We start from the raw sequence: 123,469 nt of genomic DNA on the forward strand, positions 1-123,469 counted from the left end.
TTAAAACATGGAGAAAAAAGGAGTCAATAGTACTTTTAGTCCATCAGGAGCAATGTTTACTCCAGTTACAAATGACCTTGTATTTTTTGAGTGGGAAAGTAAAACAGTCGAGAGTGGATTACTTAAAGCCATTCTAATCTGGAAATGTTTCTAGTTGTATATTTCATGCATCTTTATGTGGAAGTCATATAGAGGAATGAAGAAGAAATTCAAAGCTGATTCAGAGTATTAGTTTTGACTGTAACCTAAAGCTCTGAGTAGAAACAAGATTTCCTGAACAAAAATTAGCTTCCTAAATGATATGAAGAACATATTTTAAAAGCGTGTCTGGGGCTCCGCTTTTGAAAGGGGGTGATGCTATATTAATCTTACAAATAATAATTGACTCAATAAATATATTGAAAGTAAGTACATATGAATGAAATTTTCTTGACATCATTTAAAAATAATTAAGGGAAGTAAATACTTGGGGCAGAAAGCATTTGAGATTTTACTGAACACAAGCCTTTTGTAAAATAATTGGAGATGTTTAATTAGATTAAAATGTGGGTGTGGTGGCACATCTCCCTTTTAGATTGATAAACTTTTTATTACTAGATCCCGATGGGTATGCATTCCTCATATCTAGTATCAGCATTACCCACCTTCAAGAAAGATCACTGGAGCCAGCCATGGACCACTATCCATAGGAACTACAGGAAATCCTGAGAATACAAAAGGTAGCAGAAGAAAGATCATGGCAAGAACATCATAATGATACAATTTTTCTCATGAGTTGACTTCCTCTTAGATACAGTATGAGAGAAAAGTCTTGAACTTTGAATTTATAATCAAAGTAAAATTTTTTCTCTAATAATCCTACTGATTTTCAATGCATGTATTCTACTAGGATACCCTATAATCATTAGGAAATAGTTTTAAAATATTTTAAATAGTGATATAAAAAGGCCATGAACTCTTGTCTTTTTCTGTGTCACTTATATTCTACAAAATGCTAGTTACTATAGTCATTTTTTTTCTGAAGTGTAAGGTTCAAGTTTACCAAATTAAAACTGATTTAAAAAATAACCAAAAAATATATAATAGCTTACCATTACCAATGACTGAAAATATAATCCATTGTTCAGAATACACTTGGATGTCAAATATCCCATTCTCCAGAATGAACGATTTTGAATTATTAGGGTACAAGTACAAGTATGTACAATGGATTGAAGAGACACTTAAAGAAGGAAAATGAACTAGAATGTTATTGATGAATTACAAACATAAGGTGTTTAGGAACTAGGATGGTGTGCTGACAGTCACCAAAGCCAAAGGAGCAAGAAACACCATCAGCATCAAAGCCAACATAGTCAACTAATAGAGATCCCCACATGGTAAACGGAAAAAGCACGAACTATGGACTGAGTTTGAATCTTCATTATTTATTAACACTGTGACTATATTCAAGTCACATAATCCCTTCAAAATCTTCATTTCTTCATCTGTAAATAGCCATAAAAATACTTGCCATGCAGAGTTGTAAGAAATAAATGAGAGAATGCACACAAAACATCTGGCATGACATAAACAGCAGTTGTTATTAAGAAACCATAGAATAAGAAAATGTAGAATATTTGTACTTTCCAGTCATGACTAGAAATGTCTTTAATGATCCTCTTGTTGACCTAACAGATATACTCCAGTGGAAAGAACTGAATCATGGGGTCCCATTTGATGAATACTTTTAATCATCACTTACAAAAATATCCATTATTTCCTGCCACTACTCTTTTTCAAATTAATGGCTGCAAAGCAAGTGAGAACTTGGCAGGATGAACCAAACAGTTGAAATTTCAGGGACATCTGGACACTGACAAATGAAGAAAACCAAATTTCTAATATTGATCAATTTTACTTCAAGAATTCCAGGTATTTTTACTGAGTGTTTTTATGAATTTTTTAAAGATAAAGATAGATGCTGCTGCATTTTTGCTGTAGCTGATTCTTTATTTTTGTGTAAGTAGGTCCTAGACTGTTATAAAAATACTAAAAACTACTAGAAAAGCCAAGTTCAAGCTCATTTTTGCAGTTGGAGAGTCCTCATCTCCCATTTTGTGGATGGAACAATCCTTTGACAGCTTAGAGTATAGATGTTTACTTCTACCCAAAATGCATATAGCTACACCTCTATGTATCTTAGTGTTCCAAAACCCAATGCCATTGCCCTTCAAAAATTTAAATAGTCCCTATGTGCTAAAAGTCTCAGGCCTGGATTTTAGAATTATAAAATAGTTCATTTGTTATTTTTCTTCATCCACCCTTACCAAACACAAGTAAATTTCTCATATTAGTTTGAAGGCTACATACCAGTTTCAAATATCATTCTTCTAGAGAGTATTTTGACTATGCTTTATTCAACTACTCTATCACCAAAAAAAAGATATTAAAATTGTCTATTTTAAAACTGGCAATTCATTTCCAACTGGATTTCAAGGAATAAAGAAAACAGAAGAGATGATATTATATAGAACAATGCATCAAATTGTTGATTAGTTTCATGTAGTTTTTAACAATTTGTTGTATTTTTTAACATCAATTTTCAGGTGTATACTCTTATGAGTCACAGTTTTATGACCATCAACAGAATAAAAATACAGATTGTTTTCTTCATTCTATAAATTCCCTGCACCCCCTACATAATCTATCTCTTCACCTATTACTAACCCTAGGTAGACATCTACTGCACTATCTGTTCCAGAAGACTGAATATCATGTAAATGGAATAATACAGTATGTTTGTTTTTCTACATGACTTTTTTTGCTTGACATAATGCTTTTGAGATTCGTTCATGCTGTTGTATGAGTCAGTAATTTGTTACCTTTTTTTGCTGTGTAATATTTCACGGTATGGATATATCAGTTCTTTAGTAGTTCATGGACATTCAGGTTATTTACAGTTTTGGAGAATATAAATAAAGTTACTGTAAATATTCATGTAAAGCTTGGTGTAGACGTGTTTTTATTTCTCTGAGGTAAATTCCTTGAGTGGGATTTCTAAATCAAATAACGAGCATATTTTATAAGAAAATGAAAAACTGTTTTCCAAAGTAGCTGTGTCATTTTGCATTCCCACCAGTAATATATGAAGGTTACAGTTACTCTACCTCCTTGTCAGCACTTGGTATTATCTCCTTTTTTGTTTGTTTTTAACTTTGGTACTTTATTATAGTTTTATTTTTATTTCCCTATTGACTAACAATGTTGAATGTTTATTCATCTCTTTATTTGCCATCTGTATCTCTTCTTTGGTGAACTGTTCAAATAATCTACCTTTTCCTTTTTATTTGGTTGTTTTCTTATTATTGAGCTGTGACAGTTCTTTATACAATAGTTCTGAGTACAAGTCCATTACCAAACATGTGTTTGTACATATCTTTTGCTCAGTTGGTAGCTTATCTTCTCATTTTCTGAACATCATTTTTTTGAACGGAAGATTTTTTCTGATGAAATCTAAAATATTAATTTTTTTCTTTTATGGTTTCTGCTTTTTGTGTATTATCTGAGAAGTATTTGTTTCATCCATGATCACAAAGATAGTTTTCCTATGTTTTCTTTTAGAAATTTTGTAGTTTTAGGTTGTGCTTTTAGGTCTAAGATATATTTCTACTTAATTTTTATAAATGGGATGAGGAATAGGTTGACATTAATTTCTAGCATTTTATGGGGTGTTCCAATACCACACAGTAATCCCACTTTATCTAGGGGAAATACGATCCAAGACCCCCAATAGATGCTGAAACCCAGATAGTACTAAATCCTATATATACAATGTTTTTTCCTACACATGCATACTTATGATAAAGCTTAATTTATAAATTGGGCACAGTAAGTGATTAACGGCAATAACTAATAATAAAATAGAACAATCACAATGATACACTTAATAAAAATTATGTGACTGTAGGATCTCTCTTTCTCAAAATATCTTATTCTACTGCACTCAGCCTTCTTTGGGTGATGATGTGACATGGTAAATTGCCTTATATAGAAATCAAGAACTTTCTCCTTTTTACATAAAGGAAGCACTTCCAGCTTTAGCATATCAAAATTGCTAGCATCACTAACCTGGTCATTTGGGTCCATTGTTAAGTAAAATAAGGGTTTCTTGAACACACACATTGCTATATCATGATAGTGGATCTAACAACCAAGACAACTAGTAAATGACTAAAAGGCAAGTAGCATATATAGCATGGATTCACTCAATAAAGATGATTCAAGGCCTGGGCAAGACAGAAAAGAATAAGGTTTCATCATGATACTCAGAATGACATATAATTTAAAACATGAATTGTTTATTTCTGGAATTTTCCATTTAATATTTTTGGACCACAGTTAAATGCAGGCAACTGAACTCACTGAAAGTGAAACTGCAGGTAAGCGGGAATTACTGTATGTTGAAAAGACTAACCTTCCTGCATTAAATTATCTTGGCATGTATATCTATAAACAATTATTTATTGATAAATGTATAGGTCTGTTTCTGGAGTTTTTATCCTGTTCCAGTGATCTATTTATCTGATCTTTCATCAAAATCATACTTGTTAATTTCTGTAGAATTATAATTAGATCTTATATCATAAAATGTAAGCTATCTACTTTGTCTTACTCAAAACGTTTTTACTATTCTAGGTTCTTTGGTTCTTCAAATACATTTTAAGATCAACCTATTAATCTCCACACAAATTCCTGCTAGGGTTTTTGTTAGGATTGCCTTGAGTTACTAGATCAAGTTGAGAATTGAGATCTTAATAGTATTGCAATATTAAGTCTTCCATCTATGAACATAGTTGAGATCCCCATTTATTCCAGTCTTCTATGATTTTTCTCAACTGTCTCGTAATTTTCAGTGTGCAAATAATACAAAAAGTCTTTCTAGTTTTATCCATAAACGTTTCATGTTTATCAATATTATTGTAAATAGTACTACTTTTTAAAATTTTTTTTCGATTTCCAACTTTTCCTTCCTATTATATAGAAATGCAACAGGTTTTATATTCTGAGACATTGCTAAACACAGATATTAGGTCTCGTAGTTTTTTTGTAGATTATTTGGGGCTTTCAGTGTGGATAATGTATCTTCAAAATAAAAGTTTATTTATTTTTGTTTAAGCTATATGCGTTTTATTTCTTTTTGTCTTATTGCACTGGCTAGGAATTTCAGTATCATTTGTTCTCATTTTCTTTATTTTTATTATAAGGATTTAAAACATTAAAGACAATTTTAAAAAGTAAAACCTCATAATCTGATCAGGATAATGCCATTATAATTTTTATAGTATCATTTTTAATAAGAGTGATGAACATGGGTATACTTAATTTGTCCCAGAATTTTGGGTTAAAGAATTCTGTCTTTCACAATAAAATGTTATATTAACTGCAATTTTTTATAGATATCCTTTAAAAGATGGACGTTTTCTTCTATTTCTAATTTTCTGAGAGCTTCTGAGAGTTTTCCTAAATGAATGTTAAACTTAGATAAATACATTTCCTGTATCTATTGAGATGATCATAAAGTTTCTCTTTTCAGTTTTTGATATGGTAAACTACATTGATTGATTGTCAGATGTTGAAATAGATTTTCCAATGGGTCACAATCTGTTACTTTTTTATATGTGGATAGATTTATCTTTCAAGTTCTGTGCCTATGTCCATAAAGGATATACTCCGTAGTTTTTTCTTATTATGCCTTTTTCAATTATTAGTATCAGACTAATGCTGGCCTCATAAACTGAGCTGGGAAATTTTTCCACTCCTATTTTCCAGAAAAATTGGGGTAAAATTACTATTATTTCTTCCTAAAATATTTACTAGACTTTACCAGTGAAATCATTAGGAATTGATTTTTTTGTTTGTTTTTAGATGGTTTCTAACAATAAATTTAATTTCTTTTATAGGTACAGACATATCAGGGTTATTTATTTCTTCATGAGTAGATTTTTTGACAGTTTACGTTTTTGAGGGAATTTGTCCATTTCACTTAAGTTATCAAATTTATTGCATAAAGTTTTTCATAATATTCCTTTTCTAGCTTCCTAAAGTCTAAACTTTTTGTTAGCGATGTCCTTTCATTCTTAATATTGGTAATCTGTGTATTTTCTTTTTGTTTCTTGATCAGTTTGTCTCGAAGGTTATAACAGTTTTTGACTTTTTTAGAAAACCAGCTTTTGGGTTTATTGGCTTTCTATATTGCTTTTCTGTTATCTTATTTATTTTCATTCTTCTCCTTAAGTTGGTTTAATTTGCTCTTTTTTTACTACTTCCTTCAGAGATGCTTACATTATTGTTTTGAAATTGTTCTTGGTTTCTAATGCAAGCATATAGTGCTATAAATTTCCCTCTAATCTCTACTTTGGATCTGTCCCATAAATCTTGATATGTTCTGGTTTTGTTTTTATTCAATTCAAATATTTTCTAATTTCCTTTGTGACTTTCTCTGACACCTGAGTTATTCAGAAGAGTGTTGTTTAATTTCCAAGTATTGGGGGATTTTTCTATGCATCATTCTCACTGATTTATAGTTTATTTAGTTCCACTGTGGTCTGAGAGTCTTCTTTGTGTAATCTCAATTTTTTTAAATCATTAAGCCTTATTCTTTTGTCCAGAGTGTGGTCTATACAAGCAGTTGTAAAAACTACATATTCTGCAGTTGTTGGGTAGAGTGTTCAAAAAATGACTACTAGGTCAAGTTGGTTGATAGTGTTGTTCTATCTCCTTACTGATTTTCTATTTGCTTTTTCTATAATTACTGAGGGGAGAGTGTTGACATCTTTAAATGAATTTGGTATTGGTCTATTTCTCCTTTTTAGACTATTGATTTTTGCTTCATATATTTGGAAGCTCTATTATTAGGTGAATATATATTCAGAATTGTGATGTCTTTTTGATAAATTGAACCTTTTATCACTATGTAATGTCTATTTTTATCCTTGATATTATTCTGTGCTTTGAAATTTATTTTTTCTGATATTAATATAGCTACTGTAGCTTTCATTTGATTAGAATTCACATGGTATATTTTTTTCATCCCTTTAACTTTAAAACTGTTTGTGTCTATATATTTAAATTGGGTTTCTTATAAATAGACTAAATCGGGCCTTGCTATTTAATCAATCTGTCTTTTAAATGTAGGGTTTAGATAACTTGCTTTTTTAATGTAATTTTTTTCAACTACAGTTGTACACTATTATATTAGTTTCAGGTGTACTACATAGTGATTAGACATTTATATAACCTATGAAGAGATCACCCTGATAAATCTAGTACTCATGGGACATCATACATAGTTATTACAACATTAAAACTTATACTATACTTTACACCTCCATTTTGTAACTATACTTTACAACCCCATTTTGTAACTACCAATATATACCTCTTAATCCCTTCACCATTTCCACCCAACCACCAACTCCTCTCCCATCTGGCAACCATCAAAATGTTCTTTGTATCTATGAGTTTGCTTGTGTTTTGTTTGTTTATTTTGTTCTTTGGCACTTGTCCTCCTTCTAATCGACTCTATCTAGCACAGTCCCCTCCAAGTCCATTCATGTTGTCTCAGGTGGCAAGAATTTATTTTCCTTTTATGTCTGACTAATATTCCAATCTGAATTGTTGATAGATATATAGTTATTGCCATTTTATTATTCATATTTTTGATATTTTTTCTTTTTTCTTCTCAAAAAAATGTCTAACATTTCTTATAATACTGGTTTTGTAGTGATGAACTCCTTTAGCTTTTTCCTATTTGGGAAGCTCTTTACCTGCCCTTAGATTCTAAATGATAGCTTTGCTAAATAGAGGAATTTTGGTTGTAGGTCCTTGATTTTCATCACTTTTTATATTTCATGCCAATCCCTTCTGGCCTGCAAAGCTTCTGCTGAGAAATCAGCTAGAATTCTTATGGGATATCCCTTGTAGGTAACTGCTTTACTCTTGCTGCTTTTAAGATTCCCTTTTTGTCTTTAACCTTTGGCATTTTAATTATGATGTGCCTTGGTGTGGATCTTTTCGGGTTCATCTTGTTTGAGACTCTGTGCACTTCCTGGGCTTATATGCCTATTTCCTTTGCCAGGTTAGGGAAATTTTCCATCTTTATTTCTTCAGCTAAGTTTTCAATTCCTTGCTCCCTCCCTTCTCCTTCTGGTACCCTTATGATGTGAATGTTGGTACACATTATGTTGTCCCAGAGGCCCCTTAAACTATCTTCACTGTTTTAGATTCTTACTACTTGTTGCTGTTCTGATTGGGTGTTTTCTGCTACTTTATCTCTAAATCTTCAATTCGGGCCTCTGGTTCATCTAATCTGCTCTTGGCCTTCATTTTAATTATTGTATTTTTCATTTCTGACTGGTTCTTTTTTTATGTTTTCTATCTCTCTGTTAAAGTTCATTTATTCTTCCTCTAATTTCATTGAGCATCCTTATAATCTGTGGTTTGGACTCTACATCTGGTAGATTACTCGTCTCCATTTTGTTTAGTTTTTTTTGTTGTTGTTTTTTTTTTAGCTTTGTTTTGTTCTTTATTAGGGACATGTTTGTTTGTCTCCCTTTTTTGGCTACCTCCCTATGTCTGTTTCTGTGTATTAGGTAGGGCTGCTATGTCTCCCAGTCTTAGAAAAGTTGCTTTATGTAGTAGGTGTTCTGTGGGGCCCAGTCAGTAGTGTAGACTCCCTGGTCACTGGAGCTGGGCGCTCTGGGTGAGTCCCTTGTAATGGATTGTGTGCGCCTTCCTATTGTATTTGAGCCTTGGTTGCTGTTTGTATGTCAATGGGAGGGATTAACCCTCAGGAGGATTGGTTGTGAAGACTGGCCATGACTACAGTGGAGGAGCTGTTGTGCAGTGGCTGACCCTATGAAGCAGGATTTACTTTAGCAGGGCTCTGGTTTCTTCCCAGTCTGTACTTTGGGTGTGTCATCCTCAGATATGGTCCTAGGAAGTGCTCTCACTTGATCAGAAGTCAGTCACTGGGTGTACTGGCCCTGGGGCTTCCTGGGAGGGGCCCCACCACAGGCTAAATTTAGCTGCAGATAGTGCCCTACCCAGTGCCACCTGGTATGAGCCACCAAGCAATCCACAAATGGGTTTCGTGAACCTTTAAGAGATTTTAGGAAAGTCTGTAGCATGACTCAAAACAGGCCATCTGTATGGAAAAGCCACTGGAAGTGGCTTGGGTGGGCCTGCAAGATGGGTGGGGCAGCGTCTCAGGGAATCACAAGGGTAGGAGGACCAGTGCTAGGTTGATGGAGACTCAGACATGGCAGCCTCCGCATCTGCATTCTGTGGAAGGGAGAGCTCAGTAGAGAAACAATGGCTTCCACCAGCACTTCTGTCTGGGAGAAAGCTGTCCCTCCAACCTTCACCCTGAAGTCAGACAATTCAGTTCCTCCCCATATGTCCCTGCACCTTAGGAACTGCTGCCTCAGTACTGGAGCTCAGAGCAAGTGTGTTCATTAGCGAGAATGTACATGCCCGGGCCCGTTAAGAGGAATGCTTGGGACTTCAACTGCCCTCCGTCTCACTCAGCCATAATCTCTGCTCGTTTTCACAATCGGTAGTCATGGGAACTTCTCTTACTGGCACTGGAACCCTGGGCTAGGGAGCTGAGACCCTTTGCCCCTCCCAGAGGGCTTCTGAAGTCAAGATATCTTTCCCACTTTTAAACTACCACATGTGGGTGTTGGACCATCCAGCTTCATGTCTCTACTCCTCTTATCAGTCTCAGACAGCTTCTTCCGTACGTCCTTAGTTGTAGGGCTTCTGTTCATTTAGACTTCAGATGATTCTCAGTGATGGCTGTTCTGTAGTTTAGTTGCAGTTTTGATGTAGTACTGAGAGGAGACAAGCACAGCGTTTACATACTCTGCCATCTTGACCAGAAATCCAGATAATTAGCTTTTAATATAATTATTGGTCTAGGGATTTTTAAATCTATGATCTTATTAGATGTATTCAATTTGTCCAAACTGTTTTTCATTTTTATCTCTATCCCTCTTTTCTTTAGATTAGCCAATTATTTTTGTTATAATTTTATTTTCTCTCCATTACTGAATTCTTAATTATACCTCTTTTTTCAGGGATGGTCATAGGATTTACAATATACATTTTTAACTTATCACAATACATATTAATGTTATATGATTTCACAGTTAGTGTAATATCTCATAGCAACATACTTCCAATTCTTTTATCTCAGCCTTTGTTACTTTTGTCAAATATCTATTTTTATATATTTTATACATCCTACAATATGTTTTTATTATTTTTGCTTTAGGCAGTCTATTATCTTCTAAAATAATTAAATATTTTTAAATCTTTTAAATTTAATTTAGTGTTTATTACTACTTCTGCTCTTTGTTTTTGTGTGTATATACAAGTTTCTATTGGGTATTATAATCTTAGAGAACTTCTTTACTTCTTATAGTGTATGATGACAGTAAATATTCTGAGCTTTATCTTAGCTGAAAATATTTTTATTTCATTTTCATTTCTGAAATATATCTTCTCTGGGTATAGAACACTGCCTTGAAAGTGTTTGTTTTCTTTAAATAGATATTAATTCATTAGCTTTTGGCTTGCATCATTTCTGACAAATATTCTGGTATAATCCTTACCTTTTTTTTCCTCTATATGTGATATTTTTTTCTCTAGTGTCTTTAAAGATTTTCTCTTTGTCTTTAGTTTTTAGTACTTTCACTATGACATGTCTAGGTGTGATTTAGTGTTGTTGTATTTTGGTATTTATTTTTCTTGTCATTCTTTGCTCTTCTTGATTTGTAGATTGATCTCTAACTTCTTTGGGGGCGGGAAGAAGAATTCTCAGCAATTACCTCTCCAAATATATCTTCGGCTCCATTCTCTGTCCTCTCTCTCTGGAATTATAATTACAGACACATTAAGCTATTTGATATTGTTGTGCAGACTTTGGATGCTCAGTTATGTTTATTATTCTTTTTGTTTACTTTTTCTTTCACTTTGGATAATTTATGTTGTAGTATCTTCAACTTCAGTGTGTATTTCCCTCAGCTGTGCCCGGTCTGATGATAAGTTTGTCAAATTAACTCTTCTTCTCTAATATGTTGTTCCTTTAGTATTCACATTTCACCTATTTTTATACTTTCCATATATTGCTAAATTCCTCCAGCTATTTATGCATATTGTTCAGATTTTCTCCCAGTTTTCCAACAATTGATTATTCTTATTTTAAAATCCCTTTCTGAAAGTTTGAACAACTCTGTCATATCTCATTCTGATTCTGTTGATTTATCCTTTGACAATAGGATAAATCTTGCTAACTTTGTGTGTTTCCTTTATATTTTTTAATTGAATGTCAGACATTATTTAAAAGAATACTAGAAGCTGGAGTAAATAAGATTTATGCCTGGAAATGGACGTCCATCTTCGGATATAAAATGATTAGAATGGGGTTTTGAATAACCCTAGTCTAGAATTGAGGTGAGTTTGGGTTTTGTTGTTGCTAATTAACCTTAAATTCAGTACACCTCATTTTTCACATTCTTCTAGCAATAGGCTGATATCATGTTGGATTCAGAATAAAGGCCAGACTGCTTAATGGTTCTTCTCAGTGTTCCTATTCTCCCATCATCTTTTAGCAATCACAAAGCCCTGCATCACGCCAGGGTCTCCTCCCATGACCTGCCTTTCCTCTAGTAATAGATTTCTGTTTGCTTGTTATTCAGTGTCAGGCTCTTGGAGAAGTCAGGGAAGTTCTCTTTTATCCTGATCCAGCCTCAGTTTGATACAGGCTCCCTATACATGGGTCTTCTCAGCATTCCTGCTCTTCCCACCCATGTCAGCAAAACTCTGCCTCGTATCTGCAGTTGTGCTTGCATGGGAATTTTCCCCCTCCCCCAGAAAGAGCAGATCTCTACTTATTATAAATATGTGATTCTGGGCCCAAGATGGAGTCCTGCTGCTCCCCTAGCAATAGTTTATTTTTTTTCTTCTATCTTATCTCCAAAAGCAGTGGATTTTTGCTTGACTCTTAAGAGATTGTTTCTTATCCCTTCTCCAGAAATGAACAAGCTTTGCTTCTATTTCTCTCCCAGAAGCAATACTTGTACCTGGAAGAGAGAATTTGCTGCCCCTTCCTGGCCAGTATTTTCCTCCATAGGAGAGAAGGGTACAGAAAAACAGATTTGTACTTGTCCCCACTCAACAGCCAATTACCCCCTGCACACCTAACCAAACCATTGAGGGGAATGGTCTTCAGTCTTCTTTTCTTTTCCAATTTGTCTCATGAAAACCCAACAGAGGTTCATGCAAAAATGCTTTTGAGTGAGTATAAACTCTCTGGGGTCCCATTTATTCCCAGATGAGATCTTTCCAATGTGACGATTTTTCTGGTGTGTCGTTTTGGCCAGGATGCAGTCCTCAGTCATTGAGCCACATACTAATTTAGCTGTTGATGTAAAGGAGGGCTGAAAATATAGGTAAAATTCATAATCAGATAACATAAGGGAAAGTATGCTGCATAATCTGGATGGGCTGATTCAATCCATTAAAAAAGGGTCTTAAAAACAAAGCAGAGGTTTCCCTGAAAAAGGAGAAATTCTATTGTCACCAGTGGCAGAATTTCCTTTTTCTAAAATGGAATAACATTCTATTGTATATTTATACATCTTCTTTATCCATTTATCCATCAATAGATACTTAAGTTGTTTCTATATTTTGGCTATTATGAATAATGCAGCAATAAACATGGGAGTGCAGATATCTCTTTGAGATAGTAATTTTATTTCATTGGGATATATACCCAGAAGTGGGATTGCTGGATCACATGCTAGTTCTATTTTAAATTTTTTGAGGAATTTCTATACTGTTTTCCATAATGGTTACATCAAATTACATTCCCACAAAGAGTGTGCAAGGGTTCCATTTCCTCTACATCTCACAACATTATCTCTTGTCTACTTGATAATAGACATTTTTTTAGAGGTGAGGTGATAGCTCAGTGTGGTTTTCATTAGCATTTCCCTGATGACTAATGATGTCAAGCACCTTTACATATACCTGTTGACCATTTGTATTTTCTTTGGAAAAATGTCTATTCAGGTTGTTTGTCCTGCCATCTGTGACAACAGGGATGAACCTGGAGGACATTATGCTAAGTTAAATAAGACAACGCACAAAGACAAACACTGTGTAATCTCACTTATATGTGAAATCTAAAAAAATAAAACTCATAGAAGCAGAGAGTAGAATTGTTTTGCCAGGGGTTGAGGGTAGGAGAAATTAAAAGATGTTGGTCAGAAGGTATTGATTTTTAGTATAAAATGATCTAATGTACAGAGTGGTCACTATAGTTAATAATAATACATCATACACTTTAAATTTGCTAAGAGAGTAAATCTTAAGTATTCTTACCGTGAACACACACACACACACACACAGTAACCATGTGAAGTGATGAATGTATAATTAGCTTGATTGTGGTCACTTCACAATGTATAGATATATTACATCATCATGCTGTACACCTTAGATACATATAATTTTTATTTGTCAATTATATTTCCATAAAGCTGGGGGAGGAAAGGAAGAAGAAAATCTGTCGATGGACTGCAGCTTAGATCTGTGCCTGTGAGTTTCATGCCGACCATGATCTTCCCTTTTTAAAGGCCTGCATTATGTATTTCAAACTTTCTTAGCCAGCTACCACAATTACCTGGCTCAATTCCTTATGATAGATAGATGACAGATAGATAGATGATAGATAGATAGATAAATAATAGGTAGGTAGATAGATAGATAGATGATAGATAGATAGATAGATAGATAGATAGATAGATAGATGATAGATAGATAAGAAAGAGTAAGAGTGAGAGCAAGAGCGAGTGAGAGAGAAAATCTCCTACTTGTTCTGCTTCTTTGGTTGAGCCTTGACTGATATAATCCCTGACTTCAATAACCTTACATTTTAGTGGAAAGAGGCAGATAATGAACAAGTAAATATATCAATAGGTAATAAATCATATGAAGAAAAGTTAAGTAAGGTAAGGGTATAGATGAGACAGAAACTACCAACTTAAACAGTGTGTTAGGAAAGAAATTTGATGATATGACCTTCGGGCAGAAACCTGAATGAAGTGAGGAAGCAATGCCCTATATATATTTGAGAGAAAAGCATTTCCAGTCTAGAGGATAAGAAGTGCAAAGCTCATGAGATGATAGAACACATAGTGTTTGTGGGGAAGAGAAGAAGGGTGACAGAGCTAAAGTTCAGGTAATAAGGGGGGAAATAGAGGGACAAAGTTCAGACAGGTTCCTGGGGCAGATCATGCAGTGCTGAAATGTCATAGAAGGTGTTGGGTCTTATTCTGAATGAGAAGTGAAATTCTGCAGGATTGTGAGTTAGAAATACCTGGTTGCCATGTAGAAAACAAAACATAACAATAGAAGACTGGAAGCTGAGAGCAGTTGGGAAGCTATTACGATATTCCAGGAAAAAGTGATGGTAAGATGTGTAATAGAAATCAAGAGGGCAAGAAGTTCAGATTCTCAGCATATTCTGAAGGTAGCAATGAGAGGTTTGTTGAGGGATTTGGATGAGGGTTGTGAGGAAAAGCAAAAAGAAAGGAATAACACTAAATGTTTGGGCCCAAGCCTTACTCCTTTGAGATTTCTCTAACTCCTCAAGCCTGGATTAGGTGAACCCCACAGCCCTGCTCTTAAGAGAGTAAAGCGATTGCCACACCACCTTGTTTTTGCCTTTTAACTTTCTGCAATCCACTTGAGACTGCAAGCCTCGCCAGGCTAGGGACTGTTTACATATTCTTCATAACCATATCCCTAGAACCGGCTACAGTGCCCTGCAGACATTCAAAACCACATATTGAATGAATAAATATTTTTTAATATTTGCAGTTTTATATATAATTATATAATTTGAAAATATATTTTATATTAATTTCATCCTATTTATTATATTTGATAAAATATTAAATATACTCTATTTTCTTAAAATTTTTTTCATCAATTTGTTAATTATTCATAATTTATTTTTACTATCCATTTTTAATCCTTTCCTCTATATCCACTGAGGCTTTAATGTTTTTAGCATAAATTTGGATAAAATGATTTTTATATTACAAATATAACATCCATGGTATCTATAAAATTATTCTTTATTTTTTGTTTATATTTCAGTTTTGATATTTTTGATATACAGAAGTGTTTTTTTTAATTTTCGTTTTTATTTCAAATTTACTAATTGTTTCTCTTAGACTTTCTTTAAAAGTCCCATGACATCTACAAAACAAATATATATAATTTAGACTATTCTTCAAGTTTTTATGGTTCAACTTTTTTAATTATCCCTTTTTCCTCCTGCGATTTATTTTGTATGTGATGAAAAAGTATTTGCTAAACTGATCTTTCTCTAAAAGGATTGTGAGTTTTTTAACCTGAGAAAACTCCTTACTATTCTCTCGATGTGGAGAGCTATTAATTGTGTTATTTTTTGAATGGTAACTATTGTCCTCATTGTTTTTGAAACAATACTAACTGTTCCTGTAGGCAATATTAAAGTATGGGATAATAATACTCATTATTTTAAGAGCTGTATTAATACATATAAGATATTTATTTGAATTGGTTTACTGGGTTAACACTACTGAAAGATATAGAATTTGACCACAAACAGTACTTTAGTTTTTCAAAATAAGCTTTCCAGTTCCCAAAGACTCCCAAACTGATGTAGTTAAAAGTAAGAACTTTATTTTGGTATAACCATGCTTTGGAACTAAGCAATTTCTAGGCATTCTTATGTGTTCTACAAAAGCTATTTTGATATTGTGCTCATTCTACCTGTGATCTAAATAAGGCTTAATTCAATTCTTTAATAGCATAACTCTACTTCACTGACACTTTCTGAATTTAGCAGTCACAAATAATTGAACAAACTTTCTTATTTTTTTTTCTGCCTATCAAAATTAAGAACAAAAGAGCAATGTAATAGTAAGGACTAAAAATATATATCAAAACAAGAAAATTTTTCAAACTTTAAAAACTAATAATAAATTTGAGGGCAAAGTTGACTACCATAACAAATGCAGGACTGTACACAGCTCAAAGCCCTAAATCCCTAGGGTTACAGAAATCCCAAATACAACATATTTTCTACTATTAGAATTTTCTATTTCTAAACAGGTTAAATATATGCTATAATAAAAATATTGAGATTCACAAAGCTAGCTTATAAGATCAGATAGTTTTCCTGTGCCAGAATATTTCAAACTTTAACTCCAGGTTTTGGTTTAAAAAAAAAATCAAATCCATAATTAACTTATCATAATTTTTATCAAAATGAAAACATTTACTGAGGAAGGGAAGTGGCTGAGAAATATGCTGGAATTTCACCTCTGTCACTCTCATTTAAATCAAGTAAAAAGAACATCCATGTGCCTTTCAAAGGTACGAATAAAACATGTAAAGAATTTAGCTGACTTCTTAATGACTGAATTTCTTCTTATATATTATTAACTTTTGAGCCATAAATCTACCTTTCATCTTAATCTTGGCATCAGAAAAAAGTTTAAATGTTCCCGCTTAAAGAATATCCTGTGTTAAAAGATCTGAGGAATGTTTAATGACCATCAAGTGACCAAGTAAATCATGAGAGGATTCCATCTTAAACATTTCATAATTATGTACCTTTGCATTTGGTTCAATGTCCAAATATCCAAAGCAAACAAAAGGCTTAGAAACAAATGCATACGTTTCATCTCAAAGATAATATAAATATTTACATTAAGTGATTTTAGTAAAAGCATTATATTTGAAATATTTAAATAAAGAATTAACAATGTAAAATGTTATTTTGTAAAAATACTTTATTTGAAATGTGTAAATAATAAAATTTTATCATGTAATAGAAGTAATAATTTATGCAACAGTTCAAAAAGTCCCCGTTGTTTAAAGCAAAACCAATATAATTTATAAGGACAAACTACAGACTCTACTTGTTGCCAAGGTGCATCAGGTGTTTTTACTGAATACATTTCTTTTTCATGCCTGTGCTAGAAAAGTGCACTTCTCCTCCTTGCCAAATCTGAGCATTTGGCTTTACAATCATGATTATGTTCAGGTCATCAATGGGGACTATGGCAATGAAAGTAAAATTGTCCTATGGTACATTTTAAGTGGTTTATTTAAATGCTTTTCCTGGTGGGTTAATTAATAATATCCTTTACATCTAAAAAAATGAGTCATTTTAATAACGAGTTATAAAAAGTATACAAGTGTCTAGAATTCTGATCACCTAACATTTGAGTCCAATGGTTATTTTAAATCACTTTTAATTGCCGAAGTCCAGGTTCCCCTTCCACTCTCAAGCTGAAACATGATAAATTTGAGGGACTCTAATAATTTTAAATTCTTGTGCACTGCACATGCTCAGAACCCATCACTTCCAAATTTGGAGGCATATAAAAATTTGAAGAGTTTCAGTTATTTTAAATCACCATGTGCAGCATAGAGAGAGATTTGAAATTGTTGTAGTGCCTCACATTTTTTTTAAGCACTTGGAGAGCTTGGAAGGGAGTCAAGCGGCATTCTAACATTGAGGACAAGACATGCTGTCCTAGTTTGACATCATAACACTTGTCACAACTGGAAATGTACACCTAAAAGTCAAGAAACTACTTGTTTTCAATGACACATTTTAAAAGGTGGGGATCTTTTAAAACCCAAGCAAATAATTTCTTGTGATCAGGAAATAGTAAAGTAAGAAATATGGTGATTATCAGGCCAGGGGAGAAAGAGTCCAAATTGTATTTATGAAGAACGGTTTTCTTTAAACTTGGGGCATCATGACGGATAAAAGAGACGCAAAGCTAAAGAAATGCAAAAAGTTTCTGAAAGCACAGCAGGCGAATTCATGTCCTCCTACAGCTGAATTTTAATCACAGTGGCATTTCCCTCACTATGGTTTTCCTTGCCTCAATTTGCCCAGCAAAGCTAACTTTCTGGTTCTCTCTTGGATGAATGATTGTATGGCATTATGTTTTACCAACACTCGAGTCACTTTCTCTATATTCTCTTTGTTTGATCGTGGGAGAGGGTGAGCACTTTGACATTTTAGACACTAGCTCAGAGTTCACTTTCGACATCCACATCCTTAAAGAACCCAAAAATCATATCAGCACAATCAGGCTATTTAAAGATGGCCTTTCTTCAGCATTTTCTATCTTTTCATCTCAGTGAAAAGTTATTATCGCCTTTGTTGCCTTTGGTTTTTCACGTATTTTTGGCCTGGCACTGCCCAGAGAGCAGGATACTCTTCATAATTCTGCGTCAGTGAAAACATAATGTCCTATGGTTAGTAGGGGGAGAAAAGGGTAGAGAAAAAAAATGAAAGAAAAAGAGCCTGAAGGCACTGGAATAATTAAGCAAATGCAGTGACAGCTGTGGCAGGTCCTGGGCAGAACTGGCTCCACTGAGCTGAATTAATGACATCAACAGCCCAGTATCTCCATTAACATTTGATCATTAATTATTACCCTCTGACAGTAAGAGCCTAAACCTTCCCAGGAGTAGCCTGTTATTAATCTACCTTACCTGCCCTGAGTACCGGCTGTTTGCCCACCTCAGTGCTGTTGGTGGGCTGGTTTTCTCTTGTTTTTTTTTTTAAACTTCAACTATCGCTTCATTGACTTGGGTAAACAGTGATGACCATCAAATTATGAAGGCTGCTTTGGATTGCTGAGTTACATTTTGTTCTCCTATCACAGAGAGGGAACCTACCTGGACCTGTTACACTGATTTTCTTTGTCAAGTTTACAAGGGTCAAGGGACACAGTCTACCTGAAGAAGTACACAGGCAGCAACAAGTAAATCATTTACCACTGTCCTCTTTACCTAACCCTGTGGGACAAGAATTCCTCAGATTTCCTCAAAATCCCACTCTTGGGACCATAATCATTAGGCATGACTGTTTTTTCGGTTCTAAAATTCTTCACCTAAAATGCTAACCAAAACATAGAGAAATTTAATTTTATGTATATATCATCAAATAATTATCAAATTCTGGTAGTCCTTCAGGCAAGTCACATTCCTTCTTTTCCAATGAAAATTACTTGCATTTTATCTTTTAAAAATTAAAGATTCATCTTATATCTACATCTAAATGTTTCTGGTGAAGCTCTAAAACATGTCAAAGCCTTAGCAATTTACCATGTCTATGCACACAGACACACAAGCAAACAGACATGCTATAGTTAATCTAGAAATTTGCAAAAGAATTAGAAAGCGTCCCCCCCTTAAAAAATATCTAATGGCCTATTAATGTTTTACTATGCCTCAATTTCTCTCTAACAAAGATGTGTCCATACCATGTGACAGTGTGCCTGTCACTGGTGAGGGGGAAAATAAAATGGGAAATATAGAAAGAAGCTCATGAGTTAAGTACTCTCCTCAAGGCAGCAGACTTTATAGTATTAGAGTGATAATTAACCTTTACCAAAGAAGACTTTATAGACGTCCAATACACTAATTTGCTGATTGTTCTTTTCCTGCTAGAGACATAATATAGAGTTCACTTCCTAGTCATAAACATAGATACAATATAACTTAATAGAGTGCTTGCTCCAGCTAATGGTCCTGAGTGAACTAAAAAAATCCTAGCACTTTTAGGACTGCGTAGTATATTCCCTGCATACAGAAGGAATCTCTTCAGCAACAAACAATGGTAGAATCAGGCCTGACCAAAAGTTTGTCAGCTTTGTTTTTTTCTAGATCACTGATATTGGCTCCCATGTGGTGGGCAGTTTTAAGTTTTTTCTAAAATGATTCTGAGAAATAAATAATTCCCATACTCACCATTCTAACCGTCAAAAGAACCATCCTCTCACTTAGGGATAGACTTCTGTTCTGCTGTTGACAATAGCTCATAGATTAGTCCTCCTTGACGATTCTCCTGGGTCTTTGGCAAACTCATACAATCCATCGGGCCTCTTTCTTGGAAACCGTTACTCAGAAATCACCTTAAATACAGAGCATGTTAAATGAAAGCTTTGATTAATACAAGTTCTTGGTCATCCAGTACAACAAAAATAATGAAATGAAAGGAAAACGTAATTTAAACTTAATAGATTTAGTTCTCTCATCTGTAAAAGTACCAGGAAAAAAAAAAAAGATGTGTTTCCTTTTAAGTCTAAAGTTGACATTTTTGTTGAGATATTTGTTTGCATAGCTAAAGACAGAATGATGAAGGAAGAACATAGAACGGACAAAGAAAAAAAAAGCATCTAGGAAGGAAAGAAAAAGTAACCAGGACTAAATGACAAAATCAAAGTATGTATTTTTAACATACAAAGTAATTTGTGATGGGGGGGGAGGGGAATCAATGTTTTCTATCCATGTACCATTTTCTATTAACCTCAAGGGAATTATCATATGTCATCAGTGCTTCCCACAAATTGACCAGGCAGCTCTATTCCCTAAGACTTTCTCTCATTCTACATGTTTTAGTAATTTCTAGAACTTACCTCAATTTCACTTTAACTAATATGCTGACCGTTCGTACAGCCACCTCGATCAGTTGCCCAAACATGCCCACCATAGATTTTTCTGGTCTCTAAGGTTCAGATATGCTTGACTTTTTTACAACTTCCTTATAACTTCACTCAAGTTTTCTCTTTGAATATCACCCTAAATAGATTCAAACCAAGATAACATATATACATTTTTTTCCAAATCTCGTTCATCTCTAGCATTCTTCCATCAATATCATTGCTAGCTTAGATTCTTAAAAACTTCAATCAAGTTTCCTCTCACTGCTTATAAACATTACCTGTTTCCACTGCATACAATTTTCTCTACCTGATATTATTTGTTTTAGTTTTTCCACAGTTTTCCTGACTTGTAAGTCACATTGAGTCACCCAAATTCCCTTCAGGATTTCTAACTATATATAAATACTAGCTTCCAACAACTCTCCCACCATATATAATTAATCCATATTTTTTTAAAAAAATCACTTAGTAACAAGGAAATGAATGAACACAAAGGATTAACATATCACCTTCATAGAACTTACAGCAAAAGGAGTCACATTATTCTTTTTAAAGAAGTCACAATGTTAAATATTCTTCTGCTATGGTTTCTTATTAAATATTTTCCTGAATTTTCTTCATCATATACCATATTCACAATGATTCTTTAAAGAATTAAAATTTTACATTTCTATTACATCTTTTCTACATTTAGCAAAAGGTTACAGAGCAGATATTGTTTGACATTGAATTTCTGTTAACATGTCCTCCACTGGAGCATAGTTGTACACATTGTTTCAGTGCTAACATAATGGGGAATATTTTCAAAGAGGGCTGTGTTTCAAGCCAGATGGTTTATCTGCCGAAACAATTCTCCCAGTAGAAAAATCGTGGCTGCACAGTTGCAGTAGTGTTCATAAGCCTAGTGCAGTAGATTCATTTGGCACCCACATTTTGGAGTCAAACAAAAGTGTGGTTTGTGCGAATCTCAGACTAAGACGTTCATAAGTGAAAAGGAGCTTTTTGCAATTGCACATTGTGCTTTACTGTAAAGGCAGCAGTGTGTTTATATCAGAAACACAATATGCATATATGGTATGATTTTTAAATATATGTAAATAGTTTCAACCATATGATGCAAGGGACAATAATAGAATAATTGCTTCAAGGATTATCACAGTCTGGTTCAAAAAGAGCCGTACTTGTGTTGAAAGCAAATGTATTACCAAAACTCAGGTCTACTATATCTATTACAATTTGAAAAGAAAAGACTAGACATGTATCATATCTTGGGATTTTGGCAAAGATCAACCGTTACCTGATAACATTCAAGAGTTACACACAGTGTTTCTATCGATACTGCAATGCATGACTCTTCCCACCTTCTACTAAATAAAGACCTTGATTTAAAATCTCGTGATTTTCAAGGGCCCCATAAAAAAGGGCCTTAGTGGCTTATGGTCCTACCCAAAAATGATCGTCAGAGGTATTACTATGCAAGCTGGAAATCTCACTCTCCTTTGTCATAGGAACAGTCACTTCCTGTATACTAGTACTACCCACATTTTAAAAATAAAACAGAAGAGTTAGAGGATTCCAAGGGGGAGTTACCATGCTCTGAAACGTCTCAAGCATGTAGAGGGATGGGAAAATCCCTGAGATTCCAGAGATTAAAAAAAAAATTGCACATGGGAGGTTCTAAATAAAGAAATCCTAGGGTATGTTGGGGAAGTTGGCACAAGCCTTGTAGCTCTTTCCCTCAGAGACTATTTTTGCTTGAGTTTGCTAGTGAGTGAGTTTGAGAATGCATGTGTATGCGTGTGCCCTTTTATGTTTAAAGAACTTAACATTAATGACATTTTATTTTCATGTAGAGTCAGATATCTTTAAAAATACATTATTTTCCCTCAAATTATTTTTATCCTTAATATGCATCACGTCTTAATAATTTTACTTAGATAGATTATATTATAAACTTCAAAACTTCAGGATGAAAAAAGAAAGGGATTAAAAAGAAAAAACAATGAAAATAAGATTGGAATTTAATCGCCACAAAGTGAGTTAACATTTTTTTCACACGGAAAAAGTACACACGTGCGCACACACGCACACAATTTATGTGCCATAATAACTCTCAAACAGGATGAGAAAAAAATAAATGTCAATACTAGAAGCCTTACTGCCCTGAAATTAACAGGTTAGCTGGAAAACCCTTTAGGACCCTCAAGTATGATCATCCAGATCAGAAAATTCTACTCCAAATTAATGTGTATATTAAATCCAAACAAATGTTAGAGACACATGCCAAGATGAAAATCTTTACATGACTGTCTCTAAAACATACTGTTAAATGAATACCTGTGGGCAAATCCAAATGAAAAATATAAACATTTGTTAATTACCTGCATCATTTTGGAGGCTGCCCAAGGAATGTTAACACATTATTTCTTCCTTAGTCTTGTATATTCTGTATCTTGATCTTTTTGAGTGAAGATTTGCTGGCATGACATTTAATGCAGGCATTGAATACTGGAAGAATTGTGTGATTTGTTAAATAAGTGACTGCTTTGGGGAATTTTTCATTTCATTTCCTTTCTTTTCCTATTTTGTTTTATGAATGTCATCCTTTATTAGCAGGCAGATTGTAGGACACTGTGGTCTGAGTTATACAGACTCTATTGTGTTTATAACAGGAATTTTGTAAATATTTGGTAAATGATCTAATATACATTAAAACAAAGAAAAGTCCTATCAGGTCAGATATTTGATGCTTCACCTGTTTAGGAATAATTAATGCCACATATTATTAAATACTATCATCTCTCAGATACCAGGAAAACACGTGATTGTTGCAGCATATCATTGGCTTTGTTTCCTTGTATATTTTTGACATTTTATATCACTGACAAACTTTAAGCAAAAGTACGTATTTTTCTTACTTTTTGTTACATAGTGTCATCAAAATTACATACATTAAATCTAGGAGGTGGGGGGGGGGAAGTGTCTGATGGACAAGTCAAATCCAATTCAGATATTTGTAGCATCAACAGCAACTGAGTATTTCCAGAAAGCGAACAAAATGAATTTTTCATGAGGCCATATTTAAGTCACTACATCTCTATCTTAACCAGATTCTTTTTAATACCTTTCATTGTACGAAGTGTGCAGGAAAATTAAGATTTATAAATATTATATGAAAACAGAGGAGAAATAATGGTAATTTGGTAAATATTGTATTTGTAATATAATTGTCCCGACATAGTTTTACATTTTCAAAATTGATATACTTAAATCAAAAAATTTTGTGCAGGGATTTTGTGAAGTTTTGAAGAATATTCAGGGAATCAGGACACAGATGAAAGGAAGGGAATTTATCTCAACTATTTCTTTTGGAGTAGCTATAAGAGCCCAATGCAATCATTTCTCCTCTCCATTTTATCAACTTTTAATTACACTAATTTTCAAAGAAATAATATCTATCATTATTCACATGAAGAGAGTAGTTATATAATCTCTTCACTGTATTTTATTCTCTTGAAACCATTACTCAATTTATCACAAATTTAAAAAGTAAATTTCCAAGCAAAATAAAGCAGAAAAAATAAGAGAGCTAGCCAATTCTTCAGTATTGAAGTGTTTTTGAATACACTGGTGCGTGCTCTGCATGGGCTTTGTGGGTCCCCTACATTACCACCACCAATAAAAGGGGAAAAAGCACCAAATTTTATCTCTTACCTCAAATCTATGATGTCCTTCCTACATCATAATTCTAGAACCAACTCAGTTTCCAAAAGCCACGTCTCCAAGCTGTGTCATTCTGTCAGGATCTTTCTGGTCAGGATCCTGAGACTCTGATATAATCCTGCACTCTCCGACATGCAAAAACACAGCCACAGAGACCTGAGCCATGCTTCTCCATGTGAGCTGAAGTTTCCAGGTGGCCTGTATGTGTTATGACTGTGCTTGGCCTCAAAATAAAAGCAAATTGACAATCCCTTACCTCCCCCAAGCCAGTGCCAATTTTTAAATAAAATGTCTAGTGGTGATTTATTGCCATTGCAAACTGCCAGACTGGCAGCCCCATTTACCTACTAAGCAGACAAATTGGTAAAAGCTATGTCAACCTTGCCCAGTTTCCCCAAGTATGTCATAGAAGGCATTCCAAATCTCATGTTTATTCTGTTACCAGATTTCTTATTTCTGTGCATTAGAAAACAAAATATCTAGTTGATCTTGATGACATTAGAAAGTGGTCAGTCATTCTTGTCTTGAGGACTTCCCACGATCATACAAGCTCATTTTTCATAGATCACACACTCTTGTATTCAGATAAGAATTGTTGACCATTAGTCACCTGGCTTGAGTATCACACAGGGCTGCAGAACTGAAAGAATTTTTTTCCTGCATCTAATATCATCTCAGAGGCATGTTTCCTACCACTTCCCCAGGGACCAAACACCTGCCTTGACAATCTCAAGAGACTTCTCTCCCTTATTCCTCTCCAGCTTATAAATAACAGCACCTGTTGGCTAATGTCTACTTTTTTAAAATGTTGATTAGATCTTTTGGACTTTATCAATCCCTTTTATCCCCTATCAAACTGATCTATTCTTACCTGAATAAATTGCATGAGAATTTTGCATTGGTCTGGTCAAAAGTACCTCTTCCTATTCAGGAGTATCAGTTCAAAGACTACAACATGCAATGTATTTAAAAAGAAAAGGGAAAAAATTCCAGAGCCATCAATTCCTATTTCTTTAAGATTGCAGACAGCCTACCCTAATGAATGAAACCTCCAGTCTTACTTAAGCTGCCCAGAGTGACTAGTTATCAAGTCAATGAGAAAAAATCTTATATGCTTCATCTTGATGCCTCTGTGTCATTGTACACAAAATGCAGAGCCGTCTATATTTCATCAACCATTTTCTTCATGTATTATTTAATAAACTGTTTAGAGCATGCCTAATTACAAACATTTATTATAGAAATCAACCCTAGAAATGTGTGAGAATATGCTAAATTGTTTCCTACCTAAAGTTTTAATGAGAGTATAATACCTCCGGCCCATATGCTTCAAGAACGTTATCCTTAATTATGTAACATGGGTATTTTACTGATATCTGTTAACTGCTCGAGCAGCTGTGGTTTTCTGCTTTTTTGCACAGCTCGGGAGGAGCAGTGAGTTCAGTTTCCCCTTTTTGGGGGGTTGCAAAATCCATACCCCAAACAGGTGTGTGCAATCACGAACCGCAGTGATGAACCCAAACTGCTGCCTTTCTAAAAATTCCACCAGCCGGTGACACACGCTGGTCAAGGTTGCACAACCTTGTTTTCCACCGGTTATTTTGATGATTCATTCCCCCATGGGGAGGTGAATTTCAACCATTGTTACTTTGCTCCTGTTTCTGATAACTAGAGGAATCACTTCCTCATTTTGATGATTTCTCTCTCTCCCTCTCTTGCTCATTCTCGCTGCCTCCTTATTTCTTTTTTTTTTTTTTAATTGAATTCTGATCCTTTGGAAGGTACTGTCTAAAATGGTTGCTCTCTTCTTTACAGACAAGGACTAGCAGGGTTGAAGCTAAAGGAAACCCACTCATTAAGCAGAAATTATCAAGTCCTTACTTCATTGCTGTGAATCTACCTGAATGATACGTAACTATAAAGTTATCACTATGAATATATGGGCTCGAAGCAATAAGTATTGTCCACTTTCAAGTAGTGATCTTGGAAAACTGTACATTGATTCTTTTGATTGCTTAAGATATGCTTGTGGAATCACCAAGAAAACCCCCACACTGTTTTGAATATCAAATATGGCAAATTGCCTTCTTTAAGGTGAGTTTGATTTTTGCAAACATTCAAAGTTTATGCAGAGCCAAGTCTGCTGATAAATTGATCAAGTCTTTTTTTTTTAAATAAAAATAATTTTGATTGTTGAATAATAAAATGACCTCTTCATGAGGAATAAAAAAATGAATCTAAGGAAATTTGCAAAAAAAGAAAAGATGGTGCAAAACATTTTTGGATAGTGGCGAATACCAGTGGATTAAATGTAGTCTATCCAACATAACTTCCTTAGAAAAGACAACATTCCTTTGTAAATTTTATATGCTTACTAAAATTATTTTATCCTTACATATTGGTTTTTTTAGAAAATGAACGATTCAAATTTATTTTTCCCCTATTAAACCACCACCACAACAACAAAAATATAGTAAGGATACTCTATAGAAATTGTCTTCCTAATTAATAACATATCAACATAGACACAAGAGCATGTCAACCCATTTCACATTGCTGTAAAGGTGTAGATTTTCTTGTACTAGAAAGCAGTGTGTCATAATGGTAAGAGCATGTCATGAAACGTGATAACCCAAATATTAAACCTTAACTTTCTGTCATCTTATATAGGTATCTCGGCCTCACTAAATTTGAATTTTCTGTTAAATGTGGAAAATATGTGTATGCCTTGCACAAGTCTTATAAGAATTAAATGTATGAAAAATCTCAAGTAGAGTGCCTGGCACATAATAGATACCCCAAACATGGTGACTTTTGTGATATTTATTATTACACATCAAGGTTCTCCACTGGAACACGAGCTCCTAGAGAGCAAGTATCATGTCTCAATCATGTTCATTACCTAGCATCCAGCACAGTGTCTGACACGTAATAGGGCTTAAATAATTTGAAGCAGGCTGAAAACGTCCTTCTGAATACACTTAAAATTTTAAAAACTGGAAATAAAAAAATAGAAGATTTTAAATCAAGTTAATTGTAAAAATAGTTCAGGGATGACATGATCTGGTTTAATTCATAATATAACTAAGGTGCATTGGTAATCAGAAAAAATATATATATTATTACATATTTTAAAATTTTTTATTTCTTGATCTGGTTTTTTCCTGCCCTATCCAGTGTTTAAAGAAGCTTATTTGTTATCAGTGCAAAATTATTTCATTAGAAGTAATGAACTTTAAAACTTTAAAAGGTGACTCTAGCCAAGGAAGGTAGATTTAGTGTAAGTATAGCAGAAGTCAGAGATTAGATGCCAGATGGGAGAAGGGAAGGAGAACTTTAGATAGGAAGAACATTATACCACTGCTTTTTAAATTCTTGGTAGCTGCAGGGGTGTGGGCTCCATAGGGTGGCGGAACACTGAACAAAGTCACACTTCCCTAAACATGAACACAGTGGGGTGAGATCTCCTCTTAACCTGCCTCAGGCACAAACGTAATGGTTGACCATCACATTTCAACGATGCAATATGACTACCATATGTACTAGAAACCTAGAAAGCAATTGTTCTTCAGATAAATGAACAAATACCACTTAATCATTGTTTTATTTTTTCCTTTTTTTAAAAAAAATTTTCTCCTTTAAGAAATAAAAAGACTGAAAAGAGGATAATTGTAAGAGGAGACCATCTTAGGCTCAGTAGACAATTGCACAAGCTGTCCTTTGTGAATTTAAAGCAATTTCTATACCTGCATAAACTTAAAGGTAGAAAGTTAGATTGTCTCTTTCAAGTATTATCTTGCTACAGAAGCCGAAAGAGTTGCGACCACCTGACAGCAACCAACAGTCAAGTCTACTGAATATCATTGTATCATTTTGTTCCTATACCAGGGGGGGAAAAAACAGAAATTTCTATGGGAAACAAGTACATGCTTCATAGAATGAATAATGGGGCTCATAGAGCCCTTTCAAAAGGCTGAACAATAAAAGCACAACTCCCTGTCGCCAATAAAAATTCTCCTTGAACTCTTTACTCCTGAATTTTACTAATCTTTCTTCTTCTCAAGCACTTGGTTTTGAAGGCCATGAACAACACACTCAATTTGCACATAGGTACCCCTATTGAAAAAACTTTGCTTTGTCACGGCTCTTGGAGAAGAAGTTAAATTATCATGTTTAGGAGAATTACAAACAAGGAACAGAAACTTTGGACTTTTTTTTTGAATCTTAGGTTGGAATCTCATGACCCAAGATTTTGCAAGTCCTGAAGGAAATTCAGCTAAGGCAATGAAGAGTCTTATGATCCATTACCCTGCAATCTCTTAGTCGTTAAAGGAAAGAAAAATTCATAAAAGAAAATAAGAATACTAACAAAACAGAATCACAGAATTAAGTAGCAAAGGAGAACTACACAACTGATCATTCATTATCCCCTACTCTCTAATCTTATAACTTGGGATCATTCTTCTGTGATAATACTTCTCATTGTTTATTTAAGTATATTTGCCATCCAGCTGCTTTGGAGCAAGAACCAAATTTAATATTTCCCTGTAGCTTTAATTCCTGGCACAGAAACTGGCACAGATGAGATGCTTGGTAAGTATTTGCTAAATAAATAAAATCATAGATTAATCATGTTCTTTATAAAGGGTATTTCTATGAATAATAACACATTCTGTAATCCAATAACAAACACTACATGGTAAGCAAATATAGTTAAATCTCTTATCATAGGAGCAGGTAGCCAGGTTCTCTTTTCTTTCTTTTGCCCATTTTGAGATTGGCCTCATTTTTTCTTTTTTCTCCTCACTTTTCTTCAGTCTGATATTACCTAAATGCCACCCATTCATCAGTAGATTATCATTGTTGGATGCTTAAGAGTCAGAACTGTGGAAGAAATTGAATGGCAAACCGCTGTAAGACTCCTCTGCCCATCTTTAAAATTCTACTGTTCAAATAGTACTACAGAGCTTTTAGTAACCAACCGCCCACTGTCTACCCATCTTAGTTAAAGGCAATTCCATCCTTAGTTATTCAAACCAAAACCTTGGTGCATTATTAACTTCTCTCTGTTCTTCATACCTCATATATAATCAATTAGGAAATCCTGTTGCTTTCACCTTCAGAATATATCCATAACCCAACCACTTCTCATCATCTCCACTGCTACTATACTACCTTAACCCAAGCCATTATTATCTCTTGGGAATTGCTGAAATAAGTCTTTTTTTTTTTTTTTTTTTTAAAGCAAGGCAAGCCTTGGTCAATCTCACAGATTGCAATGACCTTGTCAATTTACAATCCCTTATTTTTTATTTTTTTATTTTTTATGCCTACAGCACCTGGTCTTCCTAGGTGGTCTCCCATCCAAGTACTAACCAGGCCCGACTCTGCTTAGCTTCTGAGATCAGACAGGATTGGGCTGAAAGAAGTCTTAACAGGTCTCCTTGCCTACCTACATTCCAGTCTTAACAAGGCACGTAGAGTGACCCTCTTCAGTCATAAGTCACATCCTGTTATTCCTTCAATCTGAGCCCATCTACATCTTTTGACATTACTCAGAAGAAAAGCCAAAGTCCTTATTATGACCTACAAAGTCCTATATTATCTGTCTACTAACCACACTGATTGTCTCTCTGAACTTTCTGAAAACTCTGCCATCTCCCTGCTCCAGACACTGTCCTGCCATTGCACTAAATGTGCCCATTTGCCCAGAACTACCTCCTAAGTGGCCAAATGATGCACCTCTCATTTTCCTCTTGCTTAGACTGGATCTTTTCAGTGAGGCCTTCCCTAGATATCTGATTTTAAATTTCATCCCTCTGACACCTTATAGTTCCCTTCTGTACTATATTTTTATCCTTAGCACGTTTTACTACCTAATAAACCATAGATTTTCTTTATTTTTCCTGATCATTATCTATTATCCCTGCTAGAATATTAATTCCATCATAGTAGAGAGTTTTACTTTTTTTTTTTTTTTAACTATTACATCCCTGGAGCATAGAATTGTTTTTGGTATGTACTAGGATGGAAAAAGATATTTCATGAAAAGGGAAACAAACAAAAAAATCTGGAAGAGCAATACTTATACCAGATAAAATAAACTTTAAAACAAAGACAAGAACAAGAGACAAAAAATGACCCCATTATCCCACTTCTGGGTTATTTATCTGAAGACACTCAAAACATTACTTCAAAGGGACATGTGAATCCATATTTTAATTGTAGCATTATTTATAACAGCTAAGATATAGAGGCAACCTGGGTGTCAATCAATAGGTAAATGGATAAAGAGGAGATGGTACACATATACAATGGAATATTACTCAGCCATAAATAAATGAAATGTTGCCATCTGCAACAACATGGATGAACCAAGAGGGTATTGTCCTGAGTGGAGTAAGTTAGACAGAGAAAGACAAATGCCATATGATTTCACTTACATGTGGAATCTAAAGAACAAAACAAAGAAACAAAACAGAAACTCATAGACACAAAGAACATTTAATGATTGCCAGATGGGAGGGAGATGGGTGGGGTAAAAATGGTGAAGGTATTAAGAAGTACAAATTGGTAGCTACAAAACAGTCATGGGGATATAAAGTATAGCATAAGGCATACAGTCAAAAATATTTTGTACATACAAGGTAGAATGGTGTCTGATGGGTACTAGATTTATTAAGGTAATCACTTCATAAGTTTTATAAATGTCTAATTACTATGTTGTATATCCAAAACTTATATAATATCATATGCCAATTCTAATTGAAAAAAAATTTTAAGTAAATAACGTTCCTTTATAATAAATATAATCCATTAGAGAATACCATTGAGTAGTGGGGGAGGGGAATCCAGTTAACTATAGCAACAGAACAGATGAAACATGGACAAAAGAACCATTAAGAATTGTATAAAGTCTACATGAATAAAATGTTAAAATGCTATTAAGAAAGGTAAGGTAACTTAAATAATCAAAAAGACATTTCTTTATGAAATAACTCCAAAAAAATATATTTATCTAGTGCCTATCAAAATACAGGACACCACTCTAAGCATTAGGGATACAACTGTGAATAAGAAAGATAATATTCCTGTCCTCATGCTATCTCAAAGGCACCAAGAGTTTCAATCTGTCTAAAACCAAACTCAGCCCTATCCCATTAACTTTCAAAGCTAAAAATGACATCAATAAGTAGGCAAACCAGGAACCTGGCATCATCTTTGACACTACTTTTTCCCTTACTATTCAAATCAAAGCAATCAATAGTCCTATTAACTTTCTTTACTAAACATAACTTGAATGTGTCTCCTCTTCATCTTCACCACCAAAACCTGAGCCTCAACCATCACTGTCTGTTTCTGGACAATGACAATAAGGCTCCCAGTACCATTTGACCTGTATTCAATTAGATCACCTAAGGGCACTAGTGTGATTTTTTGTGAAAGAAAATCTTTTAATGTCCCATTATCATTGAGTTTTGAACTCAAGTATCAATTCCTCTGGGAAGATAGTCACGACTATTCATATGTTCTTATAGCATCACATTCTACTCTAGTCCCTTGGCTCAGCTAATATTTGGTTATAAAATTTAATCATTTTTCACCTTTCCTGCAAATGATATATTCTATGAAGACATAAACAATACTTCTGGTTCTCACTGTGTTTCTAGTGCTCAGCATAGGATCTGGCACATAGTAGGCACTCAATAAATAAATTTTGTATACAGCACTGTCCTTAAAACTGCCTAAGATGACTTTTCTATGATCCTATTCTCTAGAGCCTCCATCCATAACACACACACACACACACACGCACGCATGTACGCACACACACACATCACATCACAAAGGGAACTAAAAAACATGTGGACATCTCTGTCATCTGACTTTGAGCACACAGCCATAGCACAGTGTAACCCATAACCTTGAAGATCCACTCCCATAATTAACACCCTTTAGAAATCAAGGAAATTCTTATTTTCATTTCTTGTCCTAAAACCTCCAAACAAAATTGTAACTGTGGATGATTGAGGACTGGGTTGATGCTGACATTGAAAAGGAACCCTGCTTCAAATGAGCAGCAAATGTACAGTTGGTAAGAGAAATGACAAATTAATCATGTCAAATCCTTCCTCTCCAATGGTATGAATGCAAGAGATTCTTGCAAAACAACTGTCTTTTCCAAGAGTGTTTAGCATCTTTTTAAATTCATTTCATGTTCCAATTCATAGTTCAGGAGGTTCCCATAAACCAACAGAGTATTTAACATGAGAATTTTCACATGTCAAGATGGAAAAGTTTGAACCAGCTCAAGGCTGGTGAAGGTGTGGGGAAACAGGCACTCTTTAATGTTGCTGGAACTTTAATATGATATTAAAAATTCAGAAAAAAAAATTTTTTTTGGAAATATACATCAAAATTTAAGGTCGCATAACCTAGAGAGGCAATATATCCTAGTGGTTATCTGCATGAGCTCTGGATCCAGAAAGAAGGAATCACACTGTAGTTCTGTCACTTCCTTGCTATGTGATTTTGGGTAAGTTTCTAAACCTCACTATGCCTCAGTTTCCTTCTCTGTGAGAGAGTGATAACAGTAGTACCTAATTGATACTTCTTAACCTTTTGAAGATTAAAAGTGATTTTGCCTGTAAAATGCTTAACCCAAAGCCTGACCCATAGTAATAAGACTTGACTAATATCAAATATTACCATCTTCCTTCTTCTCTTCCTCTAATTTCTCATCACCATGATTATCACCACTAACCATACACTCTCTACCTACAATTTTAGATTTACAGGGAAAACCTTGAAGTTAGAATTAATAAAAATAATGAAAGGTCCATATAAGCTCATAGGGAAAGATGTTCATAATAGAGTATTTGAATAAACAATATTCCATTAAAAATATCTGTGATCTATGGTTTAATCCTATTTTACTATCACCTATAGTATGATATATGTACATATATATAGTATCTGTGTATGTATAAATGAAATAGAAAATTTGAAAAATGATAGACAAAAACTATTACAACTGGCTATATTTGGGATATCTGGATTAGGGGAAAAATTTGTTAATCACTGTATTCTTTTATACTGTTGGAATTTTTTACTTATTGTACATTTCTCACTTTTATAATTTTTTTTTAATTTTTGCAGTATTAGTCTTTGAAATTATTAATGTTCACAAATTTCAGGGTATGTTCCTATTTGGCACAAGGAAAGACTTCCCATTCCCCCTTGCAGTTGGTTAAAGCCATGTGAACACTTCTGGCCAATCAGCTGTGAGTGACTGTGACAAGTATCACTTCTAGAACAAGGTAGTTAGGAGTTTAGCATCCTCAGGCTCTAACTTTTTGTGCTCTGGCAACTCTAGTAGACAGGATGGTACTGTTGTAACTATCAGATAAAATGACACAGTCCTTTAATATGAATTGAGAAATGTTTATTTTTTTTTCTTTTAGAGCCTCCATTCTTTAAGGGCAGTCCTCTTACTTTCTGTGTCTTAAGGGTCTAGTATACTGTAACATGGAAAGGTTCTAATAAGTATTTATTAATGGTACTATTCATTATTTCCCTCCCTCATTCCCAGTCATGGACATGTAAATTGTAGTACAAATTATTGAAATTTGAAAAGTATTGTACCTGCCATCTTTGAAAGTAGATAAAAAATGAAAGGAAAATAACTAACCACAGAACATTTTAAAAATTCAGTTGCATTTAGATTGTAGCTTACTAAATTGCCAAACTCTATCTATAGCATGCATTCAATAAGCACGTTTCAAATATCTATTTGTACCAGGAACTTGGAAAATGGCAATAACTAAAAGTCAGAACCAGATCTCGCTAAGTCCATAGCTTAATTGGAAAGAAACACCTGGAAACAAGTAACCAGAAGATGAACACTGACAGCGCCATGAATAGGGCACTGTGGCTAAATGGAGAAGTGGGTGGCTATTTATTCCTGGTGATCCAGACGCCTTCAAAAGGAGATGCTGTTTGAATAGAATTTGGGTAGATTAGGCTATAAAATTAGTTTTGAAGTTTAAACATGTCCTAAGTAACGGTGGTTAAAATAAAATCATGGAAACTTTTTCCCTTTACTTATTGAATAAAATAGAGTGAACATTTTTGAGCCATGTTTGCACGTGTTTCATCATAAAGACGAACTTCTGTTTAATTTGGCTCTACCTATAGTTAAAAAATAAGTATTTACATTGCTGTTTGAATTATTTGATGACTTCTCATTAGGAGTTGGTAAACAGTGGTTTAGCAATTTAAATTCATGAAATTCCATGCAAAATCAGATTTATGGCAGCCTAGTAATTTAATTGTAAGCCCTGGCTACAGCTCACAAAGCCAGAGGTGTGCTCAGATTACATAGTGAGCAGTGGATGGTAAAGTGATGCTTACTCAGAAGATTACACTCTAACCATGTTTCGCCAGTGAAAGTGTAGATAGAATAACTGTAGGTTAAAATCACACAACAAAAAAAGATCGAAGTTACATGAAACCTGATATTTGACATGTATCTTATCTCTAGTTACCTCTTAAATAAAGCCTTCTTCATCAGCTGAACTCAGAGTTAACAACTACCCCCAACCAAGACTGCAAATTTGCAGTTTATATTTTGTGTGACACACAAAAACTCAGTGGGTAGAAAGCGAAATTTCTTAAGTATATATAAGTTCTTAAGTATATATTAATTAATTAAACAACCCATAACTAACTAATCTTGCATCTACTTCATTGGACTATTTACTCTGGGGTAGTTCTTAATCCTGTAAATACAGATATTACCACCAACTGTGATCATCTATTTCGACATTTTCCAACCTCAGTGCAAGGACTAGCAAGTGAATATTTTTCCATGCTCCACATTTCTATCTGGTCACACTGATGTCAAAGCTCAGTTCTTTATTCTTTCCCTACCTTATCCCTTTCTTATACTCCTAGGATCTCCAGTAGAAAACATTGTTTTCTAGCCAAGATTTTAATGTAGATTGTGATTTATATGTCTCAAAAATAGTACATGACTTTTACTATCCTCTCTCAGAAAATATTCAAATATTTCTTCAGATCTTGAAAATATTTATATTCTTTAATCTACTAATTCTACTTCTTAGAAGCCATTGTAAAAAATTAAATTAAATTAAATTAAATTAAAATGGATACAGAATGCTCATCAAAGAAACAAACTAAACATCTAACGAGATAGGATTATAAAATAGAATATCATGCAGCCATTAAAAATCATGTAGCTGAAGATTATAAAATGATAAAGGAAATAGTCATTGTATATTATAAAATAGCAAAACAATAGATAAGATTACAAAATGTTACATACAATATGATCCCACATTTATAAATATATGCACAAAGAAGAACAAAGGGGGTGTCTAAAAAAATGTTAACAGTTGTCATTTCCAGAGAAGAAGAATTTAATGCTTTTCATTTTCTTATTTACTTGTTTCTAAGTTTCCTAAAATTTTCTCAGTAGACTCATGATTTAAAATATAACATGTATATTTATAATATGTATAATAAATATATAAAAAATATAATGTATACTTATAATATGTAATAAAATACTACATATTTATAGTATATTATATATATACACACATACATGAATTTTTATATTTTTCCTCAGTTTTAGTAAGTCTAAGAACTAAACGTAATTATTTCTTAAGTAGAATGAAACAACACCTATTAACACTCAGTTATTACTTAATACAGAAAGAAAAATTATCTTGAAAAACTCAAGAATTCATTCAGGTCAGTAAATAAGAATTACTCAAAATCCTGACACTAACACTAAAATATGTCTATCCCACAAGGCAATGAAATGCTGACACTTCAACTGCAAAGGCCATGTCAGTTCCTGTTGGTTCAGATCCTCTTTGGGCTTGCTGTTCTAGTCATATTTGACTTGGTTTTTAAAAATAAACTGAACGGCTCAATTATCATAGCATATACATAAAGAGAATACGAACTAATTGGTCGCTTTTGTTTCCAAATCATTATGTAATAGATTAAAGTCAATGAAAGTTTTAACAAGAACCAAGGAGAGGTAAAAAAGGTAAAGTAAAAGGAGATTCACTGCAGAGGGTTGGTTTCAGTAATAAGCTTTAGACAAAAATCCATGTTTATATCCATGTTTTCTTCATAGTTTCTTAATCCAAACTCAAAGGTAGTGGTTTCTTTTATGAATATTTTATCGGATGAGAATAAATGCAACATTGTATTTGGATTACACCACTCAGAGAAAGGGGAAAATAGAGAAAGGCCAATAAATCTTAAAGAGTTAATTATTTATACAGAGAAAATTTACTTTATACGTTGTGACTTGTTTTATTGGTATACTGCAGTTCAATTTAGATTAAGAAGCAGAAAGATTATTGTTTCCCAACAGAGAAGTATCATAAATAAATATAGCAGAGAATTTTTTTTGTATTTGTGCCAAACCATCTACAAATATTTAGAATAAAAGGAAAAATATGTTCCTAAAATTCCTCAAGTTTAAACTCTCAAAATGGCATTTAGCTACACTTAGCACCCAAAATTTTGTGGTAGGGCTAATCAGGTTCAGCTCTTTTTCAAGAAGTGATGCCAACTAAAGGGTTGATATCATAATCACCCCCATCTTTGCTATAATGTTTGCTGACTCTCTGGTTCACCTCAGTTTACCTACAAAACTTGTTCAAAATACATCATCGTTCTGTGGACAAGATTGTGTTATCATATAATATGGCATGCTGGTTACTGGAAGAGTCCTGTTATAATCCAAACTGTAGATCTCTAATTATCATTACTTGCAATACTGAAGTTACAATCTCTGCTAACCTATCAGAAAATAAAATAATAATAAGAGAAAACTTTAGAAAAAAGTTTTATTTTCTGGTACAAACTAGCTATGCAATAAATGTTTATTGAATTGGATGGATGGATGAATGATTGTAGGAAAAATTATATATTCAGACACTACAGATATCAACCCCACAGCCCTTCAAGAAGTCCAAACAGATACAACAGTTTGTCTTGACCCCAAGAAAAGTTACAAAATTATGCAAGATAGTTATAAAACAATGCCAATTATAAGAGTGTTCCATATTTTGGATGTTTCCTAGGATGAAAGTGAATTTCTTTAGTTTAAAATCAAATTGGACCTCCCAACCCACTACAGAGTTGATGCTATCCTTGGGTCTTCCCTGAAGTACATTCTGCTATGAACAGACCTGTGAAAGAGTTCCCCCATTATTTGCAAACTTCAACTTATTTCCTAATTTCTTTCCAGAATTGTAAAAATAATAGTTACCACTTATTGATCCCTAAATACTAGCCACTGTGCAACGGACTTCAGATATGTGGTCTCATTTGATGCTAATAAAATCTTATACATGCATTTATTTATTCAACATTGATTTATTATGTACCTTCTATGCATCAGGCATTGTTCTTAGAGCTTAGAAATTATTTAGTGACAAAACAGACAAAAATCTCTACACTCATAGAGCTTACATTTTAGTCAGGTGGGTAGGGAGGTAAACAATAAACCCATTTATTATTATTATAATCATTTTTACTTTGAAGATGAAATATCTAATATTCAGAGAATTAAATAATTCTCCATAAAAGACATTGACAGTAAATGACAGATTGAGGATTCAAATCCAGAACTCTAGCCCCAAAGCTTGTATTTATCATCATTAGGTCATACTGCCTCTACTCTTGGAATTAAGCTAGAAAAGCACCAAATACTTGGAGTCCAAAGTTAATTACTTAAGGAATGGTGTGACTTAACTGACTACATGGTAGACATTGTCAAATGCCAGTCATCTCACAATTGCTCAATAAAGTCAAACCTCTCTGTCCTTTCATGTGTGATCCATAACCTTCAACTAAGATTAAAGGCAACCTGGTGAGCTTCCTGCTGAAGTACTTAATGCAGTTTCAGGCCAACATCTTCCAGGCAAAAGATAGGATTACACTTTTTCTTCCCTTTTGGTTATACAGAAACATGTGATGAGCTCTCTTCAGGGCATTATGAATATAAGCGAATTTTCACTTACAGAATGGAATACTTAATTTCTAATTCACTGCCTTTCAAAATTTCCTCTTTCTTCTTATGTTAAGCCTAGAACTGTTCAAGATGGCTCCTTTGCGGATCTGTGATGGACAACAAGTATGAGAATGAAACTTTATTATTTAAGTAACTAGAACTTTGAAGATTTTTGTTACATAGCACAATCTAGCTGATCCTTTAAAAAAATGGACACGGGCAATTCCTATATCCTCTTCTCTTAATTATGATGTGCCTGTAAAGGCAAATTGAATAAAAGTGAGCAGCACATAGTCTAGGAAGTAATCATATATTATCTGGCAGAGAAGGTACTAGAAAGTGAAGAGAAAATATATACAAAGAATTTTGAAGAAAAAAAAAACATAAGAAAAACATATCTTAAAAAACACCAATAAACAAGGAAAATGTATGGGATCAAAAAAATTAAGAGATCCTCTCTGCTTAAGCCAAGGAGTTATCACTACTCACAATCTCAACATTGAAAGAAAAAAATAATAAAGTTGAATATTTAATCCATTAATGAATTTGTTTTTTTATATTTTTATGATCAGTTGAGCCCTTCCTCAATTAAAAAATAAACTCTAGGACAACAAGATTTAAGTGTCTGCCATGTACCTGAATGTCAAAATCTTTTAATAAAATTGAAAATTTGACACTTAAATCTGATATGACTTTTTCAACATACAGAGAGAAAAGCCTTCAAGAACCAAATTACCACCTGCAGTAACATTTTCCAAATGAAAAGTGAAAAAGGAACAAATGTGGTCTCATTACTTTCCATCGAGGGCATGATTCTTACCACAACGATGTCTATTGCACCAGATTATCAAACATAGAATCATATCGTAACTTTTGGAAAACATAAACTATATACATAAAACAGAGCCAAAAGACCTCCACACAGGTATGTCTCACCTTGATTCAGATGTTACCAAAAAATTCCTTCACCAAAATAATGGGAATTGAATAATAAAGTCAGAGGAAACACGTCCTATTAGGGTTTACTAAACTGAAATTATTCTTATAATTCATTTTCATTTACCTTTCTTACAATTCTTAATTCTTATATTTTTTTAAAGTAAGTTGCATTTACACCTTTATTAAATTTCAACCCTTTGATATGAAAAGTAAGTTTCTTCAGGATTGCATTAATACTTATTTCATATTGGGTTCGAACATTTTTATTACTCTAAATAGAAAAGAGGAAGATTATATAATGAGCCCTGATTTATAAAAACATGGATCCACAGTCATAGATGTGAATAACTGTAAGTGCCTAGAAGGATGTATTTCCAAATTCACAGGAAAAGTGTCCCATGTATATCAACAAATTGCAAGTGTCATCCAAATCTTTAAACTGTCCAATTATGATGTAGCCAACGTATGCTCACGCTGACTGTCCCATAGAATGGGCAGCATCGACAATTAAATACAGATTGATATTAATTGGCCTTAAGGAGAGCGACTGGGCTAATTTGTGGAATTATAGAAACCTTAAATTCAATCAAATTTGTTTCCATTACCACAATCCATTTGAATTGATGTTTTTCTGTCCAAGTTCCTTAGAAAAAAGTTCCAAAGTAGATAGGACCCTTCACACAAGTCATAACTCCTTACATACACTTTTCCAATTAGTAAGAACAAGACAGTGGAATTTTATCAATCAAATAATACTTAAAGATACACCTCGTAGACTGTAAGTGCCCATAAGCAGACTATTCTACAAAAGTTAACTATGTATTTACAATTGTTAAATATCACATTCTGGATGCAAAATATCGTACTTATGCTCTGCAGATAGTTCTTGGCTAAGTACTTGTGCCATATTCTATAGGTAATTACAGGCTAAAATAAAAGATAAATCAAATATTTATTCTTACAAAATAATATCAACACTTAGTTTAGCTCACATGGACAGAATATTAATCTGATGAAGGCTGTATATTCTCTAGCTATATGGCCTGGTTATAGTCACTCATTATGGTGCTACCACAGAACATAGTCCTGATCTTGGACAGTTCTCTGCGTTACTTCTATAATACTCCCAGTATCAATGTCATGACTCATTATGTATAATTAATATATATTTATTAAATGAATGACTCAGTTTTCTTAGAATTGTATGTCGTTTATTATAGAGGAACCAACAAAAGAGGATAATGGGACATGTTTACTACACAGTTATTATATGAGAGGCTCTTTGAATATATGTTATATCACTTGACACAACCCTGGGAAAATTAAGCACATTTTACAAACAAGGAAACCAAGACTCAGAGAGTTTAATAACTTGTGCAGAGTTGCCAAGTTATTAAATGATGGATGCTACTTCAAACTCAGATCTTTCTGGCTCATAAGTCTATGTACGCTCTTCCCAATATATGACATACTTTATTCTCACCTGTCACTACACATTAAAACCTTTTCCCTTTTTCAAACTCTTGGCTACTATCTACCAGCATAGGATCTCATTTCAACAGACCCATTACACTGTACATACACACTTTCACATCAGGTTTTTTTTCTCCCTAATTGGATATCCTCCTTCCTCCCTAACATTGCAAACATTACTCTCCCCTTAAAAGTAATTTTCTACATGAAGTCTCACTTCCCCACCAGCCTATTCCTCTCTCAATATGAATTGCATAATGCAGCTTCTGTGAGCATGTTAGTTTGGGGTATGTTCTTTCTTGAACTGTTTTCAAAGTAGACTATTATTTCAATCATAGTCACCTCATAAATGCTTTTATTTTAATTTTCCTTGAATTTCCAGTTCTTTTCCTCAGTGTTAATATGTCAAAAGTACAGTACAAATGCTTTAGAGCTATTGAAAATGCTAAGTCTTTGCCATGCTAATTATGTCTCCATCTTCATGTATTGTATCATTTGACCCTTCTATAATAAATTAAGAGATAATATTATGTACAAAAATTGCACTGAACTGAGAATCAAGAGACCTCAGTTTACATTGTAGGCAATAATCTAGTTGTGTAATTTGGAGCAAGTAATATAACTTTAGTACATCTCAGTTTTAAATTGTGCTTCTAAAAAAAACTTACAACAGTACCTATGTGTTTTTCCAACCAAGTTTATCCAAGTTTTTTTCCACCTGGAGACAATACTCCAGTGTCTTCTTCTTCATTGATAAAGTCCATCATATGCAATATAGAAAATATTGACATTACCAGAAGCTCTTTTTAAATTATAGCCAGTTTCCCAAATTAAATCCCCAAACCCATTCATATATATTTAACACATTTGTTTCAGCAAATCTGATTTGTTAGCAAAAAACACAGTGTTCCTATTCTAAAACTCAAACTTTTACCTATGTATAATGCTCTATGAATTAAATAATATGCTTATATGTAAGACTTGAGTCAAAGTCAGTTCCATCTCACCAACCATCCTATCATTCCTTATACTGTAGCTTTTACTTAAGTCATTCATATGTAGCAGAGGAAGAGATGGATTCAAATTTTTTAAATGGATATTTCATCAAGTTTACTATTAATATAGGATATACCTATATTTAATATAAGCTTATGTGTCATAGGTGAGCCTTTAAATTAAAGCAGCGCAAACAGTAACTATGAGAGGTATTATAATAATTGCAATGGCATACAACATTTATTACAAACCATTTTTTTCCTTTTTATTTGCTTTCTTTATTTGTTTCATTTCCCCTTTCATTCATCTATCCAGTATAAATTACTGAGCATCTACTATGGATCAGCAATTGATCTAGCTGCTTGGTTTCAATTTTGTGATATTAGATGAAATGCAAGAAATTATTTTATTTCTAGAACATGCTGTATAAATGTAAAAACTAAGCAGCTTAAAAGAGTTTAACTACAGAGAGACAGCAGAAAACCCTTGTATTTAACTTAAAGAAAAAAGTCCCCTCCCCTCAAGTTGTAAGAAAAGAAGGAAACTACTAATAATAGGAAAGATGTTAACTTAATCTGCACGGGAAGAGAAAACAACTGAAAAACATCTCACCTTTACTTGTATATTCTATTTTAAAGAAATAACCATAGTTGTTAAGTTAGTTATATCTTATTCTTTTATGGGTAAAACATAAATTGGCCAATATAATAGAGCCATTTCCCATTCAATATTTACTTCATGTCAATTAGCAACCAAATCTAACCCACTAGATTTATGTTTTTGCTGTATTATCTCCAATAGTCTATTCGATGTGGACATATCTTGGTGCAAATGCACTTTACAACTAATAAATTATTCAATCATTAATAGAATCTACTTTCTACTGAGAAATCATTACCTTTTTTGATAGGCTCAACTAACCTGATATTTTGTTTTCAGCAGTTAGTGTTGGCGATCTTGATAACATTAGTTAAAAATGTATATATTACCTTGTGAAAATTAATGTCTTAGGTAAGCAAAGGTTTTATTTCTTGCCTTTGCTATGGCATTTAGTCTTCTGATCTTTCATATTTTCAAATACTTTAGATAAGCAGTATTCTTAATTAAAGGAAAAAGGAAGCAAGAACTCTAAAGCTCATAACAAGATGTCTCAGAAAATTTGTGCCCGGATGAATTTATTTGCATGATACATCAGTGTCCCAAACATTTCTAGAAAAAAAAGAAGCAAAGGGGAGCTTTGAGTATCTTGTAAATGTGTTGATTTACTGTACTCAGTTTACTTGTGGGCAGTTGTTGGTTTTATCTTTCTCTAATTGAACTTAACAAAGCTAATGGAAGTTCATTTTCATTGAATGCCTCCTAGATATCAAGGCTTTTACAGGGCACTTCACATAGCTAATTTCCTCTCTGAAAGCTTTCTACAGTATACATAATATTATCATCTCATTTTATAGAAGAGGGAAAGGCTCAGAGAGGTTAAGTGACTAGCAATGGATCACCCAGCTAGGATGTGCTAGAAGTAGGTCTGGTTCCTAGACCTGCATTCTGAGGATCTGTTTTCTGACCTGTACACCTGGCTAATTGCCTCACTTGATTAAAGCACAATGCTAGAGAAACCTAAAGTATATGTTAGATCCCCATTTGGTCCGTTTACTTAATAACAAAGGAGAATTCTGCTCCAGATATACTACCAGTGTGTTCTATTGGTCATTCGGAGAACCAAGTAACAATGTCTGAATGGCCCAATCTAAAATTTTATCACCGATGGTGAAACACTTCATGTTGAATTCAGGACCAGTGGGGCTCATTGTTCTCACAGAGGATGAATGAATGTGTTGGTCAAAATAGTGTGCATTTCTTATGAGGGCTGTTTGCTGGGATATAGTAATTTTCATGTGAGCTTTTTTTTAAGTTTGGTTTGATGAGAAATATCAGTATTAACTTGCTGCAATCCAAGAAGCAGCAAGCTAATAATCATATGAATAGGTCCCCTCTCTAGGACTCTGATTATGTGAAGTAAATAAATTTGTGACTTCCACCAAGTAGATTTTTAAAAAGAAGCAGCGTCTTATCAAATTATGTAAATAATTCAAAACTTCTTCTCATGTGTCCCTCCCTGCTCTTTGTAAGTCACCCAACGATTTGCAAAAATAACCAAGGGAAATGTTTTGGGTGGGCTTTTGAAGATATTTTTAGCTAAAGTGGTAGAGGTTTAAAATACAAGCATGGGAGTGTCTGCCATTTAGAGAAATCACCTGCTCACACAGTTCCATGGAGAAGTGGAATGTTTTAATGTGTGTCATTCAGTACAACATGTGGACTGCATTAAGTCAGGTTATAGCCGGTCATGCCACGTGACACGACTGAGCCACATATAATCTCATACAATACCACTTGCTCAATGCAACATAAATTTAAACAGGAGTAGGCTTTTTCTCCTCAAAAAGAGTCAACAGCTGCTGTAGATAACAAAATGCCCACACTACCCCACACTGGGAGGGGTTTGTGCTTTGACATGATGTGAATTATATGTAGGTAGTTCAGTACATCTATATTTAGGGGTACTCTAAATATGAACAATGGGTATTTGGGTTCATATAATACATTCTCTAAGTGGCAAAAACCTCGTTTTTTAATAGCCCAATTTGTAATTTAATAACTGGTGAATAAGAAGGATTTTAAAATACAGCCTTAAAAATTAGACAGTAGAGACAATTTTTGGCTTAGACAAGCTGGCTTCTGAGCCAGTAGGCCAAATATTTAGTATTCTTATTTAGACTAAAGATAAAATACTCTGCAAGTACAGACATTAAGAAGGCTCAGGGGGAAAAAGCAGCATTGAATTATGATAAAACAAGTAGTGGGAGAAAGTGAAGAGATGCATTGCTAAATATCACAACAGTTAATTTCCAAGAAAAATCGGGACATATGGTATCACTGGCAAGCATTATAGTCCTGAGAACATTAAGAGGTTTGTTGAGATTTCTCCTTGGAATTGGGTGTAACATTATAATCTGAATTACCCTGACTTTGGATACCACTTTTGAAATTAGATTTAGATTCTCACTTAAGTCTTCTAAAAACCCTGTGAGTAAAAAGAGAACAAATCTCTTCCAGTAAGCCCACCCAGTGCTGGTCATTCCCACCATGACAGCACACTCCTGCCCAGGCAACACTTCCACGTGTCTCTGTACAGCTATAATTAACCATGTATTATCTTCTAAATTTATTCAAAGCACAAAAGTCTTAAGAACATGAAAATATTTTTACAATGTCTTTTCTCTATTTATTGATAAATATAAATCAGTTTCATTAAACCTATCTTTGAATAGTATAAAAATGGGCTAAGTATCTTCTTAAAGAAATGAAATGAAAGCTTTAGAAACAATTTTGGGACTAGAACAAGTATAATATAGCTCTATTCTGTAAAGCACAGTCCATGAGTATATTTTAGAAATAACTGACATTTGTTAACTGTTTAGTATGTGCTGAGCACATTACCTTACCAAAGTAATTTAATCCACGTAAGAAAATTAGAATAACAATAAGAAAAACATATATAGGTTAAGAAATTCGCCAAAATTCATATAGCTGGGATGTGGCAGAACAAGAGTTCAAACCCAGATCCTCCTGGTAACAGAGCCATATCTCCCAACAAAACTGCCAGCTTTTCAATGCCTTCTCTTAACCTCACCTGCAATGAAAATTTTCTGTCCATGTTCAGGCTAAATATGTCTTCCTTTGAACTCATATTTAATCATCAAGTTCTTTAAAGTGAGCATATCATATTTCAACAAATAAACTGAAAACTTCATATGGCCAAGGACTTTATAAATTTTTTTTTTATCCTTCACATGCCTACCTGTATATCTGGCACAAAATAGGCATATAATGTTTGCTACATTTAACGTGTCCTCATCCATGTCTACTTAACTGTTAGTCCTCTCTTCCCCACTCAGCTCTGATAATATCAAAGAGGCAGTTGAGGTTCTGGAAATAGAACTAGACTTACAAAAGACCTAAGTTTCAGATCCAGCTTTGCCTCACGTTGGTTGTGTGACAACTGAGAAATTCATTATTTCATTCCTCTGAACTTTGTTTTTCTCATCTGTAAAACTGGGATATATAAAATCTATTAGACAAAGATAAACTATTGTTACATTTTCTTCTACATTTTTATTGTGCTCTACACGAAGGCAGAAAGATTTAACTTACAAACTTCTAAGTATGTTATAGATATTAACAAAATTTTCTGGATTCAGGCACCATTCATTCATGAATTCATAAGGTACCTCTTTACATAGTCACTTTTCTGGAGGATAGTTATATAATGGTGAGCAAAAATACTCAGTCTCTTTTCTTATGGTATTCATGATCTACTGGAAAGCCAGATGTTATACATATAAAATATCTGAATATCATTTTACTTTAACACTTTCATTATTAAAATATATTTATAATTTCAATTTTTCATTAAGAGAACTTTCCAGAGTCAATTTAAAATCCATCAGATCTTTGATCCTAATAATTGAAATTTCATATAAAGTATCAAGAGCAAAAATTATACTTGACACCAGAAGTATAGTCGTCCACATGTTTCTTAAACATTACTAGTCATGAGTAGAGCATTTGGAAATTCCAGGAACTATCATAAAATCACAGAAAATTTCTCAATGTGAAAGTGTTGTGCTCAAAGTATCTCCAGTATAGGTACACTATTGCAACTCAGGTCTTATTTTTCCAAGCTGAACAATTAGACTAAATGTAGACAACATGGCTTTGGTCATCACCAATGCATTGTTTGAGATAATGTAAAAATAAAGAGAAATATCCCAAAACTTACATGATGATATTTCATATTAGATATTCTAGAGGATTGATTTCTCAGTAGAAAAAAAAAATCTGCATGATTATTTGTAGAATTCATCTTAGGAAATAATGACATTTATACCAATACATTTCTTAAACCTGGCACTATCTTTAAAATGTGCTCATGTTAAAATATGTCTTTGTTCTGTAGGTTTACACTTCAATTTACTTTTATTTGTCATGAAAAGATGTGATGTGTTTAATATTAATAATTTCATAAGAACCAGTCAAAACAAATGTAAAGAATGAAATTTTTATAAGAAAAAAAAGAGTTATTGGCAATGAATTTCAACAAATTCCCCAGCTGACTTAAGATACAACATGCTGGGCAATAGAGTAGGTAAACCTTCCATGGCAATCTTTCAAGGATCCGTCATTTATGGCCCTGCTCCCCGTCCTCTCTTGTCTTCTTTTAAAATGCCAGTCATGTGTAGATGAGGCACATGTTTCTCCTGCCAGTGCCTGCTCAAGCAGACAGTTTACTAATTTGTAGCTTGGTAAACCTTTCACTGCTCTGAGCACCTTGAGGTTAGCACATCTCTAATCATTATTTGATAACAGAAATCTGCAAGCATCACATCCCTAGTAACAAGAACATTGTATCTTAGCAACCAGCCTTGATATTCAAACAATTTCATTAAAGCGTAGCACCTCTTAGCAGGTGGGTGAGTGCGGGTGTTGATAAACATTTATAACATGATCAGCTATTGTGTTTGCCAACACTATAATCAGCCTGACAAATTTATGAATTTGTTTACAAGCTCCTAGATAGCCAATCTAAGTAGGTAAACTACATTTCAGACTGGATAGGTGATCTAAACATCAGATTCATTTTTTAAATGGAGAGTTTCTTTAGAAACCTATCAATTAAAGAGATTTCCAAGCTGTTTTTAGGACAGAGACAGCATTAATCTTTCCATTGTGGTTAAATCTTTAATAGTAACATTGAATTTAAATACTTCAGGAGCAAAATCTAAGTGGGAACTTCAGCTACACTGAAATTAATAAGGATCACGTTAGGAAGGAAGTGCCAAAGGAAATTTTTCTTTTCCAGATGGGCAGAGCTAGCTGATACACCTTTTGTGCCCAATGATCTATTTCATGAATGGAAAAAGAAAAATGTGGTGATACCCCCTTTATAAAAAGAAGGAAATTTTTCAGTAAATAATTTATGACAAAATTTAAAATGTATTATAAATATATTTATGTAGATGTTCATTAAGGAATTACTGATATCACCATCATAAATTGGTCCAAACATGAACAGCTTTTTCTCATCTGTTTACTCCAACCTAATACTTATCTAAAATATCTGGATTGCATAAAATTTAATATTCCATTTTAGAGAGATTTTGAGTCTTTTTCCTAGTGAATGATCAGAAAATGATATGCATATATTTTTAAATCTCCTCTAAACCCATGCTCTTCAGCATTGAAAAGTCTTCTAATCTAGAAAAAACCAGAGTTCATATCTTTCTTAAATATAGACTACACCTCCTAATATTACTATAAGTTCTCAAACCTGTGATTGTTCAAGTGTTACCAAGTATAAAAGTTCACTAAGGCATGCACTGGCAAACAGGTAGAAGAAAAACAAGGACTTTTATACTTTCTGAAGTTTGAACCTTGAACGTACAGCACACAGTTACAACAGGGCCCCTAGACTCCTCATCCCTGAACAAGCTATTAATCTACCTGAAATAGGTGAAATTCAGTGAAGCATTATCAAATAGGTAACAAGCTCCCTTTCAAATTAAAACCAGCCATGATGAAAAACAAGTTTATTGACCTAGCTTGTTCACCATGAACCATGACATGGTAGTTAATAACTACCACCTGGATAATTCCAAGCTTCAACAACTAGCATCACAATGTTCAAACGATTCAGAGACAAAAATATAGTGTACAGCCTGAAAGACCAGCAGCTACATGTTCAAATATTTTTGGTAAAAAATTCTTCAGAAAGTAAGAAAAAATGAAAAATGTTATATGCTGTAGTCAGAAAGGATCATGATCTAAGGATTGCTCTAAAGTGAAGATAATAAAAGATCTGAATTTGTGTGTATGATACCAGGTAGGGTGGAGGACAGTGTGAGGAAGATAGGAAGCAGAGAATGGGGCATGAGGCACCATTTGTGAATATATATATATATATATAAAAAATTAGTTGTCATAATTACTAATCTAACAATTATTCCTCCTAATTTCCTGATGCTTTCTAATTTTTTTTCTTATATTTTGACCATGTTTACAGAAACTATTTTAGTCTGAGTGAAGAAAATAATTCAGCTTCTGAGGTGGGATAGGGAAAAGGTAATGTGACTAGAACAAAGATACAGTAGGAATCTTGGACTTACATTAGTCTAGTCTTTAAAGCTTTTCATTTATCCAAGCACTTTTAACCTGCCAATTATTTAGCAGCTCCTCATATTCCTAATCTAACTTTTCCTAAAAATTAATAATTTCTCATGAGAATTTTAATCTTTCAGTTTTCTTTGTGAAGTTTGGGGCAAGAATCAGTGCATTCATGATTGTGTATGCATGCGTGTGTGTGAGTGTGTGAGTGAGAGTATGTTATTTGTTTATTCTGCTTACTAAAGTCATCAGATAATTCTACATCTTATCTTTATGAGAGTGCTATCAAAATTCATTGAGTCAGTGTTTGACATACTTTCTACATGTGGATTTGTGATCATTAAAATGTTAGATTTCTAAAAATATATAATAGAACATAACTAATACAACTGCTCCAGAAGTAAGAAAGATTTTCTGTGTAGTATTTTGCCTTCAAATGTTGTACATTATGGATTATCTTCAAGTGTTGTACATTATGGATTATGTTCTCATTAAACAAATAATACAGATAAGTCAATACCTCAGTCCCAATGACACCAGCCAGTAAAGACCCTTTTGAGCTTCCTTTCTTTGGCTTTGCTTGACAGTTAAAGAAAGTTATGTTGCACACCTTAGAGATCTGCCTCCAAGAGGTCACTACCTAGAGTTGGACACCAATGTCAAGGCAAAACCTCCAGTTTTATGTAACCAACAAAGGATTGTATATGCTCTGGATATAGAATTCATTTGATATGATTTCAAATATATTTTTAACTCTAGCTATTTAGACATAAAGTTTCTACCAAAATATTTTAAGGTAAAAAAACCTATGTCATTGGTCATATTGAAATTCAGAATCAGTCTGAGAAAGAAAACAGGAAAGAACTGTGATTTTACTAATAAATTCGGACACCAGTCCTGCAAAAGGAACACCTTCCATAATAAGCCACTGAGTAGCTTGCTGTTAGCAAATTGTAAGGATTGAAAATTCCAGAGTTCACAGTGCCTGATATTTGTGCAGTACTTTTCATGTGAAGGTATCAAGGTGCAGGATAAATATTAACTCACAGATTCTGTAGTTTGTAAACTCAGACTTGCAGTCAGAATTACTTCCTTAATTCCATTTTATTTCATTTCCTAGGACAAGAATAAGTTTTAATTTTCCACACAAAGTTTGAATATAAATAAAAAGCTAAAACACCCATAAAACTTAGACTTCTAACCTTTTCTTTCTCACTCAAAATGCATTCTTTTTTAGATCAAAAAATTCAAATTAGAATCAAATTAATGCTTAAATTATAAGATATAATCAAGGAAACTGTATATTCCTTTAAAAAATAAAATTTCATTATCAAATTTTAAAAATAGTGTTCAGTGAAGTCTTTTTAAATTGTTCTGTTTTTTTTAAGACAGAGTAAACCAAAGACAAGTCTAACCTTTCTTGATTTCTCTAGGCTACTGTTATGGCCATATATGATTGAACTGTGTTGTAATACAGCTCTGACATGTAAAGGGCTGTTTGCCTTAAGAACAAATAGTTCAGATTACAATTTATTTTTCATCTTTTGTATCTGATTTTTTGGACTTTTAAAAAATTTCTCTCTTGAGTTCTGGTCAAGATGATAGAATAAGTAAACACTATTTGTCTCCTCTCATGACAATATGAAAATTACAACTAAACTATAGGACAGCCATCACTGAAAATCACCTAAAGTCTAGCTGAACAGAAGTTTATAACTAAGGAGCCACGCAGAGACTGGTAAGAGGGACTGAGTCCAAAAACGGGCTGGTTTAACCTGCAGTGGTTAAAAACAAGGAGGGATATCTTATCTGTGGAGATTTCCCCTGAGGAGTAAAGGGTCTCAGTCCCATACCAGGCTCCTAAACCCAGGATTCCGGTGCCTGGGAGAGAAGTCCCCAAAACTTCTGGCTGTGAAAACCAGCAGAGATCATAAGTGAGAGACACGGAAGATATCTAGAGTCCCAGGAAATCATTGTAAAGGGCCCAAGCATGAATTTACTCACTGGAGCAACAGCTCAAAAGATGTCAGGGACAGAAACCGAATGGTCAGGCTTCGTGCAAGGGCTGGAGGGGCAGCTCTCTCCCACACAGATGTATTGGTGGAAGCCATTGTTGCTTTGTTTAGGTCTCTCCCAAACCAGCTTGTATATGCAGGCAAGTGCCATATCTCCATCACTCTGGCTGACACTGGTCACCCCACCCCATGAAACTATGGAACCACTCAAGCCACTTCCAGTGGTTTTTCCATACAAACTACCTGTCTTGGCTCATGATGCAGACTTTCCTAAAATCTCTCAAAGGTTCACAAACCCCAGACAAGCAGCATCTGTCCTCAGAGTGCCCTGTACCTCTTGTTGAATAGCACCAAACATGGCACTAGCAGCAGCCAGCCCCGGTTCACAGCTTAGCATCTCCCAAGCACCTCCAAGCCCAGCACAAGTAACAACTATCTACAGATCACTTCATAGCTCAAAACAAGTGGCCCCAGGCAGGGCACAGGCAGCAGCTGATCTTGAGCCCCTACCAAGAAACCCCACAACCCCCCCCCAAGAAGCCCCAGAACCAACATACCCAGCAGCCAGCTTCAGACCACACCAGAGAGCACCATCCAACCATCTCCACAAACAGTACACTCAAAGAGCAGACTGGGCTAAACAAAACATATTCCATAGAGTCGGCCCCTGCACAATAGCTTCTTTACTATAGTCATTGCCAGTTCTTACCCAATCAGACTGAGGGGGTCAATCCTTCCCACTGACATGCAAAAGCAACCAAGGCTCAGTTACAACAGGAGGGCATGCAACACCCATACAACGGACACACCTGAAATATTCAGCTCAGGTGACCGGGGAGACTGCACTACTGGGCTCCACAGGACACCTACTACGTAATGGAACTTCACTAAGACCAGGAAACTTAGCATCTCTACCTAATACACAGAAACAAACATAGAGAGGCAGAAAAAATGGGGAGACAAAGAAACATGTACCAAATGAAAGAACAGAACAAAGCTCCAGAAAAAGAACTAAACAAAATGGAGACAAGGCATCTATCAGACACAGAGTTCAAAACACTAGTTATAAGGATGCTCAATGAACTTAGCGGAAGGGTAAATGAACTTAGTTAGAACTTTCACAAAAAGATAGAAAACATAAAAACAAATATTAAAAAAAGAAAAAAAGAAAAAACTAGTCAGAAATGAATACAATAACTGAAATGAAAAATACATTAGAGGAAGTCAACAGTAGATTAGGTGAAGAAAAGGATGGAATCAGCGATTTGGAATATAAGGTAGCAGAAAACACTCAATCAAAACAGTAACAAGGAAAAAGAATCCAAAATAGTTTAAAGCGATTCTGGGACAACATCAAGTGTATCACATTCACAACATAGTGGTACCAGAAAGAGAAGAGAGAGAGCAAGTAATTGAAAATCTATTTCATAAAACAATAACAGAAAACTTTCCTAACCTGATGAAGGAAATAGACATATAAGCCCAGGTAACATAGAGCGTCCCAAACAAGATGAACCCAAAGGGGTTCACAGCAAGGTATATTATAATTAAAATGCCAAAGGTTAAAGACAAGGAGAATATTATAAAAGCAGCAAGAGAAAAGAAGTTAGTTACCAACAAGGGAGCTCCATAAGACTGTCAGCTTACTTCTCAATAGAAACTTTGCACAACACAGAAGATTGACATGAAATATTCAAAGTGATAAAAAGCAAGGACATACAACCAAGATGACTATATCCAGCAAAGCTGTCATCTAGAATCCAAGAACAGATAATGAGGTTTCCAGACAAGAAAAACCCGATGGAGTTTATCACCACCAAAGCAGATTACAGGAAATGTTGGAAGAACGAAGAAGAATGAAGAAGAGGAGGAGGAGGAGGAGGAGGAGGAGGAGGAGGAGGAGGAGGAGGAGGAGGAGGAGGAGGAGAAGAAGAAGAAGAAGAAGAAGAAGAAGAAGAAGAAGAAGAAGAAGAAGAAGAAGAATGAGGAGGAGGAGGAGGAAGAGGAAGAGAAGAAAAGAAAAGAAAGAAAAAATATTTTTAAAAATATGAATAATAAAATGGCAATAACTACATATCCATCAACAATTACTTTAAATGTAAATAGATTAGATTAAATACTCCAATCAAAAGAAAGGTGGCTAAATGGACAAGAAAACAGTACCTTTACATAGGCTTCCTAACAAAGATTCACTTCATAGTAACACACATAAACTGAAAATAAAGGGATGGAAAAGATATTTCATTAAAATGAAAACAAACAAAAAAGCCAGGGAAACAATACTTATACCAAACAAAATAGTCTTTAAAACAAAGGCTAAAACAAGAGACAATGAAGAAATTAGTAATTCCACTTCTGGGTTTTTATCGGAAGATATTACTTCAAAGGGACTTATGAATCCATACGTTCATTGCAGCATTATTTACCACAGCCAAGATATGGAGGTAACCTGGGTGTCTATCAATGGATAAATGGATAAAGAAGAGGTGGTACATATATATACAATAGAACATTACTCAGCTATAATAAAAGAGTGAAATCTTGCCATCTGCAACAGCATGGACAGACCGAGAGAGTATTGGACAGACTGAGTAGAATATGTCAGACAGAGAAAGATGAATGGCATATGATTTCACTTATATGTGGAATCTAAAGAACAAAACAAACAAACAAAGCAGAAACACTCATAGATACAGAGAACATTTTGATGGTTGCCAGATTGGGAGAGGGAGTCTTGGGAGGAGTAGTAGCTAAAAAAGCAGAAGGGATTAAGAAATACAGATTTGTAGTTATAAAATAGTTATGGGTATGTAAAGTACAGCATAAAAAATGTAGTCAATAATATTGTAATAACTATGTATGGTGTCCTAGATTTATCAGGTGATCACTTTGTAAGTACTATAAACTTCAAATCATTATGTTGTACACCTGTGATTACTATATTGTTGTATGCCAACTATAATTAAAAACTAAATTGTTAAAATAAATAAATAAAGAGAAAGGAGAAAGGAAGGATGGAAGGGAGTAAGAGAGAGAGGGAGGGAAGGAGGAAGGAAGGAAGGAAGGAAGGAAGGAAGGAAGGAAGGAAGGAAGGAAGGAAGGAAGAGAAAAGAAAAGAAAAGAAAGAAAAGAAAAGAAAAGAGAAAAGAAAAAGAAAAGAAAAAAATGAAAAGAAAAGAAAAAAGAAAAAGAAAAATCTCTATTTCTACCATAGTAATTTGAACTAGTTAACTGGTAGGAAAGATTACTCATTTAATATACATTTATAGTAAATTTAATACTACTTAAGAAATAAGGTAGTGGAGCTGCTAGGTATTTTTTTCTTTTCTGTTTTTGTAATACTAGTTTCTCTTTTCAGAAAGTGATCAATCCAAAATCTTTATTTGCAACTTGATTTTATTTATATTCATTGATCACTGGAAACTCAGGATCAGACCACTAAATATTGTTTCACAAATTTTCTTTGGTTTGCATTTCCAGATTAGGTTACCCCTATGTTAGCAACCAGTACAATCAGGCTGGGGCTGAAAAGAATCAAGAGTAAAGACAGTACCAGAAAAGATACTTAATCAGAAAGATAAAGTCCTGCTGGTGTCTAGGGATGTGTATAACGCAGCAAGAAAAATGGACGAAAATCCTGAAGACAGAGAAAAAGCCCACACATAATTTACAATCACATACCGGAAATAACGTCACAGTTAACTTTGGTCTGTAGGTTAAACCTCATAACAGGATGAATAAGAGCACAGCAGAAGTTCTTGCAGTAACCTGTTGCTGATCATGGCGAGCACCTGGATCTCACTAAGTACCTTCCCTGAAATGAAATTCTTAAGCAGTTTCCCACAGATATACCACCTAGGCTTCATTATGAAAATTTTTTTTAGTCTAAACTAGAAATATTTTTTAATTTACTAAACAAGCTTTCACTCCCCCAGATCATCCATTCCTCCCAAATGCCTTAATCATTTCCAAAGTGTAAATGGGCATCACCTGGAGGATTGTTGTGATTATTGATTAGACTTTAGATTCTGGATTACACATTACAGTTATTCCTATGATGTATCATATAATCCTTCAGATTTCAAGAGAGTTCATGGGCAAAAAAGTACATATAAAATAATACTGTGCAACTCCTCTCTCATAGGCTTCTAGAGCATCAGTAAAAGATAACTGTGGCCAGTCAGGACTAAGACCTCACAGACTACCATCACAGTTGTAATTAAACAACTAGATAAATCTCTGCCTAAATCTTTGCCACTCAGAGTGTGATCTGTGGATCAGCAGCACTGGGTTCTTATTCTAGAAATGCAGAATCTCGGGTTTCATCCCAGACCTACTGAATTAGTATCTGCACTTTAACAAGATCCTCATATTATTCTTATGAACATTAGAATTTGAGAAGTACCGAGCTAACAAATAAATGAATATAGAATGCCTTTCTATCTTCCATGCACTGTTCTAGGAGCCTATATACATTTACTCAATTAACCAATAAAATAGATGCATAAAGTATGTGTAAAGATCACAGTTTTATAGATACAGGCAAAAACATAGTTTCACTATTATAGATGTTTAAAATGGTATTTGAGTGGAAATTGGTTTCCTTTCTCAGATTCCACTAATGGGTACACATGATTCTTTAGTATATGTCTATGGACAGCCAGTGATCTTGGTCTATGACATTCCTCTCTTTATGACCTACCATTCTTAGCAAAAGAACCAGGCTGATACTCATTCCAGAATTGCAGAGTGGGACAATTCCATGAAGATCTCAAGCTCCATAAAGGGCAGATGAATTTTCTATCTCATTTTTTCTTTCCTGTCAAGACATGTGGCTTACTTTAAAATTTAGGACCACCGAAGTTATTTTTTCTAATTTTCAATTACATTGGACATTCTTTTTTAAAAAAATTATTTGCATTACTAAGCATATCGAGTAAGTAGAGGTGGTATTTCTTGTCTTTTATTCCTGGTAATGGTACAAGATTAAAATAATGCCAGGAATAAAATCAAAACAAACCTTTTGAGTCCAGCATAAGGAAGGAAAGGAAGGAAGGAAGGAAGGAAGGAAGGAAGGAAGGAAGGAAGGAAGGAAGGGAGGGAGGGAGGGAGGGAGGGAGGGAGGGAGGGAGGGAGGAGAAAAAGGATTACTCCAAATTAGATTGGCTTTTAGGTCCTACTTTAAAAAAATTTTGTTTTAAAGTCATCACTTTTAGTAATGAATGAATAAAAGAAGAAATATGTTTTATTGGTTATTATTCTTATGTTCATCTTAAGCACAGAATCTCGCATGTCCTGTGATAAGAAAGAATTTTAATGAAATTACAATGTTTAGTTCTTTGGACACAGACCTACCTCATAGTCTTTTTGTTTGTTTGTTTTCTTTGACATAAGCCATATGCTATGGAATTTTATTCAGTTAAAATAACAACCAAAAATTGTTCTTTGAGAATTTGAACTTTCTTTTATCCTACTCCATAGTAATCACTAATAGAAAATATATTTTATTTCCTAGAATATAAACACCAGAAGTCTCTCTCCATTATTAGAACTAGCACTACAGATATAATGAGTTCTGATTTTTTTTTTTTTTACCATTTACTTCTATAACATTGGAATTCATTTTAGAACATTTACAACCTATGGGAAGATTGCCAGATTATTTTGACTGATAACAAAAAATATGTATAAAGATTCAACACCAAATATTTTACATTTTTATGTTTTATAGTAATCTTTAAGAGAATTTTCCTCATGTCATAATAATTCCTAAATTTGAAGCAAAAAAAAAAAAAAACCTCCATTTTTATTTTTATTTTGTGCCCATTCTAATTATCAGATTAAACTCTAAGCATTAACAAAGATTCTTTTTGACATATTTATATCAATGAGCCTCTGAGATTTTTAAACAAAGCCCTGAAAACTTCATTCAGGGTATCATTAAATAAGGCAAGTCCAGTTTTTCTGTGTGTTTACTGACTGAAGCACATAGTCTCTGTTCTTCAAAGCTCATATCTAGCTAGGCAGTCATGCCCAGTTTTCACAATTTATCATTTCTTTTAATGGCTTTCTTTTAATCCCAAAGTAATACACTGTTTCTTACTTTCAAGTGAATTATACTTTACCTGGAAAGTGGGGGAAAAAACAACACTTGTTTAAAATTAATTTCTTACTTTTCCCTCAGTGCAGTGTATCTAAAGAAGCAAAACTTATTGAATTAAGTTTAGTGACATAATAAATTCTTCCTTTCTGACAATACTATGGTTAAATTCACTAGTGCACTTTAAGCTTTTGCCTTTAGCATCTGATGGGTCATTAGTCTGTATGTAATCCAGCAGCCAAACTCTTCAGAGTCTAAACTCCATCAGTAAGCACCAAATCAGTAGTTTCTGAAATATGACTGGTAGGTCAAGTGTCCTGAAAAAGAGTGCCTTGAGCATCCCAGATGGAGAATAGGGCATGACAAGCAACAAACTAGGACATAATTTGATGCTGGCACTCACTAAAGACTCCATTCATTCTAACTCACTAAACAACTGTTCTCCAAATAATTTGACTTCTATTTTTCATGTTTCCAGCCAGTAGGACATGCAATGAAAATGATTGCTATGTGCCAATAGGCATAACGTACTATGTCATTGAGTTAAACATATTCTGATCACGCTTTGCCCCAAGAATCTTTGCCTAATATCACAAAGCAGTTCATGGAATCATTATCAGTAATCCTAGACCAAAACAGGCTTATTGCTGCATATCATCCCCCATGTGAAATATGCTCTCTGTTGGTCACATAGCTCCTTTTCTTTTAGAGCATCTTTTATTACTGAAAAGAGAAATAGAGATACCATTAATGTTTTTTCATAATTTCAAATATGACCTAGGAAATCCATTTTTCCATCCTATCTTTTGTAGCTGAAATAGCCAACCTCTCTCATCTACTGTAGGTTTTTTTTTTTTTTTTTTTTTTTTTTGCTATAGTGCTATATTCATTCATCTATTCAAACAATGTTAAATACTGAAAATAGAGATAAAGTTTGCAGCAAAAGTTAAGTCATTTTAGACAAGTGATGTGATAGTGTACTTTGGCCTGCATCATCATTATCATCATCCTCATCACCACCACCATCATCATATATTTTTAAAGAATTTAACATAAAACATACAAGACTAGACACTAGATGTAATTGAGACTTGACATTCTGCATAGAGAAACAGAAAAAAATTCACACTCCACCCTCTGAAATTGGATTTTCAGTGTGCTATAAAAAGCATGTTGTCTCACTTCATCATTGTGTCATCTTCCTAGAGGAACTTGGGAAAAAGACTAGACTCAATTGTTGAATTAAATGCTTTATTTAGAAATTTAAAAGTCAACATCTAAAATTGCTGGTTACCCATGGTTCCTATGAGTAGAGGAGCAGTATTATGAAAGGAAGGTGACCATTAAGAGAATGAGAAAGAAGGAGAAAGAAAAATAGGAGTCTGAAAGAGAACTGAGTAGAGATAGAAGCAGGAGCATAGAGGAAGCAAGAAAGGAACAGCAAAAGGAGAAGAGAAATTGAAGAGTGGGTGGGAGGAAGAACAAATGAGAAGAGCTTTAAACCAGAGTACATATGCCTAAATCCATGAAATTAACATATTGAAAATAATACAGTGCTTCCTCATAAAGAGTACAAGAAATGGATCAAGTTGCAGGGCCTTGGACCTGAGAAAGCCTCAAACCTGCTATGGTAGGCAGGTTCTAAAATGGCTCCTGCCTCCTGATATTTACATTCTTGTGTAATCTTCTCCCATTGAGTGTGGGCTGGACCTGGTGACTCACTTCTAAGCAATGAACACAGTGAAAGTGAAGGCATGTCTACTCCAAGATTAAGTTACCAAAAAGCTCTGGTTTCCAGCTTGCTTGTTCTTTCTTGTTCTCTCTCACTTACTTACTCTGAGGGATGTCGACTGCCATATCGTGAGCTACCCTATGGAAAGGGTCATGTGACAGGGAACTGAGAGAGGACCCTGGCCAATAACCAGTGAGGAAATGGGGCCCTCAGTCCAATAGCTCCCCAGAACTGAAGCCTGGCAACAACTGCCTAAGTGAGCTTAGAAGCTAATCTTCCCTGTACCAGTCTTTAGATGACACCACAACCCTGGCCAGCACCATGATGATAGTTTTGAGAAGTCTTTGAGGAAGAAGCACTTAGGCAACACAGAAACCGTGAGATAATACATGTTTATTGTTTTAAACTGCTAAATTTTAAGATGATTCGTTATACTTCAATGGATACACAGTATACACATTTAATATGAAACTGACCACTTTGCCCAAAATTAACTCTAGGTTACTAGATAGATCGCTGGGGCAGTCTTCACAGATTTAGTAACAGAATTGGAAAGGCCTGACTTATGATTAGCATAAGAACCTGCTTTCGATATTTTAACAACTCTTACTCATGTTTCACAGACACCAGGATTTGAGCACCAATTATGGGCCAGATATTAACTAACTGTGAGATGATGGCCAAGACATTTAACTTCTGTGAAACACAGTCTTCACATGTAGAAAATGGGGCTAATAACTATCCCTGCCTACCATGCCTGTCATGAGATTAACTTGAGGTCATGTAATTGAAATTACTTTGGAAAGTCTGAGCCTAGTCATAATGTACGTACTTAAGAGAGTGCTATAGTCCCACTCATGGGATTTCTCTGGGCTAATAACATTTTAAATATTTGCAACTCCTTAAAAAGTATTTCCTCTTTTTTATGAGGCAAAAGATAATATCTCTACACTTCTTAAGTTTCACCACAGATGAAAATATCTTAAGCTTTCATTCTGTTTTTCCAAATCGAAGGCTTTAGTCTATCAATGTCTGTCTTAAAACTGGTCATTTCTGGTGTATTAAAGATTGAGTCAAATAATTCTAAGATTTTTCTTTATTTTAAAAGTGTATGTTTTAGTGAGGTTCCCTAAAAACAGATTGAGATAGGAATTCTTGTTCAAATGATTTTTTGGTGGAGTGTTTGAAGAAGTAGAGGAGATAAGAGGGGAAGAACACTAGGCAGCCATGTGGGCTCAGATGGAGACTGGCTTCAATGTAAACCACTGAGGGGCTCCAAGCATAAATCGCACTTTGAGGCAGTAGGTCCACCTCAAGGCAAAAAGACTGGTCTTTACAAGGTTTCTCCATTTCCAGTCAGTTGTTGGTCAACAGGCAATTCTTCAGAGGAGACAGCTGTGAGCCTGCCAGCCGTACTCAGAGTAGCTGGGGAACTCGTACCAGCCACTGAAGGGGATCTAAACAGGCTACCAAGAACATCCACTAGCAGCGGTCCCCACCTTTTTGGCACCAGAGACCTATGCTCCTATGAGAATCTCCTGCCTGATGATCTGAGGTGGAGCTGAGGCGCTGATGCTAGCGCTGGGGAGCCACTGCAAATACAGATGAAGCTTCACTTGCCCAGCACTCACCTCCTGTTGTGCAGCCCAGTTCCTAGCAAGCCACAGACTGGTATTGGCCCACAGCCCAGGCGTGGGGGACTACAGGGTACATAACATATGCTTTCTCATGGCATTTTACTATTTCTGCAAATACATCTTAAAATACTCAAGAGTTTCAGCATTTGATCACCTTTATATCAGCTATGTTAAATGAGACAGTAGAAAAGTAGCAATATAGAAAAATAAAGATTTGACTCTAATTGGATTTGTAAAACATAATTCAAGTTAGATAACAAAAGAAAGGGGGTTTTGGGGAGACATTTTTCTCTTCCTAAAATTTGGCCATTAAGAAACATATGTAAGAGAAACTTAAACAAGGCTGAGGCAAAAAGGGCATCTGGGAAGAAATGGCTCCTTGACAAGCCCAAGTGGGAGAATAATCAGGGGAAGATGAATGAAAAGAAAGGGGAGAATGTGAAGAAATCATGAACTCAGGTCCCTGAGATAAGCAAAAGCAAAAGAAGTCCAAGCTCATGCCCAACAAGAAAGGGTAGAAAAAGGCAGAGGAGGGTAAGGGAGGGAATGATGATTTTGATTTCAAAGACAAGAATATATCTAAACAGTTTAGAATCATAGCCATGTCTTAACTGCCTTTCCTGCCAAAGTGCAACTGTAATGTTCCTGTCAAGCTTTTCTGTTTCTCAAATCTGACATGGCCCAGTTTTTTCCTTACAAAGTATTTACGTTTCAAAAGTTCAATTATGAAATAGAAGACAGTAAAACTTCTGTTTGTCTAATGATTATTATTCACACTTCTGCTGAAGCTTCCTGAAATATTATTGCTCTTGGTTGCATTTTTGGGGGTGTTGTTTAGAAAATGTATTTTGACATCCGTTGCCTAGTAGAAATTCTGAAGCTTCAGAATGCATGAGAGACTTTATAGAGGAACTCAAACAAAAAAATGAAATCTGAGGTTATAGACTATACAGGATTTCCAGCCTTCCCTCCTTCTAGCATGGATGTATGATCATTGCCAACCCTCATTTGAATTTCTGACATTAATTAATTTTGGCTTTTTTAGTATATCTGAAAAAAGAGTAGAGATTCTCTCATGAATAAAACGCTACAGTGGCAATACTGTATCAACCAGAATTCAGTCTCTTTCCATCATTTTCAAACATAGGTTACTAGTTTTTAAAACTACTTCAGCTAGGGAATGTTTATGTATGATAAAACTGAAATGTAAACGTGGGTTTAAGGTGATTGCCCTACTTGCTTTATATAACAAAATATTTGCTGGTTTTCAAACTTATATTGAAACAGTATGTTAGGTCTGTTCTGACAGTGTATAAAGATACTGGCTTTTCTAGGCCCATAAGCAGAGTCTTTTTTATGAGCTCATAAAAGCTAGACTTAGGAATATTTAAGTAGCGGGTAATTCATAGAACAATATCTTCAGTCATTCAGCTAACATGGAGAGCAACCACAATTTATCCTTCTTAGATCTCTTCCTTCTATTTTTTATATTCCTTCTATTTTTTATATTCCTGAAAGTATTTAGGAAAAAGAACCTATGTACTTTTTTTTTATTATTATTATTCAACTATCAAAGATAAGCTCTCCTGTGGGATTCCCTTCACTTTCTCACTCTGTGTATGTTCACCCACTTCAGAGAAGACGGTGAGATGAACCCCAAATGCCAACTTACTATTTGCATTATAAATGGAGGCACAAAAGGGTATTTTAAAACTTTTGGTTGATCTGGCTTATCAAAGATTTCTTTCTAAACTACTTCAGTGACTGCATTGAAGTAAACTGAAAGCCACAACTTAAAAGTGGTAAAAAAAAAAAAAAAAAGAAAAGAATTAAAGTCATAAAAAATAACACAACTTCTTTCCATGGGAATCTTCATTTTATTCTCCAACCCTCACCCCCCCACCCCGTTCTGTATTACTTCTCTTTCTTACTCTCTTCTCTATTCACAAGACTCAGCAAAAAGAAAACTAGAGTTTTCTGAATTTAAGTGTTAAACTAGTTCTCGCTAGAGTGAAATCCATTTTCCTAGTCTTGTTAAATTTGTACTCAAACTTCCAGCAAATAGTTTAGCTCTCGTTTTTTATGCTTTCGAGCTACTTAGCAATATTGCACCTTTGACTCTATCCACGCATTTTGCAATATCTGTCTTTTTCCTCTGCATTATAAAGTAGTCAACAAAATTACTGTCACTCGAGTATCCACCTGGGAGTTCACATAAGTGAGGCTAATGACATTTAAAATAAGAAGTTTCCATGTCTGAACAATCGCTACAGCTTTCTTAACTTTTACGCTGACCTTCGCAGATGTGTGGTTTTGTTTTCTGTTTTCAAAATGGAGGTTAGGACCACCTTAAGAATCATGGGAAAGTTTACCCAGCTGAAGCGAAGTGGTCTTTCAATTCTCCTAAATAGCCATTGAATATGGTGGACTCTTTCATGGGCTCCTGCAAGATAAACCAATTAAAGTCCCTAGGAAGAGGCAAAGGTTGCTATGTGCTGCTGGCATTGTCTGTGGAAGGAAATGGACTTCTCCTTTTTAGCATTATTTTGGAGGAGTTAAGATGTAAAGCCTGAGGACTATTCCTGGTCTTGGAGGGTTGAAAAATGTAAAATTCAAATGCACAGAATATAAAATCTTATTATCAAAACATTAAGAGGAAGGCAATAGACTTTGGTCACTAAATTTTTAGAAGTAAAATATACACTATTACTGAATTTGTCTGCGCAATATGTTATCTCTAAAATGAAAAGTTATGCCCGTATTTGACCGTTTGTTATTTCCAAGAATTATTTGAAGTATGCTATTTAAAGAAGATACCCTCTCTGCCTCTCATTTTACAGTATAAGAGTATTTAGACTGAATTAGCATAATATCTGACATATGTCCACCTACAATATGAAGCTCCTATCAAACCATCCCAAATTTTTCTTTTTTTCACACTTTAATATACTTTGTACTGATAGGAAAATAATTCATATGGGAACAGATATCAATTTCTATTTTCAGATTTTTGTTTAAAGTAGCAAACCTTCCTGGATATGAAAAGTTGAGGAGACAGAACTCTGGTTATAATTCCACCAACTCTGTGAGGGTTATACTTTGAAAACACATGCAAACTGGCTCTGAAACCTCTGAACATCCACCCCTCAAACTACTATCCAAAAAAAAAAAAAAAAAAAAGAAAGAAAGAAAGAAAAAAGAAAAATAAGATATTACCACAGATTTAATAAAATAATATTAAGATTACATTTTGGATAACACTGATCAAAGGAGATGCTAGCATTGCCATTTAACAATATGGAGCTTATTAGACCAGAGATACATCTGTCTCTAATAAAGTTAGGGGATATAGTATGTAATCATTTCAGCTTCACAATAAAATTCATTTCTTTAGGGCGGTTAGATACTCTATTTGTGTTTGTAAAGCTACTGTTTATTCTTGAACTATAATGCAAAATTTGCCTGAAAGTTAAACCTAGAATACTTAGTTATCTGTCGAATTATTTCAGTATTCTTTTTAACAATCGGACCAGTAAAAAGACACTCATGTGTCACTAACTTTGGTATCACACCTAGCTTAATTCAAGCATAATATAAGCTGGAACTGTTATTTCTGAAAGTATTTATTCATTGTCTATCAACTTGCCAACCTTTCTAAAGTGCAAGTTTATAAAAATCATAGAAATCAGTATTTTCTTGGACTTGCATAAAGCTTCGAATTATATTTGGCAATGACTCATTCTAAAGGAAAACTTTAGTAATGTTCTATTATTGCCACATATTCCTGTGCTTGTGTTAGAATCACCTCAGTATCTTTCTCTTTCTGACACCACCTCCTACCTACTTCCTCCAGAGTTATGAGACTCAAGGCAACATTCTAATGACCTCTGCCATATTTCACTGACTTCTTTTTAATGCTAAGTCTTCCTGAAAACACAACCTCTCTTCAATCGTTCATCTAAATTTCTCATGGGAGGTCTGCCTGACAGTAATAAGGAAACAAACAAAAATTCATAACAATGCAAAGGAAGATAGAACCATTATATTTAAACAACCCTGTTCAATTCCAGTTGACATTTCTCTAAATTATCCATCTCATTGAGGTTGTAAACCGTGTTGCATACTGGAGGACTTCCTGCTGGTCCTTAAGAATTAATTTTTGCAAGGAATAATAATAAGATTTTATCAATACTATTAAGATCTATTTGGTTAAACAAATAGAAAATGAAAGAAAAAAACAGAGTTTTAAAAAGCAAATAAGAAGCATGGTAAACCTTTTACTTTTCAGAGAAATGAGGTTTCCCAGAAATTATCTTAGTATTAGTTGTTAGGATTTGAAATTTAAAATATAAAAGTTACTACAAACTGACATTTTATGTAATTTATTCACTACCATAAGGCTGAGACATTGTCAAACACAATGTATTTTTAAATAAAAGAATAAAAAAATATTTTCCTTTTGAGAAGAATATTATCAGACTTCCTAATAGGTTTAGTTTAAAACTTTATCTAGTATAATTTCTTAAGATTCCATATAAATTAGAAGTAAAAAATATCACTTATAAATCTATATATTTAAACTTATTTAGCAAATATGGAACTATTAGAAAATAGCTACGAAATTCTATATATTTAGACATGTTAGAAGAGAAGATTTTTTTATAGAAAAATACCTACTCCTGCCCATCTAACCAGGAAAGAAACACATGTTATGGATGAAAATACTTAGTTGGACAAACACACACACATGCTAAATCCTATGAAATTCAACAAGATCAGTCTGATACTTAATGATAAACATTTTATTGTTCATTTCTAATCCTGTCTGGGGAAAAAAAAAGCCTAGATTTTATTTAATCTCTATCATAGTATTAAATATTTCAGAAAGCAATGAAATCTGGAACAGTTCATGTTGCAAAAAGTGCTGCTTTCAGTGTGCCTAATAAAAATGACAACCCCTCCCCCATGTCAGGTTCAGATACACCGGAGTGGATTTTCCTGTTATTCTGAAGCGTGACTTTCTTCCCATATTAACAATAAAAGTTTGGTGTGCTATCTGACTGCAGAAGTTCCTTCCTGAACACAAGTATGTCTTATCTGTTAAGAAATTCTGACACCAGGTAGATAGTTGTTTACATCAAAAAACATCTCCCTGTGGCAGATAACTGAGTGTTTTAAAAACCTAGATGAACAACCAAGTTCTCTGAGCAATTATATAAAACACTGTGAATATAAGATGGCTTTTTTCTGGAAAAACTATTATGCATTTCTATGATGGACAGTTCTACATACCACCCTGTCATGTGTTCATGTTCTAAGGCTCTCCAGCAGTTGTCCACTCCCATCTAACCTCTATAGAATTGGCCTTTGCTCAGTTTCTACAATCTAGTCAAGAAATACTAAAAGCCTGATTACTATTTCCTAAACTCTTTTTGTTTTTTGTTCCACCTCTCTCACTCACAGGGCCCATGCTAAGGGGAAAAAAAGAAAAAAGAAAGAAAAGAAAAAAAGAAAACAACCTACAAACTAGGTAGTTTACTGTTGCTCTTTCTCTGAATCTCAACTAGAGCTGAAAATTAGCATACGCTGCTGACCTACCCCAAAACCAGCTTGCTGTGCCTTGTCAACTCGCCACCACTCTGTTCCTGCTCCTGAAAAGGGGTCGATCAGATAAAATAACTTAGGTTCGTGTGTTAACATATTACTGATCTATCCTTCCAAGTAACTAAATGTCTTATCAGAATTTAAATGTACAAGTTACCAGATAAGACCACAATTACCCATTTGTTGTTTCTTAAATACTAACTATGTGCTGAGTGCTCTATTGAAGTTGCAAATATAAATAAGAGAGCTCTTCCCCTCCAGGTGCTCATAGTTCAGTGAAGTCAGCAGATTTGAACAGTATGGTACGTGAAGTAACAGAGATATACATACAGGATGCAGGGGGGAAACATAGGGGAAACATCAAGTTCACACAACTTCATGGAAAAGAATAGGAGCAAGGGTAATTCTAAATACCAAATAATATAAGAACCAGAGGTCTGGATTGTGCTAATGGGCTAACATTTTGGTGTACTCATTTGTTGAACACTTAGGAGCCACCTCAAACAAAACACTATACTCAAGCCCTTCAGTTCTACCTACTAAATCTATTTCTCATCTGTCCTCTTTTCTCTAAACCTGCTGCCTTGGTCCAGGGCCCCATCATCTACCTGGACTATGACATTACTATGCCCTAGGTACTTCTAATTGGTCTCAGGCCTCCTAAATGCATACTGACTTTGCTAAAATGCAAATCCCTAACCTACCTGACGCATTGAGATTAAGGCCTGAAAAAGACATCCTAAAGAAATGACTCCTGACATGATATAAAAATAATAAGTAAAGAAAAGTGAGAAGGATATTCCAGAAGGACTAACCAGAGCACAATTATGGAGGTAGGAAAAAGCATGGTATGAGCAGGAAAAAAAATAAGTTCTAACATTTGCATAAGAATAGACTCTGATTTGAATGATCTGAAGCCAATGCAAGAGATATTTTTAGTCAAATGGGTATTGTGAGGACATTTAGTCAGACTTTCTAAAGCAGCAACTTCCTTTTTTAAAACTGAGACCATTCCTAACTTCAGAACTTCTCCACTAGACTCCTCCAAAGTATGTTTTTTCTCTCCTTTAGATTCCAACGTGCCTGGAAACCTTTCCCTAACTTTAGCTACTCCATGCATCCCCTCAGATTTAATTGGTACATATAATTTTTTATGATTATTTTGAAATTATTCTCAATTATTGCCTCATCTAGCCTATAGCACCTTCGAGGCAGGAGATTTGAATTCTATTTCTCTTTCTTACCCCTTTCAGCAAATTTTAAAGTTCTATAAATGCTGTTAATTTATCACCTGTCTTAGGATTTTATAAATAGAAGACAATTATTTTTAAATAATTGTTTCTCAGGCAATACTTTCAGATAGAGATATCAACAAAATAATTCACAAGAGTTAAGTGTCCAAGGTCATTAGATATAAAATAGTAATAAAACTGGCTACCACTTGAAAATGCCTATAATGGATTAGGTGTCTTAAACCCATTTGTCTCATTTAATCTTCACAGTAACGTCATAGCATCAGTATTCTTACCCCTATTTTATTGATGAGAAAACTGAAGCTCAGAGAGATTAGTTTGCCCAAGTGTTTTAGCATTCAGTAAACAAATATTTTGACACACTCAATTTGCGAGGCACTGTGCATATACTGGGAATACTATGCATATTTAAAAGAAAACATGGCCCATGGCTGCATGAAGCTTACCATCTAGTAAAGAAATCAAGTACCAAACATCCACACGAATGAATGTAAAGTTGTGCATTTGGGAGGTGTTAACCTAGTCAGGAGAGTTAGAGAAAGTCTTATTGCAAAAGAGAGCTAAAGGTGACCAATATTTAATCATGGGGGGTGGGAAAAAGGAAAGATTCTTTTTGATGTAACAGTACAGAATTATGACTCAAATTTCATTTATAGAATTAATATATTGCAGCCGATAATGAATTAAGGGATCTAGGCAATGATTAATAACGGCTACTAATGTCACAAAAACAGAAGCAAAGAGACGTCATTTGCCTCCTAATAGAAACACACTACACACCTATGAAGTAGAGTAGCCAAAAAAAAAAAAAAAAAAAAGTCCCAAATCTAATCCTGCCTTTAAGTACCAATTTACAGGAAACAGAAGAGACTGAGGAACATGTCAGAAGATAACATAGAAATTTAATCATTAAAATCAGAAAATTCAGAGGAAAAATGACCCAGTTTCTTCACCAAATAGATGTTAAGGGGGAAAAAAAAAACATAAAGGAAACCTATAGATTAAAAGAGAACAGAGATATATATTCACCAATAGCTGTCTATGAACCTTTAGGATCCAGATCCAAACAAATTGTTAAAAAATATATATGAGACAATTGGAGGAATCTGAACCTTGACTTGATACTGAATGTTATTAAGGAATTTTTGTTAATACTGTAGTTGCCTTTTAAATAAAAAAGAGTCCTTCACTTTCAGAGATATATTTGGAAATATTTACAAATGAAATTATGTGAAAGATTTGTCTCCAAATAATCTCAGTGAAACAAGATGAAGTGAAGATGTAGATGAAGTAAGATTGACCATGAGTTGATTGTTGAATCTCATAAGAACATGGAGATTCATTTTCCCCTTCACTATAGTTTTGTATATGTTTGAAACATAAATTTCAATGATAAAGTTGATATAATCTATTAATATAATAATGTCTTTTTAGTCTTTTCTCTCTCCCTCACATTTCTATTCTTCCTTCTATGAGGGCTCTTGGCCCTCGTTAAGTCTAACATTTTCTTTTAAAGACTCAATAGAAAAACGACCAACCAAGGATTTCCTCCATTAGAAAAAAAGAACAATCTGAATCATGAGGCTAATTTTGCTTTAATTACCATCCTCTCTCTCTCTGGACAAGGTAGTTCTAAAACAAAGTATAGGCTGGCCAACTCCGAAATATGGTAAAGAGTAGACATATACTTTTCAGCCCTGACCTTAGACAACCTAAAAAGTGCACACCCTTCAAAATTATTTCAATTACACCCTGTTACACCTCTTCCTCATTTTTCAACTTCACTTTTTTACCATCCTGCATTTTGACATCATGGGCATTTACAATTATCAGCAAGGACACACACATTTCTTCTCCATAGTAACTGTAAGTTCGGTTATATTTACATAGAAAAGTTCAGAGTTGGTGGCACTACAAACTCAAATGGAGCCTTAGAGATCTTTGAGTTTAGTCCCCTCAAATTCTAAGAGGCAGTAAGTTAGGCTCCAAAAGGTGACAGGGCTTGCCCAAAATACATAATGAAGGGAAGTTCCAGGCCTGGGTGCTCTAAAATGGCAAACACAGGTTTTTTTCTCTAATTCTCTATCTTCAAGAACAAAAGATCACTCAGAACTGTAATTTACAATTCCTTTTAGCCAATGTTTTCCTAAAACATACAATCCTAAGCAAGATGGCTGACTCCCTTAAGGCCACCTCTTCTTGCTGGCCAAGTGTGACAGTGTTGATGATGAGCAGTGGCAGGTTCCAGATAGGACAGAAGAGCTCAGAAACCTGGAGGTACTGCTAAGCTACATGTGGGTCATTCTGTGAGCAGTGCAGGGTGAACCATGCTTTCTCCTTGCCTGGAAGATGCCATGTATTCTCTGAGACAACAATGTTGAACACTTCTCTTCTTTTGGCCTTCTCTTAGTTCTTGTATAGGTTCCTGACTTTATAGTTTTAAAAAACCTTGTGTTAAAAAAAAAATTACTAGTGCACATTTTAAACCTTCTCCTCCTCTCACTTGACACCAAACAGATACAAAAGTTAATAAAATTAATATCCTCGATTAGTGCCCTGGCGTCAGTCACATTTGAGTTGAAGCAATTGGCTAAGTGACCACTGAAAATAATGTTAAAACTTCTGTGTTAATTTCCTATAAATGCATAAAAACTCTCCCCATTCTATAAGTTTATAGTTTTCCAAGAAAGCCATCCCCAAGAATAACAAGTGAATTGCCCAAGGTCTCAGAAGTGGCAAGGACATTGCCAAGAGCTAGGCCACTGTCTAACTGACCCCAAACTCACTCCTTCCACACAGCATGAAAGAGAGGAAAGTAAAATCTGGGGGTCTTTCAGAGCTTGTAGGAAGAACAGTCTTCCCAGCTACTAATAAGGCTGTCTGCTCTTTAATTCCCCTTCACGATCCTCCTGTGACAAGGCCAAAGTAAGTTCTGTGCTTTTTAGAGAAAGCTGTAAAATGACTGTGGGTGAACAACCTTGGAGTGAACTTGATATTGGGTGTGTATAAGTGGTTCATGACTCTGCTGTTTAGTGTACATGAGTCACCCAGAACACATCGAGGCTCCAACATAAACCATGTCCTCAGGCCTCACCCTCAGCCCCTGCCACAAGCTTATTCACACATGATGTGCTAGCCTGGCACCCAAAACCCCCAAATCATCTGTGAGTCAGAGCTCATTATGTGGAACACTTCAGACTTGCTATTCTAATGTTTGGCCATTATTTTCTTAATTGAACCATGGAAAGGAACCTGGAAAATGAGGGGGCCAAGCTTTTACTTATGCGGTAAAGAATATGAAGCAGGACCAGTGGCACCAAGAAGAAAACATTCCAAGTTTAGCTTTCCCTAGAGGAGGTCAAAGGCTCTGGAGCCAGACTTTTGTGTCCAAAGTCCAGCTTTGCCCTTAGCATATTGTGATCTTGGGCATATTACCCCTGCCTCAGCGTTCTTATCAGTAAATGAAAGGAAAATAGCATCTACCTTATAGGGCTTACTCTTGTTTATACATATTTGTATATGTATATATACACACATACACATATATATACCATGAAGTTTAATCCATTAACCCATTGCAACAAAGATTATTATAAAACTGAATTTTGATAGCCTTGTTAATTACAAGCTTGCTCAATATTTGATAGAGTTGGAAAACAAAATAAGTTGGAAACTAGTAATCAATATGAGACCCCAGTAATATCTCCAGGGATTTTAACAATATAATCTTTAAATTAATTAATTAATTAATTAAATATAATTAATAATTGATTCTTTTACATAATTTTATCTTAACACTATGTCTAGGTATCTTTTCTTCAACTTTTAGGTTCATGAGCTTATACATCTTCTTGCTAAAGTTCAAAATCTAATTTCTAACTCAGGTTACTTGGTGTTATAAACTCTACAAGCTTTAAAATGACGGGTTGAAAGATACAATTTTTTAGAGTTATGAATTAAAAGCCATATATGTCAAAGACTTTGAAAGTGCCAACTTTTCCATATTTATAGATATATTATTGAAATGATAAAAAATGAACTGCAGAAAGAGGAAAGAACTGAGAACCACATATAATGAATCAAATATACTTAACAAGACATGTACAGACACTTTGGTGTGCATCTCTTTTATTACGTTACATTAATCAAATACTGCTAAAGACATCCATCTGAACAAAATGTCACAATAATATTCTATAAAAACATTCCTTTGAAAAGAGTTCATCCTGACAGCCATATCAACTACGTTGTCTTAAGTGATTGTCAGACCCACATTTCTCAGAAATTAAGACAATTTCTGTATGTGCCTCTTGAGCCCCCCTCCCTCTCTGACTTCTTCCTCCCAACCCACTCCTACCAAGCTGGCTTTTTAAAAGAACATAATTTGATTGGAAAAAATGCATAAACTCTGATAATGACTCATAAAAATTTGAATAAATGATTTAAATTCTTTTTGAAACATTACATGAATGTTAGTTTTTAAGATTTTACAAATTAGAATAGAAAAGTTACTTAGCAAAATAATTAATTTGACCTTAAGCAGATTTTTTTTCCTAAAGTAACATAGACCTGATGGTTGTACCTAGTTATGATGAGTTATGTTTTTATTTTCATGCTGATAAACTACCTAAGTATTGTAATTTTTATACATAATTGTTTATAATGTGTATTTGGATTATTCTGCTTAACTTCTATTAGAGTCCTCCTTTATGAAAAACTAAATCTATCATTTAATATTTTATTTAATATTGAAATGAACACACATAAGAGCAAACAGATGAAGAAGATGAATAATATCTTAAGATTGGAGCTGTCAAACTATGCAAAAATCATGGTATATTATTAATTCCCTTCTGTTATAATCAGTTATTTCAAAAAAATAAAAATAATATATTTAACAACACGGCCTCTCTTGTCTTTAAATAGCTCATGTCATTCAACTAATATATCCTTTTCTATACCTATGGTTTGGTTTTGTCCTTTCTAAATTAAACTGGATCTTCAAACAATTTAGGTGCCAATTTCTTTTTTACCCTGAGAAAAGAAACCTCAAATAACTTTAGGGCTAGAACTTTATCTTAATTACTATAAAATTATACAATCAATACCTAGAACTGGAAGCTAGTAGCTGAATGAGAGATTGATTTCAATATCTTTATTTTTAGAGAACTATATACAAAAATTATTGCAGGTAGAAAGAGAATAAGGTGTCCATGGACTTCAAAGTCAACTGTATACAAAAAGCATTTGGAAAAAGAACAAATTAGGCCAATTTCACTTTTGCCTTCATATAGATTCAATTTTCTCTTTCACTTTGAGAATAAAGGTTTAAGTGCTTATATTATCACTTTTCCTGTTAAAAAAAACTCCACCTAACAAATAAGCAAGTAGTTTTTCAGTTTGCTGTAATATAGCTAGAAATCTGTCTTCTAAAATTACAGTAATTGCATAGAAAGGAAATCTAGTATAGACATGATGGTTTTTAAGACTATGTTGAAGCCACCTCAAAAATTTGGTTCTCTTACTATAAAACAACTATTAGGCACGTTCTTTTTCTTCTAGTCCTTGGCACATTCAGAGAGATCAGCTCTATTTATTGTTGTCATTCCCATACAAATCTAATAAAGTCTATCTATGTATGACTAATCTCTATTAACCTTGAACTCCTAGAGAATTTCTTACATGAATATAAAAGAATAATACAATGGTTTAATTTTTTAAAAAAGTGTTCTCATCATTTTGTCCAATAGGCCAATCTTCACAATCAAAGCAAGTTCTCCCTTCATATTTTACACTGAAAAGCAAGGTTTATTTTTTCTAACTTTTGAACTTTTAAAAAATTTGTCATATAATTTCATTAGTGTTCTAAATGTCAGAAAATGATTTTGATATTATTTAAACTGAAAGTGAACTTTATCAAGAAGTTTTACTAATATTCTTTAAATATTCTGGAAAAGCATAGAAGAGTTTGAATTTAAGTAAAGTATATTTATGATTCGGACTTGAACCAGTATGATGTATGTATCTGGCTGTTGAGTCCATTGACTACAAGATAGTTATCTGTTAGATGAAAGCTTAGTAAAAGAAACAGTTGAGCATTTTTATCTAACTCTGATCACAGTTCTACATGGTAAGTACATTACTCTTATTTCACCAGTGAGAAAATCAAGGGTGAGTGGATGGAGTGGCATGCCCAAGGTAACGGTAGGAGTTAATTAGGCAGATCCCAGATCAAATGAAATCAGGCCTTCACAACTCCTAGGCTGTAGTCTTGGGAGTCTATGGGACTGCTGGTCTGACAGAAGACACTCAGTTCTCCTTAATAATGACATATTAGAACCAGTTAGTCAGGACTCAGAGAAGTTCTTCTCTAGAAGTAAGTCTGACAGAGCCCCTCAGGATTGGCCCAAGGAAATCCTCCACATTTGGGGAAAACTCGAAACGAAGCAGACATTATATGGGGGGCTTTCCTGAGGCCCTTTTCCAAGCACCTGGACATAACAATCACAAGAAAAATTTTAAAAACCAAAGAATACTTGTTGCATGTGTAAATTCACCTCTTTTTTTTTCTTGTTTGCTAATCTGATGAGATTATTTCACACACACACACAAAAGGAACCAAGTATAAAAATAAAATTTCAAACAAAGATCATCAACTAGCAGCCTGTGGCATAAAATTTTGTTTCATCCCCACAGAGGTTTAATTTTTTTTAACTTAGTTTCGATGTTTTAAAAATGGGATATTTTTCCATAAAAGTCCAGAGTTATGTCTCCTCTTAAGAATTTGGGGTATCTGGCCACTCTGTACCCATAGTTTAGCAATTGGCTGAAGTATAACGGATTTCTATTACATTGTCCAGCTCACCATTACTTCATCCCTACCTACATGCATTTCAATATGTTTGATTATGTTATTCACTTGAAACTTAATAAATATTTTCTAGAGTGAAACACTGGTTCAAAGCATTTGTGGGATCCTTAGAGAACTGGTCCAGTCTTGATTTTTCACAGACTCCTTTCCCAGTTTTTCTTGTTTCAATACCAACAGCTCCTCATAAAATTGGGAAAAGCTGGTGAAAACGAAAGAAGTAGGCTGTAACAGGTAGGTAAAATCAGGCTCTGAGTCATTCGTGCTTCTTTTCAAACAAGCTGAGCTGCCATTACTCTCTCAATCCCAGTTTTTAGTGTAGAGGCTAAAACTCAGAAGGTTGGTTTGATTCCAAAACAGCACAGAATTTCTCAACAGGCACCATCTCTCTCAGTAGGAGCAGCAGGCAGGTAAAGTAACATGCCAATTCTCAATGCCTCTTTGGCGCTGCTAAGAGAGAACGTGAGAGTAAAATGAGCAACAAATGGGGAGAAGTTCTATTCAGAACGAGATTCCCTGGTTGTGTTCCTCCCCTTTTCTCTGTTTGCATCCTTATAGCCCCCCATGACTTTCCCACTCATCCAGAGTTTTGAAATAGAGCAGAAACAATTGGCAGGTGATTTCAAGTCATTACCTGCCTGCCTTGCTAATTACGAGTCATTACCTACCAGCAGCATGCAGATTTGTACAGTTTGTGAGACACAGGGAGGGTCTACTTAACTGGAAGGATCATTTTTCTCTGACTTAAAAATGCTGGCATTGGCAGCCCTGTGCCTATCAGTGTTACATAATGTTCAGCTGGCACTCACTCTGTAAGGATCATCCTCGAAGATGTGCACACATGCATCATGCATGAAAATGTTCAGAAGGATATCCATAGTTTTCTATCATTTATCACTATTTTCCTCAAATTTCATATTATTATGTATTAAGGGGAAAAAACACAAATTCCATTTTATAGTTTTTCCTACTGTAACAACTCTTCGAAAACACACAAAATACAAAGTGAATACAACTTTATCACTTTAAAAGTACATTTTATAGTAAAAATGATTTTAGATTGCCATCTGTTATTACATGTCAATAAAATAGTTCCACTACAGTTTTAATTTCCACTTGCAGAATGGGTATTGCTAATGTCCGTAAATTATGTACGTCTCTATTAAGTAAAAGGTCTATCAAAAATTGTCATTTCTAATACATAACATATAAAAATTGTGACACAATGGATAATTAAAAATTTTAATGCCTTCCAGTTACTTTTTAAATTATAAAGAGTCCATTTCTGCTGCTTTCATCTTTTAAGTTTAATTTTATTTTATTGTCCTCTAATCTCAGCATAGTAAATACAGGACTTTACTAGCTTTTAATTGACATAGTTAAATCCCCATTATTATATTCTTGCATATCTTGGCAATGAACACAAGACCTACCAGGTAAGTCATACATAGTATTTTCCCTGAATTTTGAGGATAAATTACTGGATTTTCCAAAACGACACTTGCTTTTTATTTAGCAGCTTGAACATAAAGACAGAACACTCTTCTGACTGCAAATATAGCAATTATACCAAGTTATGCTTTGACACTGTTACCACAGGCAAGTGGCCAAAGAGCATTCGCAGTCAAAATATCTAAGCAAGTTAACAAGCTCCCTTTACTCTCTACAGAGCGGGAGAAGAAAGGGAATCCAACCCCTGAGAGATGTTAAAATGAAGAAGAAAAAAGTCTGTTCATGTTTGTTAAAGAAAATTGTGTCAGTATCTTGGGCAGATCAAGGTGTAGAATCTGAAGCCCTGACGGATGCCCAGACCTATGTTTGACAGGAAGCCTTTTTCCAGGTCAGATCTGCTTGATGATCTCAACTAATGAATGACTCAAGTCTGCAAGCCCTTGCATTGGAACTACACCTTGCTTTCATGGTTTGGTCATAGTAGTCTGCCCTCCCTCTCACCCCCATACCTTGTAAGACTGCATTTTGCCTCTTCTTTTTTCAACTCCATTTTATAAAATATCACTACATTTACATCGAAACTAATTAAGTAAACTCCAAAGAACTGTTACCAATCATTTTGCTTCAGCCGGAGATATCAGATTTAATTAGGTGATCAGTGTTGATGAGGTACAAAAACAAAAGCTATCTCCTGGATGAAAAGGTTCAGGCCCTAGAGAGACCCAGTCTTCCCACTATGACACAAATAATATTTGAGCATTTCTTGAAAATAAGAAGAAGAAGAAGAAGAAGAAGAAGAAGAAGAAGAAGAAGAAGAAGAAGAAGAAGAAGAAGAAGAAGAAGAAGAAGACGACAAGAAGCATGAAAAGAGTTTTCTGTTAGAGACAAAAGCTTTCAACTAAGGTTTGTTTTCTCTTTTTGCCAGATGATTTAAAAAACAAACAAACAAACAAAAACATTCTACAAAGAAATAGCTATAACCAACATTGATGTCACCATAACACAGAATATAAAGTGGTTCCAACAAGCATAATTTTTGCAAGCGATTAATCAAAATCTATCTAGCCAGTCATCTTCAATGATTATCAACAGGCTTGCTTAATAGTATAATGAAAATAGTTTATTTTTCCCCAAGTTACCTGCCAGATAACAGCTTTTTTTTGCATATAAAACAAAAGGTTCAAAGTTAGTATAGTAGTTAAAAGATCTAAATTTTAGTGTGATAGATTTCCTGCTCATAAGAAAAACTATTGATTCTACTTGGCCCCACTTCAAACACAGCATTATGGACTAAAATGCGCCCCATTTTTGTCATTCACTAAGAATGTGTTATTTTGATATATTGGCAATAAATAATATAGGATGTGGTAATTATTTTTCAATCAATTTTTTTATGAATAATTTGTCAAACTCCAATGCACAGATATGTTGGATCTTAAAAGATGATATTATTTTAAAGAAAGATAGTTTGCTTTTGTTGAAATGTTTATTAACTTAGAATTTGAAAATTCAAATGCATTGTTTTATTTTCATAATATAGACTTAAGGAAGTCTGACCTCCTATCACAGTGGAAATTCGCATCATTAGCATCTTAACACTTACTCCTATACACATGCACACACAAGCACACACAGAGAATATGAAGGAAAACAAAAACCTTGATTTCCACATGATAAACAGTGTATCTCTTTTGTTTCTAAATGATATTTATGGTGTGAAGCAGCTCTGAATAATGACTCTTATATATTGCTGTTAAATAATTTTACTGGAATTTTTGTCCAACAAATGCACATAACTTTATATGACAGAAAAACCTTAAGGCAAGTCTGAAACAATCATACAAGTTACCAAAAAGGCCAATGCAATATTTCCCAATTTTAAGTACACCTCAAAATTCCTTTTTCAGCTCCTAAAATGTTGAAAGAAAAATAATTTTCTATGTTGGCATTTAAATTGTATCATTCCGTGTGAAAAGAGTTACTGAGACATTTGTTGAAAGTCAACAAAAATAATTTGGACATATTTTGAACTTATTTTATCTGACTCCTCGACATTTAATTTGGTGTGAAAAACGGCAATGGTAGAAAACAGATGTTAAGGGGCCAAGTATACAGCAGAGGTCAAAACAAACATAAAACACCGCTTCCATTTCTAAAAGAGAAAAAAAAAAATGATTCCTCCAGCAACAGGTTCTATGTTAAACCTGCTTTTTTATTGTTCTGCTTAGGATATCTGTAGACTGCACAATGCAATGCTGTCTGCCGTGGAGCAATACCTCTCAGCACTGGTAATTTAAGACTTTCTTCTCTGTAATACACTGAACCATCATAACCTGTCTCTTCCCATTTAGTTTAACCTACAACCACCACATACTGATTTGGCTGTGTGTGGCTTTTTCTATTGCCATTTATTACTCTGCTCGACTCCTGAAATTCTGTTTGCAATTTAAGGCCACAAATTAGAAGCGTAAGTCATCTGTTTCCTATAATCCCCCTGTCAGGACTGGAATCGCATTTGGAGCTCAGCACTGAGTCTGGGCCTAGGCCCTTACAGACTTTCTGATTGGCTGGCCTCACTAAAAGCTGCAACAGAATAAATAAAATGCTCTGAGAAAATAAACCTTTTTACCAAAGTGGGGGGTGGGGTGGGGGGGAGAGCGAGAGAGAGGGAGAGAGAGGGAGAGACAGAGAGACAGAGACAGAGACAGAGACAGAGACAGAGACAGAGACAGAGAGGAAAAAGAAAAAGAAACCAGGTTTTACATATTTTCTTCTCCCTTTCATAATTATCAAATCAATAGTTACAGTGATAGGTTGTTGTTCTCCCCTCCCCCCAATAAATAACAGATCCAAATATTACTTTTTTAAGGGCAAAATGCTAAGTATTGAAGATTCCATGTGCAAGTAAAGTATAATACTGCTTCAATAAGCTATGTGTTTTTGCTGCATACAGACTATTTTTATAAGTCTTGCCATATTTATTATAAAACATATTTTTTTATATTGCAGATGTACTAATTAGCTAGGTATTTTTTTAATAGTGTGATAAATCTTTTGCTAAGCTAAAAATCTGTGAAGTCCTAATCCAACGAGCAGTCTTTCCCTTTTAAAATATTTTGGCAAATTTCACTTACTATCCCTGGATTTTATAAAAAGGCTTCAAGAAATCAAATACAAAATCAATTTATCTTTTTTAAAGACATCAGTCCTTTAAATAAAATAAGAATTTCAAAATTTTGGGAATATGTTTCTTCTTCCTTTTTTTTCTCAGTTCATTTTAACAGATTTTTCTACTATCCCTGCTGGGGCTTTAGACTCTTTCAGCATTTCGTATGTTAAAATATTTCCACTTTCTTTCCATTATACTTAAAGTACACAACAGATCAGATAATATATTAACGACAGCAAAATAAAAAACATAAGTGGAGAGAAATATAGAATAGCCACATCTTAAAACGTATTCTGAGTTCTTAGTGCAATTGTAAATTGCCACTGGGCTTTAAAAAAATCATTAGTTAACAGGAATAAAATCCAACAGACCAGCTCATGTTTATTAATATACTTATACTAGCTATACCTGGGCCAAAAGGTTGGAAATAAATAGATCAATATTAGCCGAATGCCCCAAAAGCAAAGTTTGTATTTCAAAAGAAAGCAAAGTTCAATGGGGAAAATTCTATATGTGATTCAAGCTAAATTTTAGCCAAAAATAAAAATTAAGTTAAAAAAAGTAGCGATTTTTAGAGACAAATGATTTTTAAGAAAGACAAAAGAATTTAAAGAAAAACAAAGGCTCATAATATTAAATTATTTTAAAGTTATGTGATTATTTACAGTAACACTTCTGAAAATGTTTTGTGCTTCTGTAACTTAAATTTGGTTTCTACTTTTTCTACATCACTCTTTGCAGGCTTTCAGTCTATGGTGTGGCCTGTGATCTCTGGTTATTTAAAAGAAACAAAGGAGGAAAACTCGCCAAGACGTCGAGGTTTAAAAAAAATAGTTACTGTACATGCGCACTCTGATTATTTTCTAGATTTTTTTTTCAACTATACGTTCTCTGTTGCAGATTTATTTAATAAACAAATGCATCTTCTGGGCCTATAATACACAAATGCATGCTACTGTTAATTCATTTACAGAATGCGCCGTGATGGCCCCTGAGCAAAAGAGCAATCTTGTTATAATGAATGTGTACTATTCTTAATAAGCACACTGTAGCAACGACCCGCACTGCGCACAAAAGCACACCCAAACCATTTGGTTTGTTCCCAGAGCTCGGACACCAGCACCACTATTAAATAGCTGTGCGCTGGGAGAGCAATCCAGTATTGGCATGCAAATGAGCGCACGAAGAGGCCAGATGCTGCTCTTTAGAAAGGAAAAGTGCCTCAGCTCAAATTTGGAGGGGAGAGAGAACCTGTGAATGTTACAAGCTCAAGGCAGCTTCGAGATTGTGTTCCATTATATTTCTTACAGGGGTGGAACTGCCAGTGGGATGAACCTAGGAAAGATGAATAGAACAGAACTTTCTGTAAACATGCGAGCATTCAAGCGCTTCATATTTCCATAGGTCCGCTAGAGATTTCCCACCACGTTTTTGGTTTTGTTTTCCGGTTTGTTTGTTTTAAAATTTGTTTGTTTGTTTTTCTTTTCAGGTCCGGAAAGATGCCTCTTGTTTTGCAAATTCGAGAGATTTATCTCTGCTTTTTAGTTGAAGGTGTCATATTCATAGGAGTTTAGTGATTCTCGAAAGCTTTATCATTTCAAATAAAATATTAGCTTATTGAAAAGAACGTGAATTTTTTCAAACTAACTCATCAAACATGATATTCATCTTTTGGTGAGCTTTTCAAATTTGTGGTGGAAATTTGACCCATTCGTAGCTGCCTTTATCTTATCACAACATTGACTGCCTTGAGGATAGAGTAGGAGGGGAAGCCAGTTCTCAAGAGAATGAACCTGGTCTTGCAACAACTTTGATAGGCTGTATTCCAATCAGCATCAGGACATTGTTTTTTCTCTTGGCTCATTTTTCATTTTCTTTTCTTCTCAATGTTTAGGAAGTCATTGATTTATTTGATTTCTTGAAGATAGAGATGATAAGGATGGAAGTCACAAGTATGTGTTTTGAGAAAAGGACTAATGAAAATGAGGCAGGCACACTCATTATATATGGCAAAATTCACAAGGGGAGATAACAGAAGACCTGTGACACAACTAATTAAAATATATAAGTGTAGTATGTCCCCTTTTTAATAATGGCATTTGGGGACAAGACATTCCTCTACCTTTGTTATCAATCATGTAACAATAGAATATACCATATATCTTATTCCTATAAACATTTATTTGAATACCTACTATAGGCTGGATACTGCTCAAAGCTCTAAGAATTGTCTTTCACAGAAAATAAAATGGCTCACAGTAGCGGCCAAATCTACACATTAAACCTCCTGATCATGAATTAATTATAAACTGCAATAAATAAATCTTTTCTGCAGAAACACTGACTTCAGTAAAAAGAGAAATGGATATAAATATATCTGGTAGGATTATATCAATTATTTTTCTTAGTTGATCATAGCGGTTTCTCTATATTTCTGAGCAGCCTTTCTCCATCAGTCGATTAGTCTGTAAAATTTATTCATACACTTAATAGATATTTATTGAGCACCATATTAGTTTTGTAGGGCTGTATATGTAACAAAGTATCACAAATTGAGTGGCTTAAAACAACAGAAATTGATTCTCTTACAGTTCTGGAGGTTAGAAACTCAAAATCAACGTGTCAGCAGGGCCATGCTTCCTCTGAAACTTCTCAAGAAGGATGCTTCCTTATTTCTTCCAGCTTCTGATAGCCCCAGGCACTCTTTGGCATATGGCAGCCAACTCAGAGCTGCTTCTAACTTCACATGGCTGTCTTCCCTCCGTGTCTGTGTCTGTGTCTCTTCTCTTCTTAAAGACACCAGTCACATCGCATTAGGGCCCACCCTAATTCAGTAAGACCTCATTTTATCCTGATTATATCTGCAAAGAACTTAATCCCATATAAAATAACCATCGCAGTGACTGGAGGTTAGGACTTCAACATCTTTTGTTGCGGGGACACAATTCAATCCATTACAAATACTTACTGAATATTAGTCACTTGCACTTGGGAATTTTATTGATAGTGATAAAATCCTATGAAATCTGTTGCGGAATTCACTATAAGAAGGTTCCTGAAGACATTCTTACTTCATCATAGAGAGTCCTCCCTATGATAACTCAGGAGAAAATGATCTTAGGATTCAGCACGAGGAATCGTTGAGTTTCTTCCAATTGCCTTTTTAACATTTTAGATGCTATTAGTTTCATTCATTCTTGTTTTTGTTTTTGAATTGGCTGCTAGCAAGTGCAGAATTAAATTCGGACAAACCACAAATAAGTATATAATAACCCATAAAAGTATTTTATATATTGAACATTACCCATTTCTATCTTATTCTTCTACCTTTTATTTCCTTTTGCCATTTTACATGTTTTTTTTTTAATCTTGGCAATGTGTTATTGGAAATGGCATTTAATGACTAATTCTAAGCAAAGCAAGCCAGAAATAAATAATTTTTAATTAATTAGGATAAATCCAAATTAATTTGATTTTCCCTAAAACAAGTATGATTTAAAAGACAAAATATACTGTCAAAAAGAATACCTTCTAAATATTAATCTATTTGTTCTTATTGAGTGGGGATAACAAAATATCAATGATATGACATAGGACATTTATAAGTTAGATTGAATCCTCATGTAATACTAAAGATTGAGGGAAATCTTTGAGACAATAAATTTCTGAAAACATCTATATGCCCTACGATGAATGAAAAAAGAAAACCAAGAAATTAACATGATCACTTGTTTCAGATATCTGAAAGCTATCAAATAGCAGAAGGAACAGACACTGTATTCTTGGTATAGAATATTGGTATAGAATATTATAAGACAGAATGAGAAGAATTAATAACCCAAAATGTTCAACGCTGGGAAAAGGATGCCCCATTCTCAACTCTCTATTATTACAAATGATTAAGCCATGAATTAGATATCTGAAATAATAAATCTAAGCAATTAGTCAGAATTTGGCTCAGAGAACTGTATTTCCTTCCATACAACTCCAAAATCCTAATAGTAATGATTCTATAGGTAGTTTATTTTTAATTTTAAAATATAGCCATTATTATATTATAATTAGATCCATTTAAGCAGTTCCAAATTTACAATTTCACATTTAGAAAAGAATTGGACATAGCAATGGATCTATCTAGGCACCAATTGTCCACCGAAACTTCTACAATCTTACTGAATACCCAGCCACAAAACCTAGAATTTGGAATTTTGGACCATTTTTCACCTTAATAATTTTTAAAAAATAAGCAACTGAAACTTATCAAAAGAAAATTCTTTGTCCAATTAGATGCAGCAAGTTTAGAGCATTATCAGAATTACAAGCCACCAGTCCTCAGACTGCAATTGAAGATGTAGCCATACCACCTTCCAAAGAATCAGAAAATTATAACAACCATTACCCAACCACTCAATTCAAGTCATATATGGCTTCTCCTTATGCAACTCCCAGACGTCTAGTTTCTAAATCCAGTCACTAAAAGGCATAGGGTGACCTTGCGGCTCTTTGGGTGGCAATTGTGAATGTGGTTCCAGAATCTCATAACTTTCAGACCGCATCCATGCACCTTGACTATTCTTATGACTAAAATTTCCCCCTATTCACACACCACTGAGCAGAATTTCCTTATGGCAGGATGGCAGGATTTACTCAATTATCTCCCTGTAAACATGTCTACTGTGCTGTGCCACCCTTTGATTCCTAGGTTTTCTTTCAAATGAATGCACATTCAGTTTAGTAGATAAGATCATCACTACCTACTCCCTTTCCATGATGGATGACAGACTATTGCAACAAAAACTGAGCAGTCCCTCTATGTTATTTCTGGCCGTACCAGTGATATGCTCTGTAACTTTAGCCAAGTCACTCACCCTTTCTATGAACAAAGTCCTTCAGTGGTAAACTGGAGATTGTTAGTTATACCAGATCATATTCAGGAATCACTGAAGTCTGCACTTGAAAGTTCCTATAGACAAGGGAAAGTTATTATTATTATTTTTATTATTATTATTATTGTTGTTTAGGACTAACATAGCTGCAGAACTTGAAGATTTAAGATCTCCCTATGGATTTTACTGTGGCCTCCAGAACCTGAGATTTAATTTTAAAAGAATTAAATTTCCAGTCTGCTTTACAGAGGTGACTGTGAGAGCACATGCTGATAGACTGTTGTCTTCAGAGGCAAAATCCAGACACACAAAGACAATGCCACAGCTCGAACAGGGGGTGACCCTTACCCATTCATCTTAATGGAGTGTTAAACTTGAAGCCTAATTAGGTCCACTTAAATGCCAACATTATTATACTTTTCCCTGCTTATCTTCATACCAGAAACAATCAACTAATGCACTCATTTAATCCGAGTGCGTGCAACGATCACATCCAGACACCCTGTCATTTTGATAGCCTGCTTTGCAGTCATAAAAGTACAAGTTTTAAACTTGCACTTTGGTTGTTTTTAATTATCCATATAATTAGATTACTTTCTATTACCTTGAAATTTTAGAGGTGAGACTATATACACATATGTATGACGTTTGTAAGACAATGGGGCCTGATTACTATTCCCATAAGAAACTGGTATCAAACTTGCTCCCAGGATGACAAACTAAGATGTGTCAAATGAAAGATCCCATTCCTGCCCTTCAGAGAAGGTCGCAGCTTTATAGTTTATAAATTGTGTATGTGCCTGAACTTTCTACATTCCCTTTCTTATTCATCATTGCTGCCTGGACTCCCTTTTAATTTTTAATTCCTACAACAAACCTTGGAAGAAACAGAATTAAGAATATATAAATCCACACTTGCTTATGTTAAACCTAGGAGGATCCAGATCTAGGCACTCGATTGAAAGTCTTTGACTACCTTATAAAATATCTTATAAAACTGTGCTTATTTACTCATGACTGTAAGGAGATTAGCTTGTTTTTCTTTATTGGGCTCTGTGCCAAGATGGCATACAAGAAAATTTTTGGAAGTTCGTCATCTAGGCTTGTGGATAAAGACATTGCTGGGTGTCTTCAAGATGTGACAAATTTCTCACTTATCTACTTACACTCTCTTCCACCTAAAACCATACCTCATATGCCCCAGGATCTGAATATCAAAGAAAATGAGGCTTGGAGGAACATTTTCCAAATGTGTCTGTAGTAGGCACTGCTAGTGTACATCTTGGTTTTCCTACCCTTCCTAGGCAAACAGAAAACTGTATTTCTTAGCCCCCTTTGCAGTTGTGTGAGACTATAACTAATTCTGGCCAATGGATTGGAACATGAAGGTCACTCTGGGGAGGAAATACTTGAGAGCCAATGCATAATCTCCAATGCTCTTTTTCTCTGCTTAGACAAAATCCGGAGCCCATATTGAGAGAAGAGTGTCATGAGAAGAGTAACCTGGAATGCTTGGTCTTTGCATGGAAAGACTTGGAGAAATGTTTGGGCCAGCAGAAGGTTTACATGACTGGAAATAATACTGTTTGGTTAACCATTAAGATTTTGGTATTCTTTGTTGCTACAACAATACCTAGCCTATCTGATCTTAAAAAATGTCTCAGAATTAATTTCCAAGTGTAACCTCACTAGATGGACACCCATATAGAATTGTCATCGCTGCCTTCTTCCAGCTTCAAATACAAAACAGTGAACAAATGAAGATGGGAAAGTCCCTCTAAACAGCCCACCATGCTTTGATTTCACTCCACATTGTTGATTCCCTTGTGTCTTATACTTTGTCTTGAAGGAAATGAATTAAGTCACATCACAGCTGCTCTTTTCCACTAAGAAAAAGACTGGAAGACAGTGTTTGCTCACAATGCTCGAGGCATTTTCCAGAGACAGGGAATTAACACCAAAGCCAGGCCAGAGTCTAAGAGGCTTGGGGAGAAATATCCCTTAGGTGAAACCCTGAAATTCAGGTCTGCATTATTGAAGCAGGCACCAGGGCAAATGCCTATTAGCTAGCTCAGAAATAAGAAACTATCCAGAGAGCCATTGAGGAGAATTGGAAAAACAAAAGTTGTAATAAGCTTAAAAGGGGGCTTATGTTAATAAAAATATCAAATTATATCTGAATTGAGCTAAGGGGTATTTTTATTGAGCCTTATAGATGGTACTTGCAAACATCTAAACTTCTAAAACAGTGACTCTGACAACTTTGGAAGGTAAAGAACCAATTTTTACTTTGACAGGAACATGTTTATTGTGTTTACATTACATAATGTCACATGGGCCTAAATGGTTTCTGACTTCAGAAGGAGTTTGTTTCCTACTTAAACACTCCGTTATGCAAATTCCCTAGCTGATCCATAGATACTAATGAGCTCCAGCAGGGACTTAAGAAGGAAAGTGAGCCTTAGGGAGCCTTAGTAAAGAAAGGAGTGAAAGTGTGAGATGGAGAAAAAGGAAAAGCTACCACTGGTGAGGAATGGGCAGGCCACATAGTCAGGGAGCCCTTTGAATTAACTAAGTAAGGATCAGCTTGGCTGGTACAGGAAAACCATGTGCATATTGGAAGGCATGCTCACATCAGAGTCAATTGGAACCAGAAAAGCAATTCTCCAACTTACTAGCTCTGTAGGTAGGTCAGTCTTCACAACATAAAAATAAGGATGAAAATACCTATTTCATAGGTATTAGTGGAGGATAAAATTTTAGATAAGACCATGCATGTAATTGTCCTAATACACTGACTGTACATAGTAAATTTTCAGTTAATATTAATTCTTACTAGATTTGCATGCTATGGGAGTTTAACTTGTTAATAAAACCATATATACATAGCAAATGATAATAACAGTATTACAGGTGAGTCCCCTCAATGATTGGATTTCCCTAAGCACGCAGGGAGACACAAGTCTAACATTTCTTCAGTTGATCTCAGTTCTGTAGTGGTACTCTTCCTGTGAGCATTTCCCAGGAATGCATGAATGATACAATGGTCTTTCAAGGAAAATTTTCACTTAAAATTTCTTTTGGTATTTGACCCCTAAATACTGCATATGATACAATTCTACTATAAGGAATCCTGTATTGCAATTTGTGAAGATCACTCACAGTTTTGCTAAGCATTATTTTTATTTGGTCCTTCTTCCACTGTGACAAGTAACATAGTGTTGCAAAAGTTATAGCATGGGGGTCACCAGATCTGGGTTCAAATTTTAGTTTCATCATTTACTAGTTCCGACACAAAGATAAGTCCTGAACCTCTTTGAACTTCCATTTCCTTATAAGTAATTTGGGATAAACTCAGAGGAATGTAGTGAATATTAAATCAAATAACATATGTAATGTTTCTAACATAATGCAAACAAAAATATTAACTCTCTTTTCAGCCCATAAACCCCTATAATTTTAATATAGAGTTACCAGAGCATTGTATTATTTGTGAGCATCTCTCTCTCGCTAGATTACGAGTTTCTTGAAGGCAATGGCTAAGATCTTTTGTACTTTGTACTCCATGTATCTGGAAGGATAGAGTTAGGAATTTAGCTAAGGCAGAAGGAGAAATCAAGAGTGATTATTGGTTTCTGAGCACAAATGAAATAAATAAAACTATATATTATCCCTTTCCTTGTTATCCCTCTCCACCCCAAAGTAAACTTAAAGAAGTCATCTGTAATCATTGTTTCTACTCACCTCAAAAGCTCTCCTCTGTATACTCCAAAAGGCATCCTTTCCCATCATTTTGATACTGCTTTGGCCAAAGACACCACCGATCTGCATGTTGTCAAATCCAATACTCTCTCTTACTCAGTCTCTCAGCACCATTCAATACAGTTGACTGTTTTCTTTTTCTTGAAAGGCTTTCTTTTCTAAGTTTCCACGACACCACACCTTCATGGCTTTCCTCTGTTCAGTCTTCTTTGCTGACTCTTCCTGTTAATAGGCTTCTAAACTTTGCAATGCCATTTCATTCCTGGCCCTCTTCTCTTTATATATCTTCTCACTAGTAAGCACATTCATTCATTCATTGGATAGTGAGCACCACCCAAAAGTCAATGAATACCACATCTTTATCTTTAGCCCTTATCATTCCCCAGAAAGCCAGGCTCATCTAACCAATTATTACTTGAGGTCTTTATTTGTATGTCAAATAAATGTTTCCGAATTCACATGTGTAAAAGAGAATTTTTTATTTCCTCCCCCCACCCCAATTGACTCCTGCCTCAGGGTTCTCCATCCCAATAAGTAGCACTGTTCTCCCTGAAGATCAAGAAGATGAAATCAAGATAATGATCTAGCAAGGCTTCTCAAACTTTATATGAATCACCTGCAAGGGAGAGAGGGCTTGTTTTCTAAGTCAGTAGCTCTGAGTCAAAGCATATGATTCTGTATTTATAACAAGTTCCAAATGATGTGATGCTGCTGGTCCTCAAATCCCATCCTCACACATATTCAAAAACTCAGCAATATTTAATCAACCACATTTCACGAGAATCTGACTATTCTCCAACTCACAACATCTGGTCAATGTTGCCATCATCTTTTCTCTTGTACTACTGTCATAAATTCTCAACAATTTTTCCTTGTCCTGCAGGATGTTAATGTCTACTGCAGCCTTATAATGCTAATCACATCAGATATATTTTTTTTAACTACAGCTTCAGTTAAATCCCATCAATGATTCTAGAGTGGACCCTGCCTCTCATTCAACCTCATTTAATATCAGTCATTCTCTGGCCTATGATGCTCCACACTGATCTTTTATTTCTTAACCTTGCCAAACTGATTCCTACCTTGAGGCTTTTGCACTTGCTGCTCCCTCTGTTTGGAAGGCTCTTGCCCTTGATCTTTCACATGTCTGGCTCCTTTCTGTCATTCAAATCACAGCTTAAATGTCATCTCAGAATGACCTTCCCCAACCACTCATTCCAAAATAGCCACTCTGTAACCTGTCACTTGGTATCAAATCACTGTTTATTTCTCTTGTTTCACTTATTGCTATGTGATATTTTTCTGGGTTGTTTATTTGCTTATGTTCTGTCTCTCTTCTTCTTTCCTTCCCTCCCTCCATCCCTTCCTTTCCCCAGCCTTCCACCCGCACCAAAAGGTAAACCCCAGGAAAGCAGAAACTATGTCTCTCTTGTTACCAGTTATGGTTCCTGCATCTAGGTCAATTCCTGGAATGTAATAGACATTTGTCAACCATTTGATGTATGATTAGATAAATAAATGATCGAATAAAAAGTTCTGGAGTCTATTACAAAATGAGAGGGAATATGCAGCTGCCTGGCATCTGAGCCTTCCACTTTGTCCTGCAGGACCCTTTTTAACTCCTCTGAGCCCACCCAAGCCCACATAACATACTTAAAAGTGAAGATGAGCATCTGGGGATGAGTTGTTATCATTTTTGTCATTAAAAGACATGATGTTCCATAGTTTCTGCCACAAGCACTAGAATTATGCTCATCAAAACAAGCCAGTCAGTTTCCCAAATAAAAAGAGCAACCCCTCCGAATATGGACTTAATTTCCATGACCCTTCACTGATCACTTTCAGAAGCTTTAATTGACTCCATTGCCATTGATTATTTGGGGGGTGGGAGCTAACACATAGCAATTTAAAAATGTAGTTTGATTGGATTATTAGAAAACACATGCATGGAAATAGGGTACTTCTGGTGGACCACAACGTGTGATCCCCCAGCCAGCGTCATCTGTATCACCTGGGAACTTGTTAAAAATGCAAATTATCAGGCTCTGCCCCTGATCTTCTGTCTAGGGACTATGGAGATGAGGCCAAGCAATCTGTGTATTAAAGATTCTCCAGATGATTTTGATGTATGCCAAAATTTGAGAACCACCAATTTAAACCATGTACATAGGCCCTCATGAGTTTCCATTTCTCAGGAAAGTTGGTGACCTTACGAATATTTAGTCTAGGCATTAAATAATGTCCAAAAGAGTAACTCATACCTATGCAAGCAAATATTCTAAAACATTTTCAACTGAACTAAGTTTATCCAGGGAATAAGAATCAATCTAACTCCTTCACTCAGCTTTCTTTTATCTTTTATAACACACTCTCTTGTTCCCTCCAATTTAGCTGATACCACTCTAGTGACACAACTAGTTCTTAGTATTTGAGGAAAGAACTAACAGAGTTTTAAACTAACCATGCTAAGTAGCTCTCCTACACACACACACACACACACACACACACACACACACACACACACTCTCACACATAACAACCTATTTAGTTGCCAAAAGAAATTCCATGTGTGCAGTCATATCTGAACTATATGTATTTCACTCAGTTGTTTAATGAACCAAATCTCAGCAATGTCAACATGTATTCAATTCAGGCAAATATGATATTCTTAGCTACACAACTACAGCGTCTACCTGCTTTCAGTTTTGATCCTAGAAATATTTAAGTGTCAGCCATCACTAGTTTCAAGATGAGAGCCTACATAAATTAGTAGTGAATAAATTTGTTTTCTAAAAAATCAATACTTGTGTGTATTAATTCCCAGTGTTGGTGGCTAAAATCCATACAATCACTGTAGATCCATGTTTTATTTTCAAATTTAAAACAAAAGCAGATATTATAGGTTGCTTTGTAGGTCACAGTTTCCATGAATAGTCACTTATAGAGACAAAGCCCTTTTTTCTACCACCAAGAGCAAGTATATTTGTTGATTCTTATTTAATTTCCCAGTTGTCAAAAGAGAAAATATTAATATTATGATTAGAGTCTAAAACTGAGGGTGCTATTGTCACAAAAGGTTGAGATGAAGAGAATGTAGAGGACATTCCAGAAAATTTGAATAAACTACATGGTTATCACTTGGTTACATTCAGGGGTTTGGCAACTAGAAAAACTTGTTAGCAAAAAGTGAGAACAATATTGGAAAGTTGTTACTTAGATTGCCCTAACATATTCTAGGATGTTATTCATCCTTATATGGATTTTATCTTCTTATCAACCTTATGGTGCAAAAAAACACTGAAGGAAATATTAATCCTGTTCTTCGATGCCAGTATTATGAAAATTTCTACTTTACTTTAAATATCGCCATAATTGTAATACCATTTCACAACTATATTAGACTTGATTACTGAAGCACATTCATATCCATATAGTACATTGTTAATTTTAATAATCATTATGAACCTGTGAGGAGAGCAGAACAAAGACTTTTTTCTCTATTTGAAATATCAACATCTGTAAGTAAGAGATGCTAAGTGACTTACTCAAGACCACATAATTTGACTTAAGTGAATTCTAAGTCTAGCACCTTTTCTATTATACAGTACACATTTGACTACAATTCCTAGACATCCTAGGACATAGTAGAAGAAATCCTTGTTCAATAATGCAGTGTTGCTTTACCCTAACTTGATTATGTAATTTTTTTAGGCATAATTACAAATGTTGGTTTAAAAATTATATTCACTGACTGATATGAGAGATCACCTTCTACACTCAGGCTCATCCCACACTTTGCAATGTTTCTTATCATGCTAATGTAAAATGTTGGGAGTAGCAAGAGCAGGATGGATAAAGAAAGGCATTCATTACAGGAAGAAACAGCACATATCGATTTTTCTTTCCTTTGTAGAAACAGGTAATACAAGTTCATTGCCTATTCAACATGAAAGGAGAACTTAATGGAGCTATGGTTTATGATTCAGCCATTGTGTCAGACTTCCTTTCCAGCAATCTCTCCTCCATCTCAGACACTACCCCAGGACCCTAAGTAACCAGATAGCTAGATCTACCCATTTGGGACCAAATGCCATTGGTTCTGCAGAACATGAGATGGAATATATGAAAGAAACTAATGAGTCCTCACTAATGAGGCCACTCTTTACAGGTTATTTACCTACCATCACTGCGGCTGAAGAACACTGGAGATACATGCCCACCGGGGCTGTCCTTCAGTAGCACAAAAGAAAAGGCTATACTCCCCCCAGATGATGTGGTTAACAGTCCTAAGATCATGGCAACTTGAGAACACATTTGTTGTAGCAGAGTTTCTTCCAGGCAAGATATAGTCTCAAAATACAGAGGGGTTTAGGTTTGTTCAGCACTTTTTGGTTTATTTCCTTAAAACCAGTTGCGAATGTTGTTGCAAGACAATTCTCCATAGGTCTTTTATATGTGACATTTCTTATGAGCAGAAGCACTGACATAATTTGTTCCAGATAATCTGTGCCAGGACATTAGCATAGTGAACAATCTTGGAAAACAGTGTCTCCCTTCTAAGCAATGCACCAGCAAGCTGGTTGCCCAGTATGAAACTTTCAGACTCTTGAAGTGCGGGATTTCTATCCTGTAATACAATTTAACTGTACATGAAGGTATCATCTGTCTCTCTTGGCCTCAGTAAAAATGGGGAGTTTAGGGAACCAAATATGCTGTTACTTATGCTGCTTGTTGAATTGTGAATAATAAAATCCTTTGTCTCTGACCAACAGCTCTCTTGCTGACCTGAGCTTGAAATGACCAGGTAAAAATAACAGTATATAAGAGTTGTGGTCATTCATATTCAGTTTTTTTAGGTAAGTTTGCTGTATTACAGATTCATGGTGTTAGTCACACTTTGCTGCTGCAAAGATTTGTATTGAATTTTACTGCTGATCCTTCCTGTTGTCAGCTTCATGAGCTGGTTTCCAATCCCATTGGGCTAAAGGAAAAAAAATTAATGAAAACGTATTTCTATCGACCTTGGTTCAACACTGAAAAAATGCTGAGAAGTTATCCAATACTTTACATGTTTGCCCACATGAACAAATTAGGTTAAAATAAACTTCATACATAAATTACTCTAACAGATCTCGACCTCCTGTAAAGCCCCACACACGTATTTCTGGAAATTCCCAAGAAATGTGTCCTGCGTACTCCATTCCTTCCACATCTACCATGTTCTGTCTCTAACTTATTATTCCTGTCACCTTGACCATTTAGTTCCTGCAGCTCTCTTGATTCAGAACAGTAATTCTTAACTGGCGGTGGTCTGTACCCCATTAGACACGACAGGCCCCATCAGTATCACAGTTCAAGTGGAAAGTGCTAGGGGAAAAGTTTCTTGGGGATCACATAGCATAGTGACACTTTGGTGCATCTTTAGTGACATAGTCCTTTTTACTCTGATGTCTGTGGAGGGAGGGAGATGAGTCTTTCCCTACCATGATATATTTAGTGCATACTCAGTGTTACTTGGGCAACAAAGTTCTTTCTAGCCATATCTAGAACCAGATTTAATTATGAACCACCATGTAGTATTCAACTTCTCCTCCTCATCTTCAGTGGCATATAGGTCAAGCTAATCATACATGTAGCTTTCTTCCCTTGGTATCTGTTCTCTTTAAAGTTTCTTGGACTCTCTTCACAAAGAGTTTTATGGAGACAATCTCCCACTGGACTAGACATGCTTGAAGCCCCAGGGGTTCTTGCCCCAGGCTTCTGCATGGCTTATTTCTTTATCTCCTTCAAGTTTGGCTCAGAAGTTATCTGGTCAGATAAGTCTTTCTTGACTACCCACTTAAAAATGTTAGCCTTCACTCCCACCCGTTATCCCCTTCTCTGCCTTATTTCACTCTGTCGTACTAATTACTTCCGAATGTATTTAAAATGGATTTCTTCTGTTATCATTGTTGTCCCCCACTGAAATATAAGTTCAAAGAAGGCAAAGGTCTTCATTTCTTTGTCTCACTGACATGCTTAGAAAGGGGCCCAGCACCCAATTGATCCTCAATAAATACTTAAAGAGTGAATGACTAAATTCTTGATCAGGCCACATGTGTAATGTGCTTCTCACATAAATTCCATTGGCTATATGCTCAGTAAACCTTCTGCCCAGTAAACTATTTTGGCTGAAAAGATAATTGTGAATAATGATACAAAGAAGTTATACTCACATGAAGGACCGAGTAGTTGGGTAAATAATAATAATAATCCAGTCTTTCCTTCTGGTCACCTTTCACCTTCGAAATAAGGGCAGAAAATGCAAATACCTTTAGCCTGTTCTTTGTAATGATTAGCCATTTTTAAATCTACATAGTTCTTATATTCAAAAATTTAGTTATTTTTAATCCCTTTCTTTTTCTGTTGCCACTTAACATTCCTTCAGAAATGAATTAAAACTATAGCAACTTTAACGTGATTCAAGATTCAAAGTTACATGTAATAAGCTAAGACAGGTTTCGTGTGTATTAAGTACCAAGAAAATTAGGGAGATTTTGATCATTTATTATGTAGGAGTAACAGGTCAAAATGGAAAAGAAAGTTTTGATTTGGAGTTCACAAATATGTGAAGCAAGACTCATGGATGGGCAGGTAAATTGCTACAAATTCTCAGATAAGCACTTAGAATACAGTTGACCCTTGAACACTTTGATAGGGGCGCTGGCTCCCATGCAGTCAAAAATCCACAAATCTTGAAGAACTTAAATTAGCCATCCACATAAAGGGATTCCCAACTGCAGAGGAATCAAAACTGTGAGAAAGCAAAACCCAAGGATACAGAGGGCCAACTGTATATCTATTGAAAAATTCCACATAAAAGTTGACCCATGCAGCTCAAATCCTTGTTGTTCAAAGGTTACATTCTTATTATTCTGTATAAGAAAATATTATTTAGTCTCTTAAAACTGTTTTTGAAGTATTCTAAAGAAAATGCTCTCATGACACAACAATGAAAACTGAAAGCTAGATACACGTTATAAGGTAAATAAACAATATATACATAATGTATATTATTATATTATGTATGTACATTATGTATATATATATTTATAAACAATAAATACATAATGTATTTATAGAAAGTTGGAATAAATTTTGCAAATATGTTAATAGTGATTACTTCTATCTCGGTCCATTTGGGCTGCCATAACAAAATACCACAGACTGCGCGGCATATAAACAACAGAAATTAATTTATCACAATTCTGGAGGTTATAAGTCTGAGATCAAGGTGCCAGGATGGTAAGGTGAGGGCCCTCTTTGGGGTCATATGCTTCTCATTATGTCTTCACAGGGCAGAAGGGCTAGGGGGTTCTGTGGGATCTTTTTTTATGAGGGCACTAATCTCGTTTATGTAAAACTTACTCTCATGACCTAAGCACCTCCCAAAAGCCCCACATCCTAATACCATCACATTGGGCATGAGGATTTCAATATGGGGGGAACACAAACATTCAGACCATAGCAACTTCCAATTACAGAATTAGAAGTCATTTTATGGTTAACTCCTAATATATCAAAATATTCAGTTGGCATTGATCACCATGTTCTTAACTGATGCTGATAGACAAAACACTTCAGTGACAGAAGATTTTTAAACAGTAAAATACATTTAGATAATGATGCAAAATAATTGACTGTAGTTGTAATAAGAGATGGCATTTAATTAACTTTAATTTGAATCAGGTACTGTGCTAAACATTTTAATGCTTATATGAAGCAGGTATTATTCTAATATGTTGTAGATGAGAAAACTGAGGTTTTTAAGATAAAAAATAACTATTTCAGTATTTCAGGGGCAGTGACAGATTTAATTCCCACTGTTCTACTCCCAGAGCTTTTGCTTTTAAGCACTATGTCCCATGAAAACAGTGTAAGATGTCCTTTAAGAAAAAGGTTTAAGTGAGTTTGTAATTTACTTTTCATTGAGATAATGGGCTATTTTCAGGTAGTTTAGCATTACTGATGGTAGTTATTATTCAGATGATTACTGTCTTTTAACTTTTTGTCAGATATTCACTGCCTCTCAGGTTAAGTTTTTAATTGTTTATTGGTGATAAAATATATACAACACTGGCTTGCACACTAACAAAAATAGGTATATTTACAGTTTTAATCAGTTATTATTAAACCACAGTTATAATGCAAAGCCTTTCTTAAGGGGAAAAATTGTTTCAAAAAATATATATTTTTAACTAAAGCTAGCACAAACTTTAAAGCTAGAAGACTAGAGTTGATTTCCTGATAAATGAAGAAAATATTAGAACCATGGCAAAGTGAATTGGCCTTCAAAAAAACTGACAGTTTCATAGACTCTACCTCTGAATGGAACGTTGGGGACTCTCTTGGCAATTCTCCCAGATGTCCAGGTAGAATAGGGTATACTGATTACTTTAACCAAAACAATCTGCTTTTGCACAAACCACCTCAGGTCCAACCAAGTGTGAAGCTTGTCAAACTGCCAGATCAAGAGAAAGGCAGTTGTTACCTGAGGAGAGAAATTGAGCAAAATGCACTGAACAAAATGAGCGCTTATAATCTAAGATATTCACAGTTTCATATCACCTAAAAGAAATTCCAGATCAAAAATAGTTCCTAGAGAGAACTCTGAAATAGGCAAAACAATGAGAGAGAAATGTTTACAAATCGTATTTAATATAAAAAAAATTAAGAGTTTTAGCTCACCTTTTAAGAAGGAATAATTTCCAGAAAAAATACACTTAAAAGTTAAGTGTAGCATTATAAACTTATATCTTTACAAATGCTGTCATTTAAGTTGGTAAGCATTTTAATAATCTAACAATTTAAAACTATTTTAAAAGGACAAGGCTGTGAGTTATCACAATGTTCACTCCAGTCTGTTTTAAGGAATCTGTACCTTTAAAACTTGATGTGTTAAATATAGGTTGTTGTATTCCTCAGATAGACTTTCAAAATTTTTTTTCAATTAAAAAATTTTAAAAACCAACTCTCATGTTTTTTTAATCTACTATTTTGTTAACAGATAACATCCTCAAGTTAAAAAACAAAGAATGTTCTTAATGTCCCTTTCCCTGAGGTATCCTTGGAAGGTAGCAGTCGGCAATGCAATCAGATATGTAGGGTTATTTTAGCTGCCTGCCAAAATATCACTCATGACTATTAAAGTATGCTGAAAAACACCATTACATCAATGACAGAAAGGGCATGATTGTTCTTATTTCTGGAATTCTTCTGACGTGAGTCAATTCATTGGGTGGGATTTCACTGGAAAATGGCTTTGGGAATGTTTTAAATGAAGGAAGAACAGAACCAAGCCTTCAAACACAACATAATGAAAAACGATAGAGTCAGACTTCACACAAAGGCAGTGACAGAGATCCAATTCAAAATAAAATTTGTAGCTATAAAAACTCCAATTTTCTGTGCAACTTTGATGTTTATTAATTTAACATTAATTGTTCCTTCTTAACAATCCACATAAAAACATTTCACCTTTCATATACAAAAATAAAATTACGTGACTACTTTTCATTTCGACTCCAAAACATCAGATTAAAGGAAGAAAAAGAATATGAAATTATTTTAAATATAGTTGTCATATTTGCCCCCAAAATTCAAAAAACATGGACGAATTTGGATAATTTGGAGATGCAGAAATAATCCATAACAAAAAAGGAGCTTCTGTTATATATATTTTTTGAATCCTTAGACTCATAGAACTTTAAACCCAAACAGAATATGCTGTCATTGAGATGGCCCACTTTGGCCTGGCTACTCAGACACAAACTCTCTCCTGTAACTCCCTCTAGACGGAGATGAGGTGATCCAATTTATGATTATTAGGTACTGTCTACTGAAATCAATTCTTCTGTTGGTTTTATTATTTTATGTGTTTGCTTTGTCTTTCCAATTAAGTTAAGTTAAGGAGCTTCATCCACCATGAGCATTCTCTATTTGTTAATTCCAGATAGGTTCAAAATGTTTTCTGTTTGTTTTTAATTACGAATAGGAGACAAGTTTCCTATTATTTTGGGTTAAGACTAGAAAGATACTAGCTTAATAAATCAATTAAGTTTGCTAACAGTTAATATGGTAACACATATTTAGTAATTTTCAAGCTTTTTCTTTCTTTTTTCTTTTTTTTTTATAAAAGATAATCTTGTTCAGATACCCAACAAACAACATTGAAACTCTTGTGTTTGAAATAAATGGAGAGGGTTGGGTGAAAAATAGGTAACAGTAGGCCGAGAGAGGTGGAGGAATGGAGGACCCTAAGCCCAGCCGGTTGGTTCTCTACCACTCTCTGACAAAGGCCACTGGGAATTTCCAGCCTAGAGTATGGCTTAAAAGCTACCAGTTTAGTCTGTCGTGTGATATATTTTAATAAAAGAAAAATCTCTGCTTCTCCCTCCTCTCAATTCAGTGTCATAAATTACATCTTTTATTTTCAAAGTCTGTTACAAATATATATTGAAAGAATGAATTGACCAAGTAAATAAATAATTGTAACCAAACTAAAAAAAATCTTTATTATAGTCATAATATTTGCTATGGTTGACTTGAATGGGATATAACAATGTAAATATAATTAGAATTAGAGAAACAACTAAAAGTATTAACTCTGACTAATGCCAACATCTGAAATTTTTAGAAGTCACTTTACTAAGTAAAAATGTGTACACATTGTCATTCTCTCCTCTCTATAGTAATAAAATGGATTCTAGGGTGTTTGTATGTTTCTGTTGCCCTAAATCCATGCCTCTCTCTCTTGGTAACAATGGTTCAATTTTTTTTCCCCTTTTGGGGTGCATTCATTCTTATCAATCTATTCATCACAGTGTTCCACTCACTCCCTATGCACCTACTTCATGCCCAGCCAAGGTGTAAGCACATTACCCAAGCCAGACTAGTCGGATAGTCTGACCCTGAAATATGAAGATTACCTGGGATGACTAGATGTAGGAGGAGCAACCAGCACTACTCTGCCCAGCCTTGGGGCCGTGAACTGGCACCGTTAGACCCTGCTACTTAAATCTCTGCAGCTATGCTGGTCCAGAGCCTTCTAAGCCTTGCATGTTCAGCCTCTTCTTTTCTTTTATGGACTACAGCACATCTTTACAATAGTATCCTTATTTTATTTACTTACATATTCATTTTTTCTTTATTTGTACTTAAGTTAGCTAGAGTCCATTTCCAAAACCCAAGAATATTAAGAGATATAGGGGTCCTAAGCACAGATAACACAGACAGAAATAGACTTATAGAAACTTAGATCAAATCATGTTCACATACTCAGTGAAATAGTTCCCAAAGTCTCAACTTGGTTTACTGGGATTCACCTCAATATCATTAGGACTTTTGAAAATGATGCTTGTAGTATCCTACTGCCCAGTCATATGAAAACTAAAGACTATTGAAGCAAGATCAGGAAAACAATTCACTGTGCAGTTTGGGGAAAGTTATAAAAAACTCTTTTAATTTCCATTTCCTCGTCTATGAAAGGATAAGATTAAAGTAGAAAAATCTACAAAGCCCTCTCTAATTTGACAACCTATGAATTTTTAAGTTTACAAATAAAGAATAACACATGTAACTGGTTTTGTTTTGTTTGTTTGTGCTTTTGTTTTTGTCTTAAGTAGGTGCTCAGAAGAAGACTCGGTGTCTTACTTTAAGGCAGTATTTAAATTTAAGACCAGATCCACCCAGGATCAGACTATGCTGTGGTGTGACTTTCCTCCAGAGCTTTGTAAAATCACTTTTTTGCGGTGAAAGTCAGTGCCACTTTCTGTACTCACATTTTCCCTTTTCCATTCTTCTATATTTGGGGGGAGGGAGGGAGGGGATGAGTTATAATTAGAATCAAGAAAATACTGTAAGGATAAATACAATGTATCCTGTTTTTATAAAACGCTGTTTTTTCCAAGCTATCAAAGCTCTTTACAACAAATACCTAATTGATGGTTGCAGCCTCCTCTGTGGGAATAAAACACTATGCCCAGTTTACAGATGAAGTAACAAAAGAGAGAGTCAACAGAATTTCAGCTGACCATCTCAAATCTGAAACAAGAAATTCAGAGCAGTTCCATTTTAAAATATCGTGTGTTGGAGTACCAAATTAGCTGTTAGTTGCAGATTATTTTAATGTTGACCTAGACATACATTTATAATGAAAACAAAATAAAAGACATTCAAATAGCTAAGAGTCAATCCTAAAACAAATAGTTATTACAGTGGTTTTCAGAATAAGTTCTTTGGTGAGTAGTTGATGACTTCTGTGAAGCTCTCATGTAAATGTAGCAAGTTTAATTTACTGTACAACTACAGAAGACTGGACTTAAGACCAAGTTACACATACTAATAAACCAACACTGATAAGTGATGATCATAGCAATAACAGTATGCCACTTATTTAAACTAGAAACATACTTCCAGCACCACCACCATGTTCCTCAAAACTGTCTTTAGCAAGACTGGCCCAGGATAGAGAGAATATTTACACACCCCACTCATAAGATGTTACCTACTTACCATTCAATCATCCTCTCTTATATTTATCCAAAAAATAAATATTCTATATGCCAGGCACTGTGCTATGCACTCCATCAAATTACACATCCATGAATATCTAAAACTCAACTCTCAACTTGGAACACTTAAGGAGCCCTGAAGAATGTCAACCAATAAAAGAAATAGAAAGTTTTTTCTAACTTGTTTAGCAGTATGCCTTCAAGCATTTTCCCTTTAATTATTTAACTATTTAATTAATGAAATCAGTGAATTTCCTGAGAGAGAGTCATCAGTCTCTTATGACAGACTCCTTTGGAAAGTTCTCATGACATGTAGGAGCTAAAAGGCCAGGGGACCTGGCAAAGTCCCAAATGAAGATTTTCCAGCTGCCAATGAACTTCCAAGATATAACATAAGAGACGTGGCACACATGGGCTCCTACAAACAGGGAAATACTCTTCCCAGACCTGAACACAGAGATAATATAGGCCACACCTTCAGTTGTACAGAGGGAAGGAAAAGGCATCAGGCCCTAAACTAGTCTCTTTCAATCTTATCAGTTTACTTAATCTTCAGTCCCTTATTCACTGAAATGTTTGCTAACCACCATATGATATGCTATATATTTTATTTATTTGCTTATTATTTCTTTTCTCTAGAATGTAAAATCCCAAGAGCACAAAATAAGATTCCTGAAAAATATATTGCTAATCTTATCATAACGCAATCCTTATCCCTCCCAGTTCTGACCAAATGAAAAACGGAATAAGAGGGCAGAAGGAGATCTAATACCTTCACTTTATTCTTGATAAAGTGCATGGAGAATGCTGCTTCTATCCAAGGCAAAGTGGGAACCCCACATCTTCCCTACCACCAACCCCTAAACTCATTCATGTATGACAGGTAGAAGACCTAGAAAATCATAGACCTTTTCTATGTGGAGAAAAAGTAGGAAACATGGTATACCTACAGGGGGCAGCTCTAGGAAAGGAAGGAAAGACACATTAAGACTTCACTACTCAAAGTATGATCCTTGGACCAGCACATCAGCATCTGAAAGCTTCTTAAAAATGCAAACTCTGGCCCCGCTTTAGATCTAATGAATTGGAATGAGTTATAATTAGAATCAGAAGATGGCTAGGTGATTTATGCACATTTAAAAATTTCAATAGCACATGTGATGTGAAATAAACCTTAACATGTTAACTCACTACAGATATGTGGTATTGCACACATCTTTTCCTTCCATTATTACGTGCCAATAGTATAAAAAGACAGGATAACATCCTCATTCTAAAATTTTCCAAGAGAGTTTAAGAGTGATGATTTTAAAATGAGTCTGTTTGCTTATTTATTTGCTGCTTGTTAAAGGAATTGGTAGAGGAGAGGAAATAAATCCCCACTTTCACCATTAATTTATTTTCTTTCCTTGTCTATGAAAGGAGAATAATAGCACCTGCTATATGGACTATTGTTAAACTTGAATTAGATAATACACATCAAAGTCCTTAGTAAACTGTAACAAATTATTTTTTAAAGTATGTCTTTGTTAAACAGAAAAAATATATATCAGCAGCACCTCAGGTTTTACAAGTTCAGAGTATTGTGCCATTGCTGAATCACAGAGAACTTTACAAATATTTTTATATTATCATACTGGTCAAAAATGTGCAGTAGTAAAAGAAAACGATTTGAGTGAAAAATGGGAGGAGGCTCTGAAGAGACATTTTTCCAAAGAAGACATACAGATGGCCCAAGGGTATATGGTAAGATGCTCCACATCACTCATCATGAGGGAAATGCAAACAATATGCCAATGAGATATCATCTCGTACCAGTCAGATGGCTATTATCAAAAAGACAAGAAATATCAAGCATTGGTGAGGATGTAGAGAAAAGTGAACCCTCATGCAGTCACTGTTGGTGAGAATGTAAATTGAAAACAGTATGGAGTTTCCTCAAAAAGTTAAAAATAGAGCTACTATCATCTAGCAATTCCACTACTGGATGTCTACCTGAAAAAAAAAAAAATGAAAACACTAATTCAAAAAGATTCATGGACCCCTATGTTCATTGCAGCATTATCTATAATAGCCAAGATATGGAAACAATCTAAGTGTCCATGGACTGAAGAATGGATAAAGAAGATGTGGTATATACATACAACAGAATACTATTCAGTCATAAAAAAGAATGAAACTTTGCCGTTTCTGTAAACATGGATGGACCTTATGGGCATTATGCTAATTGAACAAGTCAGGTGGAGTAAGACAAATACCACATGGTTTCAATTATACATGGAATCAAATAAACAAAACAAAAGAAATGAAACAAAGTAAAACAAAACCCAGCCTCATAGATACGAAGGATAGATAGGTGTTGGCCAAAGTGAGGGAGATAGTGAGGGAGATAGTGAGGGGGTAGTGAAATGGGTGAAGGGGATTAAGTACAGACTTCCAGTTATAAAATAAATAAGTCCTGAGGATATAATGTACAGCATTACAATATTATATTAACTTCGCAAGGTAACAAATGGTAACTAGACTTGTTGTCATAATTTTGCAGTGTATACAAACTTCAAATCACTACATCTTACACCTGAAACTAATATATTATCATGTTGATTATGCCATAATAAGACAAAGAAAATCATGTCACTTTAAATGGGTAAAATTTCATGAAGAATTTTTTTGAAAATTTATAACTAAGAAGAATTATTTTTATAATTAAAAACCCTCGATTTAAACTTTGCTTTCGGTTTCTGAATAAAATATTTGCAAAATATATCTTCTTTAAAGTACACAGTAGTACTGTTTGTCTTCAGGCCAAATGAAAAAAAATTTAAATGTTAATACTTAAGAGCCCAGTTTCTATGAGATAAAATGAGGAGCTAAGAAGGAAAAGTTTGAAGAGTGGCTCCTTTTTCAAAGAAAGAAGAAAGACAGATGCATCTAGATGTATTCAGACCATATATATATATTTTTTAGAACTATGAATATAAATTTGTATATATGTATCTCCTTAGCTTTAGAAAATCCAAAATTCAATTCTCTCTTACACCGGCTACAACTTGCCAAATGATGTAAAGTAGGAAATAGTTGTCCTGAAATATGCTCTCAATAAAACAGCCAGTTACCTTTTTTTTTTAATTAGCAGGTAATGAGCTATTTTGTCTATTTATACAGACACATAAATTTTAAGTTGTCATTTGTTTCAAACTGATTAAACAACATATTCATATTTCAAAGATTATGAAGCTTTTCCTTGGGACTGTCTTTTTATCTTTAAAAGAAAACAATGCTAATAGTTTCCTTTTTCCTATATTCAATGACTATTTACTACCCCTTCTTGATGTGGGCTTTCAAAATACAAAGAAGGTTTGGCAAGTTTTCAACGTCCTTTTTTAAAGTCTATTCTTAAGCGCTTGAATAAAAGCAGAAAGAGTATTTCTTTAGAGAATTCATAATGTCCCATGTTCAGTATTTGTATATTAAGGATTGTCAGTTGCGTTTAGCGTATTCATTCATTGGAATCTGTTCTGTTAATCTTCATGCAACGGATTTCAGGGAAACAAAGTGATCAGAAGAAGTCAAAGTTAACATAACAATTTCTTTTCTACAAAAAACAGCCCAGGACATTATGGGTCCAAATTTCAAAGCAAGTTACTGTATTTGCAAGTTTTAAGTCACACTTGGCAGTTTTTCCAAACACAGTGGTCAGGAACTGAAAAAAATAAACATGTGTTTCCAGGATTTTCTTTTCGCATGCCACACAAAAAGTAATGTTACAACTATGTTTTCACTCTCTTTAAAGAGTTTTTAAGGAAGAAGGCTTTACTGATTTGTATTATTTCAAGGTAGATTTTACAAAATAACATTAAGGGGCAAGATAAATATTACTTTCACTGTATAAATGGAATTTTAACTTCCCCAAAGGGATTTTCTTGAAAAATATGATCTATCTTTATGCAGTGATATTTTGTACTTTAACTCTCATACTTAAATTCAGAACACTTCCATCTTCCATCTTCCAGGCACCTTCAGAGAAAGGGATTGTAAAAGAATCAATCTATATACAATTTGTAGGCAGCCAGTCTAAATCCATTCCCATTTTGCTGAAAGAATAACTGAGGTAAATTAAATTTATCACCTTCCTGTGGCTTAATAAAATCTTAGTAGCTGTAAGAGGATGAAAATCCACAGGTGTGGTACTTATTCAAGGCAGAGGAAACAATCAATCATGGGATCTCAGCAGTTCATAAAGGACTCCAGGACCAAAAACATCTCCATTACTGGTAGGCCAGGTGGCCTAAATCTCCACTCCACCCTTGAAAAATCTATGTACAATAACAATACCAGCCATTAGGAGGAATTTATTTCTCAGTTCCCCAGCAAAGATCTGGAACTACAGAGAATAGTGTCCAGGGCAGAAAGTGAGATAGGTAGAGAATAAAAGAGGATAAATATTCAGGGTGGAACCCTCGTTAGAGAAATTGAATACTGTAAAGATCATGGTCTGCCATGGATAGTGGTGTGGCCCTGGCTCCTGGATTGAGGAGGGCGAAGATGAAAGAATGAGAGGATAAAGTGGCTTCTCTGACCAGGATGGGCACTATCGGGAATGTTTGCCAGGGAAAGGATGATTGGAAAGGATTATGAAACACAAGAGGAAAAACTGTTCCAGCAATCATACTCCTTGCTATTTGCTCAAATGAGTTGAAAATTTATGTCACACAGAAACCTACACAAGGATGTTTACGATATTTTAAATTTCAAGTGCCAAACATGGAAGCAAACAATAGATCCCTCAGTAGGTGAATAGATTAACTGTGGTACATCCAAATAGTACTGTTCCTTGCTAAAAAGGAATGAAATACTAAAACAAGGAGGAGGCTTAATGTATATTATTAAGTGAAAGAAGCCAATCTGAAAGTCGACATAGTATACAATTCCAAGAATAGGACATTCTAGAAAAAACAAAACTATAGAAATAGCAAAAAGATTGGTGGTTTTCAGGGGTTAGGGTAGAGAGAAGGATGAACAGGCAGAGCACACAGGACTTTTAGGATAGTGAAGCTACTCTGTATGATATTGTCATGGTGGACATAACTAGACACCATCCACTTTCTCTCCTGACCTGCCTGGTTCTTTACACATAACTCAAGATGCTCTGGGCCCCCAGGGTGTCAGACACAAATCAGAAAATCCCAGAAATGGGGCATTTCTACAAATAAACTTCCAAAGGAATCTTAACCTAAGAAAATCCAGTAAATGGTTCTAAAAGCAGTGTGTTCTGCTTACTCCAATCTATGGGCAATAGTCTGCCCCTCTACCCCATTTGCACAATGACAAAAGCCTACAAGTTCAATAGGTCATGGGGCCCCTTTTTTCCATTAAAAAGAATAAAAGGCTAAACTGAGACATATGCTAAATGAGATCCAAAGAATTTTGAAAAGTTACAATGAATTCTTATGACAGAAATTATATTATGCATAATATAAACATCTGTATTTAAGGAAGATAATGGTTTAGCTCCAGGAAATAATAGCTAAGCAGTGATGACTTAAGCAAATGTTTTATAATTAATGGAAATAAAAATTACATATTATTACAGTTAAGGGATGCCGGGAGAATGGGACAGGAGGTAACTCATATCAATGGACTCTAATGCAAGAGAGAATTAAAGTTTATATATATATAAAACTCTCCCCCAAAGAGGGAAACTGCAAAAAGATCAAACTTCTTAAAGTTCGAAGATGTTAAATTCTACTATTTAAACCCCATTACATATGTAGTTACTGGCATAGCCATTTCTTACCTTTACCAGAGTCAATTCGCCTCTTAAAATGAGATATTTAAAGTCAGACTGTTGACCTGGTGTCTTGGATGGCAGATCACAGAGTTCCAAAGCCCTTAAGGCGCTGTAGCACTAGTTCTTACTAAGTCGTAATTAACTTCATTGGGAGTTACATGATAGCAACTTAGAACCAAATTTGGCTGAACATTTTTAGTGTTCTTCCACTTGGTAATTACTACTTCAGTGGAGATCTCAAGTAAGAAACAGAGGGCAGAATTTGGCCCACAAAGAGAAGCACATCAAGTAACTGGCCGAATTTATAATGCCGGTAACAGAGTGTATTACAATCTCCCGTGAAGCATCCCTGTTAGTTTGTGAATTTCATCATGAATATAAATTCAACCAAAATGACTGCCCAGATCCTTTACCACGTCTCTGTGAAGGGCAGTGTGTAGGGGACAATATTACAAGGGAAAGGCTTCACATACTGGATAATCACCCTAGAAGAGCAACTATGAGAAAACTAAGAGCTGGATGCTCTTTGGCAGTTTAACCACATAATAAATTCTTGTTGATGAAAAAAAGAAACAAACAAAAAAAAAGAGCCATCACAACTCCTGTCTAGTATTAAATATCTGAAGAAAAAGGTTTCAGCCACTAAAATTTGGACTCATGCTTCAAAACGAAATCCCAATACTATGTTCAGAATGAGAGTTATAATAGTTGTACATGAAAAAACTTCAAATTACACAATATGCAATTTTTCACTATCATTAATCATGGAGCACAACAGTTCCTAAAACACAATCACGATTCTCTTTCGAAAGGGTTTACATAGTGCATGACCTAATTTTTATGATAAAAATGGAGACTTTTTTGGGCTTTTTGCTTTAAATTATAGTATTTAGTTGGAAACTAATTTTAGGGTATTATCGATTTGACATTTGAGTTTAAAAGACATTCAAAAATCACAAACTGATGTGGAATATGGAAAGACTATTTTTTAAAACATATTCTTGCCATCTCTACCTATGTTCCTCCAGGTAATTCACCTGAGGCGCTAAAGAAGATAACTAATTCATTTCCTAAGGGCCAACCCACAATCTCTTGATGTCTTGGCCAGACTTTCAATTGAAGGCCATTAACACCGCTTCCCCAACAGCCGGGAGCTGACTCTTTTTTGTCATGAACTCTGTAGTCTTCACCACTACCACCTCACCCCCAGCAGTCCCTACTTCTCAATGGTTCAGTGTTGAGAAACAAAATAAAAATAATATCAGTATGTTCTACCAAGTAAGTTAGACTGCTCTCCCATTGGCTAGCCTACCAATCAATACGCCATGTTTGTTAACATTCTGAAAGACATTTGTGCAGAGAACAAATTGAGGGAGCCCATGTTTATATCAGAAATTTCAGAAACAGCAAGAGATTTATTCATGGAATCTTAACACCCATTCAGACTGTCATAAAACACAAAGGACCAGATTCAATAAAAACTCTGTCCAACTTTCACAACACTAAAGTCTGTGTGAGCCTTCAAAACAAAATCAATTTTTCCAGTTTTACAAAGGGCTGTTCATACATCAGTAGCACGGAAGCCAGCTGGGGCATTTCCTTACTCATCCCCTAAATTTGTTTCAAAAGTAGTTTTGAGGACCACATTTGATCAGAAGAATTTGCATATTTTCTCTCTCTCTCTCTCTCTCTCTCTCTCTCTCTCTCTCTCTCTCTCTCTCCCTCTCTCTCAACATATTTCAGAGTACATCACATGGAGAAAAAACAACAGAACTGCAGCATATGTCTGATGCAGTTAAAAGCTTCAAAACTGGCCTATAAAACAAACTTCTTTGGTATACAGAAAAAAAATATTTTTTGATTCCATAATCCATACTGCAGTAAAGTTGGGCATAATCATTTTTAAAAGTTGCTGTGTCCATGGACAGCTGTTCTTCATACATACTGGGAATGTTTCCTTTACATTCCTAAGGACATAAGAGTTTGACATTAAGCCAATACCTCTAGAAATGGTGAAAGCTAAACACACCCCATACTGATGCTTTTACTCTCCCAACAAACTTTCTTCCACAACTAAAATGTTAAAACTTTTACCCCACAGCCCACATTCGGAGATTAGTCCAATAACTAATGTTCTGTCCAAGTAAAATACATTTTGTCATAGCTTGAAAATGTTACCTTTCACAGAAGTATAGTATTTCGGACCAGCAGGGAACATATGTCAACATTATCTATTATTACCCAATGTCAGGACCAAAAAGGGAAGGTGGGTGGTGGATGTTAATAACGACTTAAGCGATTTCTAAAAGAGGCATTTGAGAAGTACAAAGCCAGAAGTTTCAAATGTTTTGTCTTATTTTCGCTGTGTCAGCAACCTGCCCCCCCCACAAGAATAAACCTAATGCTGCCTCCAACCCAACGCCTAGTTCTCTTTTCAATTTTAGCCAACGCTTTGCTAAGCTGGAAAGTTTGAAAAATACCCTAGAAAACTTCTCCACCAGAAATGAAAAACAAAAACATATGACCAGCAATGATGAAAGCAACTCCCACTCACTAAGAAAAAGATTTTCAATCACAGAAGCACACGGCTTTTGGATTCAAAAATTTATTTTCATTTTTCAAGCTACTTGTCTGGTGTTTAGATTTGGGGGTTGGGTTTATTGTTTGACATTGGAGGAGCTGGGGGAAATGCTGCTTGCAAGTGTAACCGTGTTTAAGAAAATTTGACAAAGGTAAGCAGAAACAGTCTCCCCATCTAACGGGGTTGCAGAGGGGACAATGTCCTCCCCCAGTTGAATACAGGTTTCCCCTGCAAGAGGAGCTGAAAGTCACTTTCAAAAACAGTCCCAGAGGAGGAAATGCATCTCTCTCTCTTCCTAACATTAGCTCAATCCGTAGCACAAAATATATTGTGAACCTGTGGCTCACCGTGGCCCCTGCATGTGGCAGTCATGACCATGAACTGAAAATGTGCTTGGAGGCATCATATTTGGTAGCAATTAAGTTCTTTTTGTCCCTTTGGAATTTATGGTTCTAGCAAGTGTTTCTCAAGGGATAGAAATTTGAGTTCTTACCTCATCACATGAACATCTTGGGAAAGAGATGACTTTAGGTCACAGGTAAAGACATGTGTCCTGGTTGAGAACTAGAACGGGAAGTACTGGGGTAATATGTCCCCTGAGTCCTGGAGATTTGTACACTTTTCACCAGGGGCATGTTCTCTTGGGGTTCTGGGCCTGTTGGAAAGTAGGTTCTCATTCACTCATCTTTTTGTATGCTGTCAAAGTGAATCTTTCCCTTGGAAGAAATCATTCAAAAATGATTATAAAATAAAATAAAAGCATCTAAATAAAGAGACCTTTAGAACTACAGAAAAGTCATGGCAGAGCACATGTCACAAGACTTTGGAGGAAGATGGCAATGCTTGCTAAGTTGACTAACTAAGTTGACTTCTGGAGGAAGTTATAGTCTCATCTGTTCTTCCTCATCGCACTCTCTTTCTGAGGACAGAAGCCATAGACCTGAGGGTCCCTTCTAGATGTATCACTAAAGTGATAAGGATATTTTAATTATTTAAGTAGTCAGTATTACTATTATCCTATATTTAAGTAGTCAGTATTACTACTCAAATTGTACTTTAATTGCGAAGTGGTAGAAGTCCATATTTATCCCACAACTGAACGATAGATCTAAAACAATCAAATTATAGAGAATTTTCCACTCTTCATGTGATATATTGCCCAACACACCAAGCAAAGGAGAGTACTTTGAGTAATTCTTCAAGGGTCATAGGAAAGGTGGAGTTCCCTTACTTCCTTCTGTTCAATAGCCCTCTCTCATCTACTGCTCTGCAATCATGTTCATAACACGGCTGGTGAGGTCAACGATTTGTTTGTTTCTGAAACAGAGAATAAAGTTAACTGGTTACCTTTTATTTAGAACTTGGCGTCAGTGAAGCTTTACCTGAAAGGACAAACTACAGAAGATATTGTACAAAAATAATAAAAAGAGATAAATTGAGTGTTCTTTAGAAGAATCATTAAATCTTGAGATGCAAAAAAATTCTTAAAAGTTCAACCTCTTGATTTTTAAAGATGAAGAGATTTTGAGGAGTTTGCTTTATTGCACAGCTTAGTAGGTGCCCCGATTCTAGTCCCTTTTGGCATGACTTCATGGGAAACTAAGTAAAAGTGTTGGAAGCTAGGCTCCTGGTCCCCTTGGGGCAGGAAGAGTTAGGTAGCAAGCAGATTGGAAAGTGTGTGAGGGGAACTTCTTGGGCACTGATCCCTGGATAAAGGATGCTGTTTATGGGCTTCTTTCCCTATGATTTGGGCACTTTTCTGCAAGTATGTTATCCTTCAATTAAAAAAGGAAGGAAAAGAAAGAAAGAGAAAAATAAATAAGTACAGTTATATATATCATTTCTGTTAAAGATCTCTAGATTCAAAATTTAAGATAAAACACTATGTACAAAGAGGGTTGACTTAAATTATGTTATAATTCCAGACGAGATCGGGTGCGTTCAGGGTGGTACGGCCACAGACAAAAAATTACGTTATAATTCCAACCCCCAACACTGGAAAATAAGAATTTCAAGAAGGAAAACAGTAACACATTGGACAAAATAATAATAACCATAATAATAATTTTTATTTAAAATGTACTAATCAGGTGACACAATAGTCAGTTATTTCATTTTCCTTGATCTAACAACTTGTTTTCTAAGGAGAAAAATTAATTCGTATCATTTTATAATCATGAAAACTAAAGTTCGGAGATTTATTAACTTGCCAAAAGTGACACAGCGAGTAGGCTGGAAACAGCAGAAAGGAAAAGCTGGGTATTTTGAGTCCTGCATATCTAGGTGTTCTCTCCACTACATGCACTGCTAGTAATAAAAATATCTTGCTTTTGTGGAAACATTAGACATTCTCATTCATTCCAGACAAATACATATGAAAGTTTAGGCACTTTAAAGATTGCAAACATGGAGTGGAAACCTATCTTCAAAAAAATTGTTTTCTCATAAGGAAGTGAAACAGCTTAGTTTTTAAGATATAAGTTCAATCACCAAAAATTAATCTTATGGGACAATTTTCTCTTCACTTGTCATTTTGAGATGACCAGAGTCTAAGAAAAGCTGAAGAAGCATTTCAGGCTAGTACTGCCGAGAACTAAGTTCCTTTTTGAGGCTAGAAATATTTTGGGGGTGGAAGGAGAGGAAGATTTGATTTTTTTTTTTCTCTGCTGGTGCATGACCGATAAATATGCATGACACTTTATGCTTCATGGAGAGGTTAATAGACACTAATAAAAATAATAGTATCAATCTTTATTTATTTCACAATTTGGAACTTAAAAATATATGCATAATGCATAATCTCTACCACACTCTACGTAGTAAAAATTAGAGAGAAAATTTTAAAAGCTTGGAAAAGTCAGAATGAAAAGGATGAAGTTTTGTCTGAGTCCTCTTTCTACTGATGTCATCTAAGCAGCAAATCTGGCTGAGCTCTGGAAGCTTTGCCAGTTTAATGTCGAGCACATTAATTTGTATGATAGCCTCCTAGGTGAACGGGTCAGATGTTCTGCTTCAGAGTTATCCTTGAACCTTTTCCTGGTTCATATAATCACAATTCTTGCTTGTTGTATTGGCCAATGATTAATGGATGACATTTGCCTGAATTTGGATTGAATGTTAATATACCATATTAGACTGCAACCAACAGGCTCCCTTTTCAATTTATTTGTGGCTTCTTGCAGAAGAGTAGTAAAACATATAATGGATCCAGATACAACTAGCCAAAAGCAGACAGGAAAAAAAATGTGCCAAATTAATATAACTCAAATAATCATGGCATTGTATGATTTAGCCATTATTTTTTGACCCTTTTATTACCAATTCAGAGCACCACACAAGTCAGTATATTTGGTTGCTACAAGAAGAATAGCTGTAGACTTAAAAATACCAAAGTAATAAGCTACAATGAAATTCACATGTAAATTAGTATAATCTTTCTGAAGAAAAGGGTATTAATATGAACTAAAAGCCTGAAATCCATACATATTTTTGAATCCAGTTACTCCACTTCTAGAAAGATGCTATAAAGGAGTAATTGTGAGTAAGGACAAATATTTAGCAACTTGGAGTACTTATGCCAACCATGTTTATAACCTTGAAAATATTGGAAACAAACGAAATGCTCAACAATAGGGGGTTAATTAAATAAGTAATGTGACAGCCAAAATAAAGCTGTTGTGAAAGAATATTTAATGACACTAAGAAATATTTATTATGTTCTTACATAAAAAGATCTTAAAAATTAGAGTAGAGTTTATATTTTTGAATGTCCATGTAACACAACATATATGAGTGAAATGTTTAGAATTATGTGAACTAAAATATTAATAATTATTATTTTTAACTGTGTGATAGTATGTGATTTCTAATTTTTTCATTTTATATATTGATTCTTCCTGAATTTTCTATAATGAATATAAATTACTTTGGTTAAGAGAAAAACAAAATAGATTTTTTTAAATAAAAGAGAAGTGGCCACCACCATATAAAAGAAGCATTTGTCAATACAGCAAAACCGAAATATTTTACAGGCACATTATATATCTTATGTTCTTTCTATTCAAAGTGAAAACTCCTTTCCGACAAAAATTCAAATAAAATGCAATGGTTGTTTTTAATTACTCTACTTTTCTATGTCTGTGCTATAATGCCAAATATTAAAATTAACTGAGGATAATATTGGAAGTATATGTTTAAGCTTAGCCACTTTGCTCAGTGGACTATAGTCTTGATATTTAATCTGCTATTATGAGTTTACATAATCGTCCAACATCTCAGTTTAATTATTTAATAAAAAGGGGACAGGCTGTGAGTCATACTCAGCTCGTTCTAGAATATTAGACCAACGAAACCAAAAAGATGCTTTAATTTGATTTGGCCCTAGTTCCTGCTTTAGAGTAGGATTAAAAATATAGAGAAAGGGATGGAGAAAGTGAGTCACCTAATTTACATCTAATATAATGCAAACAAGCATTTCTTTAATAGGTGTTCAGTAGCTAAAGCGCTAAATTATAGCAAATTAGAAGTAACTTCTTAATGGAAAATCTTAACATTTTAAATTTTACTGCAGATCTTTTACCTTGCCAACTCAGAATTCATCTGATTTTGAAAAAGAAAATATCTTTTACTTGAAGACAAAGGTAAGCCACAGTATACCTCAAACTAATTAAAGATGAATCTCTTCTGGAACAATGGTACAAAGAAAAAAGCAAATTATATTTTATAACTCAGACAAAACCATCATCCACTAAAAGAATATTGCCTTCTTTTAATTATTAGAATAAATCATTCCATGGAAAACTGTTTGGCACATACTGAAGATAAGAAAATGATAAATATAACACCAAACAATAAAGGGAGATGGATTCTTTATTCAGGCAAACTCATCCTGTTTGTAAGTGAAACCCTTGAGGGACCACATACCAAAGCCCCTCAGAGGCCTCAAAATGTCTATAGTGCTTCATATAAGACATATAACCTAGTCTGATTAAGATTGACCCAATTTAATTTTCAGTAATCGGTCTTTGGTAGTGTTCCAACTAAAACATTTGAAACTCTTTCTCGAAGAAATTTTAGTTGTAAGAAGAAAAGATATGGTAGGTATTTTATTAAATAAGTTCAGGTTGAGTAAACATGGAGCTCATGGTTTGGGGATAGAGCGGAGCAGAAGGTTGGGGCACAGCCTGGAATGCTATTTGAATTTTTTTTTTTTTTTGAGTAGCTTCCCTTTATCCAGAGATGTTTGTGGCACTGAGAACCCAGATAAATTTCTAGAAACTTTTCATGTCTTTGGATTTGAGTCCCACAGCAGATACTTGAAAACCACACTTGCAAGAAGTCTAGTTACTTTATTCTTTTAATTAAAAACACAAAAAGTAAGTAAATGTAATAAGTTATTGTTATCTACCACTCCACTGAGTCAGCTGTCCAGTGTTCCTCTTGGTCCTTGGGTAAAGTCTCTTTTCTATATACAGATCTACCCAATCAATGGACAAGGTTTTCTGGCAGTGCTGAGAAGATCAGTCACTTCCCACTTTTCCTAAAAGTTGTTTTGCTATGGTGACTGGATCACTATTTTCCACCAACTTTCTCTGAAGTCCCTCCTTCGGTCTCACTGCCGGTAACACTTTTAGCTCTAGAAAATGGCACATCGCCTTGTATCTCTTCATGAGACAATTTGCTACATTAGTCATTTAGTGCTCTCTAAATTTCTGTTTGGGTCTCCCTCAAATAATTGCACACTCCCCTTTGTTCTTAACTGTGTTGATCTAGACTAGAACTCTGTCCGCTGGCCAACTTCCCAGTTAGGGTACTCCGTGCTCACCTCACCTCCATAGTTCTTCCAATAAGAACTAGGGGAATATCCTAGGTCTCTGGGGCCACACACTAATTTAGTGAACTTTGGCTCATTGGTTCATTTTTCTGAAGGACTGGCAATGAGAGAAAACAGATACATAAGAAATAGAAAATCTCTAATAATAACCATGATTTGCATTGAAAAATCAAGAGTGAAACATTTGACACTAGACAGCACACGTTTCTAAGTCTGCTCAGTTAGAACGGCATTATGAAGAAGGGAAGGAAATAAATATAGAACATATTTTTCAAGAATTTTGGCCTTGAATATAAATGATGAGCAAATAAGGGTTATTTAGGGATAGTAGAGCTGAGAGAATTTGGGGTGATATTTCCATTTATGTTAATGCTATTTTTCAGATAAGGAAAATCTGATTATAATAATATTCCTGGCTATCATTTAGTGCATACTCTGTGTCAGGGAGTTCTTTACATATTTTTTTTTGTTTAATCTGCACAATTACCCTTCCTTATCCCCATTCGATATGTAAAAAAATCAAGATTCAAAGAAATTAACTTATCAACCGTCAAACAGCCAGTTGGTGAGAGAGCCTTATTCAGACTCAAGTCTACAGACTCTAAAGCCAGGCATACAAATAAAGACAGCAAAGAGGGAAACACTAGGGGTGCAGGAAAGAGCTGCAATTGTTTGAATAAACAAGGTCTCAGAGAGCCTAGAAAAACTGGATTCAAAATATAAGTATAGGAAGAAAATATACTATGGAAGGTGGAAACATGCCTTCTTCTCAGAGGCAAAGGGAAGAAGTGAATTAAAATTTAAATGGTTCTATATTTGAAGGTGACATTATAGCTGAAATGGTATTGAAAGATCACCAGAAGGTTAAGTTTGAAGGAGTCTTTAAAGCTAATTACCTCCACTAGATAGTGTGCTAAAACTGTGGAAGAACAGAATTTGGTACAACAGATCTGTCCTAGAATTAGCCAGCCACTTAGTTACTGATCTTATAATTAATTTTACTCACTTTCCAGACAGCCCCGTAGTACAAGCCAGGGGCTATGAGGACTGCATTTCTTAAGTCAATATAATATGGTCTTACACAGTAATAACAATAGTAACTACAATATGGTATAAAAACAAGTGATTTAGCCTGAGATTTGAGAGACCTAAGTTGCAGTTGTAGATTTACTTACTAATGTTGCCAGCCTAAGAAATTCTCTTAACTCCTTTGTGACCCATATTTCCAGTCTGTGTAGGAGGAGATTAATTTATTCAACAATCATTCATTGAAAGCCTATGATGTCGCAGGCACAATTATATGTGCTACAGAGTGTACTCTATACCCAATGTCTCCACTCTCCTGGAACATAGATCCTAGTAAGGGGTAATAGAGCCAGCAAATCACAAAGGAAGAAAATCAAAAAAATGTCAGAAAGTAGTATGTAGACGATAACACAGGAAAATGTGAGAGAATATGCAGTAGGAGATAAATTTCAGGCTCTTGCCTTATCAAGGCAACAGGTGATGGTGGCTCGAACATATTCAGGATAGCAAATAGATAAAATTTACTGGTGGATTACATAAAGGGTGGGAAAGATAATGAGGAATCGAGAATAAGCCCTAAGAGTTTTTCTTACTGAGCTAGATAAAAATGCTGAGGATCAGGTTTGAAGGTTGGTAAATCGAGAGTTATCTTAGTTAGTTATTAGGCATTGCCCTATATGGCCTTAAACGTTATTTCCAGTTACAACATTCTGTGACTCTAATCTGTGATCAGGTAGGACATTTTGAGAAATTAGAGATGATAAGTTAATTAAATCTATTTTATGAGTGACTAAGTTAGAATAGAAATGGTAGCCAAGAAAATCTAAGCCATTTAGAAACTGTGTGTGAGCCTAGTAGGTGAAATCTAACTCACTGAGTATTAAGATCAAGAATAGGACAAAGAAGAAGATTCTTTATCTGGAATCAAAGTCATTGGAGACCTAGTACATTGTTCTGAAGATTCATATATATGATATGCAGAAGATGGTACATACATCTAGAAGATAGGAGGACATAGCAAAGATGGCAGAGACCTCCCTCAGCCAGTGGCTTGTGCAAGAGATCTTGTTGCATTTTTACTCTCACAGAGCAAATGAGTTAGGAGACTATAGGAATATGCCTGGGTGGGTTTAGTGTGAAACCTGCCATCTTATTTTGTGAGGGCTAGGCTTATCACCTCAGAAGTGTGAAAACAGGTGTGAAAAACATCCCCCCCCCCTTCAAACTCCCATTTCTTCTAATAAATGCATTAAAAAAAAAAAAAACTTTATTCGGACAGTAAACGATTCTAAATATCCTATAGTCCTTGTTGTCCATGCCTACTCTTCACTTTCTTTTATAGAATTATCTAAAACTCCTGGGATTGGGAATATGTTATCACAATAAAATCAGGGAGATATGGGATTAATTGCCATAAAACAAATTTTCATTTCACTTTGCTACCAGTTACTATATTTGACTATATTGGTTTGCAGCATCTGTTTCATGACAAGATGCTCCTGATATGTTGTTGGGCAGCATGAAGAAGATTTCTGCCCCCTTAAAAGGAACTGCATTGCTAGAGTCAACACCACTGGCATAAATAGGACAGATGAAAAACTATTACTATTCCCACTTACAACCAGAACTACATACAATCAAGCATCATGGAAGATGTTGCGGGTCAAAGCATTTCTAAAACTGCAATGTAATATGCAAATGTAAGATGTGAGTCTCATGTTCTTATTCAATCATGAAGAAACGGATGTTGGTTATCAGCGAGTGGAATTTCTACATATTTTTCATTCCTTAAAGCTGGATCACAAGTGTGCCATCACAACCACAGCTAGTTTTGAACAATCTAAATAAATACTATTTCTGAGAAGGATGATGACTTGACATGTGCAGCATCAATTTGACCATAATAGTTTCAATTCAACACGAAATATTTGACATTTAATAGCACCAAAAAGGTATAGGGCGGTTTTTTCACACCTTTTTATATTTGGTAAGTGATAGGTCCCACCCAATTAGAGTTCCGATTTATTTTAAATGATAGATTTTACCGAAAAACCTTACTTAAACCTCTATCTTATGTATTTCTATAAAATTTTAACCTCTTTTTTAAAGGAAAGAGTCCGATAAAACCACTAAAATTGTCTCCTGGCACACATCTTTGCGAATACATTAATCTCATAAGTTTATTTAATACCCTCCTTTCCTACCCACAGAAAATGCTGGCTTCACTATTTTTTTCCCCTCTACTACTAATACCATCTATTCTTTGACTATATTCTTCTAAGGTCATATACTTTCAGGTCTCCATCATGATAAAAAATATACCATTTAGTCATTTGGTCCTTTCATCCCCAATTATGTTTAAAAATGCTTTCTTCTCCTCTTCCTTATGTCAGTAAGGTGTGAATATAAAAAAAAAAAGACACACATCATGACATATTTATAAAGTAAAAACAACACTTAGCATACTTAGCTTTGTTTTAACTAATGTGCTAAACATTTCTAAATGCACATTCTCCTTTATGAATTGCCAATATCACCAGAATCTTTCAATGTGAGTTTTTAAATGAGAAGGACCCAGTTTCCACCAAGCCTTTAGCACTGTAATTCTCTCAGCCAGGAAGCCACTGTGCTGATGATGTTCCAATCATTGACTTCAACACGGTGGGGAAACTTCTCCATATACAACAATTCATGTGCATTTTCAAGTCTCAATTTACAAATACAACCAGATATGCTGTCATAAGGCCAATGCACACCATCTTGCCTTCATATCCTCTTATCACTAATTTGACAGCATAAAAGTGTGAATGCTAACTTTATTTTTAATTTGTTTATTAAGTATTTCCTTTATTTGAATGAAAAGACATTGTAGATTATTAATAAAGTCTTCTTCTACTAGTAGAAATTGTTTTAAGAGACTGTAGGTACTGGTGATTCATTACCACCCTCCAAGCACATGTAAATTTTTGCCATCTTTTCCAACTCATGACTTCTGGAATGCAAGTCTATACTGGAGCTTGAAAAAAAAATAAAAAGACAAAAGCCAGAATACAGTGGCCAAGTCATTCAGATCAACACGTGTTCTCTAGGTCAGAGTTAAGGTAGAAATTGCGCTCAAAGAACACACTAGTCATCAAATCCATAACCTGTTCAAAATAAAAGGGCAAACATGAGATCAAAACACAAAAATGCCACGGCTTTAGTTAAGAAGTGTTATTTAAGCTATAAAGGATTTCCTGTTGTTCTTGTTTTAAATAATTTTATAGTATTCTTTTGTTCTTGGGTTACCGTATATTCAAATAATCATGTATGTAAATGTCTCAATACAACAGTGAATGCTACCGACAATGTAAACATTACTGTTTATCCAGAAGCATTATATGTTCATGCAAAAATGGCTTTAAAAGCTTGTGGTCAGATCAAAAAACCACAATTGTAATTGTTTATTTATATAGCTCGCCATTACTCTGTAGCATAAGTTTACATTTTTTAAAATTCCTAAACATTGCTGAATTCATTTTAGAAGAGTGAAAAATGTATCATTTGCCTACATGATTAAAGACAAACAACTTAGGTCCATGCATGTAGCAAAGTGCTTTAATATGGAAATTATTTACTTTGCTCTGGCTTATAGTTTTCATTTTGATGCTGCCCTTGAAACTCCATGATAACAGGGCCATTGAGTGGAATTTTTGCATTTTTTCTCTTTAGTTCAGGGCAGCTGGTTTCTTTCCTCTCTAAGCAGAAAGCTAAAGTATATTTATCACTCAAACAGTGACTCAAAACAAACAGGAAGTCTTCATCAGCCGGCTCCTGGGCATAGCTGATATTAGGTACCGGCAGAAAGGAAACAGAGACCTCATTCTGTAGGAGTCCGACAGAATGTACATGCAGATGAAGGCGATAACTAAGTTTGGGATGCTCCAAATGACCACCATGCTCTCCCAAGATTAAGTGTTCTTGCAATGCTCGCCAGTTTTCAGAGTCTGCGAAAATTCCTCAGGAGTTTTCCTTTCCATTGCAGTTTGAAAGAGTAGTCTGAACTGGATACCATGAGCCTTAGAATCCTTGTGAACCTATGCGCCAAAGGAAACCTGGGAGGGAGCTATTCTGGGCTATTTGGCTTTGATCTGGTTGCTAGGAAAAAGCCTTGCTTTTGTCTGGAAGTATTCTGAATGGCTCCTTCAGTCAGAATGAGGCCTGCAGGTCACTGTCTGAATTAAGTGAAGAGGATTTTTTTTAATGCTAAAAATGAAGTTGTCGCTGGGTGCCATAACAAAGCTGAGACGAACGAACTGGGCTGCCGAGCAATGGCACCAGCTCTTTGCTACAACTTAAACTCCAAGCTACACTGTGAAAATCATTGAAGCATGCTCGCAGATCAAATATATGCAAATATCCCTCAGTGGCACGTATGTTCCTGGAGACCTGCACCTTCACCTTCTTTTTCAAATAAGACCTGTTTCAGATCCAAAGCCCACTTTGTTTTTATTAATACAAATGTTCTCTATCAAACCATTTTTAACCTTGTAAATAAATAGAAAGGTCAAACATTCACGACTAACTTTTTGTAGCTAAACCAAATTCAGAATGGATTAGACTGCAAACTGCAGATACTGATTCAGAAATTATTAGGCAATACACTTTGGGGGGTCCTTTCAGTATTTTCCCTTTTATTTGTTGACTAATCTCCTTGCTAATGATACTCCTTATACCTTTGTATAAGGACTTTACAACCATTATCTAATCTTCACAGATCCTGGTGAGGTAGAAAGAGACCAAATCTTATCTCCATTCTACAGATGAGGAAACAGAGACACTGGGAGGTTGAGTAACAAGCTCACATTTTAGTGGCGGCACAGTCTGTCTGAATGAAAAAATGACGATAGGCCACAGGCTTTGTTTTGCCAGGAATGGGGCTGGACTTTCACCTTGCTGCTCATATTTTCACCAGTTCCTTTTAAGACCAGCATGTCTATAGTGGCTGCACTGAATCTCCATACAACCCGTTGGAAAAACATGCAGCAAACTGGCTCGAGTGAGTCTCAAACCCTTGGCTTTTGTACCATTGGCATCCAGTGCCAATAAACTGAGTCATAGACTGAAAGCCTAATAGCCCAAAGCAGAATGGGACCAACCCAGAAAGTTCCATTGCTCCCCTTCTAAATAACCCTGGAATAGGAAAGAAGGGGCTACTTTCAGGAAATTATCTAGTTTTGTTGTCTCTCAAGTTCGCAAGATATTTTGTACTCTGAGCATGTCCTAAAATATGAGATATAAATACAAAAATAAGAGTGAGCTAAGAGGTAAACTACATGAATGAAATTTTAACTGTAGTAAGAAAACAATGAATGAAGGAAAAGTGTACAGAGGCTGGGACCTTCAGGACCACAGCATCGTTGTGGATGTGAAGTGGTTCTTCATCTCTCTCTCCCCCTCCATCTCTCTCTCTCTCTCTCTCTCTCTCTCTCTCTCTCTCTCTCTCTCTCTCTCTCTCTCTCTCTCTCTCTCTTTCTCTCAATCTCTCTCTCCACCCCCCCTCTCTCTCCACCCCCCTCTCTCTCATGTGCGTGCACGCTCTCTCTCTATTGAGGTATAATTGATATACTCTTTCAAAAGAGATAGGGGCCCTTATTCATCAGGAAAAGTTGCAGAGAAAATGTATGCAAGACTACCAAATTGTTAACTCGATGCAACCTGTGACTTGCGACCTGTATTGACCAGGTGATGAGGGATTATCTCCCGAAAACAGGCTGAGGAAACCTCTATTATATCAGAGCACCTTCTAGAGGATTCAGAAGCAGAAGGCAATTGAGCCTATCTTTTGGAATGCAAATTTCCCTACAGAATACCAGGCAAAAAAAAAAAAAAAAAAAAAAAAAAAAAAACCTCAGGAAGCCCAAACCAGACATCTCTGCCAAAAGACAAAGCAGACGTGTTTTCAGAGTTTCAAGTGTATCCTCTCTCAAGGCTACCTGTTTACTTACTCAAATTTCTTCGCAAACTGCATATACAGCTGTAGGTCTGTGAATTGTACATCTCTGAACACTACAAAAATTGCCTTAATCTGAAGTTATAGAGCCAATGTAGGTTTTAGTGCAAAATTGATGAATCCTGAACTCTCTCAATCCAGGACTACTAGTGTGTTGAGCTCAAGTCTGAATGTGGAGAGGGACAAATTTTTGTCCCAAATCCATGAAATAGCAACAAGCTAGCAGTGCCGATTAGCCAGACCACACAGTGTTTCTTCAGACACTGCTGAAGACCAACTCCGAAGACCCCCTACTGAGTGAGACCCAAACCCTGGAGTTTGCACAGTCCTCACTATTCACTGCTGCCTTGTACAAACCTTTCAGAAACCTTGGAGAACTTGACATTAATTTCTCAGTGTGTCACCATGGCTAGAACTAAACAAAAGCCAAATGAATTAGGTAAATATAGTAGGTTCAGACATAAATTCAGCAGGTGAATTTATTTCAGATTACTCTTTGATCCTTCTCATCTGAGATTCTCTTTAAAGAAATAGAAGAGAACTTTATCATTCTAAAAGTAAAAAAAAAGCAATATTTGATTTCAATATCTGGTGCATATTTAATCACACAAAAAATACTTAATAAAATCCTTTTTGAAGTTATTATTTATGCATTTATTACAGGATTATCGATTTCGGTAATGAGAATTTTATTGTTAGTATTGGGTTGACATGAGACAAATTTTTTTCCTAGAGATTTCTCTATCATTTAATTGAGTCACCTTATTTCTTCTGCCCCAATACACAACTGTTCCTGTTATTCTTTGAATTAATTTGGATAAAAGCCTTCTTCTGCAAAAGCCATCTTCCTGGATCCACAACCTCCCTTCTGAGCATTTGTTAACACATTACATTATACTAACGTGAATCCACCCACCAGAAATTAGACAATCTATCCTGGTTTTAATATTTTTTAAAGGCTTACAAAGTGCTAATCACTAAAGCAGTGATTCCCAGCCCTGGTTTTGTGAGAGCCAGAGGTATCCAATTACCTCATAGATCTTGAAAAAACAAAATTCCAAAAAATTTTCTGAAGAAAATTAATTATAGTTTTATTTAATTTGAAATATAAATATCTGCCATTGGAGGTAGGAAGTGTGTCACAGTGGGACTTGGTGGGCTGGAGCATTGTAACAATAGCCCATTGAAACTTCTCAAAGCTGAAAATCATTATGCTTTCTCAAAAAAAAGAAATGCTATTCTTATTCATAGGAACTTAAATTCTAACACACACCTTATGACAGGCACAAAAAGGAACTAGGACAAAACCCATTCCAGGACATTTCCTCAAAAAGAATACAAATAAGGTGTGTCACACATTTTCATGAATAAAATAAACACGATAATATCTAATAATACCATTGCACTATTATATGTATCTAAATTACAGTTGCACTGAGAAATGAAAAAATCTCTGGAATGGGATCAGGATTGTTTTTTAATTGTCCATTAGAAAGAGCAAAGAATAAAATCGCCTGCCATAATTTCTTTTGAGATCATTCACCTTATTTTTAAAATACAAAATCAAAAACATATTGAGACACACGGTGAGACTGAGCAATAAAATCGAGGCAAACTGTCTCCTTTCCTCAGCTCAGGCTCAGCAGCTACAGCAAGCCCACAGTGCCAGCTTGAGACTGGCAAGGCAACTAGCATTGCACAAAACAAAAATCTTAATTTTTCAGTTTAAACTGATTCCACTGAGAACCTCTCCCTCTCTCTCTCCCTTTCTCTGTCTCTCTCCCTTTCTCTCTCTCTCTCTTCCTCCCTTCCTCCCTCCCTCCTCCTCTCTCCTTGTCTTTCTCTCACACTCTCACATACACCCCCTTCACCTTTTCTTTCTTTTTTCTGAGTTGAAGTCTTTTTATTTAGAGATGTTCTTCCATTATGTGACATGTCCCATAAGCCATGAAAAACAATGATAATACGATTTTCACATAAAGATTTCTCTCCCTGGGCCATATTCCGTGAATGAACGGCTTGTAGGACACACTGCTAATAATAAACTCCACCAACTGTGCCAACACAAGTGTGAGAAAAGCACGGGGAAGCTAAGGCTGGCCAAAGGAATTCTCCCATACCTGCAGCGGCTGACTCCTTCCAACAAAGCTGTTTATTTACTTGCTTCCTTGCCAGGAAGGTATTCCTTTTAAAAAGTAAAAATAAATAGCTCTTACAACCT

The 123,469-nt window shown here is 34.8% G+C and overlaps 1 long non-coding RNA gene across 2 annotated transcripts; it reads right to left on the reverse strand.

Annotated features, from left to right (window-relative positions):
• Positions 1 to 10,624: 10,624 nt before the first annotated feature.
• LOC107512939 lies at positions 10,625 to 95,998 on the reverse strand. Of its 2 annotated transcripts, XR_001597442.2 has the most exons (7): positions 95,836 to 95,998; positions 93,690 to 93,755; positions 87,457 to 87,766; positions 83,695 to 83,789; positions 19,885 to 20,048; positions 12,246 to 12,485; positions 10,625 to 10,916 (listed from the first exon to the last, which is right to left on the reverse strand). It is a non-coding gene; the product is annotated as an uncharacterized LOC107512939 (long non-coding RNA). The 2 variants fall into 2 exon arrangements; XR_001597441.2 differs by lacking the exon at positions 10,625 to 10,916 and having other exon boundaries at positions 11,972 to 12,485.
• Positions 95,999 to 123,469: the final 27,471 nt, after the last annotated feature.

The sequence above is a fragment of the Rousettus aegyptiacus genome, unplaced genomic scaffold, assembly GCF_014176215.1.
Source record: "Rousettus aegyptiacus isolate mRouAeg1 unplaced genomic scaffold, mRouAeg1.p scaffold_m13_p_2, whole genome shotgun sequence".
Lineage (NCBI taxonomy): Eukaryota > Metazoa > Chordata > Mammalia > Chiroptera > Pteropodidae > Rousettus > Rousettus aegyptiacus.